The 144,179-nt window shown below is 35.0% G+C and overlaps 3 protein-coding genes and 2 pseudogenes across 3 annotated transcripts; 3 read left to right on the forward strand and 2 right to left on the reverse strand.

Moving 5' to 3' along the window:
* Positions 1 to 12,948: 12,948 nt before the first annotated feature.
* On the forward strand, positions 12,949 to 19,918 carry LOC129903991 (uncharacterized). The gene is made up of 7 exons (XM_055979524.1): positions 12,949 to 13,086; positions 13,204 to 13,320; positions 15,385 to 15,864; positions 16,430 to 16,569; positions 16,719 to 16,839; positions 17,207 to 17,347; positions 19,583 to 19,918. The coding sequence occupies exons 1-7, from the start codon at positions 13,012 to 13,014 to the stop codon at positions 19,661 to 19,663; spliced, it is 1,155 nt and encodes a 384-aa protein (XP_055835499.1). The 5' UTR covers positions 12,949 to 13,011; the 3' UTR covers positions 19,664 to 19,918.
* An 11,943-nt stretch (positions 19,919 to 31,861) lies between these two features.
* Positions 31,862 to 34,036, reverse strand: LOC129902742 (ubiquitin-conjugating enzyme E2 20). The gene is made up of 6 exons (XM_055978118.1): positions 33,716 to 34,036; positions 33,014 to 33,041; positions 32,697 to 32,924; positions 32,363 to 32,426; positions 32,204 to 32,263; positions 31,862 to 32,100 (listed from the first exon to the last, which is right to left on the reverse strand). The coding sequence occupies exons 1-6, from the start codon at positions 33,835 to 33,837 to the stop codon at positions 32,054 to 32,056; spliced, it is 549 nt and encodes a 182-aa protein (XP_055834093.1). The 5' UTR covers positions 33,838 to 34,036; the 3' UTR covers positions 31,862 to 32,053.
* Positions 34,037 to 62,978: 28,942 nt separating this feature from the next.
* Positions 62,979 to 75,317, forward strand: LOC129903258 (ubiquitin carboxyl-terminal hydrolase 24-like). Its single transcript, XM_055978765.1, has 7 exons — positions 62,979 to 63,291; positions 68,046 to 68,672; positions 68,758 to 68,945; positions 70,779 to 71,038; positions 72,901 to 73,046; positions 73,529 to 73,702; positions 74,762 to 75,317. Exons 1-7 carry the CDS (start codon positions 63,277 to 63,279, stop codon positions 74,948 to 74,950), a joined length of 1,599 nt encoding a protein of 532 aa, XP_055834740.1. The 5' UTR covers positions 62,979 to 63,276; the 3' UTR covers positions 74,951 to 75,317.
* Positions 75,318 to 88,053: 12,736 nt separating this feature from the next.
* On the forward strand, positions 88,054 to 91,877 carry LOC129903725 (uncharacterized; annotated as a pseudogene).
* A 12,433-nt stretch (positions 91,878 to 104,310) lies between these two features.
* Positions 104,311 to 104,432, reverse strand: LOC129904738 (5S ribosomal RNA; annotated as a pseudogene).
* Between the last annotated feature and the right edge of the window lie 39,747 nt (positions 104,433 to 144,179).

Below are 144,179 nucleotides of genomic sequence, written 5' to 3' on the forward strand. Positions count from 1 at the left end.
TATTTTCCTGCATTTTAAATCAAAATTGAGTTGTTTTGAGGGCTGAATTTTTCCATCTAAAGACCCTAAACCCTTCCAACACCTCATTACGCACACTTAGACACAATACACTCAAATATTCTCTTCTCAAACTCTCCTAAGAACTTCAAGCCAAGCTTGGATTTTATCTCAAGGCATCTTCAAGTCTTCATTCCTCCTCAAGTCTTCATTAGTGATTTTGTTTCCATAAGGTATGTGGGTTTCATCCATGGATCTTTCCACCTATGGAGCCCAAATGTTTTCCTCAACTTGATATTTCAAATTCTAAATAATGAATTCTTATGGGTTTTACATGATGACTCTAAATGCATAGATTATGATATATTACAAGTTTATTTACCAATAGGGATGTATATTGACTCTTTATTTCATGAAAATAAGGATTTGTTAAGGTTCTTATATGAAGGCTTGAAAGTGGTTTTAAAGTGTATATGGTGAGTTATTTTAAGATGTTTAAATTAATGCATTTCCATCACTCTCATGCATACAAATATTCTTTAAGGGTATTTGAAGGCTATGAAATGAACCCACCTAGTTTTTCTATGTTAAAGTAAAGTTGAAATAAAAGCTTTGACTCCAAATAAAAGTTTACGAAGAAAATATTTATGTTTATGGGAGTTATATGAAATGATTGAATGATGATGAAAAGGCTTCTTAGCCAAACAGAGGATTCAATGTCAAAGGACAATTCTCACATATTTGAATCAAATAAAATGTTTTAATGAGTTATTCCACCGAATGATGATTTGATGTCTAAAGTTATATAGATGTTTATGCTATTATGATATTTAATGTTATTTCATGAGATTAACTTAGCACCGAATGTAGCATGCGGATGGGGACTCGACCTAAGGGGTCATTAAGTAAAGTCTCGTGTTGCATTAACTATGTGCCAACATAGGAGTCCTTGTAGGCTCTTTAGGCTAGTGGATCCACGATTAGCCATTAAAGTTTAAGTTAAATAAATGATTAACATTGACGGAGTTCTACCCGGCAAATAGTATCCTCGTGCCAACTAGGGGGTTATTTTGGATTCCATGTAATATCTCGTATGGTCTAAAATGTCAGTTACGATCATCTTTCCACAAAATGAATGTTAAAAGGTCTCATATGATAATTTATCATGCATGCATACATGCATACATTCATGTATGCATATTACTTATAAATGTCTTACGCTCTTCATTGTATAGCATGCTCACATACTTATTACATTTAAAGTACTAACGCATACTTTTTCCTACATGATATCACCATGTAGGGACAGGCGTTGCTCCACACTCTCCTCCCCGTGGCTAAGTTTTATCATTGAAGGCTACCACTATTTAGTGAGTTCCCATATTTTAGGAACAACACTCCTATCTTTCTAGTTTATTTTTATATAGACTGTAGAGTTACTTTTGGTACTTTTGACTTATATCTTGAGGGTGAGCTAGGGACATGTCTTAGTCCCCGCCAAGTCTTTAAAGTAGAAGGTATGGTTGGACAAAAATATGTATGATGTTCAAATAACTTAACTCTTATTCTCTGTGGAATTCCTTAGTCCCGTTATCCCTTATATTTCTGCAGGTATGATTATCATTACCGATGAAAAGCTTAATAAAATGCTAAGAGGCTTGGATAAGGTACCTCCGAGTACTTCATTCGTCGTGTTACGTCTACGCCCTAGTCTTGGGTCATGATAAATATCATGTGGGTAAGTCCCTTTTTCAGTTCTACATCATTTGTTCTTTAATTTCAATTCGGTCTTCATTGATTTCTTTCTTGTTTCTTGGCCAATTTTATTGTTTTTTCACCCACAAACTCCCCCAATGAGTAGAACGTGTTTTTGAAAGAAATTTCTATATTCGATCCTTTTCTAAATTAATTGATTTTTGAACTATTTTACCCTCGATTTTAAAACTTATCAATATGGGTGTCATTGGACTCCTTATGATACATATTTTTCATTCTTGATAGTGGGTAGTCATTTCAGGCATTAAATTCGAGAGTTGATTATCTGGTGGAAGTGCTCAAGTGCGATTTCGGCTATTGAGGTAGGTTTGGTTATCCCTCTTGGGGCTAAGTTAGGGTGATTAGTCAAATTCTATGTTGTAGACTTTGGGATGGGGTCGTAGTTTAGTTTGGGACCATTAATTTACTTTGAGATTCCTGTGTGTGAGCTTATTTATATTATGATGCCCATGTGGGGGCTTATATGTGTTGTTTAGCCCATAAGGGGTCCTTATTTGATACCTTATCAATGTTAAGACTATGTAATTCATGACTTAACTGAGTTAGAGATGTGAAATGGCTATTTGAGTTGAAATGCCCGCATGAAGGGTTGAGTTGGGGATTTTGAGAATATATGATTATTAAAATATTATAGGGAATAGGTGAATGCTTAATTTGAGACATTTCCTTCCCATTATGGTCCTTTGAGGGTGAGTATCATGTTTAAGTTAAGTTTTGAGAACTTTTAACCTTGTATTACCAATTGAGTTGTATATTGCCTCGATGCCTTATATGATGTGAATGCATTCATCCTCATTCATATTATCATTGATCATTGAGAAGTTGAGAACTGTGGAAAATTCTTTTTGAGAAAGAAAATGTGACACCTTTCGTATATCCTTGACTATGAGTAGGTTGCAAATGGAAGAGATATTAGTATCATGAGTCTTTGGCCACAAGCTAGGTGGTAAGGTAGTTCATACATTGAGATTTTGAAAAAGTATATGGTCTGTGAGACCCCATGGGTCCTGCTTTGTAGCACAGCTCAGCAGATGTATACGACAGGTTGTGCGATAATCTTGATCCCACCGTATCATCATATTATTGCATCATCATATTGCATTGCATTGCATTAATATCTGTGATACTTGACCTATCTATTTATCTATGATATTGAACTGTACTTATGTGTTTACTTTATTCACACTGTTCTATATAAATTAGTGGCAGCGTAGCTAGAGTGAGACTTTTTTGCGTGCAGGTGGAAGGGTTCCTTAGTTTATTTTATAGTTTTAATTAATTTCTTATGCTTAGTCGATTAAACCCTATCCCTATATGAGTCATATGAGGCGAAAGCTATTTCACTCGGGCAAAGCAAAGAGGAAGGCCTCGTCCGCTAATTGGTAATAAGATAGACCAATGAAGAGTTTCCATTCTTGCGAATAGTTTAGCACTGTTGTGGAGTCCTGAAGCACAAGAAAAGTGCAAGTTTTAGTACATATGGATTGTACTCACTCCTATTTCTGTGTCCCTTTTTGATAAAAATCCTAGTCATGATAATCCTTGCGATAGCTGATCTCTCTCTCTCTCTTGCAGATATCTTACTATTTAGATTAGTAATAAAGTCTTGAGATTCAGACTGCCATTAGTTCTAGCTTTTATTTCTATTCTTTACTATTATTCGAAGACTTATGATGTACATCAAATTTGATTATTTTTTTAGATGGTTTTTATACTTATTACACCAGGTTTTGAGATAATTTTGATATTGTCCTTTTATTATGTTTATTTGTGGCCTGACTTCCCTTTGGAAATCTCGTATGGTTTTACTTTTATGCTTACATATTGGGATGAAGTTTGGGATGTGTGCCATCATGACTTTGATTTTTGGGTCTTGATATTGTTAAAGTGGTCCATTATTTTTTTAGGGTGTTATTTTACCCAAGTCCATAACTCACACTAATCTGGTTCTATTGCTTAAAAAGGATGTTATTCAATCCTTTTCAGACCTTAGTGTTATGACCCGCCACTTGATCTTGAAGAAGGAGGAAGAACCTAGAGTCTTGAAGAGGTATATAAAAGACTCTAGATTCTTGTAGAATATGGTAGAGAAGTCTTGGAAGACGTAGAATTCTCTAGAGTGTGTAGAGAATTCTAGAGTAGAAACTTCTTTGTAAATATGGAAGGTCTTGTATAATAATTTTTATTTACACTTAAGCCCCTTAGGAGTAGTATAAATAGAGAGGGTATTCATTTATAACAAACCATCTAGAAATTAAGCATTCTTCCAAGTAATATAAAGCCTTCTTTATAAAAGTTCTCATCTTTCTTACAATCTAGTGTTCCCTTAACGATCTAGTTTCAAAGGCTTACTTGAGCTTCTAAGATTGTAAAAGATTCGTGAGTAAGTTATCAAGTGCCACATGGAGGTCTTAGTTGAAATCTAAGTCCGTGATATTAGGCTAATTAATTTGAGTAATTTTATTAATACAATCATTTCTAGACTTGTTCATGATAGACTGAAAGGTTTTCTACCTAGACTGATATTCCATAATAAGTCTGGCTTTGTTAAAGGTAGAAATATTACTGAGAATATATTGTTGGATCAAGAGATTATTTTAGACATAATAAAAAGGGGAATCCTGATAATGTGGTTATCAAACTTGACATGGCTAAGGCTTATGACAGAGTTGACTGGAAATTCCTAATTAAAGTTTTGGAAAATAAGGGCTTTGGTTCTATAATTAATGATATGATTTGGAGGATTATTACTAATAATTGGTACTCTATTTTTATTAATGGTAAGGCTCATGGATTTTTTCATTCTACAAGAGGGGTGAAGTAAGGGGATCCTCTATCTCCTACTTTATTCATTTTGTCTATTGAGGTTCTGTCTAAAGCTCTAAATCAATTGTTCTTCACTTATGAATTCAAGGAGGATGGTTTACCTAAATGGAGTGAACAATTGAATAATTTGACCTATGCATATGATACAATCATATTTGCAGCAGTAGATAAAACTTCTCTACAGCTTATTATGGATACTTTAAAACTCTATGAATAGCAATCAGGACAACTCATCAACAAGGAAAAGAGTTCCTTTTTATTTATTTAGCAAAGCTGCTCAGACTTCTGTACATCTAGTTGAAGAAGTTACATGCTTTAAAAAAGGAAAGTTTCCTTTGATTTATTCGAATTGTCCTATTGGCCATGCTAAGATGAGGAAGGTTCATTTTTCAGTATTGGTCAAGAAAATACAGAATAAGTTGTAGCTATGAAAAGGAAAGCTATTATCTTTTGGAGGCAAAGCAATTCTGATTAATCATATTTTACAGAGCATTTTTGTTTATCTTTTATCTGCTATTAACCCTCTTAAATGAGCGATTTATATATCCATAACTTTTTTGCTAAATTCTTATGGAATTTCAAAGAAAAGGGTAGAGCTACACATTGAATTGCATGAGATGACATTTGTCTTCCTAAGGAGGAGGGTGGATTGGGTTTCAGATCTTTATTTGATGTTTCTAAAGCTCTGTTTGCTAAACTTTGGTGGAACTTCAGAACTATCAATACTTTTTGGTCTAATTTCACATGGAATAAGTATTGTAAAAGGCATAGACTACAAGTAGCAGAATGGAGGGGAAGGTCTCTTTTGTGGGAAGCTATGTTACAGGCTAGAGATTTTCTTGATCAAGAAATCTGGTGGGAACCCATAGAAGGACATGCTAGTGTATGGTTTGATAATTGGACTCAGTTGTAGGCTTTGCATTTTTTATCAACTATTTCACAGGATCAATCTCTAGAGGAATCTGTTTAGGAGTTGTATAATGAAAATGGTTGGAATTCTGAGGTGTTAGCAGCTAATTTCAGAGATAAGATTTGTTCTCATATTTTGAATGTTTTTTGTAATATCCCTATTGCTGATGGTAGAGATAAGGCATGGTGATGCTTAGTGGCAATGGTAAATTCAAGGTTGGTTCGGCATAGGAGTTATGTAGACACAGACAACTCCCCGTAGAGAATATTTCTAATATTTGAGAAAAAGAACTGCCTTTTAAGGTATCTTTTCTCATGTGGAGGCCGTGGTTTGGAAGAATTCCTATTGGGGAAGTTTTGATAAGAAGAAGGATAGCCAACTCTGTAGAGTATTGTTGTTATAATGGCCTGGTATAAGAAACTTTCTCACATTTATTTGTAATTGTCCTGATTCTAACTATGTTTGGAATCTGCTTATAAAAGTTGCATGGCTACACTTTCAAGTATTGCAAGTTAGACAAATACTAGAGGATTCGTGGAAAGCTGAATGTGTTGCTAAGTTAAAATCAGTGTTTAAAGTAGTTTCAGCTTTAATTATTTAGCAAATATGAAAAAGGAGGAATGTGACCAAACATGGGAAAATATGTCTAAACATGCAATATTTTTGGAGATTCATAGGAATATCTACTTATTCACTAAGTTCAGATATCCACGGTTGAAGGAGATTTCTAAATCTTGGCCTCTCATTGTCAATTTTTTTGAGGGATACACTCCATTGATAAATTACAAAATAGTAAGATGTAATCACCCTCCAAGGAGAGATTTTAAATGCAATACTGATGGTTCATACCATGGAAAAACTGGAATTGGTTCACTAGATTTCTATGTTAGGGATGAAGAGGGAGAGTTTTTATATCATGAATCTAGAATTTTGAAGAAGTGTGCTATTGTTGAGATTGAAGTACAGGCTATCAGGGTAGGGCTTGACTATTGCATTTAGAATAATTTTGCTCCACTGATCATTGAAACCGATTCTCTAACATCTCAAAAAGTTATAGATGGAAGTTGGGTTCCTTGGTTGATTGCTTGGGATGTGAGATATATTAAACTACATTTGTAACTTATTGAGGTAGAGGTGGTGTACACGTACAGAGAAAGGAACACACTAGCAGATTTTTTCACTAACCATGTTGTTCTTTTTGCAAGAAACAGGAGGCAACAATTTCATAACTTTTAGGAGATCCCACAATAATCCAAAGTAATTGTACAATTAGAGAAAGAGAATATCCCTAATTTGTGAATAAGAAAGCATCAAAATAAAGCATACAAGTTATAGGAAGAGGGATAAATTTTGCTTTTCAGATAATCAACACAATGAATTCTAGACTGTAGAAACTAATTAAGACTTCAACATTAGTAATACCTTTCCTCAATGAATTTGAGTACAACTCTTGAAGGTCATTGTTTTAAACAATGGTATTAACTCCTTTTGGGGTTCAACCTGTTGACATAATGAGTGAAAGGTTGCATTAGTTAAATTCAAGACGAAGCACAGGGTGCGGGTGAACCTTTCATAAAAGAGATTGAATTAAAAATCAGATTTTGTTCCAAATCAGCCTTTAGGAGCTTTAAGAAGATCAATTTTCTAAAGAGTTTCTTATTATTACATACCTCTATATCCAACTTACAACTGCATCATCCAAGTTAAAGAAGTCTTCATAGGTCTTAAATCATGGCATCAGTGAGAGTTTATATATGTATAAGTGATTACAATCCGAATTTGGGTTGATTTTGGTTGGTAGCTGCTAAATAGGAGGTAACTGTGGTATAGTGGAGGTTCTTCTTGGTAGATTTCTTCATCAAAGCTGAAGATTGGGTGCCCCTCGTCGGCCAGTTGAATATGAAGATGGAGAAGGACCAGATATTTTGTTTTTGTTCTTTCCTTTTTAGCTTTTTTCAGGTATTGGGCCACTTTTGGGCTTAAAACCATTGCAGTTTGATTGTGACTCTCTTTTTCAATAATAAATGGCCCAACTTGTTGGGCAACTTCAATAATAAAAAAAAAGATTGGGTATCCCAAATGGTTTGGTCCTTTGAGATAAACTTAGAGGTTATTTGGTAGGACGTATTCAAAAATCTAATATATATTAGTTATGTGTATTATTCAATTCTTTATTTGGTAGAATTTTAGTATTATAGTATGGATAATTAATTTATAGCAAATTATGTTATTAGCAATATATGGATAAACATGAGTAAAGACGGAACTATCATTAATACATCAAATCAAATAGTGAATAGAAAATAGTCTTAACATAACTAATCTCAACACTTCTAATCTCAACATTACTAATACATTTTAGGGATAGTTTCAAATATATATATATATAATAAAGTAATTAGTTTACAATATATATATATATATATATTCACGTTTTCATTTACATAAAAAATAGCCAAAAGTCACGGAAAGTATATACTGACTATACAACATAACTTCCCAAAAGTCATAGAATCTATACATTGACTATATAATATAGCTTACTTATACATGAGTTATATACTGACTATATATCATAATACTCTCAAAAAGGTAAATATAGCTTAACTATATATGAAGTATACACTGACTATTCACTATTCAATCTCGATCAACTCAAAATCACTTCTAAATATTCCTAAATTTTAGATATGAAATTATCTCGATGTTTTGAGTCTTTTAATATATACTTCGCTCGAAACAATTCACGTTTGCGGTACCAAATTTTAAAAAAACTCAATGCAGACGAAGAAGAAGCATAAGTAGATGATGAAGAAGAAGAAGAAAAAAAGCAGAATAGATATCTTTAATTTTTTTAAAAAAACACATTTGCAGAAGTTGTCAAACTAGCTGAATAAAGAAAATGCCATTTTTTTTGTAAATAAGTTTGCCGAAGAGCTATGTGGCATAATTATCCCTATATTTTATTTAATACTATTTTTATAGGGGAAAAAATACTTGTACTCCAAAAAGGAAAACCATTTACAAGCGGCTACCTCTTTACTTTCATATCCCCCTATTTTAACTGCTATTTCACATTTACTACTTGATACCATTGGAGTGTGTGTGTGTGTCTATATATATATATTATATGCATACTTTGATGGTATCAAAGAGAACATTACTCAGTTACTCCTTGATACCATTAGAATATATATATAACATACAATGTTGCAGTGAAAAGACTACTTAATTAATGCTTGATACCATCGGAGTATATACATACTCCGATGATATCAAGGATGAAAATAGTTTAGTGAATAGAACAAGGGAAAGATGGGTAAATAGTTTGGGACGTGAATCTAATTTGGATAAATAATTTGAGTTGGATCCAATTTGAGTAAATATTCTGCTGAATGAGTCCAATTTGTGTAATATTCCTATTTTTATACGCTTTACCAAAATTGTTTTGGTTTCAAAACATTAATTGGGCCCAAAATAAATCGTCCAACATATAGACAAAATGTTAAAGAAATAATTATTTTTGCATAAAAACTATTTTTAAGACGTTAGGAGGCGATCCTGAGTGTTTTTGATCACTTTTCTATGGATTTTTACACAAAAGGTAAGATTTCTACTCCCCAAACTCATAATTTAATTCCTAGAACCTATAATCTATGGTGGGTGATCTTGAAGGAGGGTTTTGACTTGAAAACTAATATAGAAATTAGCCCTAAAATAGGGGTTAGGATCATGGGGTTGTCCTAGGGTGAGAATTGTGTTATAATACATATTAGTTAGGCCATTTTATTGATCCTTTGTGTGTATTTACTATTTTTAGACTAAGAACAAACATAACGAACCCAAAAAGGGAAAGCTCTTGCATCTTATAGTGGTTGAAGCTCGAATTCGAGGTAGGTAATTGTTTTGTTTCCTGTATGAGTTTTATGTACTAGCTAAATTACTCCTGACTATAAGTCAATTGATTGTGATGAATATAAACCTAAAGAATAGATAATCGTTTAGATTCCGTAATATAATGTATTGATGATCTCTCCCTGACTATAAGTCAATTGATTGTGATGAATATAAAAGTGAAGAATAGATAATCGTTTAAATTTCATAATACAATGAATTGACGATCTCTCCCGACTATAAGTCAATTCAATGTGATGAATATAAAAGTGAAGAATAGATAAATATTTAGATTTTTTAATACATAAATTGATGATCTTTTCCGACTATAAGTCAATTGATTGTGATGAATATAAAAGTGAAGAATAGATAATCTTTTATATTTTATAACACAATGAATTGATGATCTCTTCCGACTATAAGTCAATTCAATGTGATGAATATAAATAGATAATCGTTTAAATTCTGTATTACAATGAATTGATGGTCTCGCTCGACTATAATTCAATTGGTTGTGATGAATATAAACGTAAAAAATGGATAATCGTTTAAGTTCTGTAATACAATGAATAGATAATCTCTCCCGACTATAAGTTAATTCAATGTGATAAATATAAACATGAGAACAGATAATCGTTTAGATTCCGTAATACAATGAATTGATGATCTTTTCCCGATATAAGTCAATTCAATGTAATGAATATAAACGTGAAGTATGGATAACCATTTTGATTCCGTAATACAATGAGTAATGTTTTATCTCAACTATAAGTCAATTGATTGTGATGAATATAAACATGAAGAATGAATAGTTGTTAGGGTCCATTGGCTTAATTGGCTATTATCATTAATAGAGTCTATTTTAATACAATTATATGACTTAAATTTAAAAATAGCCGAAGAAAAATTAAAGAGCTAAAATTAGATTTAATACAATTGTATGACTTGAATTTAGAGATGGCCAAAGAAAAATAAAAGAGTTAAAAATAGAATGAGAAATAGTATGGTTAAAGAAAGTAAACTTATTGAAAGAAAAAGAAAAGAAATAAGAAAAGTCAAAGGTGGTTTTGATTTTTGAGGAAAAAGTTGGATGGTTTTGAAGCCAAAAAGAGTATATAGAGTTGTGTCAATTTGTGCCAAAAAAATTATACCAAATATATTTATCCATATATATAAATGTTGTTTGGCATAAAATAAATATATATATATATAAAGTTATGAACTAAAAGATACTTCACGTTTTTCCATAAAGTAGTACTACTTAAAAAGGATGGCGCATTATTAAATAAAACATATTTTTAATAATTATCATCTAGTGCAAAACACTTTCTTAAAAAAGTAATAATTCATATTTCCTCAAAAGAAATAAAAATTACAAGCCATATTTCCTACTTATATGTTATTAATACAAACAGTTTTTCCTATTCATCTTCTTCAAAAATTTCTTAGAATAGCAAAACTATGCAAATCTGATTATTTTCATTCTTCTTCAAGAAAAATTTCAAGATAAATAAGATCACACAGATTTGTGTACTAATCAGTGTTTTGTGTCCAGATTTTGCAAATATGGAGCATTCAACCCTTGCTCTAATACCAATGAAAAATATACGTAACTGAAATGAAGTTATGTACCTATTAACAACAGCGGAATGTTAATCGAAAAAGAGTTGCTCCAAGTCCGACCTTGAACCACTAGGAAAGGAAGGTTGAATTTCACAAACTAAATATATGCTTCTATTTGGTTGTGTTTTTCTTTTCTTTGTAGTGTGTGTTTTTCGTATAGTTCTCTTGAAAAGAAGAACCTTCCAATTTAAAGAGAAACATGGGATAGTAGATTTTTTTTCAAAAAATATTTCTAATTGTTCCCCCTCTTTTTAGTCTTAAAAATGTTCCCCCTTTTATTTAATCCAGATTATCTCTAATCTAATTTTCTTTTCATAGAACAAAATGGATCGTGTCGGGTAGAAAATAATTCGGATCGTATCGGTTCACATGTGTGACCCATGAACCACAAAATTCAACAAAATCTTTAAGAAATATTTATTGTTGATATTGCTTAAAATATATAGAATTAAACTAGGCACACATACGCTTGCAAGGGTAATGCTACCCAAAATAAAATGCATGTCACAAAGTAAGGAAGTTGAGTATCATTAATTCCCAACTAGATTGGGTATCCCAAATAGTTTGGGGCTTTTGGGATAAACTTATAGGTCATTTGGTAGGATGTATTCGAGAATCTAATATATATTAGTTATGTATATTATTCAATCTTTTATTTGGCAGAATTTTAGTATTATAATGTGTATAATTAATATATAACAAATCATGATGTTAATAATATATGGATAAATATGTGTAAAGACAGAACTATCATTAACACATCAAACCAAATAGTGAATAAAAAATTGTCTCAACATAACTAATCTCAGCATTACTAATATATTTTAGGGATAGTTTCAAATATATACAATAAAATAATTAGTTTACAATAAATATATTCATGTTTTCAATTACATAAAAAATAGTCAAAAGTCATAGAAAGTATACACTGACTATATTATATAACTTACCCACACATGATTTAAACACTAACTATATATTATGATATTCTCAAAAAGTTAAATATAACTTAACTATACATGAAGTATACACTGACAATTCACTATTCAATCTCGCTCAACTCAAAATCACTTCTAAATACTCCTAAATTTTAGATATGAAATCATCTTGATGTTTCGAGTCTTTTGATGTATAATTCACTCGAAATGATTTACGTTTGCGATATTGAATTTTTTTAAAAAATTAATGCAGAAGAAGAAGCAAACGAAGAAGAAGCATAAGCAGATGATAAAGAAGAAGAAAAAAAGTAGAATAGATGTCTTCAAAAAAAAATTTAAAAATAACATTTGCAGAAGTTATCAAACTAGCCGAATAAAGAAAAGAAAAAAATTACATAAATGTACAACTTATTTTATCATATTTTCTAAAATTCCCTACTTTTTGAAAAAAATTACAAAAATTCCTACTCTCTCTTATTCTCGAATACATCACTTAACCTGGTGTATCGATCCAATACATTACTTTATGTGATGTCTCGGGACTCCGGATACATCATTTTACGTGATGTATCGATCGAATAAATCATGTAAAGTGATATATCAGAACGTCGGATATATCACTTTACACGATGTATCAGTCGGATACATTACTTACGTGATGTATCAGGAAGTTTTGGGATGTATCCAAATTCCACCAAATGTTAAAAAATTTTGTAATTTGAAAAAGAATAGAAATAAAATGTAATTAGCTCGTAAGATTTATGTAATCCTTTCCTAAAGAAAATGCCAATTTTTTTGTAAATAAATTTGGCGAAGGGTTATGTGGCATAATTAAGGTGAATTTTTAGGTCCCCCTTCTAATCACTGAATACTTCTTATCATGAAAGATCTTTGGGTTCAAAACATCAATTGGGCCTTTATCTTCTAATGGGCTTTGAGCCATTTCCTCTCTAAATAAAAATTCACCTTAAAGTATGAAATATGAAAATTTTCTCTCTCTTGTCCCTCTTTTCCCCCGTTGCAGCCACTGTTTTACTCTCGTTTTCAATGGCTACAGACAACAAATCAAAGCAAAAACCGAAGAATAACAACAAGAATAGACAACGTTATCGTCCAAACAATGTTAGCCTCCTTAATCCTTTTCTTTTTTTCTCCATCTATAGATGTAAAAAAACAACTGTAATTTTTAGCAAATTAATTGGTGACTGACTAATTATGGATTTTTGTTGCATAAAACAGAAAGCAGTAAAGAAAGGTGCATACCCTTTACGTCCAGGAGTTCAAGGGTTTTATATAACATGTGACGGTGGAAGGGAACGACAAGCCTCTCAAGAAGCTGTTAATGTTATAGACTCTGTATGTATAGTTTTAAAGTTACTTTCTTCTTTTTTTTCCCAAAAAATTGGGGGTATGGTAAATGTGGGAGGGAATTATAAGGTGGGGAATCGAACACCGTCCAATTAGTAGGTGAGAGTTTAGGTAGTTACTATGATTTCCCTTTAAAGTTGCTTTCTTTATGCTTATCTTGAAATTATTGTGTGTTTACTACTTAAATGTGTTTGACTAATTTTTGAAGATAATTAAGTCATGCTGATTTATGTTGTTCAGAAGTGAATTTAGAGCATACCTTGTCTTCTTTTTTCCCATCTTTTTCTTGAGCTGAGGTTCTATCGAAAACAACCTCTATACCTTTCATGGTAAGGGTAAGGTTTGGGTACACTCTTCCCTCCGCGTACCCACTTGTGGGATTGCACTGGGTATGTTGTTGTTGTTGTAAAAATGAAATTTAGATATCTCTAGAGTGTTAGAAGTTGGTATTTTACTTGATTGAACATCACATTTACCTCCTTTATGGACAAAGTACAAGTAACTAGATTGATAAAGACTCTAAACAAGTTAAAATTCGTCCCCTTCCACTTCTTTGTAGCACTGAGTTTGCCATAAGTAACAGTTTGATCTTTAGATGACTGATCCCCTATTTAAAAAATGACGAGAAAAAGAAGTTGATTTAAGCTAGTATTTTACTGTGAAAAAAAGGTTGTGGGCTAGGCTTCAAAAATCCATGCCCAAAAATCCAGAAAAATCTCATTGATTGTTGCTGTTGGTAGTGACTCCAGAAGCAGTGGCAGAGCTAAGTTTCACGAAGGGTATTGGAATTTTATATGGTGCAAATAGGGCAGAATTCATGAAACATCTTCTTTTTCTTTTCTTTTTTTGTATATATATAACTTTTTGAATCCCCTTGACATAAGACAAGTTTTAAATGTAGCAAAGGTGGTTCAAAAATTGAGATGTGGCATTCCTGCACTTTTAAACCTACCCCCAAACAGAAGGGATCATTTTTTTCATTTTCTCGCAATTCTACTTATGCTCTATCATGAATTTTTGACTTCATAATGTTCCAATGTCTTACATTTCTTTGTCTATACCACATAGATTTTGATAACTAAGGTAGTTTTATATATCAGCATTGAAGAGTATGTTGTCATGTACTAAGAGAACATGCAAAGAGGTTCTTACAGGTTGTGTAGAGAACTAATAAAGTCAATCATGGCCTCAACATCGTGAGTATCATGTAAATTTGCTATGTTGCTCCAAAAAGAAAGCAAAGAAATACCACATGTTACCCAAGCAAATCAAGGATGAGGATATGTACCCGTTTTTTCCATACTATGTATATTTCCTTATTTCTTGTAAAAGTTGATTCCGTATTTCTAACCTCACAAATAAGATAAATGTCACTTTGGACCAAAATAAGTTTCACTTTGAAGCTTTTTAAAGGCTCTTGGGGAACGTGTATAGTATGGAACATCACTGTAAAGTTTTATTTGTCCATATTTCTTTAACTCATTGTTGTCAAGCGAGTAGTTAGTTTTATTAATGCACGTCCTCAAATAAGTGCTCAGTTGCAACTGTGAGCTGATAATTATCTCTGACAAAGATCGAAGTACAGACTCAGCTGTGAATCTAGAGTAAGAAAAAATGGACAAAGTTGGTTATTGTGTAATGATGATTACTTCCTTGGACTTCAGTAAGTTGCAAAGGTTCCATGTCTGTTGGGAAGACGAGTTTTAATGCCTGAACACCAGAAAGGACAAGCTCATAAGGTTGCCTAGGAAGAGTCTAAAAGCACACGTGTACTTGACATTTTTGTTCATGAGACTTCCTATATTATTCCTGTTATCTAAAGGATGTCAAATTGGAAAACTCATCATTTAAGAATTAAAAATTGTTAAAGAAATTGACTTGAAATTTTTTTGGCCTCTTTAGTATTAGTTGTAAAGCCTTTGTTCAGATTTTAAGCCTTGGCTGATGTTTGATTTGTGGAGAAGTCTTAAAAGTTTGCTGTCTTGTTTTTTTGATTGGTTTACTGTTGCTGTGTAGATGTAACCCATGATTTTTTTAAAAAAATTTGTGCAGTTTTATGAAGAACTGATGCAGGGGACAAATTCAAAATTAGGACAGGGAGAATTATCAGAAAAACCTGTAAACAAAAAGACTGTTTTCAAATATTCTGATTCTTCTAGTAGTGATGATGATGATGATGAAGACGGAGACAATAAGAATGATGAGGACCAGACCAAGGAGGATACTTCAAAAATTGAGCAACATCAGGAGAAAGTTGATGAGATTGACAGCTTAAAAACTGGTAAATCCGGGCCTGAAAACAAGGATAACACCTCTACTGATGAACTAATACAAGGAAATACTGAGAATAAGGAGGAGCTAAAGACAACTCTTGAACAGAAAGATATTGAAGTTGGGGAGCCTCCTGCGAAGAAACAATGTGTGGAAAAAGAAGCACCAGAAGCTGGAAATAATGCAGTTGGTAAGACAGAGGAGAAATCTATTGATAAACTAATTGATGCTGAGCTTGCTGAGTTGGGAGACAAAAGCAAGGTAAGTGGAACTACTTTTTTCTTATTGTTTCAAGTAAGCTACAACTTTAATTCCTATGCTATGTAAGTCTATTACTTATGGCTTAGTTTCTTTACGTGTGTATCTGTGTCGTCTTCTGCTCATCCTTGGTAGTTCATGTTAGATGTTTGTTCGGTCAGGCCATTTCTGTTTGAGCACAATGGAATGCAATGCCTTTATAATCTCTCACTGAAAGGGGCTGGGATTGTTTGCCTCTCCTTTGATTTTGTGGTTGACAGTCTTATTTACTGGTATAAAGTTTTTTCTCTGTGAATACAGTAGTACTAAAACTTTTGTACAAAACTGCACTATCTTAGTGCTGATATATCTTTGGCAGTAATCCTACTATTATTTAGCTTCTCAAAAAAGTGAAAGAGACTCTTTTTGCCCTGACTTTGTGTTGTTTCTCATTTGATTTTATCTAAAAGCACCAACTCTGGCAGATATAACTGTCTGAGCCAGTTGACATAGTATTTGATTCCATATAATTCTTCGTAATTGTCTCAGGAGATATCTTTGTAACATGTTGCTTTCTTTCTGCAAACAGAGGCGTTTTAGCTACCTAGACTCAGGTTGCAATGGTGTTGTGTTTGTTCACATGAGCAAGAAAGATGGAGATCCCAACCCTAAGGAAATCGTTCAACATATGATGTCCTCGCTTGCCTTGACAAAGAAACATGTATCAAGGTTCTTTTATCTGCTTAAGTTTTATTCGTAGATCTCTACAAGTATATTTACTTTTGGAGTTTATTCCATATAGATTCCAAATGTGGAATATGCCATATAGGTTACTTTGTTTAATCTCTGTTACTCAAGAATGTCATAGCCTTCAACAGGTTTATATTGAGAGTGTTACCAGTTGAAGTAACATGTTATGCATCAGAGGAGGAAATTGGAAAAGCAGTAACACCTCTCATTACAAAATACCTACCTGCTGACAGCGACACTCCAAAGAAGGTATATTTTTACCTCCTGGACCATTATTTTCACTGTGAAGGCTCTTCTCTTGCCATTGATTGAAAATCTTTATCTAATGTTTGACATGTATACCTGGAAATGATATTGAAACTTTACAAACTACTGCCTTTGTGGATGTGTTATGCATTTGGAAGAGACCTTGCACTTAATTGATCCTGGATCTTTCAGCTGCACAATGGCAACTATTCTTTAGATATTGGAGTTTCGGTTTCAATTTTTTTCTGAAATATAAGTGTCAGAGATGTAAAATAGGATGGAATTATGTGCTGCACATTTATGTTGCAGTTAACGTGCTATTTTTGGCAGGGTGAATCAAGCTCCTAGCCTAATTAATTTTTTATCACAGTTTGCAGTGCTTTATGAAGCCCGAGCCAATACTGGAATCAATAAGATGAAAATCATTGATACTGTGGCTAAATCTGTTCCTTCACCTCACAAAGTTGATCTTAGCAACCCTGAAATAAACATAGTGGTTCAAATAGTCAAGGTACATATCATTGCTTTTAAATGTGCCCTATTGTTTTTTGCATTTCTCTGCCGTACAGTAACTCAGGTTCTGAGTGCCCTGGATTGGTCAGAATTTTTACTACTTCCATCTTATCTTTTTGTTGATATGCAAAGTAGTGTTGTCAATGCGCGTTTATGCCTTGAAGCGAGGCTCAAAACGTATTGAGTGTTTTGCCTCGCTTAATGTATGCTTCAGTGTTGTCATCAAGGTTCTAAGGCATACTTCTTTTTTTGTTTTGCCAATGAGCCTCTTCTAAAGAGGCGACACTAAACAATTGATATTTCACTTTGTCGTAATTTTTTTAAAAAAATTTCTTTGTTCATATATTTGCCATTCATGCTTATAATTATTAGTCTTGGACTAAACATATATATTTGTATTTTTCTCCCTTTGAACCTCTTTTGATTGAAGCCCACGCTCTAGTTACGCTTTGTGCTTAAAGCCCCAACAGTCTAGCTTTTTTGCGCTTTTTGTTTTTGATAACACTGATGCACAACATTATGTAAAAGATACTCTACTAGTCACTCAGAGCAAAAGAAGAAGAAACTGTCAAAGAGAATCTACTCTCGGTATATCACCCAAGAGAGTTCCATTCGATTTTGTGCAATCGAGCGATGTGCTTGAGAGCTAGATTGCACTCTCTTCCCAAGGTGCATGTGATCCATGATTTGGGCAGTGTCTGGAATGCAGACTAACCATCTTCCTACCCTGTAATGAAGTCCTCAATGAAACCTGTTTGGCTTTAGGCATTACCATAGCAATTTGCTGTAGCACATGCAGGGGCGGAGCTACACCTTAGCAAGGGTGGTTAGATGAACAACCTTCGTCGGGAAATTTTTGTGCGTATATATGTTAAATATCGATATTTTTGAATATATACTAATTGCTGAGCACCCTTGACATAGTAAAGGAAGATAACTCAATGGTTAAGGTTGTTCAAAGTTGCCTTAGCTGCCTGGGTTCAAGCCTAGACTTAGGCGTTTTGTTTAATTTTTTTAATTCCATTTTTTAACTTAAAAAAGAGAACAAAAAAATCAGTTTATGTTTTTACTTGTCCCAAAGTATGAACACCCTTGACGAAAATCCTGGCTCCGTCACTGAGCACATGTTGAACCTATTAACAAGGTTCAAATTCAGAAATGCTAAGATTGATTCATATCAAGAATTTTTTGATAGGAGATAATTGGATATATCATTAGAAAATAATGGAAAAGCTAGCAATGCAGGAAATGGCAATAACAGTTTGAGAATATATGCAGTCTAGTAACAAGGTAGCCTGGTGCAGTTTAATAAATACTCTCCTTTGTCACTATTTATTTGTCAAGCTTGGAATTTTTCCGACAGAATTTGATCTAGATATTTTCTTCTAGGTTTCTTTTGAGATGGTAACATGTACTAGTATATATAGGTGTGAAGGCTACACCGAGAGCCATCTTTATATTCTCAAAGAGAGAAAAAACCATCCTTGTTCTACTCACAAAGATCCTAGAAGTTATAAAATTGATTCTATATCTTCAGTGAATTCCTCTTTATACCAAAATAGCATAAAAAGGAGGCAATTTAACTCTATTTTGTGGATTGAGTTGCTAGAATCTTTTCAACTGTAGTACTTTGATGTTAGTGTTAGATTGTTCCAATACTAATTTACAATTTTTTATCCAAATCCATTTAAATAAATTGGAACTTCAACTCTTACCTTAATAATCATGCCCAAACAAAGTAAAGGACAACCTGTTGCAGTAAGCTTCTGCCATGCAATGGAGTCAGGTGAAGGGCTGGACTACATGGAGTTTACTTTACGCAATCTTAAATTGCATGTCTGTAAGAGACCGCTTCCATGGCTTGAACCCTGGACCACATTGTGTCCATTATGCTCAAACACCAAACTTGGGATGGAGGGAGTACGTTTGAAAGACCCCTACCATTTTGGGGCTTTTCTGCTGTTTTTTTCAATGACTTGAATCAAATGTGCAGGAGTTTAGGACTCAAGTTTGGTTTAGTTTATTAAAGAGAGGTGTAAGTTCAAAGAAATCCTTGGTGAGACCTTGTTTTTGTTGATTTGTCTTTATTTATTTTTTGCATCTCACCTTTACATCTATCTGAGTAAGGTGGTGGCACACCTATGAAGTCCAACATATGTTCTCATCTCTTTACTGATCGCAGAGTTAAAAGAAAAATCACTCATCTGATATTTATTTTCTTCATATTTTGCAGACTGTGTGCTTGCTTGGAGTTGTTGAGAAGTACAAGGAGTTGGCCAAGTACAACTTGAGGCAGCTTACCTCTAAGAACTAATTCTACCGAGACATCAGACAGAGTTTCAGTTAAAGCATCGGGATCAAAGAGAATTTTGTTGTGTGCTTTAAAATCTGCCATGTTTGATATAGTTTTAGAGAACTCTCTGAAGGAGTATGCATCCAATGATCATGTTTTAGTTAGGTTTATATATGTTTTAGGTTAGTTTGAAATTTTACTTGAAACTTTATGTTAAAGATTTGATCATACATTCAGCTTAACTTCTGGCAGTAATTAACACAGTTTAACGTTGTATCTGTTGCCTTTGCTCTATGCTTTTGTTTTCATGTTTCCAAACGTATCTTTTTGTAATTGTACATTGAGATTACTGGAATTTCCAACATAGCTTGTTCCCAGGTGGCAAATCCGCATAACCCGTATGTGTGTGTGATTTGTGAAGAACAAGTATAAGTGAAGTAACTTATATTTTTTCTGGTTGGCAGAAGGCTTTGCATAGATATCATGGTTTGTCATCCAAGAAAAACATAACTAGTGAAATTCCACAAGGTGGTATACAGGGAGGATAGAGTGTTTATGTTTTTTGGAGGTAAATAGATTGTTTCCAAAAGATCAATGGTTTAAGTGCAAATCAAAGTAATGTAAAAAAGGGCAGGGCAGTGTAGAGCATAGAACCGTAACATAAACTGATAACAAATACCAAAAACCACTAACATTACGCGATAGATACATTACTATAGACTACCACCAAGCCCCATCGAAAAGCAAGATAATGCTCAACTACCTATTGCCCTTCTACCCTTAACCAGGACCTTCATGCACTCCAATGTCTCTTGGAGGTAAAGAGATTGTTTCCAAAAGATCAACGGTTTAAGTGCAAATCAAAGTAATGTAAAAAGGGCAAGGCAGTGCAGAGCATACATGCAAGAACCGTAACATAAACATAGTAAACAATAGATGGTAACAAATACCAAAAACCACTAACTGTTATTACACATCAAGCCCCACCGAAAAGAAAGATAATGCCCAACCTACTGCTCTTCTACCCTTATCTAGGACCTTCATGCCCTCCAACAATTCAAGGTCAACTAAAGATGCACCACTCCTGCAACTTGCTAAGAGAGGCTTACCTAGCTTGGTTTGAGAACTAGCTACTTGGTTAACGAAGATGACAAGTCGAATCAACCAATCACACCACCATAAACGGACAAATTCAAAATGCATAGAGAAATAGGGAAGAAATCTGTAAAATCTGTTGGCAACAAATAAAGAGAAAAAAATAATAATGGCCTAGTTTCAGTATTTTGACATGATTTCAGTCAACACTAAGGAATTTGAGACACAAGAGATTAACACAAGCAGAAATAGTGCTCTATATTCTCATATTTTTGTGAGAGTACACAACCACCCTTCCCTCTTTCACATACAAATGAAGAGAGGATTCTCCAAAATCAACAGGAAATAGCAACTAAAACAATTCCAACTACATTTGTTCCATCCATATGAAAAAAGAATAACAATTCTTCACTAGAACCTAAGTTACTACACTACACTAGGCTTGTATAGCTTCTCAACCATCTTCCTGTATTCTGCACAAAAGAAAGAAAAAAAGAGGCAAAACAACTTGTTAAAAACAGTCGCGCTAAGTTGTATACTCGTAATTTCAATTTACAAGAAAGCTTAAGGATTGTTTCCAAAAGATCAATGGTTTAAGTGCAAATCAAAGTAATGTAAAAAAGGGCAGGGCAGTGTAGAGCATAGAACCGTAACATAAACTGATAACAAATACCAAAAACCACTAACATTACGCGATAGATACATTAGTATAGACTACCACCAAGCCCCATCGAAAAGCAAGATAATGCTCAACTACCTATTGCCCTTCTACCCTTAACCAGGACCTTCATGCACTCCAATGTCTCTTGGAGGTAAAGAGATTGTTTCCAAAAGATCAACGGTTTAAGTGCAAATCAAAGTAATGTAAAAAGGGCAAGGCAGTGCAGAGCATACATGCAAGAACCGTAACATAAACATAGTAAACAATAGATGATAACAAATACCAAAAACCACTAACTGTTATTACACATCAAGCCCCACCGAAAAGAAAGATAATGCCCAACCTACTGCTCTTCTACCCTTATCTAGGACCTTCATGCCCTCCAACAATTCAAGGTCAACTAAAGATGCACCACTCCTGCAACTTGCTAAGAGAGGCTTACCTAGCTTGGTTTGAGAACTAGCTACTTGGTTAACGAAGATGACAAGTCGAATCAACCAATCACACCACCATAAACGGACAAATTCAAAATGCATAGAGAAATAGGGAAGAAATCTGTAAAATCTGTTGGCAACAAATAAAGAGAAAAAAATAATAATGGCCTAGTTTCAGTATTTTGACATGATTTCAGTCAACACTAAGGAATTTGAGACACAAGAGATTAACACAAGCAGAAATAGTGCTCTATATTCTCATATTTTTGTGAGAGTACACAACCACCCTTCCCTCTTTCACATACAAATGAAGAGAGGATTCTCCAAAATCAACAGGAAATAGCAACTAAAACAATTCCAACTACATTTGTTCCATCCATATGAAAAAAGAATAACAATTCTTCACTAGAACCTAAGTTACTACACTACACTAGGCTTGTATAGCTTCTCAACCATCTTCCTGTATTCTGCACAAAAGAAAGAAAAAAAGAGGCAAAACAACTTGTTAAAAACAGTCGCGCTAAGTTGTATACTCGTAATTTCAATTTACAAGAAAGCTTAAGGATTGTTTCCAAAAGATCAATGGTTTAAGTGCAAATCAAAGTAATGTAAAAAAGGGCAGGGCAGTGTAGAGCATAGAACCGTAACATAAACTGATAACAAATACCAAAAACCACTAACATTACGCGATAGATACATTACTATAGACTACCACCAAGCCCCATCGAAAAGCAAGATAATGCTCAACTACCTATTGCCCTTCTACCCTTAACCAGGACCTTCATGCACTCCAATGTCTCTTGGAGGTAAAGAGATTGTTTCCAAAAGATCAACGGTTTAAGTGCAAATCAAAGTAATGTAAAAAGGGCAAGGCAGTGCAGAGCATACATGCAAGAACCGTAACATAAACATAGTAAACAATAGATGATAACAAATACCAAAAACCACTAACTGTTATTACACATCAAGCCCCACCGAAAAGAAAGATAATGCCCAACCTACTGCTCTTCTACCCTTATCTAGGACCTTCATGCCCTCCAACAATTCAAGGTCAACTAAAGATGCACCACTCCTGCAACTTGCTAAGAGAGGCTTACCTAGCTTGGTTTGAGAACTAGCTACTTGGTTAACGAAGATGACAAGTCGAATCAACCAATCACACCACCATAAACGGACAAATTCAAAATGCATAGAGAAATAGGGAAGAAATCTGTAAAATCTGTTGGCAACAAATAAAGAGAAAAAAATAATAATGGCCTAGTTTCAGTATTTTGACATGATTTCAGTCAACACTAAGGAATTTGAGACACAAGAGATTAACACAAGCAGAAATAGTGCTCTATATTCTCATATTTTTGTGAGAGTACACAACCACCCTTCCCTCTTTCACATACAAATGAAGAGAGGATTCTCCAAAATCAACAGGAAATAGCAACTAAAACAATTCCAACTACATTTGTTCCATCCATATGAAAAAAGAATAACAATTCTTCACTAGAACCTAAGTTACTACACTACACTAGGCTTGTATAGCTTCTCAACCATCTTCCTGTATTCTGCACAAAAGAAAGAAAAAAAGAGGCAAAACAACTTGTTAAAAACAGTCGCGCTAAGTTGTATACTCGTAATTTCAATTTACAAGAAAGCTTAAGGATTGTTTCCAAAAGATCAATGGTTTAAGTGCAAATCAAAGTAATGTAAAAAAGGGCAGGGCAGTGTAGAGCATAGAACCGTAACATAAACTGATAACAAATACCAAAAACCACTAACATTACGCGATAGATACATTACTATAGACTACCACCAAGCCCCATCGAAAAGCAAGATAATGCTCAACTACCTATTGCCCTTCTACCCTTAACCAGGACCTTCATGCACTCCAATGTCTCTTGGAGGTAAAGAGATTGTTTCCAAAAGATCAACGGTTTAAGTGCAAATCAAAGTAATGTAAAAAGGGCAAGGCAGTGCAGAGCATACATGCAAGAACCGTAACATAAACATAGTAAACAATAGATGATAACAAATACCAAAAACCACTAACTGTTATTACACATCAAGCCCCACCGAAAAGAAAGATAATGCCCAACCTACTGCTCTTCTACCCTTATCTAGGACCTTCATGCCCTCCAACAATTCAAGGTCAACTAAAGATGCACCACTCCTGCAACTTGCTAAGAGAGGCTTACCTAGCTTGGTTTGAGAACTAGCTACTTGGTTAACGAAGATGACAAGTCGAATCAACCAATCACACCACCATAAACGGACAAATTCAAAATGCATAGAGAAATAGGGAAGAAATCTGTAAAATCTGTTGGCAACAAATAAAGAGAAAAAAATAATAATGGCCTAGTTTCAGTATTTTGACATGATTTCAGTCAACACTAAGGAATTTGAGACACAAGAGATTAACACAAGCAGAAATAGTGCTCTATATTCTCATATTTTTGTGAGAGTACACAACCACCCTTCCCTCTTTCACATACAAATGAAGAGAGGATTCTCCAAAATCAACAGGAAATAGCAACTAAAACAATTCCAACTACATTTGTTCCATCCATATGAAAAAAGAATAACAATTCTTCACTAGAACCTAAGTTACTACACTACACTAGGCTTGTATAGCTTCTCAACCATCTTCCTGTATTCTGCACAAAAGAAAGAAAAAAAGAGGCAAAACAACTTGTTAAAAACAGTCGCGCTAAGTTGTATACTCGTAATTTCAATTTACAAGAAAGCTTAAGGATTGTTTCCAAAAGATCAATGGTTTAAGTGCAAATCAAAGTAATGTAAAAAAGGGCAGGGCAGTGTAGAGCATAGAACCGTAACATAAACTGATAACAAATACCAAAAACCACTAACATTACGCGATAGATACATTACTATAGACTACCACCAAGCCCCATCGAAAAGCAAGATAATGCTCAACTACCTATTGCCCTTCTACCCTTAACCAGGACCTTCATGCACTCCAATGTCTCTTGGAGGTAAAGAGATTGTTTCCAAAAGATCAACGGTTTAAGTGCAAATCAAAGTAATGTAAAAAGGGCAAGGCAGTGCAGAGCATACATGCAAGAACCGTAACATAAACATAGTAAACAATAGATGATAACAAATACCAAAAACCACTAACTGTTATTACACATCAAGCCCCACCGAAAAGAAAGATAATGCCCAACCTACTGCTCTTCTACCCTTATCTAGGACCTTCATGCCCTCCAACAATTCAAGGTCAACTAAAGATGCACCACTCCTGCAACTTGCTAAGAGAGGCTTACCTAGCTTGGTTTGATAACTAGCTACTTGGTTAACGAAGATGACAAGTCGAATCAACCAATCACACCACCATAAACGGACAAATTCAAAATGCATAGAGAAATAGGGAAGAAATCTGTAAAATCTGTTGGCAACAAATAAAGAGAAAAAAATAATAATGGCCTAGTTTCAGTATTTTGACATGATTTCAGTCAACACTAAGGAATTTGAGACACAAGAGATTAACACAAGCAGAAATAGTGCTCTATATTCTCATATTTTTGTGAGAGTACACAACCACCCTTCCCTCTTTCACATACAAATGAAGAGAGGATTCTCCAAAATCAACAGGAAATAGCAACTAAAACAATTCCAACTACATTTGTTCCATCCATATGAAAAAAGAATAACAATTCTTCACTAGAACCTAAGTTACTACACTACACTAGGCTTGTATAGCTTCTCAACCATCTTCCTGTATTCTGCACAAAAGAAAGAAAAAAAGAGGCAAAACAACTTGTTAAAAACAGTCGCGCTAAGTTGTATACTCGTAATTTCAATTTACAAGAAAGCTTAAGGATTGTTTCCAAAAGATCAATGGTTTAAGTGCAAATCAAAGTAATGTAAAAAAGGGCAGGGCAGTGTAGAGCATAGAACCGTAACATAAACTGATAACAAATACCAAAAACCACTAACATTACGCGATAGATACATTACTATAGACTACCACCAAGCCCCATCGAAAAGCAAGATAATGCTCAACTACCTATTGCCCTTCTACCCTTAACCAGGACCTTCATGCACTCCAATGTCTCTTGGAGGTAAAGAGATTGTTTCCAAAAGATCAACGGTTTAAGTGCAAATCAAAGTAATGTAAAAAGGGCAAGGCAGTGCAGAGCATACATGCAAGAACCGTAACATAAACATAGTAAACAATAGATGATAACAAATACCAAAAACCACTAACTGTTATTACACATCAAGCCCCACCGAAAAGAAAGATAATGCCCAACCTACTGCTCTTCTACCCTTATCTAGGACCTTCATGCCCTCCAACAATTCAAGGTCAACTAAAGATGCACCACTCCTGCAACTTGCTAAGAGAGGCTTACCTAGCTTGGTTTGAGAACTAGCTACTTGGTTAACGAAGATGACAAGTCGAATCAACCAATCACACCACCATAAACGGACAAATTCAAAATGCATAGAGAAATAGGGAAGAAATCTGTAAAATCTGTTGGCAACAAATAAAGAGAAAAAAATAATAATGGCCTAGTTTCAGTATTTTGACATGATTTCAGTCAACACTAAGGAATTTGAGACACAAGAGATTAACACAAGCAGAAATAGTGCTCTATATTCTCATATTTTTGTGAGAGTACACAACCACCCTTCCCTCTTTCACATACAAATGAAGAGAGGATTCTCCAAAATCAACAGGAAATAGCAACTAAAACAATTCCAACTACATTTGTTCCATCCATATGAAAAAAGAATAACAATTCTTCACTAGAACCTAAGTTACTACACTACACTAGGCTTGTATAGCTTCTCAACCATCTTCCTGTATTCTGCACAAAAGAAAGAAAAAAAGAGGCAAAACAACTTGTTAAAAACAGTCGCGCTAAGTTGTATACTCGTAATTTCAATTTACAAGAAAGCTTAAGGATTGTTTCCAAAAGATCAATGGTTTAAGTGCAAATCAAAGTAATGTAAAAAAGGGCAGGGCAGTGTAGAGCATAGAACCGTAACATAAACTGATAACAAATACCAAAAACCACTAACATTACGCGATAGATACATTACTATAGACTACCACCAAGCCCCATCGAAAAGCAAGATAATGCTCAACTACCTATTGCCCTTCTACCCTTAACCAGGACCTTCATGCACTCCAATGTCTCTTGGAGGTAAAGAGATTGTTTCCAAAAGATCAACGGTTTAAGTGCAAATCAAAGTAATGTAAAAAGGGCAAGGCAGTGCAGAGCATACATGCAAGAACCGTAACATAAACATAGTAAACAATAGATGATAACAAATACCAAAAACCACTAACTGTTATTACACATCAAGCCCCACCGAAAAGAAAGATAATGCCCAACCTACTGCTCTTCTACCCTTATCTAGGACCTTCATGCCCTCCAACAATTCAAGGTCAACTAAAGATGCACCACTCCTGCAACTTGCTAAGAGAGGCTTACCTAGCTTGGTTTGAGAACTAGCTACTTGGTTAACGAAGATGACAAGTCGAATCAACCAATCACACCACCATAAACGGACAAATTCAAAATGCATAGAGAAATAGGGAAGAAATCTGTAAAATCTGTTGGCAACAAATAAAGAGAAAAAAATAATAATGGCCTAGTTTCAGTATTTTGACATGATTTCAGTCAACACTAAGGAATTTGAGACACAAGAGATTAACACAAGCAGAAATAGTGCTCTATATTCTCATATTTTTGTGAGAGTACACAACCACCCTTCCCTCTTTCACATACAAATGAAGAGAGGATTCTCCAAAATCAACAGGAAATAGCAACTAAAACAATTCCAACTACATTTGTTCCATCCATATGAAAAAAGAATAACAATTCTTCACTAGAACCTAAGTTACTACACTACACTAGGCTTGTATAGCTTCTCAACCATCTTCCTGTATTCTGCACAAAAGAAAGAAAAAAAGAGGCAAAACAACTTGTTAAAAACAGTCGCGCTAAGTTGTATACTCGTAATTTCAATTTACAAGAAAGCTTAAGGATTGTTTCCAAAAGATCAATGGTTTAAGTGCAAATCAAAGTAATGTAAAAAAGGGCAGGGCAGTGTAGAGCATAGAACCGTAACATAAACTGATAACAAATACCAAAAACCACTAACATTACGCGATAGATACATTACTATAGACTACCACCAAGCCCCATCGAAAAGCAAGATAATGCTCAACTACCTATTGCCCTTCTACCCTTAACCAGGACCTTCATGCACTCCAATGTCTCTTGGAGGTAAAGAGATTGTTTCCAAAAGATCAACGGTTTAAGTGCAAATCAAAGTAATGTAAAAAGGGCAAGGCAGTGCAGAGCATACATGCAAGAACCGTAACATAAACATAGTAAACAATAGATGATAACAAATACCAAAAACCACTAACTGTTATTACACATCAAGCCCCACCGAAAAGAAAGATAATGCCCAACCTACTGCTCTTCTACCCTTATCTAGGACCTTCATGCCCTCCAATAATTCAAGGTCAACTAAAGATGCACCACTCCTGCAACTTGCTAAGAGAGGCTTACCTAGCTTGGTTTGAGAACTAGCTACTTGGTTAACGAAGATGACAAGTCGAATCAACCAATCACACCACCATAAACGGACAAATTCAAAATGCATAGAGAAATAGGGAAGAAATCTGTAAAATCTGTTGGCAACAAATAAAGAGAAAAAAATAATAATGGCCTAGTTTCAGTATTTTGACATGATTTCAGTCAACACTAAGGAATTTGAGACACAAGAGATTAACACAAGCAGAAATAGTGCTCTATATTCTCATATTTTTGTGAGAGTACACAACCACCCTTCCCTCTTTCACATACAAATGAAGAGAGGATTCTCCAAAATCAACAGGAAATAGCAACTAAAACAATTCCAACTACATTTGTTCCATCCATATGAAAAAAGAATAACAATTCTTCACTAGAACCTAAGTTACTACACTACACTAGGCTTGTATAGCTTCTCAACCATCTTCCTGTATTCTGCACAAAAGAAAGAAAAAAAGAGGCAAAACAACTTGTTAAAAACAGTCGCGCTAAGTTGTATACTCGTAATTTCAATTTACAAGAAAGCTTAAGGATTGTTTCCAAAAGATCAATGGTTTAAGTGCAAATCAAAGTAATGTAAAAAAGGGCAGGGCAGTGTAGAGCATAGAACCGTAACATAAACTGATAACAAATACCAAAAACCACTAACATTACGCGATAGATACATTACTATAGACTACCACCAAGCCCCATCGAAAAGCAAGATAATGCTCAACTACCTATTGCCCTTCTACCCTTAACCAGGACCTTCATGCACTCCAATGTCTCTTGGAGGTAAAGAGATTGTTTCCAAAAGATCAACGGTTTAAGTGCAAATCAAAGTAATGTAAAAAGGGCAAGGCAGTGCAGAGCATACATGCAAGAACCGTAACATAAACATAGTAAACAATAGATGATAACAAATACCAAAAACCACTAACTGTTATTACACATCAAGCCCCACCGAAAAGAAAGATAATGCCCAACCTACTGCTCTTCTACCCTTATCTAGGACCTTCATGCCCTCCAACAATTCAAGGTCAACTAAAGATGCACCACTCCTGCAACTTGCTAAGAGAGGCTTACCTAGCTTGGTTTGAGAACTAGCTACTTGGTTAACGAAGATGACAAGTCGAATCAACCAATCACACCACCATAAACGGACAAATTCAAAATGCATAGAGAAATAGGGAAGAAATCTGTAAAATCTGTTGGCAACAAATAAAGAGAAAAAAATAATAATGGCCTAGTTTCAGTATTTTGACATGATTTCAGTCAACACTAAGGAATTTGAGACACAAGAGATTAACACAAGCAGAAATAGTGCTCTATATTCTCATATTTTTGTGAGAGTACACAACCACCCTTCCCTCTTTCACATACAAATGAAGAGAGGATTCTCCAAAATCAACAGGAAATAGCAACTAAAACAATTCCAACTACATTTGTTCCATCCATATGAAAAAAGAATAACAATTCTTCACTAGAACCTAAGTTACTACACTACACTAGGCTTGTATAGCTTCTCAACCATCTTCCTGTATTCTGCACAAAAGAAAGAAAAAAAGAGGCAAAACAACTTGTTAAAAACAGTCGCGCTAAGTTGTATACTCGTAATTTCAATTTACAAGAAAGCTTAAGGATTGTTTCCAAAAGATCAATGGTTTAAGTGCAAATCAAAGTAATGTAAAAAAGGGCAGGGCAGTGTAGAGCATAGAACCGTAACATAAACTGATAACAAATACCAAAAACCACTAACATTACGCGATAGATACATTACTATAGACTACCACCAAGCCCCATCGAAAAGCAAGATAATGCTCAACTACCTATTGCCCTTCTACCCTTAACCAGGACCTTCATGCACTCCAATGTCTCTTGGAGGTAAAGAGATTGTTTCCAAAAGATCAACGGTTTAAGTGCAAATCAAAGTAATGTAAAAAGGGCAAGGCAGTGCAGAGCATACATGCAAGAACCGTAACATAAACATAGTAAACAATAGATGATAACAAATACCAAAAACCACTAACTGTTATTACACATCAAGCCCCACCGAAAAGAAAGATAATGCCCAACCTACTGCTCTTCTACCCTTATCTAGGACCTTCATGCCCTCCAACAATTCAAGGTCAACTAAAGATGCACCACTCCTGCAACTTGCTAAGAGAGGCTTACCTAGCTTGGTTTGAGAACTAGCTACTTGGTTAACGAAGATGACAAGTCGAATCAACCAATCACACCACCATAAACGGACAAATTCAAAATGCATAGAGAAATAGGGAAGAAATCTGTAAAATCTGTTGGCAACAAATAAAGAGAAAAAAATAATAATGGCCTAGTTTCAGTATTTTGACATGATTTCAGTCAACACTAAGGAATTTGAGACACAAGAGATTAACACAAGCAGAAATAGTGCTCTATATTCTCATATTTTTGTGAGAGTACACAACCACCCTTCCCTCTTTCACATACAAATGAAGAGAGGATTCTCCAAAATCAACAGGAAATAGCAACTAAAACAATTCCAACTACATTTGTTCCATCCATATGAAAAAAGAATAACAATTCTTCACTAGAACCTAAGTTACTACACTACACTAGGCTTGTATAGCTTCTCAACCATCTTCCTGTATTCTGCACAAAAGAAAGAAAAAAAGAGGCAAAACAACTTGTTAAAAACAGTCGCGCTAAGTTGTATACTCGTAATTTCAATTTACAAGAAAGCTTAAGGATTGTTTCCAAAAGATCAATGGTTTAAGTGCAAATCAAAGTAATGTAAAAAAGGGCAGGGCAGTGTAGAGCATAGAACCGTAACATAAACTGATAACAAATACCAAAAACCACTAACATTACGCGATAGATACATTACTATAGACTACCACCAAGCCCCATCGAAAAGCAAGATAATGCTCAACTACCTATTGCCCTTCTACCCTTAACCAGGACCTTCATGCACTCCAATGTCTCTTGGAGGTAAAGAGATTGTTTCCAAAAGATCAACGGTTTAAGTGCAAATCAAAGTAATGTAAAAAGGGCAAGGCAGTGCAGAGCATACATGCAAGAACCGTAACATAAACATAGTAAACAATAGATGATAACAAATACCAAAAACCACTAACTGTTATTACACATCAAGCCCCACCGAAAAGAAAGATAATGCCCAACCTACTGCTCTTCTACCCTTATCTAGGACCTTCATGCCCTCCAACAATTCAAGGTCAACTAAAGATGCACCACTCCTGCAACTTGCTAAGAGAGGCTTACCTAGCTTGGTTTGAGAACTAGCTACTTGGTTAACGAAGATGACAAGTCGAATCAACCAATCACACCACCATAAACGGACAAATTCAAAATGCATAGAGAAATAGGGAAGAAATCTGTAAAATCTGTTGGCAACAAATAAAGAGAAAAAAATAATAATGGCCTAGTTTCAGTATTTTGACATGATTTCAGTCAACACTAAGGAATTTGAGACACAAGAGATTAACACAAGCAGAAATAGTGCTCTATATTCTCATATTTTTGTGAGAGTACACAACCACCCTTCCCTCTTTCACATACAAATGAAGAGAGGATTCTCCAAAATCAACAGGAAATAGCAACTAAAACAATTCCAACTACATTTGTTCCATCCATATGAAAAAAGAATAACAATTCTTCACTAGAACCTAAGTTACTACACTACACTAGGCTTGTATAGCTTCTCAACCATCTTCCTGTATTCTGCACAAAAGAAAGAAAAAAAGAGGCAAAACAACTTGTTAAAAACAGTCGCGCTAAGTTGTATACTCGTAATTTCAATTTACAAGAAAGCTTAAGGATTTACCTTCTTGATTGCACCAAAGAGCTGCAGCTTGAGTGTTCAGAGGTGAGGTTATGTTTGGCTCTGATACAATATTACAAAGAAGGAAAACAATATATTAGAGAATGCTTAAGCTAATAAAGATCAAATTGGAAAAATGTAACTATAGCTTATAGTTCTTACCTCCAAGCAAACTCTGAATTGAAATAAGTATAGTCCTCACATCATAAGCAGATGACCACTTATCCTGCAATGACATGGTGGTATTCCACACATCAGATCAGATGTTACAAAGATGCTAAACCACACCAACTATAATACGAGACCACTAACGGATTCAGAATTTAAATCCAAATCATTACCAACAACAATAGCATGCCTTAATCATTACCAACAACAATAGCATGCCTTACCCCTACCTCGTGTAGAGATAGAGAGGTTGTTTTCCTATTAGACCCTTGCCTTAAAATAAAGGCATATCCAAGCAATTTGAACAAGACTCAGATGGGACTGTTACCTGAAGAATGTCTAAGCATATGTTGCCATACACATCAACATTGGGATGAAAGCAACCGGTCTCGAACTTGACCTTTGGTGGTTTAAAAGGGTAATCAGCAGGAAATGAAAGAGAAAGCTTGTATTCTGTTCCTTCAAAAACTGTATCTTTGCTACCAGTTATTGTCCCTTTCCAGCAGAATATATTGTCTTCTTCAGGAAATGCAGATATTCCAGAGTCACCACTCATCTAAAACATAATGAAAAACAACTTTAAGTTACAGGAAATTTCTCACAGAAATAGAAATGAAAAGTATAGAGGTTTCTCTAATTCCTTACCATTAGAGCCATCAATTCAGATTGCAACCTAATAATACAACCAAAAAAAACCTTAAATCAGATTTGTGAATAGCATTGAAATCTAAACATTCCCTAAACCTAAATCCATAAGCACAAAGATATCACGTAAAAATATAGCCAGATGACTAAATAGCAACCAAATGTGAAGATATAATTTGAAACTCACATAGAATGATCTTGCATAAGCACTAAAATCAATTTGAGCATATATCCGTATGAGAAAACACCTAAATAAAACCCAAGATTTCAACATTTTGACAAGCAATCTTGAAAATCAAATCGAAGATCTACAACCCTAATAAAACCATCTCTCAAAATCCAGATCAAAAAATAAATTACACAAGCACAAAATCAAACTATTAACATACCCAAGAACCATTAACACCCAAAATCCAATTTTTCAAAAAAGACTTGAATGAACCAATCCACACACACAGATCAAAACCCATATCAAGAAAATGAAATTCAAAAGCCCCAAATCAAATAATAAACATACCCAAGAACCATTAACACCCAAAATCCAAATTTTCAAGAAAAGACTTGAATGAACCAATCCACACACACAGATCAAAAACCCATATCAAGAAAACGAAATTCAAAAGCCCCAGATCAAATTACAAACACACCTAAGAACCAAAAACATCAAAATTCAAAGATTTGAAGGAAAGAAAAAAGAGACACCTTTTAAGAACAGATTGAGTATCAACAGTCTTTGCAGTAGTCTGTGCCTGCTTTGGTGAATGCATGACTTGAGCAGCAGTTGCAGGAGTGTTGCTGTTGTTTCCACTGTTCATTGTAGCCATCAAAAATGATGAAAATCAAGAAAAGAGAGGATTTTTGAAGTAGGACCCTTTCTTCTTCTTGGGTTTATTCAGAGGAGAAAAGGGTTGAAAGAGATTTTTGATAAAGAAGATTAAGAGATTGTGACAACACTATATAGAAAAAAACTTCTTTTTTTTTTGAACGTTAAAAGGTGTGCGGCGAAATTAGGGTGAACACATTCTAACGGCTACTTTCAAACTTATTGGGAGGGGAAGGGAATAAATTATAATTTTTTTTAGATTGTTTAAATTTTCAAATTATATTGTGAATTCTGAGTAGTAATGTAAATAATTATTTGGGTAGGGGAAGAAATAGGCCCTTACTATAGTTGATTCGGAGTCAAAAAGTTCATTTTTTCTAATTAAAATTTTATATTGGGCCATTTATTTTTATCATTTCATCAAAATAGATAAGTTGCTCAATTTATAACGGATGGCTAAATAGCCATTTATTTTTAAATTATTTTTTTAAGTAAGTTGTTGGGCTTTGAGCAATTTATCTTGATATTTTTTTAAAAAATAAAGTGTATTGTTGGATATTGAGCGACTTGCCTTTAATTTTTTAATTTTTTTTTATTGAAATAAGTCGCTTTGAGTTAAGTGACCATCCAATTAATTTGTCTTTTTGGATGTTAATTATCCTATATATAAATGTTCAGATTTATTCATTTTCATCATAAGAAAATTTGGTTTTTTGGTTATTTCATCTTTTTGTATTCATGTTGGGGGTGGTAATATTGTGCATGAAGTTGTATCTATAAGACATAATCGACCTTCTATAATGGTGCAAATGTTTTCTGTATCCCCTAAATATAAGCTTCAACACTTATTAAAAAACAAAATGACCATGCTTGCAATGCTTAAAAAGAAACAGAATAAGTATAAGTGATTCGCAAAATATAGTGGTTATTATTGGACGATATTCAACGTTCTTTACGTCTAATGGACTTCCAATATATGGTGAGCCGTGTATCCAATGATGACTGTTTGTCTTTATTTCTTTGTAGCGTTGAAATTTTTGCTAATCAAATTAACATAACAACGCTTAACATGTATGCGTCAATTGAGCGTTGTCCTAATGTTTAAGAACACACCAACAATGAGTTTGATCATTGAAATACTAAATATTTTCCACGTTCAAATATTGGTTCATCAAGGGCTGCAGTCCCACAACAAACAGTGGCAGGAACTGAAAGACAATCACAACATCATAATTTGGACTGGAGTGTGCACAATTACGATACGGAGGGATGTAGCAATGCTCCCATGCACTTGCATAGTTTGAATTTGAGCAATAGATAATGTCATTTTTCGTCAGAGTCAATTGATAAGTAAGTGAAATAATTTTTTTCTATTAAATTAAGTAATAATTTTTATACGCAATATATTTATATTTTTATATTTTATAGGTGGGATGATGTCAAGCCCCGAGTCTGCACCCTAGGCGTGGCCGGCACTCAGAAATCATTGTTGGTTCCAAGTGAATCCTTGACCTGGTTGACTACTAAGCGGAAGACTTAACTTGATACAAAAGTATAAAGGTAGTGAGCATTTAAATACTTAAAGTAGAAACTCATAAAGACTGTCTGAAAATACGTTGATTATGTAGAAGCAATGTTTAAAACACAATCTCTGAAAATACTGAACTAACTCTCTACTTTGTCTATGAAGCTTCTAAAATATTATAGATGGGTACAGGACAGGCACACGGCTACCCAAAAGAATTAATAATGTTGAATAAATGAACTAAAAAGGAGTTTCTCCGAAAGTAAGGAGGTCTCACCAAAAGCTGGAGGAATATGATATTCAACGATACGCTTGTTGAAGATCTTTAACATCTTTATCTACATTATAAAATAATGCAACGCCGAAAGACGTCAGTACATGAAATGTACAAGATGTAAAACTTTTGAATAGATAAATAACTGAAAGTTGAATACTCATGAAAGAAACACCGAAAGTAACTCGATTGAAGTGAAGCATGCAAATATAATAAAGTGTCAAGGCTTTACAAAAATATAAGATAGTAAATGCAACTCATAATTAAAGTAACATTTTCTCTTTTGAGGAGTTTCTCTGACTGACAATCATCACTATGAGCTTCGTGATGATACAAAATACTATTCACATTGCCAAAATCGTTTAATACCTTACCAGGATAAGGGATGTAAACTTAACTCATGGATCCATATAAAAGTCTATATCATGAAATGGAGTCTGAACCAACGGTACAGTCCTATCCTATACTGGCTACGCAGTTTATGAGGTTTGAGTTATCTAAACTCTTACTCAAATCGGTGCTCAATACTGATCCCAAAATCATGCAATAATGCTCATATAATAAAGTGCATAAGAGTAAAAGGGTCGTACTACACTGATAAGGGATTCAAATTATTCCTAAACGTCTAAGCTTCAACTTTGACAAGGCAGGGAAAATACGAAATTGCCCGTTATTAAAACCAATAGAAGTCATCTACAGGTACCTCATATGGTTTGTAGGAGCCCTCTCATAGAAATTAGGCACACTTTTGGAGCTCACAAGAATTGCAAGAGATTGGGTCTATGGGTTCCTTCTACAGGTTATAGACCCTACTCATAGAACCTGGATCAAGTTACTAGAGATACTAGAATCGCAAGGGTTTGTCTATGGATCCCCTCTACAGGTCGTAGACCCTAACATCCTATATGCCTAAGTTTTTCCTCTCTCAACCTCTCCTACGAGCATCACCTATGGTCCGTAGGAACTCCTACGGACCGTAGAAGCCACTCGTATAAGGTTGAAAGAAGACATAAATATTTCTAAGTCCAAGAGTGATTTATGAACTTCACCTACGACTCGTAACCCTTCTACGATGCGTAGGTGCTTCATCGTGGATCACAGATTTGAAAAGTTTTGCTCAATTTTTTCTGGGCTTTTCTAAGGGGTCTAAGCTAAGGTACCTTGGGATGTTACAATATCTCCTCCTTGGGATCATTCTTCCTCGAATAACCAAGCTAAGAATTTATAAAAGGCACGAACACAAGCAAGAATTGAAATATTAAGCACTCAAAAATACACTAAACATAAAATAGGAAAAAGATTATTACCTTCATCATCAACACTAGGAGGAATGAATAGATGAGGGTATCTATATTTCATATCCTCTTCATTTTTCCATGTAGCTTCTTCGACAAACTGATTTCTCTATAACACTTTGACTGAAGCGATCTCTTTGGTTCTCAACTTGCAAACTTGACGATCAAGAATTTGAATCGGAATCTCTTTATAAGATAAACTATCTTTCACGCTAATGCTTTCGGTAGGAACAATGAGAAAAGGATCTCCTAAGCACTTCTTAAGCATAACAGAGATTGAGATTCCATATCTTCCCAAATCTCATAACACCCATCATGGGTGAAACCTTTAAATATACCCAATTATTTACCTCAAACTCTAAGTCTCTTCTCCTAAATCAGTATAGGACTTTTGACAACTTTGCATAGTTTTCAACCTCTCTTGGATGATTTTCACCTTCTCTATAGCTTGGTGAACCAATTTTGGACCTATCAACTCAGCTTCACCAACTTTGAACCAACAAATTGATGATCTACATCTCCTCCCGTAAAGGACCTCATAAGGAGCCATCTGAATACTTAAGTGAAAATTTTTGTATTATACAAACTCTATAAGAGGCAAATGGTCATCCCAATTACCTTTCAAATCAATGACGTAAGCTCTTAACATATCCTCTAGATTCTGAATCATACGCTCTGCTTGACCATCTGTCTGAGGATAAAATATGGTACTAAAAATCACCTTTAAACCTAGACCTTTCTGAAATGACTTCCAGCAGTGAATTGAGCACCTCTATTTGAAATAATAGACACAGTGACTCTATGGAGTTTGATTATCTCACAAATGTACAATCTAGCATACTCCTCTATTGAATTTGTAGTTTTAACAAGCAGACGTGGGCTAATTTGATCATCCGATATATAATTACCCATATCGAATCATGTTGTCAGCGAGATCACGGTAAGCTTGTAGTGAAGTCCATGTTGATTATCTCTAATTTCTATTTTGGAAGCTCTATATTCTAAGACACACCATAAGGCCTTTGATGTTCCACCTTGACTTGTTGATAATTTGAAACTTAGAAACGAAGCCTGCAATATCTCTTTTCATGCCACTCCACCAATAGACTTTTCTCAAGTAATGATACATCTTAGTAGAACCCGGATGAATTGAATATCTGGATCTATAGGCCTCTGCCATGATTCTATCTCGAAGACCATCAATGTTCGGAACACACAATCTACCTAGATGCCTCAACACACCATCTCCCCCTTATGCAAAAGCCATAACTTTCTTCTTATGAACATCTTTCTTTAACTAAAATATGATAGGGTCTTGGTCTTGTTCTCCTTCACTTTTGCCACTAGTGATGATTCAGCCCCATTCTAAACAATGGCACCACCTTCATTTGAGTCCACAAGGCGAACTCCCAAACATGCAAGTCTTCCTTAACCAACTCCTTCCTTTCTTCCTCCACATGAGCAATACTTCCCATGGATAACCTGCTAAGAGCATCAACAATAACATTAACTTTAACTGGGTGGTAGAGAATAATTATATCATAGTCCTTGAGTAACTCAAGCCATCTTCTTTTTCCTTAGGTTTATCTCTTTCAGACTGAAGATATATTGAAGACTTGTGGCTGATAAACACATCTACATGAATGCCATAAAGATAGTAACGCCATATCTTTAAAGCAAATACCACCGCCGCCAACTCAAGGTCATGAGTCAAATAATTTCTCTCTTGGATTTTAAGATATATAAGGGAATAAGCTATAACTTTACCTTTTTGCATCAACACACAACCCAATTCGACTCTAGATGTATCACAGTAAAATAACAAAACCATTTGTTCCCTCGGGTAGGGACAACATTGGAAATGTAGTCAATCTAGTTTTCAATTCCTAAAAACTTTTCTCATAAGCTTATAACCATTGGAATTTAGTCTTCTTCTGGGTCAAATTAGTCAATGGAGATGACATGGACAAGAATCCCTCTATCAACCTTATGTAGTAACCAGCCAAACCCAAGAAACTCTTTATGTCGGTTGAGGAGGTAGGTCTGGACCAGTTCTTTACTGCTTCAATCATCTGCGAATTAACTCGTATACCTTCACCTGAAATAATATGGTCTAGGAATGCCACAGATACAAGATAAAACTCACACTTAGAAAATCTAGCATACAACTCCCTTTATTTAAGAGTCTAGAGGATAATTCTGAGATGGTTGGCATGCTCTTCCTCATTTGTGGAGTAGATTAAGACGTCATCGATAAAAATGATAAAAAACATGTTTAGATACTACTTAAACACTTTGATCATAAGATCTATGAATGTTGCAGGAGCATTAGTTAACCCAAAGGATAAGAAGGAACTCATAGTGACTATAACGGGTTCTGAAGGCTGTCTTTGGGATGTTATTTTCTCTCACTTTCAACTGATAATGGCTTGATCTAAGTTCTATCTTAAAGAAACATGTGGCACCCTAAAGTTAGTTGAACAGTTCATCAATTCAGGGAAGAAGATATTATTCTTTATGGTGACCTTGTTCAAATGACGGTAGTCAATGCAAATTTTGAGGAAACCATCTTTCTTTTGCTCAAAAAGGAAAAGAGCTCCTATGGTCAGACACTCATCCTAATGAATCTCTTATCAAGAAGATCTTTCAACTGCTCTTTTAACTCAGCTGGAGCATTCTATGTAGCAGAATAGAGATAGATTGAGTATTAAGAAGAATGTCTATTTCAAAGTCTATCTCCCTATTGGGAGGAACTCTAGGTAGATCCTCAGGAAGACTTCTAGAAACTCGTTCACAGTTGTAACTAACTGAAGGTATGGTGTCTCTACACTTTATCTCTAACTCAAACATTATGGTATATGTATCCCTTGGAAACTAACTTTCTGGCCTTAAGATATGAAATGAAACGATCTTTATGGACTGCTAGACGACCATTCCACTTTATGGCTGGCTCATTAAGAAATTGGAATTTGATAACTCAAGTTATACAATTGACTGAGCCATAACAAACATAAAGCCAGTCCATACCTAGAATGATATTGAAATCTACCATATCCAACTTAACTAAGTCGGTTGTAGTGTCTTTATGATAAATAGAAACTATACAATTTCTATAGACTATTTTTTCTAGAATAGACTCATCAACAAGAGTAGAAACATTGAAGGGCTCTAGAAGACATTCGAAATGGATCCCAAACCTCACGGCTATATATGGAGTCACAAAGGATAAATTATCACCTAGATAAAATAAGGCATACACATTAAGAGAAAATACTTAAAGCATACCATCTGGCGAGTTCTTCTGATCTTGGCGACTAGTCATTGCATACAGACGGTTTGAACCTTCGTCTGTCCCTGACGTAGTACCTCTTTGGGAAACTCTACCTAATGGTGTTATAGGTAAAGATTGGTCCTTGTTTCCCCCATTACCTTGCCTTTCCACTGGATAGTCTCTTATATAGTGACCCATGTGACCACACTTGCAACAACCACTAGTGCTATCACAACACTCTCCCAAATGGAGCCTACCACACTTACCACAAGGAAGCTTCTACGAAGAACCTGGGCCACACTTCCTTCAGACTAAGAACCCTGAGCTCTGAAATTTTGGTTACTATATGACCTTTTATCATTTCTATTGTTTGATGCTAGATCACTTGCTGATGATAGTGCATAGATAGAAGACCTCTTCTGAAAGAATGACCTGTTGCCATTGCTATTCTTCTAGTGACTAGGCTCATATCCTACCGACTTTTCCCTCTTATTCTATTGCTCCTCTCTTTCCTTTTTCTTATCCTCCTCAACCTACTATGTATAGACTATGAGTCAAGAAATGTCCATATCTGAAATCAGCAAAGTGGCCTTGCTCTCTTTCTTCACATGCTTGCCTAATTCAAAGATAAATTTTTTCATCTTTAATCTCCATCGAGGACCATCTCTAGAGCATACCTGGACAATTGAATGAATTTGAGGTTGTACTCATTTACTTTCAACCCCTATCATTACAGATTCATTAACTCTTCCACCTTTGCCTCTCTCAACTCTCTAGGGAGGAAATGGTCTAAGAACGCACCCTCAAAATAATCCCATATAGCTGGATCAACATCTTCACTTTGACTCTCCTCCCACTGATGGTACCATATTTTAGATACATCTTTGAGCTGGTAAGAAACAAGCTCGACTCCCTCAACCTCAGTAACATATATGGTTATTCTCAAGAAATCTCTGATACTTGTAGTAGCTGAGGACTCTTGGGAGCTAGACATAGTGACTGAAGTGCTTTGACGGCCTGACTGAGCAGCCATCAATTGAATGATCATGCTGATCTCTCATTTGAACTCTACTTCTGAATTGAGAGAATATTGTGGAGCAGGTGTCTGTAGAACCTCCTGCACCCCAATATCAGTAGCTTGGTCAGATAATCGAGCTTTATTCCTAGTTTGAATTCTCGATGGTGAAGGTATGGTAGTCGGTGGGATCTCAGTACTGGTGACATTCCTTTAGCTAACAGTGTATTTTAGAGGCATGATCTAAGAATGTGTAAACACACGAGTTAGAAGAAACTTGTGTAGAGTTAACTCTATTGCACGAATTTAGAATATGAAAGAAGTGAAATAATTCATAATGTCCTGTGGCCTCCCTATTATAGATGTGATGCACTTCACAACGATAAGAAGGACTCTACTAGACACGACTTTATAGACATCCTAGCACTATTAAACTTTGGGCTCTAATACCAATGTTTTCACACTCCGAGTCAACAACCTAGACGTGATCGCTACTCAGAAACCATTATTGGTCCCAAGTGAATAAATAGCCTGGTAACTACTAAGCAGAAGATTTAACTTGATATAAAAGTATAAAGGTACTGAGTAGAAACTCATAAAGATTGTCTGAAAATACTTTGATTATGTAGAAGCAATGTTTAGAACACAATCGCTAAAAATACTGAATAAGTGTCTATTTGGATTGGCTTATTTTAGGTGCTTTTAAGCTAAAATAGCGTTTAAGCAGTTTTGAAGTATTCGGGTAAAGTTAAAAATTGCTTATAAGCACTTATTTTGAAACCAAAATAACAAAAATAAGCCAAAAGCCAGAAGTTAGAAATTCTAACTTATCGCTTTTGTCTTACAAGTCATGATCCAAAAGCCAATCCAAACAGGCTCTAACTCTGTACTTTGTCTATGAAGCCTCTAAAGACCATATATGGGTAATGAGACAGGCCTACGGCTATCTCAAAAGAACTAATAATGTTGAATAAATGAACTAAAAAGGAGTTCCTCCGAAAGCAAGGAGGTCTCACCAAAAGCTGGAGAAATGATCTTTAATAATGCGCCTATTGAGGATCTCTAACACCGGTGAGGATCAAAAGACTATCCTCAAGAAGGTGAGGATCGAAAGATGTCAGTATATGAAATGTACAATATGTAAAATGACTGAATAGATAAATAACTGAAAACTAAATATTTATGAAAGAAACACAGAAACTAACTCGGCTGAAGTAAAGCATGCAACTATAATAAAATGTCAAGGATTTACAAACATATAAGATAGTAAATGCAACTCGGAATAAAAGTAATATTTTGTCTTTTGACGAGTTTTTCTAACCGAAAATCACTACTATGAGCCTCATGATGATATAACATATTGCTCACGTTGCCAGAGTCGTCCAATACCTTGCCAGGATAAGGGGCGCAAACTTAACTTATGGATCCATATAAAAGTCTGTATCAGAGACTGAAGTGAGGAGTCGCTCGAACCAACAGTACGATCCTATCCTGGCTACATAGTTTGTGAGGTTTGAGTTATCTAAACTCTTACCCAAATTGGTGATCAATATTACTCCCAAAATTATGCCATAATTATCATATAATAAAGTGAGTAAGATACTCAAAATACATCTCATTTAGTCTCATTGAACTTTACTTTGATTAACTCAACTCTTTCGCAAACTCTTAATGCTTTCTCTTTTTAAAATCAACATGCATTTGGGACTTCTCGTGTTCCCTAAAACTCATTCTCAATTATCATTTTTTCATAGAACTATATCTCATTTGGACTCTAAAAATCATGCATAAAACCAATAATGTAAAACTTCATAAACTCAAGTAACATAATGCACTTGGAACACTTGTGTTTCCTCTAAACCCTTCTTTTACTCAAAGCATGAAAATATTGTATCTTTATTCTGGAATAATACATAATAGTAATCAGTGTAGTGACTCAATTCAGGTTCATGTGGAAGTAAGCTTGAACAACAATTTTAAGAATTCGAATCATAGGAATATTCACAATCGCAATAGATATACATAAAACTCAATGAAAGAAAACTATAACTCATTCGAAAACTCAATAAAAATCAGGTTAAAACTCCAGCTTGAATTATTTCTAATGGAATTAAGATGTAGGATGTGAGGACAAACTCACTCCAACATTGTGATTAGCGAAAGATATTTTTGACAAAATCCAAAGAACTCAAAGGAGATGTTTGAACCCTAGTCTTTTCTCCTCTCTAGATCTTGCTCTAAGTCTTAGATGTGATTATGAGAGGAAAAGGGTCGTACTACATTGATAAGGGGATCAAATTAGTCCCAAAACTTCTAATCTTTGACTTGAAAAAGGTGAGAAAAAGAAGAAATTTCCCCTCACTAAAATTGGTATAAATCATCTACGAGTACCTCCTGCGGTCCATAGGATACCTCTCGTAGAAACTAGGTACACTTTTGGAGCTTAGTGGAATTGTAAGAGATTGGGTCTATGGGTCCCTTATATGGGTAGTAAACATTGCTCGTAGAACCTGGGTCAAGTTACTGGAGCTACTGGAATCGCAGGCATTGGTTGACGGATCCCCTCTACAGGTCATAGACCTTTCTACGGTTCGTAGACCCTGTTCATCCTTTTTGACTATGTTTTATCCCTTTGAACCTCTCCTACGAGCATCATCTACAGTTCATAGGAACTCCTACGGGCTGTATAAGCCACTCACAGAAGGTTGAAAGATGACTTAAATATTTCTAAGTCTGGGAGTGATCTACGAACTTCACCTATGACTCGTAGACTCTTCTACAGTCCGTAGGTGCTTGGTCGTGGATTACAGATTGGAAGAGTTTTGCTCATTTTCTTCTGGAATTTTCTAAGGGATCTGAGTTAGGGTACTTATGGGTTTTACAAATGATTTTGAAGGTACATCGACTTAGCTCACACAAATTATGAAAAACAATGATATAGGTAATGATCGACTAGGTGGATTGGATATAATGAACCTTTAGAACATGAATCGACGAACGATGACTAAACGTGTGATGATGATGATGATATTAATGGAGATGGTTATTCCCCCGGTGATATTACCATTTACTATGATTTTATATTTGGATCACACTGAAAAAAGCGCAGAATATTTTGTCTACATGAGATACGATGATTTTTCCAAACTACACTGTAGAATTTCAATAATCTTGAATTTAACAAATTAGGTTAGATTGTTGTAATCTTAAATTTTTTTAAGTATTGATTTTAGTATGTCTTATATCACTTAATGCTTATTTGTATATTATTTGTATATGCAACTAAATAAGTTATTTATAAAAAAAATGAAATATGTTGTGAGAGTATATTGTAATGACCACCAAGGTCATTTTCGTGCTTTTGTATGAAATTATCATTTTACCCCTTCTCTTAAATTTTTTATAGCCCTTGTGTGATGTTGGGATGGGTGTCACTCTCCCCGAGGTGGCTGGATGAACTTTGTGCTAGTTTTTCTCTTTTAAGAGATTTAAAGTGAAAAGAGTTGACTATAGTCAACATCCATAGATCCGGTCATTTCATGAAAATTCCAATAGTTCCATTAGCTTCAAAGGTCCATTTTGGTCTAGAAAAAAGGTGGGTTTGGTTTTGGAGTCTTCATTTTGAGTTTGTGTGGTTTTGCCGTTTTAACTTTAAGGTTTTGGCCAAGTTTGATTTCGGTCAATATTTTGGGTAAACACGCTCTGTCAGTATGGTCAGCTTCGAAATGCCATGTTTTTTCTAGAATGACCTTTGGTTCGGTCCCCGAGGTGCTCAAAATTAGTTTTTGGCCTTTTGGGCATTTTATGTATTTTCTTTAAAAGTGTTGACTTTGGTCAATATTTTAATGAAACGACCTCCACTGGTCATTTCTTCAATCTTGTTGAGTTTGAAATGTCATTTCCAGTCTAGTAGCATGATTTGTTTGTGTCGATGGTCCTCTGAATGATTTTTGAGGTTCGGTTAGAAGTTTTGATCCTAAGACTCAAAACTGAAGTGTAGGCCACTAGTGCGGTCGCTTTTGCGTCCCTTGGCCGTTTAAGCGATGGCCGTTTTTGCGACCAAGGGTTCGTTTTAGTGAAGGCCACCCCTGGAGCAGGGGTCGCTTAAGCGACCAGCCTATCGCTTAAACGGTAGTCGTTTTAGCGACCCAACTGGCACTTTAGCGGCAAGCGCCCCTACGTGGGTTTCACTTTTATGACCTAGATGTCTCTTTAGCGATAGCCGCTGTCACTATCCAATCTAGGACCAAGTCGCGATACTATGATTGGGATGAGAGGTACCCCAACCATAAGTCATCATAGCATACATCGCAAATATAAGAAAAAGAAACATGACGATATAAGCGGAAGTAATCAATATAAGGGAATGGGTATAAGGGATAACAACTCAAAAGATGTCAAACTCGGACTACATCATAAACCATCTAATCATTCCTCTACTCTAATCTTTGACAGGGGCTTAGAAAAATCTCCTAGCTCACCCTAACAAAAGAATAAAGTCAAAACAATAGAAATATGAATAAAATTCATGTCCTGGATAGAATAAGGACTCAACAACTTCTTTAGAATCTAGGTCAATCTCTAGCTATGAGTAGGATGATAGTGAGTGTCGTCCATCCCTACATTATGAGACAATGTAGGGAAAATATGTGTTAGTACATTTAAATATACTAAGTAGGGCTGTACAGGATAAACCGATAAATCGCATCAAACCAACAAACCGAACCAAACCGGAAAACAAACCCGACTAGTGGTTTGGTTTGACTTGGTTTGGTGTTTGGAAAAAAAAAACCGACCAGTATAGGATTGGTTTGGTTTTAACTAAAAAGAGTCAAACCGAATACAAACCAACCCGATTATAAATATATTACTTTTAAATTATGTTATACATAAAAATATTTATTAAAATGTAATTTATAAATATTTTTTAAATTTTTTTTATAATTTTTGTTTCTTTCTTACATTTAGATTTGGACTTGAGAAGCCCATCTAAATAATATACAAAAAAGCCCATCTTATAAAGTTATATTATAAAGTTAAAACTTCAAACAGTGTTCTACCTCCATCTTATATGTTGATATTTTATACTAGAACTCTTTTTAAGAAGAACTGCTCTGTGCTTTTTATTAGATACTATGAAAAACCCGAGAAACCCAAAAAAACCCAAAAAATCCAAAAAATCTTGGAAAACCTGAGAAAAATTAATATTGAAAAACCCGACTTTTATTAGTTTGGTTTGGTTTATAGATTTAATAACCCGACACAAATGGTTTGGTTTGGTTTGTAAAAAATCCAAACCAACCCGGTCCATGTACACCCCTAATAATAAGTATATAAGGTATGAATGAAAAAGTAAAAGAACATAATCAATATGTCATAAGATGCATGACCAGTCATAATCAACATGAATAGAGCTTAAAATCATTTTAAAACATACGGAACTCATGGTCAATGCATATCATAAAACTTCATCATAAACTCATAACTTGACAACTCAAAACTTAACTTCAACTTGTGTGGTATAAGACTTTTAACCGATATTTAAGACCATGCGAGCTAGTACATGGAATCCAATGACTCTTGCATCGAGATAGGGGAGGCTACCTTGCCAGGGCATACTCCATAGATAACTCAAATCAACTCAACAGTGCTATATGTGGATCCACTAGTTAGGCCATGAAGGCAACCTACGCGGGCAACGTAATTTGGGACTTTAGGCTGCTACTAGGATTTTCTTGGGTAACTAACTGCGTTACTTGATCGAACCCCACCTAAGAGTCCTCTTGCTGCTTAGTCAATATTCCAACAGAAAACTCATAAAACATGATCATACCATAATAGGAAAAAATAGTAACTACCTATCAATCCATCTTTAAAACATTTAGGAATAGCTCATCTAACTTAGTGATTCTCAAGAATCTATAACTTCGATGAGAATTGTCCTTATCACCTTATTTAAAATATCTTTGATCTTAACTTTGATCATTATCATATCTTCAACTTAAAATCATAATCCCAACTTTAGGTTATAGAAAGTTTCATTGAAAACCATTCAACTCATGATCAACTCATAAAATCATCTTTAACTCATGATCTTAGCTTGAAAATAAATTTATGCATAGGCATCTATAATTTAACTTGAAATCATGCAATTCATATGAGAACATGCATATAATGATCATTGATAATATCTAAAAATGAAATCAAATCATCCTAATGCAATTCATCAAAACTAGGGTTGATAATCAATTATAAATTGAATGAAAACTTGAGTAATATTTAGGACTTAATGGGTGAGAAGAGCCCATGAATCAATCCCCACACACCTTACTTGAATTTACTAAGAATTGAAGAAGAACCTTGAAGAAATTTGAAAACCCTAGCTTGAATTTGGAGAGAAACCTTGAGAGACTTTTAGTTCTTTGACTTAGAAAATTTTGGAAGAATGAATTGAATAGGAGAGGAATTTGAAGAATGGAATATTTATAGACTGAAATTGGCCATAAAAGTGTCTAGGTTAATTGAACTGAACCTTAGAAAAGACACAATTGCTCTTCATTAAACTTCGGATTTTAAGCCTACGAAACCTTTCCTACGGGTCGTCGAAGGGATGATGAGTCGTATAAAGGACTCATCCTGTAGGTCTGAGAAAAGTGCATAAAATTGAGTCTCTGAAGTTTTGGAATGGGTAATGTTTACGGCATGTCAACTTGTCTACGGATCATTCATAAGGCTCATCTTGTAGGTCCCAAAAACCTGCAAATTCTAGGGTCTCTGAAGTTTTGTGATGGGTGGTTCTTACGACCCGTCATTACTTCTATGACCTATTTTGGCAAGTCGTTGACTTGGCCTTGAGAAATCTTTGAATCAAGGCCTCTGAACTTAGGTTACGAGGGGTTTCTATGACCCATCAACAGGACGACGACTCAACTTTACGAGTCGTAGAGTGACTCGTTCACAAGGGTAGGTTCAAAATTTTGAGATGTTTCTCCTTGGTTCCAACTTTCTGTTTTACGAGGTCTTACAGACGCATGGGGATTTAATCCCTTTTCTTTCTCTTTTTCTCCAAAATGAAGACCTATCTTAGGAGAGCTCGGATCAAGGCTTCAATTCTCATTTCTTAATCAATTCAAGTGATTCAAAGGTAATTCTCTTCTATTTCATTGTCTTAACTTAATCCTAGCTTCAATTTTGTGATTTATTTCCATTCTCGACCTCAAATTCCTTAATTTCAAGTCTTCAAAGAATAGAATTTCAACCATTCGCGGTCCGAATTGAGTTTCGTTTGCACCCAACTTCCGAAAGTGTGTGATCCTTACTTCAAGAATAGCATAATGATGACTTTTGTTTTATAATTCTGTAATATCGATTCGAGGGTCAAATTTTAACCCGACATTGGTCCGAAATTTGTAATTTTAATATGGGTATTATTGGATTTATATTGACTTGCTCGTTCTATTCTTGATTATCTTGACAGTATTCTGAGGCTTTTTTCAGAAAGAAAACCTCCTGAATAGTGTTTGGGTGCGGTTTTGGCCTTGTGGAAAGTTGCGATTTCTTCTCTTTATACGTGGCTTAATTATAATTGGTATAGTATGAGTAGTATTGCATGATTAGGTTAGTTTCTAGGTGTTGGTAGCCCTTTTGAGTAAATTAGGAGTTGATGGCCATCGTTAGTAGCTAGTTTGAATTTTTTCCATTGGAGCCTTAGTTTAGGTGTTTCCTTGTCTTTTTTACACCACTTAGCATCCTTAGCCATTGCTCCTAGGTGACTTAAAACTTAGTATGCCTCTTGTTTGATTTGGTTGGTTGCGATTGAAATATTGGGCCCGAGGCCGTACTTTTGTTGCGTTGGGGCTCCAGGTTAGTAATTTGGTGCATTGGTTGGAATTTTTCCTCCGAATTTGAGTGATACATGACTATGTGACATGTTTTCTGCCTTGTTTCCACACCGATGATTAAAACTAAAAAATTTCCTTATAAATAGATTAATTGATGAAATGACTGATTTTGGTAAATGAACAGGCATAAAGATTGGGAGACACTGGTAATCTCATTGCTTATGGAATTTCATGCTTTTGATGAGCTCGAGGAATCATTTTGGGTGGCCCGTGTTATTGACTATAGGCTACATTGTTATATTCTCTATTAATAAGCTCAAGGTGTGAATTTTGGGCGGCTTGTTGATATCTTTTCGAGTTAGTTCTTCAATATTGATAAGCTCGAAGGCTATTTCGGGTGACCATGACATTCTCCAGGTTATTTATTTCATTATTATTGTACTCTTTTGGTGGTTATTCCTGTATATTGTGATTGTGTCGATTATTGTGGTTACTTATTTGCTGGTGAGTTGCCTTAGTTATTGTATATTCTTCCCATACCTTGATGCACCCATAATTATAGTCTATGACTCATTTATGTTATTATTAATATCATCGTGTTGCTTATTAAATAATTATTCTTTCTGAGTTTGGTCGGCCTATGGTTTCTACTGGTACCCCTATTTGATACTCATACTGTACTTCTGTATCTTTTTGATGCAGATCCCAGTTGGAGCCATCCTCAATGCGCGCACGATCATCCGTCGCTACGGTAGATTCGGATACTGGTGAGCTTCCAGCGTTTAGAGACTTGCTTCTTTCCTTGTTTTGTACTGACTATACTTGTATTTTTCGACAGTCAACTCTCTCTCTCTCTCTATCTATCTATCTATCTATCTATCTATCTATCTATATATATATATATATATATATATATATATTGTCAGCTTTTGAACTTAGTATCTCCTGTATAGGTGACACTAGGTCCAAAAATTAGTCTAGCGTTAGTTCGTCATTTTTGGTCACTTTCAGACCTTTTTGTATATTTTGTATCGTATTTACATATCTATACCTTGGCCCGATCTTTTTGGTTATATTATTCTTGCTTCCGTCTACTTTTGTTTTTCCTCTAATTATTTAAATTGATTTTTGACTTCCGTTTTTGGGTTGGTCTGGCTTGCTTACTCGGTGGATTTTAGTAGGCGCTATCATGGCTCGAGTTCGAATCGTGACATATATAGTTTAGCAAAAAGAAGGTGTTTCTTTGAGATTGGTCCAAGAATAAAAATTGAAGGATTTTTTACAAGCATCGTATGTTAGAATGTGATTGGATGATTTGCTTTACAGAGATTTTAATTGTTATGTGGAAGGGTGAGTTGCTTTTTTCAGGTTGCCATGGATTCATTACTCTCCCTAGTCTATTGTTTGAATTTAAATTCTTTTCATATGAGTGGTGTGAATTTTGGCTTTAATTAATGCAACTGGTTTTCTTGTTGTTTAGTTGGTTAAGTGTTGGTTTGAGTAATGGTTTTCTCATCGGATTTTAGTGTGAGTTTCTCTCACGGTTGTTTAAATCGTGACATATATTTCATTATAATGTAAGAAATTAAAGAGGGAGTGGTAAGAAATTTTCATAAATTTTGCTCCGGATCTTTGATCTCCAAGGTTTGATTAATGAATCCTTACTTTCTAAGCTTATGATTTAGCCAAAGATGTTGAATCTTTCATCTTATCTCAAATATATTTAGAGAAATTTTTAGAATAACATTCAGATTTACGCTTAGCCCAATGTAGTGTTATCATGTTAAAGCAACAGGATGACATACGAGAAAGTGTCTCAGTGTCATGCTATCACACTAAATCAACGTTTGTGCAAGAAAAAGTTTCAAGTGAAGTGACTTTGAACCTATACAACACGAGTGTGCTAGTGGGTTGATCAACTTTGACCTTATATTCTCTCTGTTATCACTCTCTAGTAGTGTTATTACATCAATTCACTGCATTTCTAGATTAATGTTATTCTTTCTCTTTTTGACTTGTCTGCACTTGCTTTAATTTCATTTAGATCACTTTTCATGTCCCCACATGTGAGCTTAGATATTGCTTCTTTTTTATCTTGGTGAACCCACCTTGAAATTGTGGATCACGTGTTGTATTTTATTTTTTTTCTCCATAACTTTATTGATTTATATGTTGTGTCATTTAAGCTTCATAGATAAACTTGTAATATTTTGGAATTATGAACTTTATGGCTTTACGAATGATTAATTCATTTCATGTTTTAAATTATGAATTGACTTGCTTCATTTTATAAAATATCTATTTTTCGCTCATTTAAATTTTTCATTTGATTAAATAAATCATGGTACACGAGCGCAAATGAGATAGTTTTCATACTAAATCAATTAGCTCAGTGCAAGTGGAAGTCATTCTATATTCCACTATATCACAACTCATTTTGGAAGATGACATATAATTCTTCTGTAGGTGAAGTATTTTTATCTTTCTACTGTATAAAACTAATAAGACTTATATTTCCTTTTATATTCCTCTTTTTCTTTTTCATTTCTTTTGGAAAATACTATTTAATGTTGTTCTTTTATAGATGTGGGTTTGGGAGGATGGTATAAATGTGATGTATGATAAATTGATGGTATTGAGATGGAGATTAAATTAACGAAAGTAAAAATAAATAAAAAGGTGAAATGGAGGTGCTTAAGTGGTTCTAAGATAAAGAGAGGAAGAAAATTCGTTACGATCCTGATCCAGTGTAAGTAGCACCTACACTAACCCTCTAGTGAAAGAATCATAACTAACCCAACAACAACTTTCAATAATCCCAAAATTATGCATTTTAATAAGTGGACACAGTTTAAAAGCGTTTAAATGCTGAGTTCCCATAAATTCAGATAAATTTGTCAAAACATGTGAAAATAAAATCCTTAAAATCTGAAAGTCATTATACCAAAAATCTATAAAAGTCTAAAATATGGGGATGCAACCCCATAAATAATAACTAAACTAAAGAGTCTAAGATTATCCGAGTTCGAAAAGAAAACACTAAGAACCAAGAAGAATCCATGGCAGCCTAAAAGAATTGGTTCACCCTTGAATTGGATCGATCAAGTAATTCTCAACTGAGGTCTCTTGACAGCCACCTGAATATGCGATGTACTTAACAAAGAAAGAGCAAGTGCAATATCACTATATAACCACAGTGTACTAGTATGATTACACGGCTAGTTCTAGTAATTGATATATGAATAAGAAACCACAACTTAGTAAAGTAGATCATACACAATCACATCATAATTAAACACACTGGACTCCCCGTCCTTACATTTGAATTAATATACACAATAAATATGATCAATCACATGACAACAACCAAATACAGTCCTCTCATGAAACCCATACCCAAACTGTTAGTGTACCAGAGTGGTATCTATTCTCATAGTCAATGTACCAGTGTGGTACCCATTTCAATTATACCAACATGATATCCAATCCAAATATACCGGCGTGGTACCCCATCTAAATGTACCGGCATGGTACCCAATTCAAATATACTGGCATGATACTCGATCCAAATGTACTGGCGTGGTATCCGATCCAACAAGAAATCATATATCACAATCATAACCACAATGATTAACAATCACACTTGTACAACCAAGTAAACACATTTATTGCATGTAATTTGATCACAAATATCATTTCAATTCATGTTCTTTTCTTTTCCCTATTCATGTATCATGCATGTAATACTAACGAAGTAGTTAACATGCACATAAACACAAATGGAAAGAACCAATCATCACCTACCTTGAATTAAGCCTAAATGTTCTAAAGAATCTGAGTTTTCCCTTTCTAGAGTATCTTGACTTGTTCTTGGTCTAAAACAAACGAAGAATACAAGAAACCAATGAAAATAATGATCTAAATTATCCGGAATATAGTCAAGTCCTAACCCTTGGCCAATTTCATGATCTTACCACCTAACTAGGACTTTTTCTACCATTAATTTCAAGTCAAGAACTCTCCCCTTAGTAATTCTCATGGATTCTAAGTTTTAATAATCAAAATACAATTTAGAAGAGTAGCGAACTTACCTTTAGCTCAGGAATTGATGAAAACTTGAAGGAAATAGCTCTAATTCGCTCCTTGCTCTCCACAGAATGAAATTGCAGAAATAATAATATTTTGGGACTTTTTCCTATTAAGTCCGCAATCAGCCATTATAACGACCCCCATCCCGCTATAGCAGCCCAGCCGTAGCGGGATTTTGCCCTTTAGGGTAGCTTGCACGAAAATAGAGCGTTAAAATTCTTTCTCCAAACCCCCATTTTGTAACACAACCTCAAACATTGGCGTTCTAAAATAACTCTTTCATGCCGAATTTGATTTCGGGAGTTCTACTCACCGAAATTCACTTCCGAAAGGCCCTACGGATTCCTTAACATCTTAGCTATCATAAAACCAAATCCAAGATTGGACATTAACCCTAATATGTTCCTGAATTGCCCTATATCTTACATCACTCAGATTTCATCTAAGACTAGCCTAGCCCAAAATTTCTAAGTTACTACTTAAAAGTCTTTCTTGCCCAAATCTTTTACTATTGGCTTTCCCATAATGATCGAAACATATTATATAGATACCAATTTATTCATCGCTTTTTTCCGAGTGATTAAATAAGAAAAGTGGTCTAAGTCAAGAATAAAGTAGCACCTGAATACTCAAATAAGTGAGGGTTCTTGTCCCACATGTCCTTTTCGGTTTTCCGAGTGTTTTCCTCAATCGGACAATGTTTTTATTGTATATTTACCAACTTTACCTCTTTAGTTCTCAACTTCTGAACATCATGATCAAGGATTGCAACCGGTTCCTCCTCATATTGAAGATCATTGTTTGACAAGATTGAATTCCACTTAATAATGTAGTATCCATCCTTATGGTACATTTTCAACATAGATACATAAAATAAGAGATGAACCCCAAACAAGATAAGTGGTAGAGCCGACCTATAAACCACTGGCCCCACACAATCAAGAATTTCAAATGGACTGATATAGAAAGGGCTAAGCATTCCCTTCTTGTCGAACCTCATAACTCTTTTTATGGGTGACACCTTCAAGAGGACTTGCTCACCAACTTGAAATGCCATATCTCTTATCTTATGGTCTGCATACTCCTTCTATCTGCTCTAGGCTGCTAAAAGCTTGGCTTGATTACCCCTTACTTTTTGCTAAGCTTCTCTTACCAAGTCAACTTTAAAAGGTTTCATATCCCCAGCCTCTAACTACCCTATGGGTGATCTACACCCCCTCCCACAAAATGCTTCAAATTATGTCATATCAATATTAGAGTGACAGCTACTATTGTAAGAGAACTCGCACAAAGGTAAGAATCGATCCCAATAGCTCCAAAATCAATCACGCATGCTCTCAATATGTCCTTTAACACTTGGATTGTTCTATCCGACTGAACATCAATCTGAGGGTGGAAAGTTATATTAAAAGTAAGTTGAGTGTCGAACTCCTCCTACAACTTACCCCAAAATTTTGAAGTAAATTGAGTACCACGGTTAGAGATGATAGAAAGGGGAACCTCGTGCAACCTTACTATCTCTTTGATATAAATCTTCGTCGACTCTTAAGCATTATAATCCACTTTGACTAGAATGAAGTGGGCTAATTTAGTCAACGTATCAACAAAAACCTAGATTGAGTCATACTTCCCAACGTCTTAGGAAGACCTACCACAAAATCCATGGATTTCCTCTCCAACTTCCATTCAGGAATGGGCATCCTCTGAAGCATACCTGCAGGCCTTTAGTGCTCATTCATCCCAGGACACCAATAAAGTTGCCTCAAATCACGATTCATTTTGGTCACACCAGGATGAATAGAATACCGGAAATCATGAGACTCTGTCAGCATCCTTTGGATCGAATCACCAACCTAAAGATCATAAATCCTTCCCTTAAAATTGAGCACTCCCTACATCGAGAGTGGTATGAGCCTCACCAAACACCACCTTAATTCTGAGCTTGTTCAAATCCTTATATTCGAGTTGCTTTATTTTGATTTCGTCAATAAAAGTGGTTCTCAATATTAGCTAACACCCCACCCTTCTCTGAAATACCCAACTGCATGAATTTGGACTCCAAGGTCTAGATCTCTCTGGATAAAGGTTTCTTGGACACCCCCAAGCAAGCTAAACTACCCATGGTAACTGTCTTCCAACTCAATGCATCTGCCACCACATTGGCCTTACCCGAATAGTATTGAATAGTCACATAATAATAATCTTTGAGAAACTATATCCACCTTATCTACCTCAGATTCAAATATATCTGGGTACTGTAGACTGAAATATTCTGTGAACACCTCACACTTAACACCATAAAGATAGTGCTACCAGATTTTGAGAGCAAACACTAACGCTGCCAACTCTAAATCATGAGTTGGATAGTTCCTCTCATGAATATTCAACTTCCTTGAGGCATAGGCTATGACATTTTTGTCCTGCATCAAAATAACACCCAAGCCTGAATATGAAGCATCACAATAAATAATAAAATCATTAACTTCAACTAGTAATGTAAGGATAGGCGTTGTAGTCAGAAGAGTCTTGAGCTTTTAAAGTTTTTCCTCACATTTATCAAACCACTCAAAAGGTACCTTCTTCCGAGTAAGCCTCATTAGATACATAGCAATAGCAGTAAAGTTCTTTACAAGCCAATGATAGTAGCTATTCAACCCCACAAAACTCTTAACCTAAGTCACGAAACTAGACCGGACCCAATTCTTAACTGTGTCAAACTTTTAGAGATCTATCATCATCCTTTCTTGAAATCAAATGCCCTAAGAAGGAAAGATCAACCGACGACTACCAGAATTTACACTTGGAAAATTTTGCATATAATTTTTGTTTCCTCGGGATACCTTGAACAACACAAAGATGATGTGCATGTGTTTCCTTACTTTTCGAGTAGACCAGGATGTCATCAATAAATACAATCACGAAGGAATCCAAAAATGGTTTAAGCACCCCATTTATCAAACTCATTAAGGTTGTAGGTGCACTAGTCAACCCAAATGACATTACCAAGAACTCATAGTACCCATACCTAGTTCTAAACACCGATTTAGGTACATCTTTAGACCTAATCTTTAATTGATGATATTCTGACCTTAACTCAATATTAGAAAAGACTGAAACACCCTATAATTGGTCAAAAAGATCATCTATATGCGGCAAAGGATACTTATGCCGAATGGTGACCTTATTCAACTATCGGTAATTTATACACATTCTTAGGCTAACATCTTTCTTCTTCACAAACAAAACTGGAACACCCTAAGAAAAAGCACTAGGGCGAATAAAGCCTTTATTAAGAAGTTCCTGGATTTGAATCTTAAGCTCCCTCAACTCTGTCGGAGCCATGCGATAGGGAGGAATAGATATTGGGCGAGTGCCTGACTCGAGGTAAATACAAAAATTTATATCACTATCCGGAGGCATGCCGAGAAAATTGGTAGAAAACACTTCTTGAAATTATGAAACCACTGGGATTGACTTTATAGAAGGTGAATTAGTGCTAACATCCCAAAGGTGTGCCAAATAAGATAAACAACCCTGCCCCACTAGCATTTTAGCCCAAATGAAAGATATAATTTTGGTTGACTTAGGCATGTACACTCTTTTCCACTCTAACTTTTACCTATTCGGGATCTTTAGAGCCACAGTCTTAGTATTACAGTTAAGCACAACATAATAGGGAAATAAATAAGTCTCACCTAAGATCACATCAAAATCAATCATATCCAATATAACCAAATCTACCCAAGTCTAAAAACCATAAACAAGACAGAACAAGTGGGGTGAATATGAGTGATATGACAAACTCTCCAACTGTGATAGACACATGGATGGAGGCCTCAAGAATATCACAGACCAAGTAAAATCCCAAAGCAAATTAAACTAACACATAAGAATAAGTAGAGATGGAATCAAACAAGACAGTAGTCATCCAGTCACAGGCTCTCTGGCCATCCTAAGTCACATTCTGTTGTGGAACACCTGAATAACCACTCGTAAAAGTGGGTATGGATGACTTAATTGGTCAGGCTGCAAATGCCTACTGACCTGAACCCCTAGAGTAATAACCATTATAGTTGCCTGCATTCCTAGGCTTCACAGCCAAAGTCTTGGCTTGCCCGTCTCGTCGAACTCTTTCCACTTTCTTAACAAAGTCAATCAACTCATTGAAGTGCCTACTTACAGAGGTCATGTGCATAGAAAAAACTTGCAATACAGAAGTCAAACATTTAACGAACAAATAAATCCTCTCTTTCTCAATATTCTGCGTAGCATAACAGGACTGAGCATGAAACTTAGCCTCATATGCGGTTATAATCATGCTACCTTGCTTGAGATCCATGAACTTATCCTTTTTATGATCCCTTCAAGTTCAGGGCACATATTTTTCTGAGAACAAAACATGGAACTCAGTTTAAGTGAGTGGAGGCAAGACTGATGATCAACATTCTACAAAATCCCTCTACTACTGTTTTGCCTTATCTTAAAGCTGGAAGGTCACAAACTCAACCCCATATTGGTGCATAATACCCAACTTATGAAGTTTATCATACATTCCAAGATGAATGTGTATGCATCCTTATTCTCAGAACCATGGAACTCAGAAGGTTTAATTTTAAGAACCTTGTCAACATTTTGTTCTTCATTCCAATCATCACAGGACCCAACAAAAGGCGGAAAAAATGCATCGGTGCCTAAAGCTCCTTCTATTCTAGAGGTTGTAGCAGCAAAATGCTAAGTACTCGAAAGTTGAGGAGTAGAAGCAATGGGTGTGGCTCCAGTGCCTGCTAACTCACTCAAAAATGACAAGACTTGCTGAACTACCACAGTAGACAAGGGAGGAATACCTGCACCCCCAGCCTGAGTGGTCATCTCTGGTTCAGCCTCCTCCTAAATATCAACCTCAACCTCTTCCTCAACATGGTCTTGTGGTGGGGGAGGGGTCACTTTCCTTGGTACCGCTCTTCTTTTGCCCTTTTCCCTACCTCAACCTCATCATCTACCTCTATTGTATCACCATGCTTTCGGCTCGACTACTGGATACATCGTGGGAGCTACTATCCTGGCGCCATTACGTCTCATGTCAATCATCTGCGGACAGAAGAGTGAAGGAGTTATATACCAATTTGGATTGCCAAATACCAATTGGAATCAAGTCATAGCACGAAAGAGGGGAAAAAAGTGAGAGTTTTCCTAAAGTCATGTAGCTTCTCAAAGAAAAGTACAGACGTCTTTGAACCATTTTGGTATAATATGATCAACGAACCTAGGACTTTGGTACAAACTTTGACACGACCCTGATTCGTCATGAGTGGTATCCACACTAACCCCCCGGTTGGGAAAACCAACACTAACCCAAAAACAACATTTCAATAACCCCCAAAATCATACATTTTAATAAGTGGAAACAATTTAAAAGAGTTTAAAATCTTAGTTCCTATAAACTCAGATAAGTTTGTCAAAATATGTGGAAAATAAATTCCCTATAATTTGAAAGCCATTGTACCAAAACTCTATCGAAAGTTTAAAATATGGGGATGCAACCGCAAAAACCATAACATAAACTAAAGAGTCTAAGATAGTCCGAGTACGAAAAGATAGGACTAAGAACTAACAAGAATTTATGGCAGCCTAAAATAACTGTCTCACTCTTGAATTCAATCGATCACGTATCTCTCAACTGAGGTCTCTAGACAGCCGCCTAAATATGTCATGTACTTAACAAAGAAAGAACAAGTGCGGGGTACATAACCATAGTGTACCGGTAGGATCACACGATAGTTCCAGTAAATGATATATGAACAAGAAACCACAACTTAGTAAAGCAGATAATACACAATCACAACAAATTTAAACACACCAAACTCGTAGCCCTTACGTTTGAAGTAATATACACAATGAGCATGATCAATCACATAACAATAACCAAATACAGTCCTCTCATGGAACCCATACCCAAACTGTTAGTGTACCGCGTGATACCCATTTTCATAGTCAGTGTACCAGCGTGGTACCATTCCAATTGTACCGACATGGTACCCGATTCAAATATACCGATGTGGTATCGATCCAAATATATTTGTATAGCACCCAATTTAAATGTACTGATGTGGTACCCGATCCAAATGTACCAACATGGTATCCTATCCAACAGAAAATCATATATCACAATTACAACTATAATGAATAAAAATCACACTTGTACAACCAAGTAAACACATCTATTGTGTGTTATTTGATCACAAATATAATTTCAATTCATGTTCTTTTCTTTTCCCTATTCATGTATCATGAATGCAATACTAACAAAGTAGTTAACAAGCATATATAACACAAACGAGAAAAACACAACCATCAACTACCTCGAATCAAGCCTGAATGTTTTATAGAACTTGAGTTTTCCCTTTCAGAAGTGTTTTGGCTTATTCTTGATCTAAAACAAATAAATAATACAAGGAATTAACGCACAATGACCTAAATTATTTGGATTATACTCAAATCCTAACCTTTGGTCAATTTCATGATCTTACCATCATACTGGGATTTTTTTCACCATTAATTTCAGGTCAAGAATCAAAATACAATCTATAAGAGTAATTAATTTATCTTTAGCTCAAGAATTGATGGAAAATTGAAGAAAATGGCCCTAAGACGCTCCTTGATCTCCAAAGAATGAATTTGCAATAATAATAATGTTATAGATATTTTTCCTATTAAGTCCTTGATCGGCCCACTATAGCGGTCCCCATCCCGCTATAGCGGTCTCGCCCTAGCGGGGATTTCACCCGCTATGTAACTTGCACAGAAACTGAACCTCAAAATTCTTCCTCAAGCCTTTATTTCGCTACATAACCTCAATCATTGACGTTCTAAAATAATCCTTTCATGCCAAATTCAATTTTGGGAGTTTTACTCACTCGAATTCACTTTCGAAAGGCTCTACGGGATTTCTTAACGTCGTAGCTTTCATAAAATCAAATCCAAACTTGGAAATTGACCACAATCCCTTTTTGGATCGCCCTAAACCTCACCTCACTAAAATTTTGCCTAAGACTGCCTAGCTCAAAATTTCTAAGTTACTACACAAAAGTCTTTCTGGCCCAAATCTTTCACTATTGGATTTTCCATAACGATCGAAACAGGCCGTTACAAAATTAAAGGAATTTGACGAAAGGAAAAATATTTCACCAAAAAAAGTCGTCAGTGTTCATATTCTTCGTATGAAAAGTAAAATAAAAACAACAGCAACATATCTAGTGGAATCTCACAAGTAAGGTTTGGAGAGGGTGTTGTGAACGTTGTCTTACCACTACCTTATGAAGGTAGAGAAATTATTTTTGATTAACCATCGGTTCAAGTAAAGCATATCAAAATCAAGTATATCGGGGTAAGGCATAAGGACCCCCTAAATTATGACCGAAATTTCAGCGACACACTTTAACTTAACTAGGGTTCTATTATAACCCCTTCCCCCACCCCCAACTCATTTTTTCTATATTTTTGTGTTGATGAAGCACCTTCAATTAGGTAAAGTTGGTTGGTTTGTATAACACACGCCGCCACGTGTGTGGTTTTTTTTTAAGTGTGTCGCTGGTACTTGAGCGACGTGCCCTATTGTATTTATTTTTTATTATTGTTTAAAATACTTGCCTTTTGAACTCAAAATCACGTGAAAATTTTGAAAGATCTTTAAAATAGGTAAAAAGAATCACATGAATTTTTTTCTTTTTTGAATCTGTAAAAATATTTAAAGACTAATAGCCTAGTTGGATTGACTTATTTTTAAGCAGCTTATAAGTTGAAAACTGCTTATAAGTTAAAAAAAAAAAGTAGGTGTAGGCCAACTTTTTTTTTTGACTTATAAACTATTTTCAACTTATAAACTGCTTAAAATAAGTTCATCCAAATAAATCCAACTATTTATTGGGCTTATTTTAAGCACAAAATGACTTTAAGTGGCCAGTCAAACACTCAAAAAAAGCTGAAAACAGCTTATAAGCCAATCCAAACGGCCTCTAAAATGCTTTCTCTAAATAGGTAAAAGGATCAAAAAACTTCTAAAAAGGTAAAATAATAAAAATACTTTTAAAAAAGTAAGAAATTTTCTGATTCACGTGAAAATATTTTACTAATAGATTTTTTTTAAAGAATCTAGATTTTCACTTGAAAAACTAAGTTTTATTGGAAACAAGCTCACATCTTTTGAATTTGAATTCATGTGAAAAAACTAACAAACTCTATTGAGAACAAGCTCACAACTTTTGAGTTCACACGAAAAAACCACAATAAACTAACAAGCTTTATTAGGAACAAGCTAACAACATCTGAATTCGAGTTCACGTGAAAATATTTTACTAATAGACAATTTTTTTTATTTTTTTTTGGTTTTCACATGAAAAAACTAACAAATTTTATTGGGAACAAGCTCACAACTTTTGAATTCGAATTCACGTGCAAAAAATAGCAAGCTTTATTTGGGAACAAGCTCACAACTTCTAGATTCAAGTTCATGCGAAAAAACTAACAAGCTTTATTGGAAACAAGCTCACAACTTTTGAATTCGAATTCACGTGAACATTTTTACTAATAGACAAGCTTTTTTTAAAAAAAGAATCTAGGTTTTCACGTGAAAAAATTAACAAGTTTTATTGAGAACAAGCTCACAACTTCTGAATTCGAATTCATGTGCAAAAACTAACAAGCTTTATTCGGAATAAGCTCACAACTTTTGATCGAATTCATGTGAAAAAACTAACAAGCTTTATTGGAATAAGTTCACAACTTCTGAATTCGAATCCACATGAAAATATTTTACTAATAGACAATTTTTTAAAAATAAAATCTAGATTTTCATGTGAAAAAACTAACAAATTTTATTGGGAGCAAACTCACAAGCTCTAAAATTTGAATTCACATGAAAGCTGCCTAATGAAGCGACAAGTCGCTGGCAGTTACACTCCTTGTAAGTCTCTAACAGTCGCACTCCAAGTAAGTCGCTGATAGTTACACACTTCCAAGTCACTACAGCCAATTTTTTTTTTTAAAAAGAATTTAGGTTTTCATGTGATAAAAACTAACAATTTTTATTGGGAACAACACAACTTTTGAATTCAAATTTACGTGAAAATTGCCTAGTGAAGTGACAAGTTGCTGACAATCATGCTCCTTATAAGTCACTGACAGTCACGTTTCTCGTAAGTTGCTAACAGTCAGGCTTTTTGTAAGTCGCTGGCAGTTATGCACTTCCAAGTCATTGTTGGTGCACGTAACCTATTTATTCAACTTCATTGGTTGAAATTACTCCACTAAATTTTCATTCATCTTTCAATAATTCAATAATCAACTTTCTCCATCTATCAAATTTATTTATTTAAAACACAGTACGCCGTCTCCCAAACTCATTTGTTCTGCATTTTCGTGCATCTTTTGTGCTAACGTGAAGCCAAGCCTCAATTTCAAGTAGTTGTAGAGACACACACGCCACCACATATATAAAATATTTTTTATTATTATTCTTTAATTTTTTAAAAATTTTTTGCTGTGAAGTTTACAAAGTCATAAAATGTTGACGTGAACAAGTGAAATTAATCAAAGTGCCGCAATCAGACACCACGATTATAAAAAAATCAAAAAATAATTTAATTATACAAAAAAAAAATAGTGTCTGATGGTCAATGTGAAATTGACTATTTATTTACCCACAATTTTATTTTAACCCAAGGTATATTCTTATTCCAACCTACCAAAAATGCATTGTTTTAACCCCAATCATTTTTATATACCTCTTCTCCCCTTCTGTCATTTTCCTCAAAAACCTTTGCAAAATTGCATCTCTCTTACCACCCCACCCCACCCCACCCTCCCTTCACTCTACCCCCTCCACTCTCTTCCTGGGAGGGCCAAACCCTAAAAGCTCCCGCCACCCCCATTAGCCCCCCACCCCCACCCCTACTCTCTCTGTGAGCTTCATTACTGTTTTCTCTGTAGTTTCATGTCTGAAATTGTTGTTTTGCTGTGTTCAACTCATTTTGCATGTCTCTGCTTCACCAGATTCAATCCTCAATACGGATTACTTTCGTCTTTGATTGCATCAACTATGGGTTTACTTTGAAGGTTTTCTCCAGTCTTCCAAGATGAATGATCAAAAGGTACTCAAAACCCTACATTTTTGGTGTGTGATTTTACAACCCTTTTGCAGGGATTTCTTAGAATTGGGAAATTTATGCCTTTTTTAGTAAAATGATTCCAAAACTTAAGTTCTGTTTGATGGGTTCTGTGCTGTAGCTTTATGATGTTAACTCACAGAAGAAAGAAAGAAATGAAAAAGTTAATTTTTTTTCCTGATTTTCTTTTGGGCTTGATATGGTTGTGCGTGGTGTTATTGAGATGAAGAGAGACTGAGGAGATCTTGAGTAGCTAGAAAATGATGGTAACACTTCACTTAAAAGGAAAATAAAAGAAAAGAAATGGATATGCCTGCTGCAGCACTCAGTGGAGTTCCATCTACTCCAGCCTTGGTGGGCTTGCTTGTGAGCTGTAGCAGGATGTCCAATGGATTGATTAGGTGTGTGCAATCTGGCTAGGACATCGCTCCACAAAATATAGAGAAAGTATAAAACAAAAATGAGATTTGGAGGATTTAATGGAGAAGTTTTGTTTTTGTGACCTGGGTTCTGTATGATAGCTTCATGGTGATAGAGAAATGGTGGAAAATTTGTAAAAAGCTAGGGTGGACTGGTGTACACTGCTTGTGGGCTATAGCAGGCTGCCCAGTGGATTAGTTGAGGTGCGCCAAGTTGGTTTGGACACCACTGTCATAAAAAAGGGGAAAAATGAAAAATAAAAGCAAAAAGAGAAACAAAAGATTCAGTGTTTTTTTTTTTATTTTTTTGCAATTTTGTTTCTCTGTTGATATGGTAGGTCCATCGTGTTGGAGAAATGATGTTTTTTAAAAACAAAAATCTAGTAACAATAGGTACAAACATTTAAGTAGAGATATTTTTTCTCAGTAGACATTGACTTTTGATAGATGAGTTTTGATCTTTTCCATGTTGTGAGTTGTAATGTTGAGCTGAAAATGAACTTTCAGTGAAGTTGAGAACACTGTTACCATGTGTAACTAATCTCCTAATGAATGTAGTCTTCCGTTCCGGAGTAGTAGAATTTTCTTTTATGGAGGAATAGTATTTGAAATGATCAATTTGGTGGTCCGAATCATTGTCCCTGTGGTAGCATTATTTCTTAAATCCGCTCAGCATATGAAGTATGTGATTTGAACAATCTTTTTTGTTTAAACATTTCTACTATTCTTACTTAAGAAAAGTTAATTATTGAGTTTCTTAAGAACATAGTGGCACGCTGCCTAAACAACTCTCCTATTTGACCTCATTTGGTGTGATTTCTTAATCTTGTTTGGGTTTCTAATCATTGGGAAACAGTTCAGAACAAGCCACCAGGCAATATAATTAGAGGTGATCCACGTCTTCTCCTAAACATGTACATATAAAGCACTCATAAACATATGTCATACTTATTTTCCTCACGTTCTCTGCTGCCAAAATTATCCCTTTAGCTCTCAGCCAAGCAAGAAAGCACACTTGCCTGGGTGCTCTATGAATCCAGACGCGCACACGTGATAAAATTAACTCCTCTCACCAAAAGCTATGCTAGTCTAATTTTACTGAAAAAATACGCCATCACTTCTTGCCCCCAGCTCCATGAATCCTTGTCAGCGAGTGTGGTATTTTGTTTGTAGAGCATTTCCATCAACCTCTGGAATTCATCCACCTCCCTATTTTGTAAATTCCTTTTGTATCTCAAGTCCCAGTGAACTCCTCCTCTTTGTAGCACCTGTTTTTCTTTTTTTTTTAAAAAGCGAAGGATAATATCAGAAAGAAAAGCCTCCTGAATTTGTTGCACCATCATCCTTTTCTGTCACAAATTTCTAAATAAGTTGGGGAAGGCCGTCCTCAACCTGCTCTCTCTGCACCACCTTTTATCCCAAAACTTACTCTATCTCCATTCACTTACCCCATAAATAACTAAGCTGCTGAAATCTTCACAATCCTTTATGATACTTACCCAAAGACTGCATTTGTAGGTCAGCTTAAAAAATACAGTTTCAAAAATGACTGTGTTCATAGGTTAATGTTATGTTCCAAGACCTCGTTTTCCTTCCACGACTGCATATTCTCCATGGCTACTTACCCAGTAGTGCCTTGTTGAAAGCTCTAAGGTCTTTCACTCCAAATCCCACAAAAAGCTCCCATGGAGCTCTCTGACTTCTCTGTCACACTAACTTGAGCTGGACCCCGGGAACAGAGATGTGTTAATATGTGATACATTCTGGCAAGGAAGTGATGACAACCTCCATCCAAAAGTGAAAAGGGAAAAGGAAAGCAAAATACGTAAGTTCATTGGAAAACGTCTTTTCTCCCTTTATTCATGGTTCTCCTCGGTTGCTGTCTCTATCACTAGGCTCACCAACCAACTTGGAGTTCTTTCTAGTGTCCCTTCCAAATAGCCCAAAAAAGGCCATTTTCCCAGTCATGAGTTCCCTATTGAATGTGTAGATGGATTTTTTGGATTCGTTAGGAAGGAAAGTGTAGTAGGTTGCTTGTTTGGTCTCTGTATGAGTTTTGTACCATTTTGTACTGTCTTGGTACTTTATCAATTAACTTTTACCTTATTAAAAAAAAGGTCCTGAGTTCCCCTATGACATAAGTTGATTGGAAAGCTTCTTTTCTCTCTTTATTCATGGTTCTCCCTGGTTTTTGTCTCTTATCACTAGGCTCACCGACCAACTTGGACTTCTTTTCACTGTTACTTCAAAATAGCCCAAAAAGGCCATTTTCCTAGTCATGAGTTCCCTATTGAATCAGTACATGGATTTTTTTGGATTCATTAGGAAGTAAAGTGTAGTAGGCTAAATGGTTGGTCTCTGTGTGAGTTCTGTACCATTTTGTACTGTCTTGGTACCTTATCAATTGACTTTTACCTTATTAAAGAAAAGGCCATGTGTTCCCCTATGACATAAGCACTCTTGTTGTGGGGCAGACAATTCAATCAACTCCTTGAGAACAGTAAGGGTGCACAGAGAAAGAATTCTATGCAGGAATATGATTAGCCAAGTTGGGACAAAGAAAGCCGCCCAGAGCTGTGTGATATCAAAGAACTAGGCTTCTATTAATTAGAGGAGAGAAGAACATGTTTGCACTTTTTCCAGTGAAGTTACATTGCAAGAACTCATCACTCATTAGCTTATGTCTCAATAAAGAGCAAAGTTCTCAATGCAAAATGAACACACTCTTGCATTGGTAAGATAGATGATAATGAGCTGGTTTGCTGCTGGCATATACACAATGGATATAACCAACTGTATTAAATTTTAGATTTACTTAATGGCTGTTCTGTTTTTCTGTAAGATGGAGATTTTCTTTTTTATTATTCAATTAGGTTTATGATTTTAGGTGACAAAAGCTATTATTGTATTGGATAAATAACTCTGAGCAAATCTCTACAATTTGGTGAATACTTCATTAGTTCATTGTATATTTTTTTTTTGGAATTGGTAACTTTGTATATTTATGTTAGAATCAGAATCTTACAAGAGTTTGTAGTACCCCTTATATTTACAAAGTACTACCTACATCTATGATCCTATTTCTATAATGATTCTAAAACATCAACAATAGAGATAGGATCATTAGAAAGTAACTGGTTACACCAAAAACACACTAGCAAGATGCAATTAAGCTTAATCTGTTGCATACTGTTCTCTATGCTCTCAAAACACCTAGAATTCCTCTCCTTCCATGTTGTTCACCAAATGCTTGCTGGGACTATCCTCCACCTGCCTCTATTCTTGGCCAACAAACCCAGCCTGTTCCCAGCTTGTTAAGGCCTCTGTAATCTTCCCAGGCATGCTCCATTCTATTCCTCTGAGGTTCAAAAACAATCTTCATAGTTGTCCTGTGATTCTACAATGTAAGAATAGATGATTCACAGTCTCTGCCTGCTCCCCATACAAGAAGCAACTGGGGCTTAAAATTATCCCCCTTTTCATTAGGCTCTCTTAGGCAAGCACGACCTCTTTTGCCAGAAGCCACACAAAGCATGCCACTTTATATGGTATTTTCGTTTTCCAAATGTTCTTCCAGGGCCAACTGTTTGGCTGCTGGTTGTAGTTTTTCATTTTCCTGTAAGCTTTGCTCACTTTGTATGTGCCTTTCTCATCTCCACGCCACCATAGTTCATCTTCATCTGCTCCCAATCCACTGAATTGCTCAATCCACCATTGTATATTTGGAAAACTATGCTTGTTTAAAAACATTGGAAATTGGGTAGCAGGGTAATCTTCATTCTAGATATGAACATATGTTTTTATTGTTATTTAGTTTTTGTGTTTTCTGGAGGAATTAGGATGTGAACAGTGTAGAAAGCCATTTCTTGTTTTTGATGTGAACTATTAAGACTGGATTGCAAAATTGCTCTGTCCATGCTATATCCCTCTATTTCTCCTCTCCCCTTTCATGTCTTCCAATTTTTTGGTAGATTAGGTGACAATTAGTTTCTATTCTGAAAATTGCTCAACTATCAATGCAACATCTCTCGAAATCAACGACTTCCCAAGTTCGACAATATTTCCAACTTAAAGTTCTTTTGAAGCCATACTTGTGTGAGTAGATTGTGTTTTACTGGCTTCTGCCCCCCTGTCCCCCCATTTTTTTTTCTTTTTGGAATCCACTAGTTTTTGATAAGAATTTTTCAGATGCTTTTAGTACATGTCCTGTAAACTAGCAGAATTTGGTGTTCTGGTTATGTTGCTTCTTGCGTCTGTTCTGTGGTTCTGTGTATTTGGTTTACCTATTTTATTTTATTTTTGAACTCTTTTTGTCGTCAGGTGTTGATCTTTGGGTCATTTACAGAAGATGAGATTAAAACTTTGCAAAGCCAGCCAACAACTGATGTAGGGATTACATTTGGTTCTTTGGATTCTGCAACTTTAAAATCTGTGGGCATTTTTGACACAAAATTGACTGAGTTTGATCATTCTAAGAAACCTCAGCCATCAGAGCTTGCTCATAGAGAGAATGTCACTGAGGGTCATAGCAATACAGGGAAAACCATAAAGTCGGTTGGCCAAATAAAAGAATATGGTAGTTCTAGTTTTACAAATCCTGCTTACAATAGGGGTGTGTTACATCCAACAGTGAATACTGGAAGTGGTTATGATTCGTCTGAAAAGTCAAGCTTGTTGCAGTGTGCAGCTGATAATGTGTCTGAATTATCTAGCAGTGTGCAAGATGTTCATTTGACTAATCAACTTAAAAACTATAACTTGGTGAATGGTAGACACAAATCTTTGAAGGCATTAAATGGGTCTGCTGTGGATTTCAGAAGTTTGTTACCTCGAGGGTTGGTCAACTTGGGGAACTTATGCTTTCTTAATGCAACTCTTCAGGCTCTTCTCTCTTGCTCTCCTTTTGTTCAGCTCCTGCAAGAACTAAAAACACGTGATATAACAGAGGTATGGTGATAACCTACTTATTAAACTTTTTTTTTGCTAACCTATAACAACTTTAAATTTCAAATTTTGGTTTTGCTTATTACAGGCTGGGTATCCAACTTTACATGCCTTTGTTCAGTTCATCTCTGACTTCAGCATATACATTGATTCAAGCATGAAGAAAAAGGAAACAATTATTCCAGAAATCGGGCTGCCTTTTCGACCTTTAATGTTTGAATCTGTCCTAAAGAACTTTACTCCGGATGTCGCAAATAGCTTGACAGGCAGACCTAGGTATGTTACTGACAGCATATAAGCTATATCTTGTTTTTCACTCGACTATTCCTTGGTGCTCTGAGCAATGTCATAGACTTTCCCCATTTTGTTCAACTGGATCTTGTCTTTTCTTGCAATAGCAATATGCATTATATTTTGCAATGCACTAGTATCATAGATTCTTAGTTGTCACGGTCAATATTTTTGGAAAGGCACCATTTTGATAGATTCCCGTCATTGTCAATCACCAACTTTTGTAGTATGACCAACTTTTGTAGCTATACATGCCGTCACAACTTTAACGTACATGCATAAGCTATGGGAGAGTCCACAAATTACTGCATCTATTATAATCTTGTTTCACACTGGCTTTACTTTAATTTGACTCTTTTTTTTTGACACTGGTAACATTTACTTTAATTTGACTTTCTCTCATTTATCACTCAAAAATTATTTTTTAATTTAGTTTTAGCAGTCTAAAAAACAAACAACATTTAATTTCCCCTTATATTCCATTTTGGGGAAGAGATGAATGTGGAACAATCATATCTTGGTCCATGGTGTCCTTTTTATTGATTTTGGCAGTTGGATCTCTCAGTTGAATTATAGGGAAAAAATTGGCAGAAAGGAGAAAAGTAAAAGTTAAGCTGAAGTATGTGTCTGTGATATATCCTTGAACCAGCCGTCAAACCACAAGTGGACACTAACAAATGAATCAATCTAAAGGAGGGCAGCGTACACGTGAAATTCCCCATCTTTTATTACTCAGCGTTTTTGGAAATGAGTTGTATAAGATGGTGAGAAAGAAATAAAATCATCTTTGAAGTCTATAATGAAGACGATGCACCCCAATCAATGGCGGAGCTAGCATATTAGGTAGATACAGTTTCAGCAGAACCCAGTAACTCAGGCTCAAACTCTGCATTTGTGTTTAAAAATTCATTTGATAATATGTATAAATAATTTTTCCAGAACCCAATAAACAAAATGAATTATGATTCAGAACCCATAAACTAGAAAACCATGGCTCCAATTAAAGTGAGTTTGGCAGGTAATGATAGTTTATCCTCTTGTCACATACTCGTGTTTACACTGGCTTTCTTTTGAAAATTTTACTTTTGTGCAGAGTGCACTAAGAAAACTGATAGGATTAAAGATCTTACCCCCCCAAATGACCAGATACTCATTTCTAGTCTAGTTCTTACCTATTTAGCTAGACTTTCTTGGCTGTATATATTATTACCTTTCAATCATTCTCCGTCTTTAAAGAACTTATCTATGCACACCCCCAACGCTTTTCACTCTTACAGCCATACCTTTTAGATTTCCTCCTCGACTTCCCTTTACCACTTTAATATCCCATTCTGCTTCCTTTTCAAAGAAAACTTGTCTTTCTTGTCTAATATCAACTGAAACTTCTTTAAGTGCTATAATTACCTTCTTTTGGTCCTCCTAACATCAAGCTCAGTTTATTTATTTTTTGAGAAAGCAAGTTCAATTTTTTTGGTTGAGTTGCATACCACTTTTATGGTCTTTTATTTTTCTTTTCATCCATTCTTTTTCTTTTTTTATGGACTGAAGGTGATTGATAGAATTATTTTCTTGCCCTCTAAACTGGGACTGCTTTGTCTGTTGCAAGAAATTGGGAAATGTAGATGTTCAAATGAGTTTCTTATAGTTAAATCGTACCTAGCAACTGCCATCTGAAGAGAAGTTTGATTAACACACAAATTTGATGGAACTGGTGCCCCGTTGTAATTCTCTCTTTATGTTTGGTTTTATTTGTGTGTCTGTGTCTGTAAATGCTGTTTTTCATTTTTGTTAGTGTAATGGTGGATTTTCTACTTACAGGCAGGAAGATGTTCAGGAGTTCCTCAGTTTTCTGATGCATCAGATGCATGATGAATTGCTAAAATTAGAGGGTCAAGTACCAAATGGTATTGGGAGAAACTCCTCTCTGGTTTCATCAACAGATGATGAGGAAGAGGATGATGATTGGGAGACTGTTGGCCCAAGGAATAGGACTGCAGTTACTAGAACACAGAGCTTTGTTCCATCAAAATTAAGTGAAATTTTTGGAGGTCAACTGAAGAGTGTAGTGAAGGCTAAAGGTAAACTGAATTTATGGCATTGGATCTAGATGACTTTATATTTGCTTAGTTATATCAGGATATTTGTTTGGATCTATCTTGATCTGTCACTACCTTATATGACTGTACTAACTAGGGCGTATCTGGCTACTTTAGAATAAAAGGCAGGATAAGAAAGAAAAAAATGAAGGGTGTGTTTGGTATGGAGGAAAACATTTTCCTTCATACCGAACACACCCGAAGAGTAAAAGCTAAGGCTTAATTACTCAACTGAGTAGAGAGCCTAGGTTTTTTGATCATTATAAGAGGGAAGATGAAATGATTTAAAGAAATGGGAGATTGGAATGTATCACTCTTGCAAACTATGTTTTGATCAGAATTTGTGGAAGGTTTGTAGGTGCTGCTCATCCAACTCTTCAATAAGACATGTTTTCAGTTGATCCTTGCAGTGTTTTGGAATCTACCATTGGGCCTTGTTTTGCAAGTATTTGTTTCTTTTCTTTTGCTGATGTATTGATACTTTCATTAGCCAGGCGCTTAGGTATTGCAATATATATTAGAAAAGCAAAGATGAATTTTTTTTAATTTTTCACCCGGAGTTGTTTAAGGTGCTTGTTAGTTGTACTTAATAAAATGAACATTGGGCTTAACCTAACCCCAAAAGCTAGCAAATGAGGTGAGCATTGTGCAAGACCGTATAAGGAGACAATAACTCGCCCCCTCAATCAATGTGAGACAACTTAATACCTTTCACACACCTTTGTTTGGACATATGAAGCTTGTACAACATAACATAGGAGCACAACAATGGGAGATCAAGAATTGGGATGGGTCCAACTCAAAATACTATGTTAAGAAAATGAACCTTGAACCTAACTCAACTCCAAAAGCTAGATCATAAGATGAGGATTGCACAACACAAAATCATTTAAGGAGACAATAGCTTAATTCTCTCAACCAATGTGGGATAACCTTGCAATACCTGCGAATGGTGATGATTCTCACTTTCAAACTTAAGCACTAGTTAGGAAGAGGAGTTAGTTTTTTCTTTTTGTACTTTCAGATTTTCAGATTTTGTGTTTTAACATATGGAATGGGGTGAGTCCGCCTTCTTGGCCAAAATTTAAGTGGTTCATCTTGCTAACAAGGCGTCTTTCTTTTCAAGAATGTACTAGAACATAAAAGAATCGATTATGTGTGCTTTACTAGATCCATGTTGCTGTATGTTTATGCATAAAAGATTTCAGTAGTATAAAGACGGAAGTCCAATCGTTTAGGATGATTGATCAAAGGTGAAGTGTTGGAAAAGGACCCAATGTAATTCTGAAGAAGTTTGGTAGGTTATTCAAAGGTATTTATCGTCTTCAAGCACTGAAGTAAATTTCGTATTGGGTATTCCAGAGAATATTGATTCCACCTGTACTTTGGGATTTGTAGAATTTGGACTTCTTATTTTCTTCTATTGTATTACTCCATGTCAAAAGGAGGGCTATTTTTGTGCCTGTGGCAGTAAGAGCATTTGTTCTTTATCTGTCCAAATCTATACTGACTTAGGTATTATGAAGACTACACCGGAGACTATCTGACATAAATTGGAAGAAGTTGTGTCAGCTGAAGTTGAGATCCTTCATTGGTTATATCCACTTATTTGTCTTAAATTTGGCTTATATTTCCTTTTTCTCACTAAGCTTGGCTAATAGATAACATAAAAGGATTAGGCAAAACTTGAAGCTGCTAAGAATTTAAACTTGTAAAGGGCTTAGCCTTCATCAGTTGGTCATTGAGCCTCTATGTTTCTTATTCTCTTTTGTTCATATAGGTTGTTTCCTGTTAGGACTCTCTTATCCATTTGTCTAATAGCTCTTATTCATTGATTTAACTAGGTAACAAAGCCTCAGCAACAGTACAACCATTTCTTCTGCTCCACCTTAACATTTATCCAGAGCCTATTTGCTCAATAGAAGATGCACTTCGGATGTTTTCTGCACCAGAGGCACTTGAAGGATATCGAACGTCCGCAGCTGGAAAGGTACTCTATTATGTTGTGTGAACTTTTGGACCAGTAGATGATTAAGTATACGAGTATGTAGTCATTCCGTGGGATACACCCGTTTTTGTACACAAGATTATCATACTCTGGGATATACTTTTTTTTCACCTAAAAGGGTTAATAAGAAGAAAATTAATGTATTTTCTTTCGACAAAGAAAACAAAGTAGTACTTTCTATTTCTGGAAGAAGACAACTAGAAAATAATTATATGCTTATGAGACTTCTTTGCCAATTTCACATTATTGATAAGCTACGTTGCTCGGACTTTACAAAAATGTTGAGGGGTGCATGTCGCATCCTCCAAAAGTAGTGCATTTTTGGAGGATCCGACACGGGTACAACAACACTTTTGGAGAGTCCGAACAACATAGCTGATAATAAATAATTATGCTTTTGGATGGGAAATCTTGCAAATATTTTAGAGAATGCCTCACAATTCTCTCAATTAATCATATCTCAGGCTGAGGTAGTCAGTGCCAGCAAGTCTGTTAAGATTCTGGAGCTTTCTGATATAATGGTGTTGCATTTAATGCGCTTTAGCTACGGAAGTGAAGGGAGTACCAAGTTGCACAAACCCGTGCACTTTCCTCTGGAGCTTGTGTTTGGACGTGATTTGCTCGACTCTCCTACTGAGGTGAGATTATCTCCCTCTTCTTACAAATGTGGCCCCTGCTAGTTACCATGGTTGCATGCTGTCCTGAAAATCCGATTATGCACTGAGATTGTTACGTTAATCTTAAATTCTGATCACATTGGATTTGATTTAGCTACATTCCAGTTAAATTGATTTTGATAAAACACTTGGTTTTATTCACTAGTAAGTTCACCTTCACCATTGAAAGGTATGCTCGAAAGCTTCTATAGGGCCATTAAGCTTCTAAAGATGGTCATTTCATTTGTGCTATGAATAGTAGTTTAGCTCTATCGACAGAGGCCCCGCCTAAAGTTCTGACCCTTGCTTCAAGCTCTGCTCTGGGAGAATGGCCCCACCCGATGTGATTGACGTCGCATCTCGACCTGTTCGTGCTGCGGAGCGAACACCTACTTTGAGGAGAAAGAAATCCTTTCCTAAAGTGAAAGTGAATTCAAGCCGGTACATCATAAATAAAAAGAGAGGCTTCAGTTTCTTGCTTATCTATGGAATATCGCATTGTTACTGGCCTTTCAAAAAAAGAATTTTATTGTTAGGAAATAAGGGAGACTGTGACTCTCCCCCTTTATGTGTTCTATATCAAAGTCAAAGAGGGTCTTGACATCTTTCTTAAGGGTTTCTTTCAACGCCTTACAATTTGTTCTCTGGCGTGTTCCTTCTTGTGTGGTAATCTGGGTAAGATTGGAACATTCTGTATTACTTGGTTACAGTTGCTGGTGAAGTGTCATGGCTAGGAATGAGACCAATTGAGGTTGAAAGTTAAGCATTCAGCTACTACGGCCTATTAATGAGGCTTCTTTTCTGTAGTCTTCTATGGACACCTGTGTGTCCAAACACGTTTATCTGTTCTATAGATAACTGTATAATATTTGTCTGAGATTAGCTTAAATGGAGCGCTATGATCAGCTGACCCCAACTTCCTTGGGATTAAGGCATTGATGTTGTAGATAACTGTATCTCTGAATCAGAAATGTATCAATCTAAACCTTGTGCCTACAGATGACATCTAGTAATGCTTATGCTTCCATTTAATTGCTACAGGGTAGGAGGTATGAACTTGTTGCAACGATCACTCATCATGGAAGGGACCCTTCAAAGGGTCATTATACTGCCGATGCCCGCCATCCAAGTGGCAAGTGGCTACGTTATGATGACGTGTCTGTCACAGCCATCCCCACAAGCAAGGTGCTGCATGATCAAGCGTACGTTCTCTTCTACAAACAGTTGTAACTTGTATGGTAATTTCAAGTTGCACTAATTGGCCAACAACGAAAAGAGATTAGGGAAATATGTTCTTGTACATGTATAAGAAAGTTGATAGATAACAGATGCAAATATAGGAGCAAAAGATGTAGAGGAGAACCTTGTTAAAATCAGTCACAACTCAGAAGAGTAATTTTGTGTTTGAGTAGATGTTTGAAAAGAGGTAGAGGTAGTAGAGTTCGAAATTCCCCCACCCCTGAGCACCCCATTTTTTCACCCAGTTTTTACAGGACTGAAGATTGTATTCTATGTTTTAAGATGAATTAAGCTGGAAAAACCCCGAAAAATTTATTGATTTTATTTTAATCATTGGAAACAATGAGATTGAAAAGAAAAAAAGATTGTCTTGTGTGTGTTGCAGGGTGATAAATGTCATACTAATTTTGCTAATTCATACTTACCTATGCACATCGTTTATACCAAATCAATAAATGCATGACATGTTTTTGCATATCGATTCTATTACTTAACAACGAATCATGGGAAGCTAATATGATTTATGTGAATACTGGGTGCAAATTCTGTCTCCCCTGCAGTTTGTTGCAGATTGATTGCTCTTGGTTTGTCTGATAATTGAAAGGCTAGAATGTATCCTTGAAATCTTACTTTATAGTTTTATGTCAATTTTTTCAAGAGATCTTTATTTTTACACGTAAAAGATTTGAAAATAAAATAATTGAAATTGTTGTAAGGCCATGTTTTTTTTATTCTACTTGTCAAGGGTTATGTTGAATCATTTGTCACAAACTAATATATAGGACTAGATTGCACAAATAAGGTTTTAACAGTGAACGTAATTGTGAATAGTCTTTTTCCAAAAAAAAAAACACAGCAATTAGGGATAGAGAAAATATATATATATATAATGCAAGATCCAATTATTGAATCCATTTTTTCCATTGCTTTTTGAAACATTTCGATAATCAATTCAGAGAAATTATTATATCTTATCCTCTTATGAGCAAGGTAGGTCACTTTTTAGGGAAAATTATTTTATTAGCTCAATTTATTTTTACCCACATAAATTGATTCATGAAAGTTCTTACCAAAATATTGTTTAAGAAAACCTTATGTTTGGTTTGTTATACATATTTTTATTATATATTAATGAGAAATTAGCGCTAGTTGTGCCCAAATTCACGAAAAGTAACGAGATTTTTCTTTATTATGAAATATAGCAATATTTAGGTTTCAACACCTATCGAGCACGTTATACGCACACATAATAATAGTAAAATATATTGTATATGTACATATATAATATCTGTAGCGAAATGCATTGTATCTATGAGCATAATAATAGTGAAACTATAGTATATCGACACATATTCAATAAATCTGCCTAACTATATATATTCCTAAGTATTTGCTAAAGAATTCTAAATTGTACCTATAACAACAACAACATATCCATTGTTATCTCATAAGTAGGTCTGGAGAGAATGGTGTGTATGTAGAAAAAGACTGTTTTTAATAGACAATCGATTCAAGTAAAACATACCAAAACATGTATGGGAAGGAAATACAAAAGTATAAAAGTCTTGTTGAAGATAGAAATAGTCATGACGAACAACATAAAAATACAATAATCAAGGCTAAAGGAGCGAAATAGGAATATGAATCTAAGAGTACGAAAATACAAAACTAATATTCAACTATCTACTACCCTTCTATACTAATCCTCTATCTCCAACCCCTCCAATCATGGATCATATTCTCGGTGAGCTAAAACTACATCATATCCTACCTAATCACGTTACCTCAATACATTTAAGCATGTCTCTCACATTTTTTTTTGCCATCACTATTTCAAATAAATATAAGAATCTTAGATTACCCATCCTAATTTCGCTTAATTAAAACATAAATTTTTGTAGGGGAATATAACTTTTTTTATAGTGACCTATTAAGATTCTATATATCATAAGCAAAATGACATGTTTAAAACCCAAAAACCTTTATGCTTTACTCTTATTGGTCCAAAAAAAAGCCAAAAAATTAATATATATAAAAAAATCATGTAACGCTTTCGGCAAAGTTGATCCCGTGGGTCCCACGTACCGTTGACGTAATGATGACGTGGATGATCACGTGACCATTCAGATACAACTTGATGATAATTGTGCCACGTGAAAGAAATGCTGATGTGGGCCCGGAGGGGCAAAATGGAGAAATAGTGGAAAAGTGAATTGGCTATGAGCTGTCAAAGCAGGGAACATGACACGTGTCAATCATAGATTATTTATTTCAAAATTATTGTGTTCTTTTTATCTAATATTAAAGATGAGACTCAAATAATTAATTCTGAAATAACTTATTCACAATCAAATGAGCTTTTAGGGATCGTTTGGTGTGAGAGATAATAATAAATAGTTCTCGAATATAAATATTAATCTAGGGATAAAATGTTGGTGCCTTGTTTGGTTGTCAAATTTGAAATAACTTATCCCATCATTTATATCATAGTGATGGAAGGATAGCTAATCCCAAAATAATTAATTTTAGAATAAATTGTTTCTAACTAAACGACCCCTTAATGTCTTCAATAGAATTTTTTCATAGAAATTATTGCACTTATGAGTAAAAGAGGATAAATTATTTTATTTCAATAAAATGAAATAAAAGTAGGGTCTGGAATGGATGATGTGTATATAATTTTATTTTTTATTTTTTAAAGATAGAAAAATTAATTTCTGATAGATCATCGGATCAAATAAAATATATTTAAAATGGTATAAAGAGAAAGTATAGTAGTGAAAAAGTCAAATAAAAAACAATAGAGAAAAAACAGGAATAAAAAGTAAAAACTAATATGACAAATGATGATATTGATGAAAAAAAAACTAGACAATATTTGATTATTTACTAATTTTTCACTCTAATTTTTGAATTCCATATTCTTTCATCTAAGTAAAAGTATAACACAAAATATCAATAAATAAAAAAAGTAAAAAAGTATTTTTATTTAAATTATAATGATAATATGAGATAATTTTCTCATACTTATTCTTTCACGTACTTTTTCCCTCGGTTACTATTGATGAGCTTACTTGAACAAAAAATATATTTCCTGCATTTTAATTTTTTTAAATTTGATAAAAAATATACTTTATACCTAAAATATTTAAGATTATAAAATTTAAAAATATTTTGATACTTTTAACATATTTTTAATTTAAAATTATTAAATTTTAAAATTTTATATTAGAAATTAAACTATGAAACGAACGGAATATTATATATGGTATAATTGTAAGTTAAATAAGTTGACTCATGTATTTTATTCTTTTATTTTATTTTATTCTGAACACGGTGCCGACACTAAGAAAAAATAGCAGCCAATCAGATTCTATTTTATTTTTTCCATTTTTTAAATTTATATTTGGACCACGTGTTGTTTACAGCTTAGAAGGTTTTTTTTTCTTCTTCTTCTTACTATATATTTTAGCTTACAAATCTAGAAAGTTTAAATTAAAAATAAATTAAAAATTTCCTTTTTTTATTATACTAATTTTTCGATATGTGCATTATATGTAGATGTCGAGTGGTGTAATATAATTTATTTATTTTATTAGATAATATATTTTTTTCTTTCTATAATTTTATTTGTTATAAATATGTAATTTATTTGGTACAAACATGTAATGGTGTATGTCACATAATTACTCTTTAATGCAATACATTTCACCTAATACTTTCTGCCAAGGGCCTAAAATGTTTTTTAACTATTTGAGTTGGTATAAAATCATCATTCATAAATTTTTCGGCCTTCAAATATCTCTGACATTAATTATTTGGCTAAAACAAATACTTGGATATTAACCTTTTGGTTCATATTTGTCCATATTTTTAATAACTCTCCTAAAGTAAAATGATTAAATATTTATTTATTATATTACCTAATTTGATTGATCTAAATTTATACCCTTCTCAAATAAATAATAAAAATCACATATGATTCATATTTTGATCCAATACGTATGAAAATAATATTTAAAAAATTATTAATTTCAAGATATCTTCTTATTGACCTATTTTAAATCAACCCCCAATTAATACAATCCAACTCATAACTGAGATTCAACTAAAACCTATACTTGCCCTGTCTAATTGTTCATTAAAAATGATTATTATTTTTATTAATATAATTTTTTTTTATCAATTATCCAATTGTCTTGTTCATATCTTCTTTTTATTTCTTTTTAGTCTCTTATTCTTAACTAGGATATCATGATCTCAAACTTGAAATGAACTTACATATTCATATTCATTTTAATTTGCATTATTATTATGGTGAGGTGGAAGTAAGGATAAGAAAAAAGGCTATAATTTTCATGTTTTTTTTTTAAATTTTGGGTACACACAAAAGAAAAATACAACATATGTATATAATTGCTTAATTAATTCATTTTATATTGAACTAATTATTTCTAAATGAATGTCATCATTATTTTCCTCATAGGAAAAAAAATGAAAGGGTGAGGAGGGGGGGGGGGGGGGTAGGTGAGTATAGAGATTAGAGGAGTACCTTTTTTTATTTTTAATTTTTCTATGGAATCCAAAATCAGGCTAATCATCTGAGTTCATTTATTAAGTAATTTTAAATTATTTTAATGAATAAGGGATTAAAATGCCCTTAAACTATGAGATTTAGTATAATATTGCTCTCGTCCCATTTTATGAGTATTGGCCGTTTGAAATAAATGTATTTGAAGGCCAAAAAATGGACGGAGGATAATTTTATACCAATTCAAATAATTGAGAGACATTTTAAATCCTTCTCCGTACTTTCTATAAACAATATTTTTGTGTATGACAATTTTTATTTGCTTTGTAAACCTGATTGGATAACATTTAAACATAATAAGATGAACAATCAAAATTTGATTAGAAACATAATTTTATTTTACTTATTTTGACTTTATTTAAATTAGTAACATGTAAGGAGATTCATCTACAGATGAAACGTGGTGGATGGAAGAAGGTTGGGAGAGAATCAGTACATAAGAATATATGTACATTTTAAATTATAAAGATATATTGATAACATCAACATATAATGTAAGATCATACATATGAAATTAAAACACCAAAAATACGATTTTGCTGAAAATACTATAAACTATGTTCAAAGTTAATAACATCTCTCTTCAAAATATTAAAATATTGTGAAATAACTTAAATTTATATGTGCTACATTGAGAGTCTAACTGAAGCTGGATGCATTACATGAAGGCCCATGTATTAATGTCTATGAGTTTAATTTTGGTGCACTGTAGTGTACAAGATTTTCTGCACCATCAGATAACTTAAAAAATAATTACTATAATTTTTTCAAGTAATATTTGCACCTTTTTAAGAAAATTATAATTATAAGTGAAAAAATATTAAAGGTAATTTGAATCCTAATTATACTGTAATCCAAATTCCTTCCTAATTTTTAGACTTTCTTTTCCTAATCCATCACTTTCTCTCTTTATTGTTTGAAAAGATAATTTCAAATAATTAATTTTGGTCTGTGAAATATCCTTGAACAATTTCTCTATAGGATCTAGAGGACAGGTAATAAAATATTCTTTGTTCTCGATTAAAAGTTGCTAAATTTTTCAAATCATTTCAAGTTAGTTCTTGTGTAACCTTAAAATTGCAACCAACTCAACCACACTTCATGATGAAGTTCTTGATATTAATTTTTATTTTCTGCATTACATGATTGCAATTTAACGTTGATCAATAACTTCATTTATTAAAATTTGCGTTGATTTGATTTTTTTAAAATATAAAATTTAAGAAAAAGACATTTAAAATTTACATTGGCATAGGGTGCAATCGTAGGAAGCTTTATTAGTGAATGTAATTCCCCGCCTGATAAGACTGATCGTTGGCTTGGAATCAAACTAGCCTATCACTCCCTTTCTTCATTCCTATATGGACCCATATTCCTAGGTTCTTTCAATGTTTACTGTGTTACTGGAATTCCTAGTTATTGAACCATAGCAAAGAAGCTATTTTTTCTGACTTTTATTCCTAGGTATAAAGGGATAGATAGTCTAAGAGAGTGCCAAGAAAGAACACATACTTATCACTTTTGGAAGGTTTGGAACCCTCGATTCATCCGTCTCAAATAGAACAATTGAATAGAGACTTAGATGTGACTAAGGTGTCACAACCCAAGCTAGACCCTAGACATGACACGATGAATAGGATCCCAAAAGACGTTAAACAACCTCTTAGCATATCATGACGTAAGATAACATGATAAATAACACTAGAAATAATAGAATACAATATTTAAGTCTTAAACCAAATCTCATCATAACGACTCAATCATAAAGAAAATCTAAGAATAACATCAAAAATGTGGAAGAAACATGATAGATCTGACATAGCCTCTAACTATCATAGAAGGGGGAATAGGATAGGCCCTAGCTCACCCAAATAATCTGAAACGAAAATAAGTCTAAAATGAAAGACATAAAGAACTCAAAATGATTGCACCCTCGAAGCATGAGGACTTACCAATTAATGCAACGCTAATGGAAACCTATACAAGCTACGAGAATGACGAGGAGCGTCGTGACCTAAATTATGAAACAATATAGGCAAAAGAGTATGCATCAGTACTATAGAATGTTCTGAGTATGGAGAATGTGCAATGCATGACATAAAATGTAATAATGCAATGATCAAGTTGGTACGTGTTAAAATCCTTTAAAAACATCATTGGAAGCATAAAATATGGTCAATGCAAATCATAGAAGGAACTCATAGTTAAATTATGAAATGAGTGAGAGAAACCGCTAACCGACATAAATCATGTGAGCTATAATATGGAATCCGGTGTCATACCTCCCACACCGAAAAGAGATTGTCCTACTTGTGAAGGTAAGGACCATAAACATGAGCTATTGTGGATCCACTAGCTAGAGTCAATTCAGACTAAGTCCTACGCGGGCACGTAGTTATGGAGTAAGAGATTGCTACTAGAGACCCGACCTCTACTAACAGGAGAGCCTCCATCCCAATATCTACTTGGTACTAGGTAAACTCTCAACGTAACAACCATAAGCATAGCATAATTTCATCATAGCATACTTGAAAACCATAAGAATAACTCCTTTAAAAATCATGATTTCATAACATTTTCATAAGATACTTATGTAAGCATCCAAATCATGATAAGCTCGTTCATAGAAAAATCATGAAAAACCTTCATTATAGCATTCTTTACAATGAAGCAACCTTTGTCTTCATAGAAATCATAATTTTATTCGTTTCATAAAAACATTTTTGAAATCATAGTCATAAATTCATGATGCATGCATAATTCTTCAAGCATAATTTATAATCATTAAATAGGCATAATGTATGGGCTCATGTAAATTTTTTCAAAAACATGTAATTAATATCAATTCATGCATAATAAGATCAATTGAAGTGAAATAAATAATAATTAATTGAACCCAATGCAAGATCATTAAAACTTAGGGTTTTGGAAGAAATCATAAAGAAGACTTGAGTTTACTTTGGTACTCCATGCATGAAAGAGGATCCATCGATGAAATTCCCACATACCTCAATGAAATCTAGCCTTAAACCTTGAAGAGTAGTCTTAAATTCTTGAGCCCCTAGCTTGTTGGAGAAGATGAATTTAGAGAGAATCCTTTAGTGCATTAGAGAAATTTAGGAGAATGAGGAAAATTTGAAGGATTTGGGTAGATATAGGTTATCCAAAATAGCTCAAAATGACATAGCTTATGTGTTAAAAAAATAAAAAATATCCAAAATATTCCTGGATTAATTCTATCGAAAGTGACCTATGGATGGTACCTACGGTCCATAGGTCCTCCTATGATCCGTGCCTTTATTTCGTAGAAATCATGTCCAAAAATTAGAGCTACTGGAACTGGCACTATGACCCTACTATCCTGGTCTATGGGTAATCAAAGACCCTATGGGTCATCAAACCCAATCATCCTGGAGAACCTCCAAACATAGTCTCTAATCCTTTTCCTACGAGCCATCGTATGACCCATCAAACTTTCTATGGTCCATAGGATCTCTCATCGAACATAACTTGAGCTATTGGAATTTGTAAAATCTCAGGAGTCTTTCTACGGAACCCATCTACGGATCGTAGGATCTCCTATGATCCATAGATGACTCTCGTAGGTCAACCCCTAAATTTCTAGATTTTCCCCAAGTCTTTGTCTCCCTATGAGTGACTTTCTAAGGGTCGTAAGACCTTGTATAGTCCGTTGATAGGTCTCGTCTGGACTACACTAGAAGACTTTCTGCAATATTCTTCCTTTATTCTGACTTTTCAGCTTTCGGGGTCTTACACAAGGTACTTGCACATTCTTGGCACAGATGATTTATTTAATCATGTAAATTACATATTATATTTAAAATAATCATAGTTGAAAGAAAGTACAAGACAATAAAATAATCTTCACATTATATACTATTTCTACTTGTATTCTATTTTTATGAAACGTAGCATAATTATGGTTGTCTTCGGTTACCTTTCTAGGTCATGTGGTTTAAAAAGAAGAGGTGATGATAGATCCTCACAAGATTGAGGCAGTTAAGAATTGAGCTCAGCCTAGTTCTGTGATTGTGGTTGGAAGTTTTATGGGCCTTGCCAACTTCTATTGATGGTTCATACAGAATTTTGCTGCTCTTGCTACACATTTGAATATACTGAACTAGAAGGAGGTATCTTTTGAGTGGAATGATAAGTGTGAAGAGAAATTTCAAAAGCTCAAGACCTTTCTAACTATAACACTTATTCTGACGTTGCCGATTGAAGATAAGGACTTTACTGTTTATTGTGATGCTTCACATTCAGGCTTGGAGGTTGTGTTAATGCTGGACAAGAATGTCATAGCCTATGCCTCAAGGTAGTTAAAGGTTCATGAGAGGAATTACCTGACGCATGACTTAGAGTTGACAACGGTAGTATTTGCTCTCAAGATCTGGCGATACTATCTCTATGGTGTCAAGTGTAAGGTATTCATTGATCATCGTAGTCTAGAACATGTGGAGTTACTCAAGTATTATGATATTACCATTTAGTACCATCCGATAAGATTAATATGGTGGCAGACGCATTGAGCTGGAAAACAATTAGCATAAGTAGTCTAGCTTGTTTGGATGTATCTAAGTGACCCTATGCTAAAGAGATTCAGACTTTGGAGATTAAGTTCATGCAATTGAGTATATCAAAGAGAGGTGGGGTGTTAGCCAGTATTGAGGTTAGACCATTTTCATTGAGGAGATCAAAGCCAAGCAGTTTGAAGATGATAGTTTGAGCGAAGCTCAGAAAGAAGACAATGTTAGGCAAGGCTCAAGATGTTGCTCTTGATGCTGGAGGTATGCTCAGTTTTATGGAAAGAATTTGTGTTCCCTAGGTAGATGACTTGATCCAAAAGCTATTGAAAAAGTCACATAGTTAGTGATATTCTATTCATCCAAGTATGACCAAGATGTATCGAGATTTGAAGTGACTTTATTTGTCACGATTCAAGATAGGATTAGGAGTGACACAACGATTAGAATCCCGAAGAAATACAACCAAGCATTTTAGCATATCATATATGAACATACTTAAGAAAATTAAGAAAAAATCATAAATGCAGAATAAAAGTTTCAACATGAATATCTCGATAAAGGAGAAATCAATTTCGAAAGATCATAAAAATATAGACTCCATAACAATCTAACATGCTTCTAATAGTCTAGACGGGGCGTGGGAAAAATTCCTAGCTCACCAACATAAGAAGAAAAAGTGATAGACATATAAGCATATCATAAATGTCACATCCTCGAAACATGAGGACTCACTGATGTACCATGGATTTACGGTACTTTTAATACTTTAAACTTGAGAATTTGCATGTTTTCTAAAGTGATTGTTAGCATATTTGATGTTAGTTGTGTTTATTTTGCAGAAAACTGAGTCGGAGAACTTATTGAGGAATCACAACACTGATGAAATTAGTTTTTGGAGATTATGGGGTTGTAGGTAGAAATCGTCTAAACAGAAAAGAGGAATGTAGTTAAAGTTGTTGACGAGTAAAGTCTACAACTCATTCTTATTCTTACGAGTTGTCATTTAAAGTCATCAAGTAGAAGTGAAAGACTGAAGTCAAAGTAAAGATGACTATTCAATTATATGACTCATTCACAATCCTACGAGTCGTAAATTACACTCATAGAGGAAGCTATAGGAGATGAAATCAGGACTAGGTTTATGACTCAGGATTAAGAGCCATCCTGGATGTTAGGATTCGTAGAAGTATTTCGTGAATAAGAGAAGCCCCTCAGTGCAGAGTGTTGGATTAGAGTTAGGTCTATGACTCGTCAAACTCATGGCAATTCATAGAAATGAGTCGTTAACCCAAACCTACTTACAATTTCCTATGTTTTCCAAATTTATATTTACTTAGGATTATTTGTCTATAAATATACTTCTTAGGTTTATTTTACTTTGTGCATGTTTTTGGGTTTGAGAATATAGCTTAAAATACTTTTGGGCTTTATTGTTGAATTCCAGTTTTTGTTATCGATATTTACGTTCAGATTTTAATTAAAGATTTTGGATTCTCACATTCGGTATTGTAAGTGCATAATTTTTTTACACCAAATATTCTTGATTGTGATCACATAATTATGAGTAGCTAATTTCACAACTAGGATTGTGAGAACCATGAAGAAATAACGACGTAGAACTTAATAAAAAATAATTCTTGAATAGTATGCATGCATGTATTGTCTTTTCCTTTGTTTTAAATTCTTTTTAACGGTGGCCAATATTAGAACTCGCCTTATATGTACTTACCGGATCAAGGAGGTACTAGATGGAAAAAGGGAATAAAAAATGAGATTTGGGGATTGAATGGATCAAGGGATAACTAAATCTGGGATCATTGGTAAGGGTTAGTAAAGCATACACTCATAGACGGATCAAGTTGCGTAGTGAAATTCACTTATTTGCCGGATCAAGGACTTAGGTAAAATTAACTTACCGATTCTACATGTAACACACTAGGAAAGGATTACTAATGAAAAAAGGTCTACAGAGTTAAGGATTCATGGCACATTAAACCATTACTTTGTTAATTGATGCTTGTTATTTAATTTGTTAATTATTTTTTTTATAAAAATCCCCCCTTCTTTCGGAAATAAATTGATTATTAAAGTAAATAATAAATGATTAATCTATAGTCTAAACCATATTCTTTGTGGGATCGACCCTAACCTTTGTTAAGTTCTATATTTGATCAACGATCCCTTTATACTTCTTTAGGGAGGTGTAATTCGAGCGTATCAAATTTTGCCACCATTGAAGGAGAAATTGACTTTTAGATTAAATTAATTTTTATTATTTGATTTATAGTCATTATTTGCTTATTTTACATTATTTTTCATTTTTTTGTGCTGAAACAGGTTTTGATTCCTAGTGCATGCAAATTACGAGAAGTCAAGACAATTCCTTAATTCAATTTAATCCCAAAATTGAAAGAGTATTACTTAGGATGGCGAACAACAATAATAAAAATGATGGACATGAACTTGGTGATGAAGCAGAGCATCTTAAAAGGAAACACGACAATGCACTATAACATTATTCACAACACCAACCATAAAATGTTTTTGACAATCAACCAATCTCAAAATGTCCTCCACCCAGACAACAACCTGAATTCGGCATATGGAATAACTATGGGATCAACCCTAATGCCATCAGAACTACTGGTGTCATTGTCTTACCTCCATTATCTCTTGGAACTAAGTTTAGCATCACAAGCGGGTTGATTCACATACTTCATAATAGAGGACCATTTGCTGACTTGGCATCCGAAGATCTGCAAGCTCATCTCTAGAATGTGGTGTACGTTTGCAAGAGTGGTGTTGGCGATCTTGGACTAACTATAGATGTCATTGAACTGTGTGTTTTTCCATTATCACTTACTGGCGAAGCTACAACTTGACTATCCAAACTTCCATACAACTACATCATAACTTGGGATGAATTACACAGGCATTCATCGAGAAGTATTTCCCATTGTCCTAAAAGTTGAAGCTAATAGACCGAATCAACAATTTTCAACAGATGCCCAGAGAGTTAATTAGTAGAGCTTGGGAGAGATTTGTAAAATATCTACGAAGTATACCAAATCATAGAATAGCCAATGAGTCACTTTTTGAGTTATTCTATCGCGCACTTGATGATAATGGAAAAGCTATTACAGACACCATCACTGGCAGAGCTCTTGGTCAACACTTTTCAAGAGGCTGCGGAGAGACTTAATCGTGGTGCAAAGACAAACCAAGCTTGGAGCACTAGGAATATTGAAACTTCAAAAAACTCCTTTTCTGTTCGCACAAATCAAGGTTCCAAGATACAAAATGAAGAATTACTACAAGACTAGCTTAATTAAAGACCAAAATCAAGCTGGCATTCAAAAACATGAGACTAAAGAAAATTAATGCAATCGACCATCAAGGTAGGGTGCCAAGTTATGGCGATTATGGATATGAGGAAGATGCTTATTATGTGACTGATCAAGTAGGGGGGACTATTAGGTTTCTTGATGCCAAGGTCAAGGAAATCACGATCGAAATTATAACAACTTTAATTGAGAGGGCTATTACAACCCTGACAATAACTATAATCGTGAAGGGAACTACAATCATGAGAACAAATAAGATCGGAATGGATATAATGATCCCAACCATGGGAAAGAAAGATAAGGCATTTGGGGAAGGAGAGACAACAATAAGGGTGGTTTATACATCCCAGCCAAAAATCGAGATGAGGGATCCATACTTACAAGAAATGAAGACATGATGATAAAGATGATGAAAAAGTATGACACAACAAAGGATAATATTAAGGAGATACGCACTGATCTTTTTGAATTAATCAAAAATTTGAGTCGCACTCTATATCCATAAAGCTTATTGAGCAACAATTGGGGCAATTTTCATCGCCTTTGAATCCACGACATAAATAAATTCTCCTAAATAATATAATTTAAAATTCAAAGAATGACGGGCAATGCATGACTGTGACCACCCAAAGTGGCATTGAAATAGTGGATCCACCTATGCTAGAACTTGAGGATGATGTACACTACTCGGCTGTTAGTGAGGATGAAACAGAAAATAAAATCGAGGAAGAAGCAGTAGGTGAAGAGATAAGTACCAAACAACCTAAAAAAAGAGATAAAAAGCATTCTGAGAAAGCAAACAATGAAAAATAAGCTACTCCAACTCCGACTCCAATGTCATGACCCCCTCCGCTTTTTCGGCAAAGATTGAAAAAGAAGGCCGAAGAAAAAAAGTTTCTTAAGTTTATTTCTATGTTGAAACAACTTTCAGTGAATTTTACCTTGATTGAGGCAGTAGAACAAATGCCTAGATATGCAAGTTTATGAAGAATCTTGTCACAAAGAAGAGAACGGTAAGCTTTGAACTGATCGATAACTTGTATCATTGTAGCGCAATCGCCACTCGCTCACTCGTGCAAAAAAAAGGCCTAGGCACATTCACCATACCATGTACCATAGGGGTATTCATCTTTGCAAAAGATTTGTGTGACTTGGGTGCCAGTATTAACTTGATGCCACTAGCACTGTTTTGACAATTGAGCTTGTGATCTCCCAAATCTACGTCAATGCAGTGCTTGATGGTAGATCGTACTATGAAAAAGCCTGTGGACATTATTTATGATGTTCTAGTGAAGGTTGAATCATTCATATTCCCTGCCGACTTCATTATTCTTGACTGCAAGGTAGATTTAGATGTTTCTATCATTTTTGATAGACTATTCTTAGCAACTGGACGTGATTTGGTGGACATGGAAATGGGCAATTGAAGTTTCGACTAAATAATAAAGAAGTGGTATTTGACGTATGTCGAGCAATGAAGCATCACAACAACCTACAAATAGTGTCCGTGATTGATGTTGTTGATGATTTTCAACCAGAAATACCTGTTGAAGAGAGATTAGATGTTGAAGCTCTAGCTGCTGTTATCATGAACTTTGATAAAGACCAAATCGGAGAGTATGATGAGATAGTTTGTGCACTAAACGACCTTGGAACTTTCAATCACGTACCAAAGAGACTCGACTTAGACTTGAAGAATAGAGCAACTCCACCTGAGAAACCATCTATCGAGGAACCTCGGACTTTGGAACTCAAAGTACTGCCATCTAACTTATATTATGCCTTCTTTGGGCCCAACAACACGCTGCCGGTCATAATAGCTATCGATCTTCACCAAAAGAAACTGGAAGCTATTACATCTATTTTGAGGGATTTCAAAAGAGCAATAGGATGGTCCATGGTCGACATCATAGGCATCCTCCCAGCATATGTACTCAGAAAATCCAACTCATGCCTTATTTCAAACCAAGCATTGAACACCAACAACATCTCAACCCACATATGCAAGAGGTAATTAAAAAGGAGATCATCAAGTGGTTAGATGCTGGAGTTATTTACCCAATCGCAGATAGTAATTAGGTAAGTCATGTCCAATGTGTACCAAAAAAGGGTTGTATTACTGTGGTGCCAAATGCAAAGAATGAGCTCATTCCAATGAGGTCCGTCACTGGTTGGAGGGTATGCATGGATTATCACAAGTTGAACTCATGGACAGAACAAATCACTTTCCAATGCCTTTCATGGGTCAGATGCTTGATCGTCTCGCTGGCAAATAATGGTACTATTTCTTGATGGTTATTCGGATTACAATCAGATTTCTATAGCACCCGAAGACCAAGAAAAGGCCACCTTCACGTGCCCATATGGGACTTTCACCTTTAAAAGGATGCCTTTCGGATTGTGTAATGCATCGAAAACCTTTCAATATTGTATGATGTCTATCTTTTCAGATATGGTGGAAGATGCAATCGAAGTTTTCATGGATGATTTTTCAGTGGTTAGTAACTCAGTCGATGATTGGTTGGATCATCTCCAAGATGTACTAAAAAGGTGTGAAGAGTTCAACCTTGTGCTCAATTAGGAGAAGTGTCACTTTATGGTGAAAGAAGGCATAGTGCTGGATCACAAGATTTCAAGCAAAAGCATAGATGTAGATCGAGCAAATATTGAGGTACTCGCAAAGTTACCCCCTCCCATCTCTGCCAAAGGCATTCGAAGCTTTTTGGTACACGCCATATTTTGTCATCTCTTCATCAAAGACTTCTCCAAAATAGTCCATCCTTTATGCAAACTACTAGAGAAGGAGAAGTTAAAGCAAATGTTAGTATCGGCTTCATTCATCATTGTACCGGATTGGGAGCAGCCATTTGAAATCATATGTGATGCAAGTGGAGTAGCATTTGTCATAGTATTAGGACAAATGCGCAAGAATATTCTACATCTAATATACTATGCTAGCAAATCCCTTAATATTTCTAAAAATAACTACATCTTGACCGAACAAGAGTTATTTTTCGTTGTATTCGCTTTTGAAAAGTTTTGCTCCTACTTGCTTGGCACCAAAGTCATTGTACACACAAATCGTGCAGCATTGAGATATCTTATAGAAAAGAAGGATGCTAAGCTGAGACTTATTCATTGGGCATTAGTGATACAAGAGTTTGATTTCGAAGTGAAAGGTCGAAAAGGAACTGAAAATCAAGTTGTTGACCATCTTTCTAGGCTTGAAGAAGAGGCAATGTTAAAGTTGGAAGATGGATTTGAAATTGACGACACCTTTCCGGATGAACAAGTATTGGCGGCATCACATGACTTAATTTCATGGTTTGCCGATGTTGGTAACTACTTGGTAAGTGATATAGTATCGTCCGAATTGAATGTTCACCAGCGCTGCAGTTCATGTCCGATGTGAATAAGTTATTATAGGAAGAACCACACTTGTTTTATGTTTTTGCCGATGGGATTATTCATTGCATTGTACTCAAAGTTGAGATGATGAGTATTTTAGAGGCATGCCATTGTCGCCTATTGGAGGTCATCATAGTAGTATCTGGATAGCCTACAAAATTCTATAATATGGGTACTACTGGCAATAATTCATCAAGACGCTCATGAATTTTCCAAGTCTTGTGATTATTGTCAAAGGGAAGGAGGAATTTGAAGGAAACATGAACTTCCAGTCACTCTTATTCTAGTCATTGAATTGTTCGGCGTATGGGGAATTGACTTCATGGGTTCTTTTATGAGTTCTAGTGGAATGAAGTATGTCCTTGTTGCGGTTGACTATGTATCTAAATGGGTAGAAGCTATCGCACTTCCCAACAATGAATCAAGGCGTGTCACCACCTTCCTCAAGCGAAATATCTTCTCACGATTTGGTACACCAAGGATAATAATCAGCGATGGAGGTTCCCATTTTTGCAATCAATTGTTCAAAGAGTTACTTGAGAAGTATGGGGTTCAACATAGTATAACAACTTCTTATCATCCACAAACTTGTGGAAAATTTGAGGTCTCCAATCACGAAATCAAGAAAATACTTGCAAAGACGGTGAATGCAAATAGAAAGGATTAGTCGAGGAAGCTTGATGGCGCTTTATGGGCTTACTGCACTACATTCAAGACCCCTATAGGTATGTCAACTTATCTCTGGGAAATATTTCCATCTGCCCGTAGAGTTAGAACACAAAGCTATATGGGCGTTGAAGAAGTTGAATATGAATTGGGATGCCTCATCAAAGCAAAGGCTGAATCAAATAAACGATCTTGATGAGTTCTGCTTAAATGCATATGAGAGCACAACCTTGTACAAAGAGCGAATGAAGAAGTACCACAACCAAAAGATTGAAAAGCGAATATTTGCACCCGGAGACTTAGTTCTCCTGTTCAACTCAAGGATGTATTTATTTCTGGCAAGCTCAAGTCAAAATGGTTAGGACCACTCCGAGTGAGTCAAGTTTTTCCACATGATGTAGTCCAGCTAAAGAAGAAGGATGGTACGTAGTTCAAAGTTAATGGTAAAAAAATCAAAGCATACATAGGCACATAAGATGAAATCAAAACTGTGGAAGCATGGAAGCTTAGTGAAGTCTAAGTAACTAGGCATATCTGTGTCATTCTGCGACATTAAATTAAGCGCTACTTGGGAGGCAACCCAACCTATTTGTTTATTTATTTAGTTTATTTTCTTTTGTCTCTTTCTATTCTCACTTGTTAGTTTTTAGGATAGCGTAGACTTTGTTAGGGTCCATTTCAAATTAGAGTCATAAAAAGTATTAAAAAATAGGCCAAAAGTTAAGTATGTGCCCATGTCGAAATGAAAATATTAGTAACTGAAAAGAAATCAAAGAGACATACGAGTCACTTTTATGAGTTGTAGCACTTTCTACAGCTCATAAACTTGACTCTTCAAACTTCATAATCAAAGCATGATGCAACTTTAAGTCTATGAGTGTACTCTATGACTCGTAGCCTACACTTCTAAACTCTACGACTCATAGCCTACACTTGTGGACTCCAGGTATATTTTCTAAATTTTTTTAACTATCAATGCTAATTATGAAGCTTGTTTACAACCCATAATAATTATTACGAGTCATAACTATCTATGTCAAGGTCGAGAATAATATAACCAACCCGACCCACGATAGAGAAATAAAAGGTTGGAAGTTCAAAAAAATCACCTCTAATGTTTCACTCCATGCCTAACGACCCCTATTCTTCTTCTTCTCCAACCAACCTCTCCAAATTCCACCTTCACCATAAACATTCAAAGATATCTCCTTCACCATTGAAGCCTAATGAAGTCAATACCCTAGGTCCTCAAGCGTGTCACAGTCCCAGTCCAACATAACCTCTAGGATTCAACCTTCATTTGTGGTAAGTTAATATCCCCAAGCTATTACATTTGATAGATGTTTTACTTAACTCTTTAGTATAGTGGGACTAAATGACCAGTTAGTATGAAGTTAGGGTTTAGCAATTTTGAAATTCAATTATTGAAATGGTTTTGTGAATTGAGGAACTGGAAAAATGTTTGAAATAAGGTTAAAATCAATTAATTTATGAAAATATAAAAATATTAAGGTAAAAGCTATGCTGACTTTGCGAGGGTATCATTGGAACATGAAGTTTTGCTAATCGGGGTATTTCTACAAGTCTTATATTCTTCTATGATTCATAATTACCCCTCGTAAACACAACACCAAGTGTAGTGATTCAACCGTCATAAGTAACAAATCTTACAAGTCTAATTACAATAACAACGATCTAGTGAAATCCCACAATGTGGGGTCTAGAGAGGGTAAAGTATACGACACCAAATCTAATTACGAGTGAACTTAACTTGTTGAACTGATTTATGAATTGGGGAATTGGATCTTTGATGAAATTGTCGTTTAAAATCAATGGATTGAATAAATGAGGGTTATTAAACTTTTTTTGCTGTGTTATAATTGTGAAGATCACTGATCTTGAAGTTATTTTTAATCGGGGGTTTTCTATGAGCCAACTGACCTTGACATCAGCGGTTCCGAGGAGGAGCACTCTATTAACTCTGAGGCACCACTTATTCAATCGCCGAAATCTGACCTCTCCAAATAGATCATCCCAATGACTGAACCAGGCGAAGGCTCTTCTTCTCCTCATTCGTCAACAATATCTACACCCCCAAGTCTAAAGAGGGGGATTCATCTGAGGTAGAAGAGAGCAACGAAGACTCCGTACCCAATTTGCTTCAGGATCAGTGTCCGAGGGCAAGTTAAAAGCTTCAAAATCCCTCCATACCATTCCACATCAAAGGAGAACCAAAGCGGTGGTATGTGGAAGGGCTATTTGACTTCTACAAAATAGGGCAAGAGAGGAACGACCACCAGAATTTACGATGACCCATTACTGAGAAGCCGCATATTATCACCACTAGGTTGGAGGCAGTCCTGGAGATTCATGACCTATTTCATCACCATAGGTTAGAGTGGATGGTCAACATCCTGGTATATACAGTAATTCTATGGTGTGCAAGTTCTATGCCTCATACGCGGTAATAATTTTTATACCCCGTGCTTTCGCACCTTGGGACATTATCTTAAGTCTCTTAAAAAGATCCATATGATCTAGATTATTTACCACGCTATCAAATAACTCTAAGTAAAGGAGAATGAGATATCCTATAATAGTGAAGATTGGAAATAGGGTTATAAAAATCCGCAAGGAGTTGGAGGCCATGTAATGAGTCGTAGGACTCGACTTACTGGCATAAGCTACTAACTTGGATGTCTTACCTATTTAAGCTACTTGAGTACACGCCGAGATTTTATAGAAAGGACTATACAAGTTCTTAGAGTAAGATGAGATTACAAACCTACAAAAGGAGAAAAGAGAACACGTGGCAGCAAGAGGGAGTGACACGCGGTAGCAGGAGGAAGTGACACATGGAAGCATGTGATGCACCTGCTTGGGGTCAAGTAGGTGACTCACCTGCTTGGGGTGGACCCCCACCTGCCACGTGGCAGCCCAAGAGAGAATGCATAGATGCGCTGGCCCAATGAGGGATGGACACATGTCACCCTAAGGGGATGACACATGTCATCTTTTAAGGGAGTGTATGTATAGGTCCCTTGATGACTAACAAGCCATTTCTTCAAGTTTAGACTTAGCCAAAATTGGAGAAACTTAGAGATTAAAAGAGAGGAGCTACAGAAGCCAAGGATCAAAGGTAAGCCCTCCTATTTCGTTCTATGAATTAATTATCTACGGTGTACTACAATGAAAGGAAGGTGTTAATAATGTAAATTTACTATTTGGATCAGCACCCAAAGGGTAACGAACAACCACTATATTTTTAGTCGTGTCAAGGAACTTCTGAGGTGAGTTTTAATGAGTTTTGGCAAGGTAAGGTTCTCCCTTTTGGGTTGAGTTAATGATGTTGTTATATAGTATATTACATGTGTTAAATGAAGCTGGAAGTAGGAAAATTTCATAAGTATACTTGACATGAGAAACAAACTAAATTGAAGTCATTCTAGCTAATTCGAAGTCGAGTAGTGTGTTGTGATTGTGGTGCTGTGGTTAGAGATGATTTGATCACGTGTTGAAGGGATAGACAGTGTTTCAAAAGGGGTGTGGGTTCTTTTGGTTTCATCCACACAATCCTCCGATACGTGTGGTCAAAGGTTTTTTTGAAATAAAGACTAAAATCTTATTTTGGTATCGTAATTTTGGGCGAGTCGTTGGGAACTTGTATTGTGTAATATTTTAGTGATTTGGTTGTAAATAGATGCATTTTTGTTGGTAATATGGATTAAATCATAAATTTGGATAGGGCAAGTTATAGAGGAGACGCTGCCCGATTTCCGTTAACTTCGAAACTAGTCAATAGGCTAGTCAAGAAGGACGAGCAAGGAAATGGTTCCTATAAATATGTAAATATTAATGTAGGAACTGGAAAGTTGAAGGTCATTAATATTAGTATTACTTTCATGATTAATAGGTTAAGGAGGTAACGAGGCGAGCTGGATTACAATTAATCCATAAGAGGTATGTGAAGCAACCTTTCTTCTCTTTTGGTATGTCTTAGATGTAAGTATTCTGTATGTGAAATTGGGAGTTATTCCATTCATAAAGCTCTAAGTATGAGTTAAGACTCTTGTTCACTTCCTACTGATTGGAACTCCTGTAATAAGTTGAGTCATTACCTTTCAAGTCTTCCATGTGATAAAAAGTAGTACATGTAAAGCTTGTCCTTTCCTACTTCTAGAAAGACTGGACTATAAGTAATATAGGACATGGATTTGGAGGTGACTCCATTTGTAAGTTCTGGGTATAACTCGTGACTTGTAGTCACTTCTGAATATTAAAGGTCTGAAAGTAGTTAAGCTACTATTCTCGAGCCTTCTATATAATGAATAGTAAGTGAAGATACCAGCTCTTCTTCCTAAAGGCTCTACAGTGATAAATATTTCCGATTGCATAAGTTGTGTCTATGATTACATGAGTTATATTTCTGATTGCATAAGTTGTATCTTTGGTTACATGAGTTATGTGGCATTGTCTTGATACATGTCTGTGATTCCTGAGGCCCCAATTGATGTAATTCCTAATGAAATTTAAAGGGTACTTCGGATAATTACTTTCCTAGTCTTCAGGTGATGGTTTACTTGACTATTTCATTGAGTCTCAGAGGATGACTTAGTTGCATATGGTTTCTCACTACTCTACTCGTGCATGCTGTAACCCTTCTTTCTTCGCATCCCATGATGGGCCAGATATTATATCGGGTGCAACTTTACTACTTCTTTCACCAAATTCTGGGCCGAATATGTATGATTCCATGTACGAGGAGAAGATTCCATACGTGAGGCGTTATATATGTTATGACAATACGATTATTCACCGCATCCTGGGCTGGCTGTACTATGATGGTATATATGGTGAAATAAGAAAGAAATACCGAGTCCCTCACTAGAGGGACAAGATACGTATATATATAATGCTGGTATGCTATAGATGTACCCCACTTCCTTCACCGAGTTCCTCACTAAAGGGCCGAATACTTTATGTAGGCATGCATATGAAAATATAGTGATACATTTGTGACCCCGAGCCCCATAATGGATCGTATATAATTTGATTACATATACAATAAGATTATACCGTATACGACAACATGATGAAGTAATATACATGATGAAAAGAGATGATGACACAATGATATGATGATATGTTGATATGATGAAATAATTATGACATCGAGTTCACTAGAGGGCCGGGTACAGTGTATGATAATGTATATGACTACATGTCCTAAGATGTAGGCACAATGATTTTTAATTGTCATATTTGTTCCCTGCATCCCTATTTTAACTGTAACTTCTTTATAAGGTTTTATGCTTACATACCCAGTACATATATCGTACTGACCCTTTTCTTCGGGGGGTTGCATTTCATGCCTGCAGGTACAGACACACGACTCGAGGATCCGCCAGCGTAAGGTTCCACCCAGCGAGTTTAAGAAGAGCTCCATTGTATCGGAGCCCAGCTTTTGGTACTGAACCTTGATGTATATATTTGTTTGTTTAGGGGTACGATCTGTCCCGCAATATGTCATCGTTACTATCCTCGGATGTTTGTAGACATACGTGTAGGTTGTATATACGTGTGTGTGAGTTATGTATCTATGTATGTTATTCAGGTTTGCCAATATGTGAGCATACGACAGGTATAGGGTATACGCGATTTTTCGGCTTGGGCACCCATCATGGCGTATGGGGTTGGGTCGTGACAACAATCAAGAAGAATGCCCCGTTCAAAGAAAAGAAGATGGAGCAACAAATATTGTTGACTATACTAGTCTGGGATGTCCCGATTGAATTATATGAGGAGACAATTCGACGAGTCATCCATGGCCCAAACTTTCCACTGATAGCCCCGACAACCGAATTTAATTATAAGATAAAAATGGTTTGGGATAAAAATGCCATGAAGGATTAGGTAAAGCATGGATAATTACTAAGATGGGTGGCTGTTTATACAATGGAGTAGGGCATGGCAGCTGATTGGGTATCATACCCGACCTTTATCAAGAAAGAATCTTTAAAGTTTGCAGCCAAGTTTTGGTGGGCTATCATTCGGCACCGTCTTTGCCTGACCTATGCCAATAATCACTTGACACCTGATCGAGCCGTGATCGATGCTAGCTTAATGGTGGGATATAAGGTGGACTTTGTGAAAATCATCATTGCCGAGATACATGAGCGGGCTATTCGGTGGAACACCACAATACCTTTTCCATGTCTTATGTTTGCATTGTGTCGAGAGTCTGTAGCATCCCCTTTGGGATGATGCCACTTACGAAGCAAAATATAGTTTTTTTTTATAATCTCAAATAGTCAACACATTTAGAAAACTTATTTTGAAATTCTATTTCCAATTCAACACCATTGCGGGTCCATAAAATACACAAAACTCAAACTAATAATTATCATAAAACTATTATCTTCCTTTGTATATAATGACAAGTCAAAGTATAAAACCAGTACATGGCATGACTTGAGTTAAAAGCACACTCTAAAAATAGCAAAACTAGTCACCCTTTTCAAGTTACAAGCATCTGATTTTATTTTCACAAGCCTTCAAAATTTTATACATAAGTGCCACATGTATCCTGTACAAGTCCCCAAAATATTTATAAAACTAGATGCATATGTAGATATGATCTTCACAAGGGCTCCAAAAGTCTACTCCAAATGGCCATCTTCACATCTCATCCCGCATATTACCTACGATAGAAAACAACTATCGATAAGCATAAAGCATAGTGGTGTATAAACTTTGGGCTTGGAGATATTAAACTCTTTAATTCCCTTGTTCGTCGAGGTGTCTCAATAAGGTAAAAGTAAGTCCAAGTGAATAAGTATATCAAAGTATCGAATAAAAACCTTGAAGAGTTTTAAAATATCAATATTAATATTCGAAGATTCAAGTATTAAGAAAGCTTACAATTCAATTCAAAAGAGTTGTCACATGATTCATTTCGCCCAATATATATGTCATGCCTTCACACTAAGCACAATCAGTACCAAGACGGACTAAATCACCAAAATCAAGAAGGAACGAAGCCCATATCAAGAAGGGTCGTCACCCAACATTAAGAGAATCAAGAACCATGTTGAAAGTGGCTTTCCACTCATACTTGAAAAAGGACAAAAATCCATCGTCAAGATAAAATATAAATTCAAAGTCAAGATGGGCAAGATCCGTATCGAGAGGCATGCCAATATCGATGACAAGTCCCTGTAACAAAAAGGACAAAGTTCCAACAAGAATACAAAATGATCAAGCAATTCGTACAAGTGGCGGTTTAGCAAAAGTTTTGCAATACTTGAGATAATGGTCATACATAATACAAGACAATGAGTATGGAAACAACCTGTTAAAATACTTCAAATTTCAGGAAAATAAAATATTCCAAGTTCAAATTTATACACAAACCTTAGCATTTTAGCACATAACAAGTTCTACCAGAACTCGGGGAGTTCAATTCATCTATGCCATAGACCAATCAAAGTCTACTTCATCAAATAATTTTCCTTAGCTTGTATAAGAGAATATACACCTTAAATACACAATAAAATACCTACGTAAGTTTAACAGTCTCATCATATCAAAACTAAACATGAAATCAATGAAAATTAGCTCAAATTATCAAAACAAGAGTTCTGGACAGCCTACTGTCTTGTATTGTTGCTCAGTTTCAAAGGGGTAAATGGAGGAAGTAGGCTTTGTGATCTAATGAAAGTTATAGACATGTGTCTTAGGTCCGTATACAAATTTGAATCACCCCTACAACAAATTTGTACAAAAAGATATGCTCAAAATACCAACAGCAGTCCATGTAGGATTTCCAAAACAACATCTGGGCAGTACCTCCCATATACTTCATCACCCTTTTTCAAGAAGATAAAAGCAAACGGGTTTTAGAGCCTAAATAAAAGTTATATACCTATTAAATATCTTTCCAAAACATCTTGAATCACTTGAAAGAAGCTTTACACAAGGAGTTATACTAATATTACTAATGACAGTCCTATCTAAAAACGGGTTTGCTAACAAGAAAAAGAACCTCAATCTTACCTTAACAGGTGGGTCTCTCAAGTTGGCTAAAATATGTGGTGTGCATGTAAATCTCCTATTGTTCTTGCTTTCTCTCAAATTTTCTCTAAGTTTCTAAGTATAAAAGATGAACAATGAGTACCCTTAGTCATTAGTTGCCTTATATACTTCTCCCTTGAGAGTGACACATGTGAGCCCATAAGGGTGACACATGTCCAGCTCTTAGGCCGCCACCTCATTCCATGCATCCACCCCATGGCTGCCACGTGGTGAGGTGGGATCCACCCAAGAAGGTGAGTCACCTATTTGGTCCAAGTAGGTGCATCGTCTCCTTATTCCTCTTTTGTGGGTTCGAAGTCTCATCTCACTTTAAGAACCCATGAAATCCTTGCTACTTAAGCTCGACATGTACTCAAGTAGATTTGTTATGTAAGACATCCAAGTTGGTACCTTATGCAAGTAGGTTGATTACCACGACCCATTATTTGGCCTCCAACTCCTTCCAAATTCCTCTAGACCTATTTCCAACTATCGCTACTCACATAGAACTTCATAGATAACATGGATCACATGGCAATCTTTTAGAAGAAAACATAAAAAGAAAATTAGGGTGTTACAACTCTTCCCCCCTTAAGAAATTTCATCTCAAAATTTACCTTATACTCAAAACAAATGTGGATATTGAATTTGCATATCCTCTTCTCGCTCCCAGGTTGCTTCATTGCTAGAGTGATTCCTCCAAAGGACTTTTACTAAAGGAACTTTCTTGTTTCTAAGCTCTTTTGTCTCACGGGCCAAGATTTGGATATGTTCCTTATTATATGTCAAGTTAGGACTTATCTCAATAGATTCGACAAGGAGAACATGAGATGGATCTGAGCGATATCTTCTAAGCATAGAAACATGGAAGACATTGTGGATCTTATCTAATTCTGGTGGAAGAGCTAATTTATATGCAAATGGACCAACTCTCTCAAGTAATTCATATAGTCTAATAAATTGAGGACTAAGTTGTCACGACCCAACTCTGTAGGCCGCGACGGGTGCCCGAACTAAAAACTCGCGTATACTCTTGCTAACCATAAGTAAACATGTCTCCTATTGGAGTCATAGTGTGCCAACATGCAAGATTATAAGCCGATGAGGCTATCGTAGCATATTGGCACAACTATACATACATACATACATACATACATACATACATATACACAACCCACATACATGTCCACAGACCTCTAAGAGTAAGAATAGTAACATAAGGCGGGATAGGGTCCCCGCCGTTCCCATAAACAAATAAATATATACATCAAGGATTAATACCAAAACTAGGTTCCAGCACTATAAAGCGCTTCTGAACTACTGAGTGGAACTCCTACGCTGACGGATCCCCAAAGTGTGCATCTGTACCTGCGGGCATGAACGCAACCCCCCCGAGAAAAGGGTGGTCAGTACGACATATCTACTGAGTATGTAAAGCATAGACATCATAAGGAATTACAGTTGGCATAGGGATGTAGGGGCAAGTGTGACATCTAATCATTTACTGTACCTGTAGCTTATAACATAAGGTTGTACATATTATCATCACGTACTGTACCCGTCCTGTTCGGGGACTTGGTATAATGACTACATCACTCTGGTATCATAAGCATCTGTATACTATTAGTGCTATCTCATATAATAATGTCGAGGAACGTTTGGTCCGATTTACATATCATATAGTAATACCGAGGAACGTTCAGTTCGATCCACATATCATATAGTAATACCGAGGAACGTTCAGTCCAATTCACATATCATATAGTAATATCGAGGAACGTTCGGCCTAATCCGTATATTATATAGTAATACCGAGGAAAATTCAGCCCGATCCATATATTATATAGTAATACCGAGAAACATTTAGCCCGATCCATATATTATATAGTAATGTTGAGGAACGTTCGGTATGATCTGTATATTATATAGTAATGCTGAGGAATATTCGGCCCGATTCGTATATTATACACCGTCCCTAGCCCTTTATGGGACTCGATGTTATCATCATTATATACCGTACCCGGTCCTTTATGAGACTCGGTGAAAGATGTATTATAGTATGCACGAGTAAGGTAGTGAGTAACCATCTACAATCTAAATCATTATCAGAGACTCGACAATGTAAGAAGATTAAGCTATCGTCTGAGGACCAGAATAGTAGTATAGCCATCTCGAGTGCCTTCTAAATGCCATTAAGGCATATACCACTTAGGATCTCGGGGACACTAGACATATACTAACGTAATATTAATAGTTCATAGAATCAGGGACACCCATCGTCACATTGTCCTTAGAACTAGGAGCTTATGTATCCAGTACTTCTCAACCTATGGAGTTCAAGGAAAGTAGTTCAACCTACTACAAGAGTTTGACATTCAGAAGTGAATAAGAGATACGAATTACATTTAGGACTTAACAGTGGAGTTACCCCAGAGATCATATCATATTTTACTTACAATTAGGACATGCCAAAGAAAGAGAAAGAATAAGCTTTACCTAGTCTCTACTTTTCCTCAAGGAGTCATCATTTACATATATCGTACCCGACCCGTCATAGGCTCGGTATCATAACCTTCTTATTGCATTACCTTACCACCCTAGCACCACACTTATGTCAAATACATATCAAGAGGAAAGAAGGGTAGCTTTACTTACTTATGCCAAAATATGCCAAGAGAAAGGAGATAACTTCACATACTTACTACTTTCCATCATATAAAAGCCTTGAGAGGAAATAACTCAACTAGTATAGAAATTCTACCACCGAGAAGTGAATAAGACTTATGAGTCATAATTGGAGTTTTATGAATGGAATTATCCCCACATTTCGTATATCAATCACTTAAGACTAAGACATGCCAAAAGAAAAGAAGGATAGCTTCACATACCTCTAATGAATTACTCTTACACGTTCGCCTCGTCGTCTCCTGAATCTATTTAACATGAAAGTAATACTAAGGTTAATGACCTTTCACTTTCCAATTTCCAACTCTACACCCAAGTACTCATAGGAGTTATTTCCTTATCCATTACCCTCGACTAGTTTGTTACTAGTTCCGAATCTATCGCAAATCGGGCAGCATCTCCCTTATAACTTCAACATCCCCGAGATTTCAACTCGGCCACAATATCAACAACCATACCATCAACAACAACCAGCAACATATTTATAAGTAAATCACTTTGACCTTACACAATACAAACTCCAAACTACGATACGAAAATAGAGTTTTTTAATCTTTAATCATACCAAATGGAGAATCGTGTGGCTGCAACCAGAAGCACCCACACCCTTTTTAAAACACTTTGAAGCCCTGCAACACGCAACCCAACCAGCTACACTTGCAGCACCACAACGACAACCCACTACTCGACTTCATTTTAGCTATAACCACTTCAATTTAGTTTATTTCTAATGTCAAGCATCCTTATGATATTTTTCCACTTACAACCTCATTTAAGACATGTAATATACCCCATAACAACATCATACACTTTAATTTGGATGGGAAAGCCTTACCTTGTCCAAAACTCGCCTCAGAAGTTCCTTTAGCGTACCTAAAATTTCGTGGCTGTTTGATAACGTTTTGGAATACTCCAAACCATAAAATTTCATTACTAACGCTTTTATAACATCGTGTTTCACCCTATGTAATTAATTCATTAAACAAAATTGGAAGACTTACCTTTTTTTTCTCTCTCTTGGCCGCCACTAGTTTCTCTAGTTTTCTAGGGTTTCTTTTCTTTTTCTTGCTCTTGAACTCTTTAGATGGATGTGGAACTAATGAGTCATAAGAGTCATATATATATATACTACTTTAGGGGTGACACATGTCATCCCCTAAGTGGTGACATGTGTCAAGCCCCTATTGGGCCAACACATCCCTTCCTACAATCATGGGCTGCCACATGGCATGTGGGGCTCACCCCCTTTGCTGCAGCTGCTGCCATGTGGAACTCTCTCATGGGATTCTACGTGGAACTCTCTCATGGGATGCCATATGGCACTCTCTCTTTCTCCTCGTGGGTTCGTAATCTCATCTTCTTTTATAAATCTATGTAATCCTTGCTACGTAAGCTTTGTACGCACTTAAGTAGGTTAAGTATGTAAGATTTTCAAGTTGGTAGCTTACGTAAGTAAGTCGAGTCCTACGACTCATTACTTGTCTCCAACTCCTTTTTTTCCCTTTGTTCTTCTCCTTTCTGAATTTCTCTTGAAGGTTCTAGAGGTTTATGACTAAGTGCCCCTTTTTATTCATTCATCCCATGGATGAATGACTTGGGCTTGGGTCTTTTGTTTGGGCCTCTCCTTTTTTCTTTTTTTTTGATTCTTCCAAGCCCAATCACTTAGTCCATAGGTTTTCATGAAACTAAGTTTTTTTTTTTGAAATTCTAATTTTTCCCTTAACCTTTTCTAGTATTTCCACATCCAAAATTTTCATAACCAACTTATGTATCAAATAAGATCAAAACATAGCATCCTTCTTTACTTGTTACAATTATCCTAAAATCTCCAAATGTGAAAAATACGGGTTATAACATCCTCCCCCTTAAAAACATTCGTCCTCAAATGTTAACTAAAACCTTCCTCAAGATCTTATATAGACCATATGGAGAGTTTTTCTGTTCCATTGCAATAACATATACTTTCATCGAGCAATCAATATCAGAGTTTCAAAGGTTAGGATTACTTGTAGACGTAGGGAATAGGTACGGATACTTGTGTTTCATTTCCTCTTTCACTTCCCAAGAGGCCACCCATCCTAGTACTACTCTCGCCCAAGCATGCTTAACTTCGGAATTCTGATGGGATTCGGTGCGTTAGTGCTGGTATGATCGCATCCATCCCTTAAGGTCTCCACCAATGGTTCCTCACACGATCTCAGATACCACAGCTTCTATCTATTTATTATTGGCCTCGAGATCCATCCATCCCTTATGGGATCTCATTTGAAGTTTAAACGTTCCCAACTAATGGTTTAGGGTTTTGTACTTTGCAACAAAGAGGAACTCAGTTGCTGGACATTTAGCCTTTCGACAAGAGTTTTCTTCTGAAATATGACTCCCCAAGTAAAAATGGTGCCCTTTTTCTGACAACGTAGAGAGACCCTCTTTCAGTGTTAGTCCAACATTATAAATTTTACCCTATCTGTATCAACTTCCAATACATCTTATAAACTTATGTCTCGGTCTCTTCCTTGTCTTTATTCCATTTTCAAGAAAAAAAATTGGGCAGAGTTTCCTCTGTATTTTGTACTATCTCAAAACCTGCACGTAGAAGATAGCAACCATGCCTCACAAGGCCAATATATATATATATCCCTCATAACACAGCCACCCAGGGCTTTCAACATCTTCTCATCTCACAGCCGCACAGGGCTTTCAATATCAATAACCATATGAAAATAATGGACATACCTCATGTGTTCCACTCAAACTGCATTTGTTACACTTTCTTGTCTACTTTCCTTTCAATTTACAATTTTACATTTCCAGATCACTACCTTACTCAACATATCTCTTTCATACCTTTGCTTACCTGCGTGCTTTGTTACTTCCAACATCGTCAATTACTTTCTTCTGTTGATGTCGCCCTTCTGTTCAAATCTAAGGTTAGTTTAAGGAGTTTTTCCTATGACTTGGATCTATTGCACGATCTTAGATGTAAAAAAAGGTAACATCCTAAATGTCTAATAGCCTCCTTTTTATAGATGTGGTGCACAACACACCGACCCAACTCCGTAAGGACCGCATCTCCCTTATAACTTAACATTCTCGAGATTTCAACTCTGCCACAATATCAACAACCATACTATCAACAACAACCATCAGCATATTTACAAGTAAATCACTTCGACCTTACACAATACAAGCTCCAAACAACTAGCTTCAAACTACGATACGAAAATAGAGTTTTTTAATCTTTAACCATACCAAATAGGGAGTCGTGTGGCTGCAACCAGAAGTACCCACACCCTTTTTAAAACAATTTGAAGCCCTGTATCACGTAACCCAACCAGCTGCACCCACAGCACCACAACGACAACCCACTACTCGACTTCATTTTAGCTATAACCACTTCAATTTAGTTTGTTTCTAATGTCAAGCATCCTTATGCATTTTTTCCACTTCCAGCCTTATTTAAGACATGTAATATACCCCATAACAATATCATAAACTTCAATTTGAAAGGGAAAGCCTTACCTTGTCCGAAACTCGCCAAAACTTGCCTCAGAAGTTCCTTTAGCGTACCTAAAATTTTGTGGCTGTTTGATAACGTTTTGGAATACTCCAAACCATAAAATTTCATTACTAACGCTTTTATAACATCGTGTTTCACCCTATGTAATTAATTCATTAAACGAAATTGGAAGACTTACCTTTTTTTTCTCTCTCTTGGCTGCCACTAGTTTCTCTAGTTTTCTAGGGTTTCTTTTCTTTTTCTTGCTCTTGAACTCTCTAGATGGATGTGGAACTAATGAGTCATAACAATCATATATATATATATACTACTTTAGGGGTGACACATGTCATCCCCTAAGTGGTGAAATGTGTCAAGTCCTAAGAGGTGACATATGTCAAGCCCCTATTGGGCCAACACATCCCTTCCTCCAATCACGGTCTGCCACATGGCATATGGGGCCCACCACCTTTGCTACAGCTACTACCACATGGAACTCTCTCATAGGCTTCCACATGGCACTCTCTCATGGGTTGCCATATGGCACTCGATCCTTCTCCTCGTGGGTTCGTAATCTCGTCTTCTTTTATAAATCTATGTAATTCTTGCTATGTAAGCTTGGTACGTACTTAAGTAGCTTAAGTATGTAAGATTTCCAAGTTGGTAGCTTATGTAAGTAAGTCGAGTCCTATGACTCATTACTAGAGGTTTATGACTAAGTGCCCTTTTTTATTCATTCATCCCATGGATGAATGAATTGGGCTTGGGTCTTTTGTTTGGGCCTCTTTTTTTTTTATTCTTCCAAGCCCAATCACTTAGTCCATAGGTTTTTATGAAACTAAGTTTTTTTTTTGAAATTCTAACTTTGCCCTTAACCTTTACTAGTATTTCCACCTCCAAAATTTTCATAACCAACTTATGTATCAAACAAGATCAAAACATAGCATCATCCTTAACTTGTTACAATTATCCCAAAATGTCCAAATGTGCAAAATACGGGTTATAACATAAGTTTTCCTTTTTGGCCAAATCTTATAATCTTCTTCCATTGAGAAACCTTTAAAAATACCTTATCTCCTACTTGATATTCAATTTCATGCCTCTTAAGATCAGCATAAGAATTTTTTCTATCTGAAGCCATTTTTAGACAATCCTTGATGACTTACCTTATCTTTAGTTTGTTGCACAATCTCAAGACCAACCAATTTTCATTCACCAACTTCACTCCAGCAAAGAGGAGTTCTACTCTTTCTCCCATATAAGGCTTCGTAGGGAGGCATGCCTATACTTGATTGGTAGCTATTATTATAAGCAAATTCTATCAAGGCTAGGTGTTTGCCCCAACTACCTTCAAATTCCATAATGCAAGCTCGAAGCATATCTTCTAATATTTGAATCACCCTCTCGGATTGACCATCTGTCTACAGATGGAAAGATGTACTAAAGTTCAACCTAGTGCTCAAAGCTTTATGCAATCTAGTCCAGAATCTAGATGTAAATCTTGGGTCTCGGTCAGATACAATAGAAACAGAAACTCCATGTAACCTCATAATCTCTTCAACATACAATTCTGCTACATATTCAAGTGGGTAGTCCATTTTGATGGCCAAGAAATGAGCACTTTTGTTAGCCAATCAATAATAACTCAAATTGTATCATGATTTCTTTAAGTGCGTGGAAGCCCAGAAATAAAGTCCATAGTTATTCTTTACCATTTCCACTCAAGTATCGATAAGGGTTGTAACAAACTAATCGGGACTTGATGCGCGGTCTTTATCTGTTGACAAACTAAGCATACAGAAGTAAACTCCACAATGTCCTTCTTCATACCATTCCACCAGTAGTGTTCTTTAATGGTTTGGTACATTTTAGTACCTCCAAGATGCATTGCATATGGTAAAGTATATGGTTCATCCAAAATTTATTTTCTCAAATTGTCATCTTTAGGGACACATAACCTATTTTGATAAAGTAGAACACCATTCTCCCTTAATTTAAAATTAAGCTTTTCTCCAATTTGAGCTTCTTTGATTAATTTCACCTGTTTCTTGTCTAACTTTTGTGCTTCTTTCACCTGTTCAAGTAGAACTGGTTTGACTTGCAAACTGGCAGCAATAAAGCCATCAGATTTAAATGTAAGACAAGCATTCACGGCTCTTAATTTAAAGAATAAAGGCAAGTGGCTTAGCGATAAACTAGCAAGGGCTTTACGACTTAGAGCATCTGCTACCACAATGGCTTTACCTGGATGATAATTGATCATGCAGACATAATATTTAATGAGTTCAAGCCATCTACGTTGCCTCAAATTCAACTCTTTCTGTGTACCCAAGTACTTCAAACTCTTGTGATTAGTAAATATGTGACATTTTTCGTCATATAAGTAATGCCTCCAAATTTTTAAGGCAAACACTATGGCAGCGAGCTCAAGATCATGAGTAGGATAGTTCAATTCATGTGGTTTAAATTTTCGTGAAGCATACGCAACCACTTTCCCTTCTTGCATCAAGACACAACCCAAACCACGATGAGAGGCATCACTATATATCAAATATTCCTTCCCTTCAGTTGGTGGAGTAAGTATAGGAGCTTGTGTTAATAAGGATTTGAGCTTTTCAAAACTCTCCTGGCATTTTTCATCCCATACAAACTTGACATCCTTCCTCAAGAGTTTAGTCAAAGGGGAGGCTATAATGGAGAAGCCTTTGACAAACCTTCTATAGTATCCTGCTAAACCCAAGAAACTCCTTACTTCAGTTGGACTTTTAGGTGGTTTCCATTCAATAATAGCTTGAATTTTACTAGTATCCACTTTCATACCTGCCGCTGACACAATATGTCCCCGAAAGGCCACTTCATCGAGCCAAAATTCACATTTAGAATGCTTCGCATAAAGCTTCTTCTCTTGCAGAATTTGCAAAACAATTCGAAGATGCTTTCCATGATCTTCACTATTCTTGGAGTATATTAAATTATCATTTATAAAAATCACTACAAATTGATCAAGATAAGGCTTAAACACGTGATTCATCAAATTCATAAATGCCGCGGGAGTATTCGTCAACCCAAATGGCATCACCAAAAATTCATAATGGTCATACCGAGTCCTAAAGGCAGTTTTAGGGACATCATGTTCCCTTACCCACAGTTGGTAATACCCAGACCTTAAGTCAATTTTTGAGAACAAACTAGCACCTTTTAATTGGTCAAATAAATCATCAATCCTAGGCAGTGGGTATTTATTCTTAATGGTTACCTTGTTCAGTTGTCGGTAATCAACACAAAGCCTAAAAGTCTCATTTTTCTTTTTCACAAATAGCACAGGATCTCCCCAAGGGGAACACTCGGGCGAATAAAACCTTTCTCAAGGAGTTCTTGCAATTGATTTTTCAACTCTTTCAGTTCTGTTGGAGCCTTTCGATAAGGCGTCATAGAGATAGGAGTAGTTCCAGGAACAACCTTTATAGGAAATTCAACCTCCCTTTCCAGGGGTAGTTCGGAAAGATTTTCAGGGAAGACATCAGGAAATTCATACACCACGGGTATATCCTCAAGGTTTGGACTTTCCAGGCGTGTATCAAATATATAAGCAAGATAAGCTTTACAACCTTGTCTAACCATCTTCCTTGCCACTACTGCGGAGATGATATTAGATGTCATTGATCTTTCACCTTGAACAATGATGTGTGAAGGTGAAGGAGCTCTAAAGGTCACATGCTTTGACCTACAATCAACTACCGCATGGTATCTATAAAGCCAATCCATACCGATAATGACATCATAGTCTTGGAAAGGCATTTCAATTAAATTAGCAAGGAAGACTAGATTTTGAATCACCAAGGGACAACCTCGATAGATTTGATTGAAAACAACTTGTTGACCCAAAGGACTTTGGACAAGAACCCCACAATCGAGTCTCATAGATTTCACATTTTTAGGAAAAGACAATGATGAGCAAATATACGAATATGTAGAACCATGATCAAATAATGTAACAACACATAAGTCGAATAAGTGAAATTTACCAACAACCACATCTGCTCTATCTTGGTCATCCCTTTGTCTCATCGCATAAGCTTGTGCTGTAGCTCTTGACCCACTAGCTGGATTGGTTGCACCTGCACCTGTTTTTTATGTGTTTCTGGATCTTGCACCTCTATTCTCTTGAGAGGGAGTGGTAATAGGTTTTTAAACTGAGCCTTCAGTACGCGGAGAAGAAGTGGGGTTAGGATTAGGATAATTCCTCACTTTATGATCGAAGCTCCCATAATTAAAACAAGCGCCAGAAGCTCTTCTACAAGTACCAACATGATTCTTTGCACATTGTGCGTAAGTGGGTATACGAGTCTTGCCTTGGCCATAGCTTGGAGTGTTGGCAGTAGAGAAACTTTATCTATTCTACTTATGTTGGGCTAACTTGCGAAAAGTATTAGCTTTGGAACTGTCAAACCTCCCTCTTTTTGATGGACCTCCTGAATCTGCATAAGCTTTCCTAAACTTGTGTTCATTTCTACCAGCTTGCTCCTTGTCGATCCTTTCCCAAGTAAGAGCAGCTGAAACTAATTTACAAAAGTTTTCATGTTGTAGGACCGCTACATATTTTCTGATAGAATCATTCAAACCGTCTTTGAATCACCTGCACTTATCTTTTTCATTATTAATAATACCCCCAGCATAGCGGGACAGCCAACGAAACTTCTGCTGATATTCAGCGATAGACATACTCTCTTACTCTAAATTTAAGAACTCTTTTCTCTTTGCATTATGATAAGTAGGTGGGACATACTTCTTATAAAATTATTTCACAAAATCATTCCAAGCAAGAACAGGAGATTTTGCTCTGGCATTCAGTACACTTACCCACCAATCATATGCATCTTTTGTAGCAGTGGGACAAAATACTTAAATTTGGCAGCATCAGAACACTCTAACTGCTCGAACACTCTTTCAATCCATTCCAACCACTATTCGACATCTGTAGGGTCAACAGTGCCTTTAAATTCAACTCCACCCATTTTTCTCATTTTCTCAAAGTTCATTTCATCAGGGTTAGGCACTCTTCTAGCCATGTGATGAAAGAAATCAACCATTTGTTTAAAAGGGGGATCAACAACGAGAGCATTATGACTCATTTGAGGGTGTGGCCCAACTCTCATACCCTGATTACTTCCCGCTTAAGATCCACTTGTACTAGGAGGATTAGAATCAGAAAAATGTTCTCCAACCCCTTCTTATAAGTGAAGTTGGGCATTAGAGGTATTTAAACCCTCACGAATGGCTTCTATAAGTCTATTGGAAGTATAAGATGCCACGACTTGATTCTTTCATAAGGGAAGATCACATTGCATTAGGGACATTTACATGATGCATATGCACTATATATAAAAACAACATGTAAAAAAAATAAGCAATACACCAACAAGTCACAACAAAAGTCCTAGAATCATAAACCTAGGCTCTGATACCAACACTTGTAGCATCCTCTTTGGGAGGATTCCACTTACGAAGCAAAATATAGTTTTTTTATAATCTCAAATAGTCAACACATTTAGAAAACTTATTTTGAAATTCTATTTCCAATTCAACACCATTGCGGGTCTATAAAATACACAAAACTCAAACTAATAATTATCACAAAACTATTATCTTCCTTTGTATATAATGACAAGTCAGAGTATAAAACCAGTACATGGCATGACTTGAGTTAAAAGCACACTCTAAAAATAGCAAAACTAGTCACCCTTTTCAAGTTACAAGCATCTGATTTTGTTTTCACAAGCCTTCAAAATTTTATACATAAGTGCCACATGTATCCTGTACAAGTCCCCAAAATATTTACAAAACTAGATGCATATGTAGATATGATCTTCACAAGGGCTCCAAAAGTCTACTCCAAATGGCCATCTTCACATCTCATCCCGCATATTACCTACGATAGAAAACAACTATCGATAAGTATAAAGCTTAGTGGTGTATAAACTTTGGGCTTGGAGATATTAAACTTTTTAATTCCCTTGTTCGTCGAGGTGGCTCAATAAGGTAAAAGTAAGTCTAAGTGAATAAGTATATCAAAGTATCGAATACAAACCTTGAAGAGTTTCAAAATATCAATATTAATATTCGAAGATTCAAGTATTAAGAAAGCTTACAATTCAATTCAAAAGAGTTGTCACATGATTCATTTCGCCTAATATATATGTCATGCCTTCACACTAAGCACAATCAGTACCAAGATGGACTAAATCACCAAAATCAAGAAGGAACGAAGCCCATATCAAGAAGGGTCGTCACCCAACATCAAGAGAATCAAGAACCATGTTGAAAGTGGCTTTCCACTCATACTTGAAAAAGGACAAAAATCCATCGTCAAGATATAATGTAAATTCAAAGTCAAGATGAGCAAGATCCGTATCGAGAGGCATGCCAATATCAATGACAAGTCACTGTAACAAAAAGGACAAAGTTCCAACAAGAATGCAAAATGATCAAGCAATTCGTACAAGTGGCGGTTTAGCGAAAGTTTTGCAATACTTGAGATAATGGTCATACATAATACAAGACAATGAGTATGGAAACAACCCGTTAAAATACTTCAAATTTCAGGAAAATAAAATATTCCAAGTTCAAATTTATACACAAACCTTAGCGTTTTAGCATATAACAAGTTCTACCACAACTCGGGGAGTTCAATTCATCTACGCCATAGACCAATCAAAGTCCACTTCATCAAATAATTTTCCTTAGCTTGTATAAGAGAATATACACCTTAAATACACAATAAAATACCTACGTAAGTTTAACAGTCTCATCATATCAAAACTAAACAAGAAATCAATGAAAATTAGCTCAAACTATCAAAACAAGAGTTCTGGACAGCCTACTCTCTTGTATTGTTGCTCAGTTTCGAAGGGGTAAATGGGGGAAGTAGGCTTTGTGATATAATGAAAGTTATATACATGTGTCTTAGGGTCGCATACACTTTTAAATCACCCCTACAACAATTCTGTAAAAAAAGATATGCCTAAAATACCAACAGCAGTCCATGTAGGATTTCTAAAACAACATCTGGGCAGCACCTCCCCTATACTTCATCACCCTTTTTCGAAAAGATAAAAAAAAACTGGGTTTTAGAGGCTAAATAAAAGTTATATCCCTATTAAATATCTTTCCAAAACATCTTGAATCATTTGAAAGAAGCTTTACACAAGGAGTTATACTAATATTACTAACGGCAGTCCCATCCAAAAATGGGTTTGCTAACAAGAAAAAGAACCTCAATCTTACCTTAACAGTTGGGTCTCTCAAGTTGGCTAAAATATGTGGTGTGTACATTAATCTCCTCTTGTTCTTGCTTTCTCTCAAATTTTGTCTAAGTTTCTAAGTATAAAAGATGAACAATGAGAACCCTTAGTCATTAGTTGCCTTATATACTTCTCCCTTGAGAGTGACCCGTGTCAGCCCTTAAGGGTGACACGTGTCCAGCTCTTTGGCCGCCACCTCATTCCATGGCTTCCACGTGGTGGGGTAGGTTCCACCCAAGCAGATGTGTCACCTACTTAGTCCAAGTAGGTGCATCGTCTCCTTATTCCTCTTCCATGGGTTTAAAATCTTGTCTCACTTTAAGAACCCATGAAATCTTTGCTACTTAAGCTCGACATGTACTCAAGTAGCTTTGTTATGTAAGACATCTAAGTCGGTAGGTTATGCAAGTAGGTTAATTACCATGACCCATTATTTGGCCTCTAACTCCTTCCAAATCCCTCTAGACCTATTTCCAACCATCGCTATTCACATAGAACTTCATAGATAACATGGATCACATGACAATCTTTTAGAAGAAAACATAAAAAGAAAATTGGGGTGTTATAGAGTCCATAGTCCTATTGATTGTAGAGGTTGACCCGCTGATTAGAGTGAATAAGACATAAGACATTAGACTCATTCGGGATAATATAAACCCCATTGGACAGCAACGTGCTCCACAACCGGAGGTGAGGCTACCTAATTTTGGAAGCATCCAACAGCCTGCCTAAGCTAATCCGGTATCTGTTTTAGATGATGATAAACCCTCCATGGAGCCATCTGAGTCTGCCAAAACTAACTCTGGAGTTCCATCTACTAGTACACTATGTTCACAGACCACAGGCTTGGTCACTATATCGGCCGAAGCACTCCAGACTTTGATATAGCAGCAAGTGCAGAAAGAGGCCCAACTTGGATAGTTGATTCAGCAGCTCAAACCATGGGTCCAAAAAACTATCACTGAATTGGAGAAGCATGCAGCGGAAAAGTTTGAGGCTGCCTTAGCTGATCTAGAGCAGCAAATTCATGCACGCATTGATGCTTTTGAGCTTAGAGTTAATGAGAGGCCACAGTCTTCTTCGAGTGCTAACATAGATGCTATCCGAGCAGAGTTTGGTTTACTACGTGCCGAGGTCACATCCCTAGCTACATCAGCTCCTATACCATTCATTATGCCAGTCGTCCATCTATGACACTTGTTTGATTTGTTTGCGGATGATGATTCAGAGATGGCAAGAGACAAACAGCCTCGTACAGATGATAAAACTCCAAACATGGTTGAGGCTAGCAAGAGGAAAAGTAAGGAGCGCCATGATTTAGAGGGGGCCAATCGGGCATCTATAGTGACTGAAGCAGCTGTGACATAAGGAGGAAATGAAGTGTGCTATTGGAGCTTTGAGCTCATAAGTCGACACTCATGATGACACACATACTACCATGGTTCCACATGCTACTGCACTGGGATCCACCCTATGGATCCGGATGCCACAATATAGATTTTGTCGCTTATGCGCCATAGGTTCTTTTCTTCTCCCCTATACTTTTTACTTATTATTATATTGTATTGATGATAATTCAAGGGTTTCAAGTAGGGGTGGGGTGGTTATGAATGTAAGAGTATCTAGGCAAAGTTTAAAATATCCTAAATACTTGATTAAATCCTTGGGTTTTTTTTTGCCTGTATTCTTTTTCCCATATGACTTTTTTAATTTATGTTAAACCGGCATGTTTAGGATGTAAATGTGAGATTAGAATAGGGATCTATGGCATGATAGCTATAAGGTTTAAAACAAAAAATTAGACCCCTCCAAAACTAATATAAAATATTGTGACTGTTTCTTTGATATATTGACTGTGTAGGATCTTTTTGTGACATGATGTAAACTGATACAATAACACATGACTTAGACAGAAATATGAATAAGAGATTGATAATTGATAATTGATTGTGTGAGGTATTTTGTATGTTCTGACTATTTATATCAATCTAGAACTTGCACCATTGGTTGTACTGTGATAATTGAACTATTTATTAGGAAAGGATCATAGGCCATTATTGAATTAGTCCATTTAGACTTAAAAGAAACAACCAAAGATTGCTTTATCTTTTGAATCAAAGATTTGAGCCTCTTAAAAGACCTTTTTCATTCAAAAATGCATACTTTAAATGTCCCTATCCCTAATTTTTATCCTTTATTTTATCCTTGGTCCGTCCTAGGATAATGTGCACCTCAAATTAGGCTAAAAGCCTAAGTTGAAGTAGCTACTATGAGAGGAAAGTAAGAAGAGAAGGGGTATGAGAAAATAAAAGAATTGAAAAAAGATGTATGATAATGAAGAGAAAAAAGAGGAAAAAGGGAGCTTGGCTGAGATGAATAAATAACTTAGCAAGATTTAGAAATGAAAAGTATAAATCATAAGAAAATGTTGTGAAACAAATAAACAAAAGTCACACCCAAAGCAAAAGCAAAAAGCAAAAGAAAAAGAGTTAAACAAGTTGTGGATTGCAAGATGTGGAATCAAGGTTAATGTAGTGTTTTAGGAGGGCCAAAAGTCACTAAAATCCAAATACGTCACACCTGTCTCTGAGCCTATGTTACAAATCGAAAAAGTCCTATAGTGATCCTAATTCAACTTTTCAAGAGTCTAAATATTGAAAATAAGGGCAAGCCTATGGTAATGTGCATGAATATCTGAATTTCTTTTGTGAGCATGAGTGTTTGTCGCATTCCTGAGCTTTTAAAAAATATTATGGTATGTGTGAAGAAAGAGATTTCTTTCCATTGTCATGAAAATGGTGAATGTTGATTTTGCATGTGAGGTTGTCTATAGTGTTGAAGTGTCTAATATTGATCCACATAAATTAGTTTGATTTGAAATAATGGTTGCAATGACATCATGGATGAAAATTAGAATGATACGGTAATCAATAGCCTTGTGATTGTCGTACATTCTTAATGTTATATTGCATTGTGTTGTTTTAGTATAGCAGTGTCTTGAGTACAAGCAACCATTTTAAGTTGAGGGTATTGATGTACCATAGATTTATGGTACTTTTAATACTTTAAACTTGAGAATTTGTATATTTTCTAAAGTGATTGTTAGCATATTTGATATTAGTTGTGTTTATTTTGCAGAAAATTAAACTGGGAGCTAATTGAGGAATCACAACACTGCTGAAATTAGTTTTTGGAGATTATGGGTCGTAGGTAGCAATCATCTAAACAGAAAAGAGGAATATAGTTAAAGTTGAAGTTGACGAGTAAAGTCTACAACTCGTTCTTATTCTTACGAGTCGTCATTTGAAATCGTCAAGTAGAAGTGAAAGACTGAAGGAAAAGTGAAGATGATGAGTCAATTCTATGACTCATTCATAATCCTACGAGTCGTAAATTCACTCGTAGAAGAAGATGTAGGAGATGAAACCAGGACTAGGTTTACGACTCATGATTATGAGTCGTCTTGGATATTACGATTCGTAGAAGCATTTCGTGAAGAACAAAACTCCCTCAGTGCAGATTGCTGGATTACGAGTTGGATCTAGACTCGTCAAACTCATGACGATTTGTAGAAACAAATCGTAGACCCAAACTGACTTACAGTTTCCTATATTTTCCAAATTCATATTTACTTAGGATTATTTATATATAAATATAATTCTTAGATTTATTTTATTTTATGCACATTTTTTGGTTTGAGAATATAGCTTGAACTACTTTTGGGCTTTTATTCTTGAATTTCAATTTTTGTTGTCGATATTTACGTTCGGATTTTAATTGTAGATTTTGGATTCTCACATTCAGTATTGTAAATGCATAATTTCTTTTACACCAAATATTCTTGATTGTGATCACATAATTATGAGTAGATAATTCCACAACTAGGTTGTGGGAACCATGAAGAATTAATGACGTAGAACTAAATAAAAATTAATTCTTGAATAGTGTGCATGCATGTATTGTCTTTCCCTTTATTTTGATTGCTTTTTAAAGCCAACATTAGAAATCGTCTTATCCTTACTTGATGGATAAAGGAGGTAATGGATGGGAAAAGGGAATAAACAATGAGATTTGGGGTTAATCATTCTCATCTAATTAGATTGAACGAATCAAGGGATAGCTAAATCTGGGATTATTGGTAAGAGTTAGTAAAGCATACACTTGTAGACGGATCAAGTTGTGTAGTGAAATTCACTTATTTATCGGATCAAAGACTTAGGTGAAATTAACTTATTACCGATTCTACATGTAACACACTAGAAAATTATTACTAATAAAAAAAAGTCTACATGGTTAAGGATTCGTGGGGAACACATAAACCTTAGTTTCATATCATATTTATTTAAGCCACATTAAACCGGTATTTTGTTAATTGATGCTTGTTATTTGATTTATTAATTAGTTCTTATAAAAATCCCCCCTTCTATACGGAAATAAATTGATTACTAAAGCAAAAAATAAATAATTAATCTATAGTCTAAACCATATTCTTTGTGTGATCGACCCTAACCTTTGTTAGGTTCTATATTTGATCAATGATCACTTTATACTTCTTTAGGGAGGTTTAATTTGATTGTGTGATAGTCAGACATAGTTAATATGAACATGGAATGCATGACCAATATCTTAAAAATATGGGAAAAAGTTGAAAACATTTAAAACATATCATATGGTCAATGCATCATAAACATCATGAGAACTTGCACCATTGTAGATACATTTGTGGGATAGGACCTTCAATTGATATTTAAGATTATACGAACAATAATATGGAATCTGGTGTTACTCCCACGCCGAAAAGAGAGAGGCTACTTGCCAAGGTGCACTCCGTGAGAAAATCATAACTTGAGCTATTTGTGGATCCACTAGCCAGTCCAATTAAGGCAAACCTACGAGGGTACATAGTTTAGGACTAGAGGTTGCTACTAGAGTTCCCTTGGGTGGATTTTTGAGCTTTCTGACCAAACCCCACCTCAAATTTCTCTCAGTTCTTAGTCAATATTCTAATAGAATTCATAAATCATAGTCATTAACATCATTAGGGAAGGAAATAATAAATATCAATCCTTATTATAAAAGAGTCATAACAGTAGCTCATTCACATGATGATTCATACAAGAATGAGAAAAACCTTTCAACTTTATGAATTCGTGAGTAGGTGAAAAAACCTTTCATCTTTAACATGAGTGTGTGAGAAAATCCTTTAACGACTATTGATACTTGCTTGACATGTCATTGAAAACATCATTCATTAATTTTATAAGTTGATAATCATTGATAAATCATTCATAAAATTCTTTATCAATACATGGTCATAATTCTATAAATTCATATTTGAAAATAGCATAAGGCATGCATCCATGAAAATCAGTTGAAATCATGCAATTTAACTTGAATCATACATAATAAGATCAATAATAATGAAATAAATCATAATTGAATTGACCCAATGCAATTTCATAAGAATTACGGCCAGAAGATATTTCATAAGAGAAGAATTTAGAACACCTTTGGACTCTATGGATGAATTTCCATATACCTTGGTCAATTAAAGACCTCAATGCTCTTTGAATTAGAAGACTTGAACTTGGAGATCCTTGGAACCTTGGTTGAGGAAGAAGATAAACTTAAGAGAAGAATTTTAGAGATATAATTTGTGTTTAGGGTGAATAAGAGCGAATGAGGGATTTAGAAGGGTTTGGGGTAGTTAATAAGTTAATATTTATTCTCAAAAACCATCCAAATACATTATTAAAATAATTGAAAAAGATCAGAATACTTCTAATAAAAACTGAATGGCAGCACTAGACGGACGCCTTTCACGAACCGTCAAATCCTCCATGGTCCGTGAAGAGGCTCGTGGACTAGAGGAGGAATCCTGACTTGGGGGGTCGACTTTCACGAAGACCACTCTAGTTCGTTGAGGATTCCATGGATCGTGGACCCCATCCTGGAGTGGTCCTTTCCATAGAGACCAATGGTTTCCTCTACACGAACCCTTCTACGGTTCGTGTAGCATTCAACGGCCCATATAAAGACTCGTGGTCATCAACGAGTTAGAGGGTCTTTGAGGGGTCCAGTTCATGGATGAGTCTACGTACAGTCTGTGGTGCCCACTACGACTCATAAACCCTTTCGTGAACTCTTCCCATTTTCCCTTTTTTTCTCAGTTCACTCCTACGGTGCCTTTCACGGCCCATCGTGAGTTATACAACCTGTCAAAATAGCCCATGAAAAATCATCTGGTGCAAAAGGTAAAAAATTTCTAATAATATTATTTTATCCAACTTTCTAATTTTTGAGGTGTTACATTATTGGTGACCTGGAATGAAAAAAAACATAGATGAGTTTGTGGCTAAGTGTCAAAACTGTCAACAGGTAAATTATGAATATCAAAGGCCTCCAAGTTTACTTTATAAAATGCCCATTCCTAAATGAAAGTGGGAGAGGACAACTATGGATTTTGTGGTGGGTCTTCTTAAGACCTTGGGAAAGTACGACTTGATTTGGGTGGTTATTGATAGACTGACTAAATCAGCCCCCTTTATTCTTGTGTCAAAGTGGATTATAATGCTTGGCAGTTGGCAAAGATCTATGTTAAGAAGATAGTAAGGTTGCACGGGGTTCCCTTGTCTATCATCTCAGATTATGGTACTCAGTTTACTTTAAAGTTTTAAGGGAAATTGCACAAGGAGTTGTGCACTCAACTCACTTTCAGCACAACCTTTCCGCAAACTGGTGGTCAGCCGAAGAAGATAATTCAGGTATTAAAAGATATGTTTAGGGCATGCGTGATTGATTTTAAGGGTCATTAGGATCAGTTCCTACCCTTGTGTGAGTTCTCTTATAATAACATTTATCAGTCTAGCATGGACATCGTAGCATTTGAAGCACTTTATGGGAGGAAATGTAGATTGCCCATAGGGTGGATTAAGGCTGGAGACGTGAAACCTTTAGGAGTTGATCTGGTAAAGAATGCTCAGGATAAGGTAAAGATTATCCAAGATAAACTTACAGCAACGTAGAGTCGGCAGAAAGAATATGCATATTCAAGGTATGAGATATGACATTTCAGGCTGGTGAAAAGGTACTCTTGAAAGTGTCACCTATAAAAGGGGTTATGAGGCTCGACAATAAAAGCCAAGCTTAGCCTATCTTGAGATTCTTGATTGTGTGAGGACAGTGGATTATCTATCAACTCCACCATAGCTTATCTAGAGTTCCTACCGTGTTTCATATATCCATATTGAAGAGGTACCACGGAGATGGAAATTATATTATTAAGTGGAATTTATTCTTGCTAGACAAGGATCTCTAGTATGAAGAAACATCGATTGCAATTCTTGATTATGATGTCCAAAAGTTGAGGACCAAAATGGTCAAGTCAGTGAAAGTACAATGAAAGCATCGTCCGATTGAGAAAGTTATCTGGTAAACCGAGAAGGACATGCAAGACAAGTACCCTCACTTGTTTGATGATTCAGATACTACTCTATTATTGCCTTAGCCCAGTTTTTCCTGTTTGATCACTCGGGGATGAGCGATGGGTAAATTAGTATCTATTATAATGACATGTTCCTATAGTTATGGATAAGACAATGAGGAAGAAATTTGGCCTAGTAAAATTTTAAGTAGTAACTTATAAAATTTGAGATTAGGCCAAACTTGAACAAAATCTGAGTTAAGTAAGATCTAGAGAAATCTGGTAATGGATTAGGGTAGATTTCTGAGTTTTGGTTATTTGAGCTAGTATCTAAGATATTAAGGAATCCATAGAGCCATATGAAAGTAAATTCGGATGAGTAAAACTCGTGAAATTAAATTTGGCGTGAAGGGGTTATCTTAGAATGACAAAGTTTGAGGTTGTGTTACGAAATAGGGATTTGGGACATGAATTTCAAAATTTTGTCTTCATGCAAGACATTGTGGTGGGATTTATCCCACTATAGCATGCTAGGGTCGCTATAGCAGGATAGATGTGGGTTTATCAAGGAAAAAGTCTCCAAAATGTTATTTCTTGCTACAACTTCGTTCTTAAGGAGCTAAGGGCAACTTAGGGTTGTTTCTTCTCAGTTTTCCACCAAATACTTTGGTAAAGGTAAATATATCATACTTTGGTAAAGGTAAATATATCATTCTTCTAACTTGTAATTCAATTCTTACACCTTAGAATCTATGGGATTTGCTTAGGAGAAGGCTTTGACCTGAAATTAATGATGGAAAAAGCCTTAATTAGAGGAGATGATCATGAAATTGGCCAAGGGTTAGGATTTTGATATAATTCAGGTAAATTAGGCCATTTTTCATTAATTTCATGTATTTTTTGTTTTTTTTAGACTAAGAATGAGCCAAGCATTGGAAAAAGGGAGCACTCCACTTCTTTAGAGTTTCCAAGGCTTGTTTCGAGGTAGGTGATGGTTGTGTTTTCCCATTTGTGTTATATGTACCTGTTAACTACTTCACTAGTATTGCCTGCATGATATAAGATCAGGGAAAAGGAAAGAACAAGAAGTGAAATAATATCTTGTGATACAATTGCATGCAATTAATATATTACTTGGTTGTATAAGTGTGTGCGCCTATTTATTATGATTGTGATTGTAATGTGTGACTTCATGTTGTATAGGGTACCACATCAGTATATTTGGATCGGGTACCATCCCAGTATAATTGGATCAGGTACCATATCGGTACATTTGGAATGAGTACCACGTACGATATAATAACTATTAGAATGTGTACCACACCGATACACTAACATTTTGGGTATGAGTTCCATTAGAGGAATATTGTTGACTGTTCAATTGTAATTTATTATGTTTTCCTATATAATGATTTAAGAGTTGGCATAACTATGATGTCATTACATATATTATTGCCTTACTATGTCATAGTTTCTTGTTCATATTTCATTTAGTGGAAATAACCGTGTGATCCAATATTGTGGTTGTGTACTGATAATATACTTGCTCTATCTTTGTTGAGTCCAAGACACCTATGGAGAGACCTCAGTTAGGAGATTAGTGATCATTTTGGATTCAAAGGTGAGCCACTTCTTTCGAGCTTCCGTAGATTCATCTTAGTTCTTAGTCATTTCTTTTCGGACTCAGACTATTAGACTACTACTTTATATTTATTAATTTCGGGGTTGTATTCTCTTATTCTAGAACCTTCGATAGAATTTTGGTACAATGACTTTCAGGTTCTAGAGAGGTTATTTCTGCATGGTTTTGATAACATTTGTTGAATTTATGGGAACTTAGTTTTAAGCTATATATTTATTATGTTTCCACTTGTTAATTGCATGTTTTGGGTTAATAACTATGTTCTAGTTTGGATTGTATTGGTTCTCCCACAGCAGAGTTATAATGGGTGTCAATCATGATAGGTCAAGATCGTTATAAAATCAAGAGTCAGATCCTAAGTTGAGGAGGGTTAGGATAGTAGGGAGTAGAAGTTAGAGTCAAATCCTAATTTGATTTCTAGGTTGGCCCAATTAGTTTGGGTTTCAGATCAAGGTCCTGAGTGGATCCAAGTCAAAAGTCGTGTACCAAATAAGGATCATGATCGATATTGAATTTCGAATCAAGGGTTGTGGTTAATACTAAGAGTCGGGTCAAGAATCAAAGGTACGATTGAATCCCAAATTTGATTTCCATGTTGTCCTAATTAGGTATGGGTCTCAAGTTAAGATCGTGAGTTGGATCGACATCGAGAGTTTTGTACCAAATTAGGGTCAAGCTTAAGGTCAAATTTCAGATCGAGGGCTGGGTTAAAGGCCAAAAGTTAGATTGGGGCCAGAATCAGGTCTAGAGTTGGGTTGAGTCGAGGTCGAGTTAGGATTCTAAGTTGTGATCGGGGTCAAGATAAATGAGGGATTATTGGCCTAAGTAGAGAGATGGGGTGGTTAGGGTGAGGTGAGAGGTTGAGGTGGTAAAGAAGAGGAGCAAGTGGTGAGTTAAAGGAGAGGGTAAAGGTCGGGTGGGTCAGTGACAAGGTGATTGATCAAGGGGCATCGATGACCTATGACTTCTGGGTGGATTAAGTGGTGGCAGTGAAGTTGAATGAGAGTTTTAAAAAATATTTTTCTTACTTTATGTAGAAAAATCATTTTTTCTTAAATTGGAGGAAAGAAGTCCATAAACATTTAAAAGTCACCCAAATATAAGAAAACTAAAAAATATTTTTATTGGTACCATACACTAATAGGTCATTTGGTAGCTGGTTAGGAGAAATATTATACATATATTTGTCATGATTCAATCCATCGGGCCGTGCGGGCACCTATTCTAACACCTAGAACCCTTACACCAATTTTGAAATCAAGTCAATATAGAAGTTATGAAGACGTGACAGATCTCTTTATTAATTAAAATAGTTAAGGAAATACACTAAAAATCCCTCTCAAGGAACTAGTCTAAGCAGGTACAGGAGCATCTAAGAGTATAGTTTATAAATAAGAACAAGAAACAGTTCCCACCATAAGGAAGGAAGAGTAGAACTAGTGGAAAATCATCTTCATCTTCGCATAAGAAGCATCATTGACCCTGCGACCAGACTATGTCAGGCATAGCAAGAGTAGTATCAATACAAGTAATATGTACTAGTAGACATCATCAGTTAACCCCATACCCACCGCATATTATACAATAATTTAACAAGACTAAGTATGCACTTAAGAAAACTACACTGCTCAATATTTTAGTACGAAATTTTTTCATTCCCACTTTTCTCATAATAACCCATGCCATTCGAGCCTAACACTCATCTCTTCTCCTGAGTTCGCTGCCAACTCTAATACAGATCAAGGCCTATCCCGACTATTATACTTTACATAAGTTTTCACTACCACGACCTAGTCTTTTGTCCACATGGTCTACCATAACATGATTAGTAACTAACTCGGACTGAACTCTCTCTTCCCAAAGTCTAGCCTAGTCACTTAGCTCCTATATCAACCCCTCTGGGTCTTACCGCACAACTTCCATACCTGAAATCCTGAACATATCTAAGCACCACAATATGATAAGCACAAGCATATGCAGGAATCATACTACTATTACCTTTCCCTAAGCGTCGTTCAATTTCAAGAGTCAGTCTCTATACAACAATTATCAATATCCCTCTCACCTTAATTATTACATAAGACTGGTCTGGTTAATTATGATAGTGACAATTTCCTTTACCACAGTCCTCCCATATGAAATCACATTTAATCACAGTCATATAATAATTGATCATCTTTAAGAAAATATAACACATAATTAATCCTCTCATGGGACCCATACCTAAACTATAGATGTGTCGGAATGTGACACTTGATCCCTATATATATGTATATGTGTCAGAATGTGGCACCTGATCCCTATAAGTATATGTATATGTGTCAAAACGTGATACCCAATCTCATATATATATGTGTTGGAATGTGACACCCAATTTCTAGGTACATTTTTATATCAACCACAACCATGATCATATTCACAAAACCATAAAATTTCACATGCTCGCACAATCGCGTAACAGGTTTATTTCGTACAATTGATCTCAAAGTTCATTTCATTAAGTTTGTTATATTTTTCCTAGTATCTCACATGCATGTAGTACTATCAATTACAGTAACAAGCATATGTAACATAGATAGGGATGTAAAAACCATCACCTACAACCATGAGAAATCACATAGGTTCTTGCATAAGGTTTATGAACACAAAGTCATTCATGTTCAGCCTTTATTTCATGATATGAATTACTCAAGTAGTTCACCAGAGAATAATCGGCGTAAACACACCATTATTGTATAAGCTTATCTCTATATGCACTTCAATTGCCATAACCCTCAAGTCTCAGAATTCCGTTATGACCCAACTATTATTTACCTTCAATCTCACAAGATTCACGATCCACCAAAAATGTTATTAATAGGGTCTACCTTCAAATTCTAGACCACTATCATCTCGCACAACCAATCAGGACCTCAATATATGCATATAATAAATCTACGCAGTAATTAATGACTTTTAGCCATCTAAACTCTGTTTCCGTAGGCCTAGGTATGAAATTTTCCATCAACTACGATATAAAATACGTGGGAACAGATTTATAACTACTCAAGTGACGATACCTAGCCTACCTGGATGCCAAGCGGCTATAGGAGGATTTTGTCGGATGATATTTGACTTCCAAGTGGAGGAACAGCGGAGACAACCTGAAATCAATGGTTTTTCAGCCACCTTTACGTTAGAAATCTCTTCCTCCCGTCTCCCTAGGCCTAGATCATCTTTCCTTAGGGTTTTTGGGTGTCCTTCGCCTATTTTGGCACTTAAGAGAAAAGGGAGGAAATAAGAATTCGCGTATTTTTAGTTCTGCCTCGACTATCCCGCTATGGCGAGATTCATGCCGCCATGGCGGCATTGTTGTGGTGGGAATTCTCCCGATTTGGTGGGATGACATAGGTACGGATAACTTAATTTCATGAAATTTTGATCCCACCTAACTTATGATGGTTTTGGGTTGTTACAGTATCAGATCTTGCATAAGTAATACCATGTTTCGTAGTTGGTTAGGACTATATATAAAATTAACTTAAGTTTGATTTACAATTTAAGAATCCGTATAACTAATATATGTATAAGTTATCTCAATTTCTAATAAGTCTGACGCGTAAAATAGAATACTAAAAAATCATAAGAAAAATATTGGAAAGAAAAGAGTAGACAAGTATTTTTTCTAGAATAAATCTTTCTCTTAATAGATCTTTTCTTGTTCCTCGATCTTCGGAGAATACAACATTGTATTATTGTAAGTAGTTTGTTCCAAACATCACCTAAAAGTAGACAACAAGTTTTAAATTCTATATCCGAAGTCACTTCCCTAGAGGTCTTGCCACCACGGTGTAGAATGGGAGCTTGTGTGGAACTTTTTATTTCGATCCATTGTTGGGTTAGGAGAACATCCGAGCGAGTGCTTTCGCGGATTCAAGCACACTAATCTATGTATAATTTATGGAGGATATAAGATGGAATAATCAATATATGAATAAGTGATTTATAAATAACTAAATCCTGCATAACTAATTCCTACATAAAATAATACACAAATTTTCCCATAACTAATTCATGTATTACCAATACCTACATAACTCTAGTCAACTACCAAACGACCCCTAGAGTGGGTAGCTAGGAAAATAAGGCGAGTTTGAAATTAATCTATATTATATTAAAAGCATGAAGGTCCTTATAAATGTTGTTTGAACTTTTTTTCCTTCATTAAAAGTCTCCTCTTTAGACAAAATTGTCTTTTCAACTTTTTTTAAAGTTATTATTTAATTTATCTTTATAATATCATATATTAAAATATATAAAAAGACTCCTAAAACCCATTGGAATGAGAATTTTAATATTGTGAATTATATATGAAGTTTTGCGTGAAAAACCTCCAAAAAATATAATAGGTTTTCTTTTAGTTTTTCTTTGATAAAATATTATAAAAAAATTAATTACAATTCCGGTTGTTTGGTTTGGCATTATAGCCTTAACAAGTGAGTTGTGTAATAACACTATCTTTTCAATTATTAAATAAATTTTCTTTAAAGTTTAAGAGTTTTTTGTTATTAAATTTCTAACGGATTATTTGGTGCACTTTCAATTCCATTAGGTCTTAGGAAACTATTTTAATAATAGGACAAATTATTAGGAGTCCTCTAATTTGGATTTTAAAAAAATATTTAGCGCGACAAATTATTAGGAGTCCTTTAGATTAAAAAATTAGTGTGTATTTGTTATATGAAATTGTATTATATTGTGAGGCCTCGGTAGTTGAAAAGTTAATTTTTTGAGCCAAGAAGAAAAATAAGTGGAAAAACTAGTCTGAAGCTCGCCAAACCTCTTATGCAACTCACCAAAGGGTTATAGGCTCGCCCTTTGACCCAAAGAGTATGCCCCGTGGTCAGGGACTTTTAGAGAGAAAAGAAATGACTTGGCGACCTGCCAAGTAGGGTAGGCGAGTAAGGATTCTCTCCAAAAGATCCAGAGAAGTTAGCAGAGAAGTGTGCTCGGAAGCAGGGCAAGTTGGCGAGAAGGAAGAGAGAACGGTGACTCGCCGAAGTGGAACACACAAAACTTTAAAAAGCTACTCGCTGAAATATTTGTGAGGCTTCTGATCATATTTTTGAGTTCAGTTGGCGAGATAGCCTGAAGGTCAGCGACTCACCGACTAGAAAGGCGAGTTTGACCTAACTCGCGGAAAGGTCCCTTGCCAGTTTTAATTGAGGGTATTTTTGTCCTTTTCGATTTATTTAATTCCTAGAATACGTCGTTTTAGTTTAAATCCTAAGACTATAACTACCTAAACCCTTTGAATTCCCCTTATTCACTTTCTAATCCCGAATTACAATATTTCTCTCTCTAAAATACTCTCCCAAGGGTTTCATATTCAAATCAAGTTAAGGTTCAAGAGAATTCAAGTTCAAGTTTCCATAATCTTTGCATTTAGGGATCAATTGATCAAGGTATGTGGGAATTAATCCATGGATCTTTCCATCCATGGAGTTTTAAGGTTTTCTCAAGATTTCTCATATTTAATTCCACTTCTAAGCCCTAATTCTTGTGAAATCGCATTGGGCCAATCTAATTATAGTTTCTATCATTGTCATTGATTTAATTATGCATAAATTGAGTTGGCTTGCACGTTTTCAAGTTGATTTCCAAGGACGCATGGATTATGTTATTTTCAAGTATGAACTTATGAAGCTATGATCATGAATTGATGAAGTATCTTACGAAAAGCTATCATTATAATAAATTATATTTCAATGATATTTCAAGCAAGTATGTATAGTGTGAAAGGTAATTCTCATACAATCATGTTAAATATGTGAAAGGATTTTCTCACCAAATCAAGGATTAATAAGGATTGAAAGTTTTTCTCATTCTTATATGAATCAATCATGTTTATGAGCTACTATTATGATTATTTTCATGATGATGTTAATGATTATGTTTTAATGTATTCCGTTGGGATAATGACTAAGCATTAAGAGGACTTTAAGGTGGGGTTTTATCCGGTAGCCAAGTAGCTACCCAAGGAAATTCTAGTAGCAATCTTTGGTCCCTAACTACGTTGCCTGCATAGGTTTGCCTTTATGACCTAGTTAGTTGATCCATGTATAGCTCATGATGTTAAGATATTCTCATAGAGTCTACCTTGGCAAGTAGTCTCTCTCTTCTCGATGTGGGAGTTACATCGGATTCCATGTTATAGCTCGCATGATCTTAAGTATCGGTTATGGTCCAATCCCACACAAAAGGTATATGTTATGGTGTAAGTTCTTATGTCTATTTTATGATGCATCGAACACATAATTATGATGTTTAAATGTTTTTAAGGTTTTACTTATGCTTTTAAAGATATTCGTCATGCATCTCACATTCATATTGTGTAAGTCCCATTATTATTTTCCATGTATGCTTCTCACATACTTAGTGAATTTCATGTAATAACGCATATTTTTGCCTACATTGTATCATAATGTAGGGACCAACGATCACGCTCATCCTTCCGCTCGTGGCTAGAGTTGCTTTGTTACTACCACTTGATTGGTGAGTCCTCATGCCTCGAGGGCGTAACCACTATGAGTTTTTATGTTCTTTACTATGACACTTTCTTCTTTCTTTGGGTGAGTTAGGAACATGTCTTATGCCCCCATCTAGAATAAAGTAGAGGCATGTTTAGACGTTCATGGGTTGTAGCTCCGATTATTCAGACATGTTGCTTGAGTTCTCCTTTCTATTGTGATTTCCTTTAGTCTTATCTTCCGCTTATGCTTTCATTGATATATTTACTTACCTTATGAATGCGATGTCTGCTAAGAGGCTTGGTTGGAGTCCCTCGGGGTTCAGATCGCCGTGTCATGTCTAGGACCTGGCTTGGGTCGTGACACATATGCTATGTATTATTCTTTGTATTGGTTGGTATTAGGATTTTGTATTGGTTGGTATTAGGATTTAATGTGTTTTTTTTTGCTCTGTTTTGATTAACACACGTGGTATATGAATGTTTAGGCGGGCTTTGAAGAACTTAAGGTTAGGTTTGATCATATTGCTTTGATATCTCAATTATCGTATTGTTTTATTATAGTTTCTATTTTATTGATATCTAATATTTTTGTTATTATTTGTTGTTTCTTGTACTTCTATAATTACTTTCTTTTTTGAACGACTTTGAATTATTTTTCCTTAAACCGAGGATCTTATAAAAATAATTTGAAATAAGCTAAAGTCTGCATATAGTTTATATTTCCTTTGTTTAAATGAAAAATTTACCCAAATATAATTTATTTGTATCATGGTAAATTTGAAGGTACAAATTTTATCCCTTTTATTTCTCTTTTTGTTGATTGTTTATTAAATATTGTAGCCAAATATTAGTGAATTTCCTTTGTTTTCATTCTATTTCTGTAGATTTAATCCGTTAATTTCCATCATGTTTATATGTTGTTGTATTTCTTATTGAATTTTATTAACGTTTTTTTCATTGTGTGAAAATATGAGTTTTGAGGGTTTTAATTTTAGCGTATTTATCAAGATAAAATTAAGTAAACACTTCATATTCTAATACAATAGTTTAAATATTATTAGGTCTTACATCTTACAAATTAGTAAAATTTATATTCGGGTATAATATTAATTTTTATTATTTAGATATAATATTTATCTTAATGTCAATTACTATCTCTAATAATTATATTTTTTATATATAATTTATTGATTGATATGAAATAAACATGCAAAGATAAGTACCTGAATTAAATTAGTTCTTTTTTAAAAAAAGAGGTAGATAGTAGGAGTATTTTTGGAGGGGAAAGTGGGCCATGGCATTAACCGCCCTACTAATATCCCTATCAAAAACTTTTGGAAAAGCTTTCAATTTATTATTTTTTTCCAAATCTATTCTTAGAATCCTACGATAATGACTTGTTTTGATTATGACAACTGAATGAATAAATAAATAAATTATTATTAATCTCTTAATTAAGAAATATATTTCCAGTAGACTTTGTAGAAATAGTATTACGTAATTGGCAAGGTCAAGCCCACCACTATAGTTTAGCATGCTTAAACCTTGACATGTTTGATTGTGACGTTTTCAATTATTCAAGTTTTCTTTATTTCCCATTATTTAACTAACTACAATAACAAGCCAAAATTTTCTAACATTATATATATATAATTTTAAATCTTATGTATCATTTTGATTCATTTATCTTTTCTTCACCGCCAGATGCTTTTGTTTTTATTTATAAATTATTAATTAAAATGTTAATAAAGAAAGTCAATCCTTTCGGATGATAAACTTTTCAGTAGTTTTTAAACAAACATATTAATTAGGAGAATAATAATAAAAAATCTTAGCAGAAGAGGATTTCCAAAAATCAAAATTTATGTTACTAATTCAGAAATTTTTACGAACCAAATGAATTTTCTTTGTCCACAATCTGAATATCGTAGCCTTGATAACCTGGAGATGCAAAAGAGTTTTCTTTTACTTATCAAAAAACAAATGATTAATAAGAACTTTAAGATGGAAGTTTTCATTGGTCAAAACAATGTCAAAAGTACATATATATATATTGCTAAAATATTTGACTCTTGAGAGGGACCACCCCACGCACCCCGTTACCCCTCCCCTTATTTTATAAATAAATACTATATATAAAAATAAAATAAAAATGAAAGAGGACACGAATATTCGAATTGCCAAACTATATATTGAGGTCCAAGAAATAATTAGTATAAAATTTCAACATATAAAACAAAGTTGATTATTTATTGTCTCTTCCTCTATTTTTCTCCCTTACTTTTTGTTTTTCCTTTTTTTCTCAATTAGAAAATTTTGATATATACGAATAATATTTGATAGTATTGAGTTCGTTCAAAATCGAATCTTAATACAGTCATGTCTTTTTATAACAATTATTTTGTTATAATAAATAATTTGATCATGCTTTATTGTGAAATTCAAAAAAATAATTTTTATTTTTAAAGTGAAAAAAATGATATTTAAAAATTATATATTTTCATGTAATGTTATATTATATATTTTCACTAATAATATTTCGTTATAATAACTATAAATTTCAAACAAATTAACAACGCTATTAGGTTTAACGTTATCTAACATTATATAAATTAAAGTTACATACATGTATATAAGTTCGACTTTCATTATTTATTTATTTATTTATTTATTTTTATGATTGTTTCAACGTTATCTAACATTATATAAATTAAAGTTACATACATGTATATAAGTTCGACTTTCATTATTTATTTATTTATTTATCTATTTTTATGATTGTTTCTCAATTGTCCTCTTTCTTCAATATTTCCTTCACCCCACCCCCTCTATTAAAACCTATACTACTAGTTTTCTACAATTTAATTATTGTAGACTTTACTATAACCTTTTGTATTATGGCTTAATTTAACTAAATAATTTAAAGTATGACTAAGCTACCTAAGGTACTTTTGTCGTGTAGTTGTTGCAAATCTAATTAATGTTTAAATATACATATTTATATATGTGTGTGTCCCTTTCTCCAAGGGTCTTTTCTTTTTCCTATTTACATAACATCTTATAGTAGTCTATACATCTAACCGTGTTTAAGTTTCATTGAAAAAAAAAAGAAGAAGATAGTTTTCATAAAGTGGAGATGGTGTATACATATATATATATATATATATAATTTGTTTAATGTAAATATTCTGAATGTTAAAAAAAGGTTAATGTAAATATTCTGAATTCCCTGGTTAATGCCTATCAATAAAAGTACAAAACTCAAAATCAATTGTTTTTCCTTATTTGAATTATGTAACATCACTAAAATACCTTTAGTTATTTTTCTATTATTTAAAACCAACTAAAATTTTTGTTTACTAGTTTTTTCTTAGGAAATTGTTGGGCTTAGGTGAAGAGTGAATGAAAAATAAGAATTGGGCAATATGGGATAGCCAAATGAACAAAAAATGAAAAGTCATTTCTCTGTCATTGGTAGAAGAAAGAAAATGTTTTGACCTTATATAAGGAAACACTTCCTTTAACTCTTAAAATGTTAAGTAGAGGGTGCCCTCTCGCGCCGCCGCCGTCATCGCTCGCTCAGCTTCGACATGGGCATCGGCTTTGGCTTTGGCAAATGATTAATTGATAATATTTTAGATAAAAAATATTTATTAATCTCATTAATTGATTTCCTTTTTCTGAATATTAATTCAAAATTATTGATTAAATAATTAATTAATTAATTTGTTGATTAATTGAATTAATTAAATTCGCAGAATTAACTAATAAATAAAATTTGAAATTCGCAGATTCAGAAAGGACCAGTTCCTTCCAAACAAATATTTTTCTTCGCGGATTCGGAAATGACTTGTTCCTTTTGAACATACACTTCCTTTCACAAAAGAAAACATGCCTGTTCTGAATAGATGAGACTGTTCTGAACATGTGAATTCGCACCCTTGTTGGCTATAAATAGAGAGGCCTACTCTCAGTTTTGAACATCGAAATTCTCCATCTTCTGCATATATTTTCTTTTAAAAAAATTGTGTCTTTGTGTGATTTGATTGCTACTTTCTGAGCTCGCTAAAATTATCAAAGTTTGTGGTACCGCTGCTTTTTTAATGTTCTATTCATTTTATCCTGGGAGAAAATAATCCATAACCTCGAGTACTGTGAGGGAATTAAATTTTTTAAGGACACACAGTGAATTATGTAGACTCGATACTGTATTTGAGGGTTCTGGAAATTAAAACCTTTCTTGTTTTCTATTCTATTTGAATTTTTTAAAAATAAAATAAAAATACTCTGTCTGAATCTAATAATAATTCAAAGAATATAAAATATTCATCAGTATGCAAGGTTCATTCGGTTAACGATTGAAAGAATATAAAAACTTCATCGTTAAACTAGAAATAAGTTGTATATTTCTATTTTATCTTATATTCTGTTTGGGGGCTGGAGACTAAATTCGAAAGACTTTCTACTCCAGTGATTAACTTGGTTCGAAGAAATAAAATCTCCATCAAGTTAATTAAGTTTTTATTTTTTTTAGTTTGAAGAATATAAAAACTTCATCAAGTTGAACAAAAATTTCTATTTGGTCATTCTGTTGTGTAATACTACTTTTGTTTTGTAAAACAGAATGGGAGATACAAATGTATTCAGTTTTGAAGCAAACACAATGTCATCAACTAGTCGAACACTAGTTTCTACAACAATGGCTATTACAGAAAAACCTAGAAAGTTCATCGGTATTGACTTCAAACGGTGGCAGCAAAAGATGTTCTTCTATATGACTACCCTGAGTCCACAATATTTTATCAATGAAGATGTTCCTGTATTAGAGGAAGGAACTCCTGAAAATAAAAAATTTATTGTGATTGAGGCATGAAAATATTCTGATTTCCTTTTCAAAACCTACACACTCAATGGATTGGAAGATGGCTTATATAACGTCTTCAGTGTTTGTAAGTCCTCTAAAGAACTCTGATATGCTATTGAGAAAAAAAAATACAAAACTGAAGATGCAGGCTTAAAGAAGTTTGTGGTTGTAAAATATTTGAACTATAAGATGGTTGATAACATGACTGTCATATCTCAAGTCCAAAAACTAAAAGTCATTATTTATGATCTATTGGCAGAAGGTATGATCAAATTCAACAGTTTTACTGTTAAAATTATTGAATGTTTTATTAATTTAAAATTATCCATTATAGGTATAATCATAAACGAGACATTTCAAGTAGCAGCATTGATTGAGAAACTGCCTCCTTTAAGGAAAGATTTCAAAAATTATTTGAAGCAGAAGCGAAAGAAGATAACTCTTGAAGACTTGATTATACGTCTAAGGATCGAGGAAGACAACAAGGCTACCGAGAAGAAGGCTAAAGGAAACTCAACAATTATGGGAACAAATATAGTTGAGGCTGGTCCAACAAAATCAAAAAAGAGGAAGAAACCTTCTAGACCAAAGAACTATCCTAGTAAAAAGAAGTTCAAGGGAGACTGCCACAACTATGAAAAAACTGGACATAAAGCTATGAAATGTAGTGCTCCCAAGAAGTAAAAGGAGAAAGGTCAAGCCACCATGATTGATATAATGGGGATGTTGAAAACTTGTGTACAATGCTGATCGAATTCAACCTAGTAGAAAATCCCAAAGAATGGTGGTTTGACTCAAGAGCCACATCACATATTTGTGCAATTCGAGAAGCATTCGCTACTTATTCCCCTACTTCACCTGATGAGATTATCTATATGGAAAATTCTGCAACGGCTAAGGTTGAAGGATATAGTAGAGTTTTCCTGAAAATGACATCCGCCATGGTGGTGACTCTGAACAAAGTTTTTCATATTCCAGAAATGAGAAAGAACTTGATTTTTCCGTTCTTTTAATCAAAAATGGATTCAAAAGTGTTCTGGTTTCAAACAAAGTAGTAGTTAATAAGAATGAAGAGTGTTCTGGTTTCAAAAAAAGTAGTAGTTAGTAAGAATAAAATGTATTTAAGAAAAGGCTACCTCAATGAGAGCCTTTTCAAATTGAATGTAATGGTTGTTGATAATAATTTATGGCATTCACACTTAGAACATGTCAATTATATAACCTTGTGAAAACTGATCAACTTAAATGTATTGTCTAACTTAGAGTGCAATAAATCAAAATTTCAAGTGTGTGTTGAATCTAAGTATGCTAAACCTCCTTATAAATCTGTTGAAAAGAATTCCAGTCTCTTAGAATTGGTTCACAGAGACATTCGTGATATGAAGTCAACACCAACTCGTGGTGGGAAAAAGTATTTTATAACTTTTATTGACGATTGCACTAGATATTATTATGTCTATTTATTTAATAGTAAGGATGAAGCAATAGAAACATTTAGATAATACAAAATTGAAGTTGAAAATCAGTTGGATAAAAAGATAAAAATGATAAGAAGTGATAGAGGTGGAGAGTATGAATCTCCTTTTGCAGAAATATGTTTGGAAAATGGAATCATCCATCAAACTACTGTCTCTTACTCACTTCAATCTAACGGAATTGCAGAAAGAAAAAATTAAACTTTAAAGGAAATAATGAATGTCTTTCTTATAAGTTCGGGTTTACTATAAAATTTGTAGGGGTAAGCCATCCTTACAGCAAATTGAATACTCAATAGAGTTTCCCACAACAAAATACAGTCTATTACAAAATGAAAAGGAAGAAAACCAAACTTAAAGTATTTCAAAGTGCGGGAGTGTCTAGCCAAAGTCCAAGTTCCTAAACCTAAGAGGGTCACAATAGGATCTAAGACTGTGGACTGTGTTTTTATCGAATATGCTACTGACAGTAAAGCATGTCAATTTTTAGTTCATAAATATGGACATCCAGATATTCATGACAATACGGTAATTGAATCGATAACGCTAAGTTCTTTGAACATATCTATCCATATAAAATTAAACTTAAATTGTCTAGTGTAGGATCTAAATAACCTCGAGAAGAATAAAAGGAGAATATACCTAATAAAGAAATTCCAAGGCATAGTAAACATCTAAGGACATCTACTTCCTTTGGATCTGATTTTGTAATTTTATTTTTTGAACATGAGCCTCAAACATTCAAAGACACTATGTCCGCTACGGACTCATTCTTTTGGAAAGAGGTTGTTAATAGTGAGATTGATTCAATCTTGAGCAACCATACTTAGGAATTGGTTTATATTCTTCCATGAAACAAACCTTTGGGTTCAAAATGGATTTTTAAAAGAAAAACGAAAGTTGATGAAACTATTAACAAATACAAGGCAAGACTTGTTGTCAAAGGATTTAGACAAAAAGAAAGCCTTGATTATTTTGATACATACTCACCTGTAACTAAGATTACATCCATTCGGAGGTTAATTTCACTAGCTGATGTGTATAACCTTGAAATCCATCAAATGGATGTAAAAACAACTTTCTTAAATGGAGAATTGGAGGAAGAAATTTACATGAAACAACCTGAGGGTTTTGTGGATCCTTCTAAAGAAAATAAAACGTGCAAACTTGTTAAGTCACTTTGTGGACTAAAATAAGTACCCAAACAATGGCATGCGAAATTTGACCAAACCATGTTGGTAAATGGATTTAAGATTAATAAGTGTGATAAATGTGTTTACATTAAAGACACTCCAAATAAAGTTGACATTTTTTATTTATATGTGGATGATATGCAAATAATGAGTAACAATATTGCAAACATAAATGCTACTAAATCTATGCTTTCTAGTAAGTTCTATATGAAAGATCTAGGAGTTGCCGATTTAATATTGGGAATTAAGATTCACAAAACTCCTTAAGGTCTATCATTATCTCAAACTATTATATCCAAAAGGTACTTGAAAAATACAAGTACTTAAACTTCAAAAGTGCAAAAACACCAATTGATGTGAACCTTGATCTTGCTAAGAATAAAGGTTAAAGTCAGGCTCAATTGGATTGTGCAAGAGTATTGGGAAGTTTGATGTACATCATAAAATATACACAACTAGACATAGCTTATGCTATAAGTAAATTAAGTCGATACACAAGTAATTCCAACCACAATCATTGGATGGAAATAAAACGAGTTTTGTGGTATTTAGAATACACTCAAAACTTTGCTTTGCATTAAATAAGTATCTAGCAGTTGTTGAAACATATAGTGATGCAAATTGAATTATTGGGTCAACTGAAATTAAGTCCGCAAGTGGATACATTTTCACCATTGGTGGAGGAGAGATATCTTGGAAATCATCCAAACAAATATGTATAGCTCGCTCTACAATGAAGTCTGAGTTCATAGCCTTAGACAAGGCCGGTGAAGAAGAAGAATGGCTCCGAAATTTCTTAGAAGATATTTATTTTAGCCCAAATCAATGGCTCCTATATGCATACATTATGATAGTCCAACTGCAATACGAAAAGTTGAGAGTGTTATGTATAATGGTAAGTCTCATCACATAAGATGAAGACATCATACCGTTAGGCAACTATTCTCTAGTGGAATTATCACAATTGACTTTGTAAATTCAAAGGATATTGTGTCAAATCCACTTGCAAAAGGCCTAACTAGAAAGGAAGTTGAGAGATCATCAAGGGGAATGGGACTATGATCGAGGACAAATCATCATGGCGGTAACTCTACCTAGAGGAACGAAGATCCCAAGATCTAGGTTCAAGGAGATCAAACAAAGTCATTGATGATGGTTCGACATTGTCAAAATAACTTTTATGATTCATTCTCATGATGCAACAATGTTCACTAACAAGGATAAGACATTAGGACCTTTTAATGATATCTAAGTTTGATACATGGCATATCAAATAGTGTTTCTATGGGATAACACATTTAGATATCACCTATGTAAGTGTGAAGTGCAAGCCGCTTCAAGAAAAATCTGGTAAGACTAGTTTTCTACGCACTTATTAACCAGGAAGTGTTCATGGCTAAAACGAAAAAAACAATGAGAACCAAAAATAGTTAAAGGGTTAATTGTGTGACTTATGTTGTCTAGGTATACACCAAAGCTCGACGGTTCAAAGATCAAATCTACCGATTAACCGAGTATATCTGATAAATGTTCACATTGGAAAGTTCAAAGAGAAACCTACTTATCCAGATGTAATTAATCCTTACTTATGAATCACATAATTTTTCATGCATATATTTTAAATAATAGTCATTCTCTATTCATATGGGGGATTGTTAGGCTAAAGCGAAGTGTGAATGAGAAATAAGAATTGAGAAATATGGGGGAGCTAAACGATGGAAAAATAAAAAGTCATTTCTCTTTCATTGTTAGAAGAAAGGAAATATTTTATCCTTATATAAGGAAACACTTTCTTTGACTCTTAAAGGGTTAAGTAAAGGGTGCCCCCTCGAGCCGCCGTCGTCGCTCGCTCGCTTGGCTAAGCTTCAGCTTCGGTAATGATTGATTGATAATTTTTTAGAAAAAATTTATTTATTAACCTCAATAAATAATTTTCTTTTTCTGAATATTAATTCAGAATTATTGATTAATTAAATAATTAATTCTCGAATTAATTGATTTAATTAAATTCGCATAATTAAATAATTACTGAATTAACTAATAAATGAAATTTAAAATTCGCGGATTCGAAAAGGACATGTTCCTTCCGAATAGATATTTTCCTTCGCAGATTCGGAAAGGACTTGTTCCTTTTGAACATACACTTCCCTTTCTAAAAGAAACCATGCATGTTCTGAACATGTAAGCTCACACCCTTATTAACTACAAATAGAGAGACATCCTCTCAGTTTTGAACATCAAAATTTTTTCCTCTTCTGCATATATTTTCTTATAAATAAAGTTGTGTCTTTGTGTGATTTCGTTGTTATTTTCTGAGTTCACTGAAATTATCAAAATTTGAGGTACCGCTACTTGTTTAATGTTCTATCCATTTTATCTTAGGAGGAAATAATCCATAACCTCGGGTACGGTGAGAGAATTAAATTCCTTAAGGATATACAGTGAATTTTGTGGACTCGAATATTGTTATTTTTACATCTTTATTATTTCAAGTTTACTAATTTTAATACACGAGATAACATAAACTATGTAAAAAGCCTTAAAGTTTAGAAATTTAAAATCAATTAACATTTTAATTACCTTATATAAATTATTTTCTTATTTGAATATAACGGGGAATGCTTCTATATATGTGACTCTTGAATTATATACATGAACACATTGGCGGAGCCAAAGGTTTTGGTAAGGGGATTCAAAATCTGAAAAACTAGACTACTGAACTAGCCGAATGGATTCGACATCTACTATATATACATAAAAAAATATTTTAATCATGTATAAATAATATAATTTTTCATCGAAAGGGGTTCAGATGAACCCCATGACTATAAGTTGTCTCTACCCTGCATGAACATATTATATTTACAAGTGATATTCCATGATTATGTAGGCGGAATGAAAAATATACTACAACAATTATGTACATTATACAACTTCAAGTATACAAAGGTATATAATCCATATTTAAGAATAATTGAATCATATTATAGTATATTATACACCATGTGAATTATGTATCCTAAAGATATAACATACATACATGTTGGGTATTTAAAATAGGTATAGAATGTATGTAATTTTACACAAATTTGATATTGTTAAGAGCTAATTACATCACATCTTTGCTTTTTTTCAAATTACAAAAATCCCTTAAAAATTTAAGGATTTCTGATACATCACTCAATGTTCTAATACACCTCATCCCTGTTTTAGATACATCACTCAACATTCTAATACATCGGATTTCAACTTCAAATACATCACTCAATGTCCCGATGCATCACATTTTGATACAATTATCATTATTGATACAAGACACACCGACCCTGATATATCGCTCAGCGTCCTGATACATTACCTTTATTAATACAAGACACACCTTTCCTGATACATTGTGTATTGTTAGCTTTCATAGATAAAGCTCTTCTACAATTCTAAGATGACTGATAAGCAGTTTCTAGAAGAAGGAGATCGGAGAAAATATCTAACTTCAATTCATTCATCTTAATTTTTTTAAGTGGCTTACATGGGGGATATTTATAAGAATGGATACATCACATGCTTAATCATCTTGGTCGTTACTCTAACTGCCTGACAAACTTCTTAACTACTTTCTAACAAATTGAGTTGGACTTAACTAACTATGGTTACATCAGCTTGTAACCTATCTCAACACCCCTTCTTAAGTTGATGGCTTGAATAGGTCCTTTAGTCCTAACTTGCTTAATAAGTATTCATGTTGTACTCTTCCCAATCCCTTTGTAAGTACATCTACTAGTTGTTCTTCAGTGGATACATGATTGATTTTAATCATTCCTTGACTGATTATTTTCCTTATAAAGTGCAAATCAATGTCAATATGCTTAGTCCTCTCATGGAATATAGGATTTGCAGCAATTTGAATTGCAATATTGCTATCACACATCAAGTCTATAGGTTGTTGTACATGAACTTCCAATTTTTTGAACAATCCAATCAGCCATGTGATCTCTACAATGTAGGCAACCATACTTCTGAATTCAGCTTATGTTGAGCACCTGAATATAGTTTCTTATTTCTTTGACTTCCAAGAAACTACAGCCACAAACTTCACTAAATACCCTGTTACTGATCTTTTGATTTCTAAACATGCACCCTATTTTGAGTTACAATAGGCAGACAATTGGTTGGTGTTGTCAGCAGGCATTAGTAATCCCAATCATGGTGTGCTTTTGATGTATCTTATCACTCTTAGGGCAGCTTCCACATGTGACTTCTTTGGAATATGCATATATTGACTGAGTACTAGTACTATAAATGTTATGTCAGGTTTGATCATAGTAAGATATAGCAACCTTCCCACTAATATTTGATATGATGCAGGATCCTTTAGTGCATCATCAACTATTGCTTCTCTATTTGGTATGTGGATATCATATTCTACAGAGATTAGTTTCTAATTAACCTCTAGTGGAGTCCTAGCTAGTTTTGCTCCACTTAGACCAATTTCTGATTCAATTCTAAAGCATATTTTTTGGCACATTACTATTCCTTCTTGTGATCTAGCCACCTCAATTCCAAGAAAGAATTTAAGTTCTCCACGGTCTTTCATCTTGAACTTGTGTTGTAGATCCTATCTTACTTGATTGATCATTTTCTGATTGTTTCCAGTGACCAAAAGGTCATCTACATAGACCAAGATAATTACTAGCTCCCCTTCTAACTTTTTGGTAAAGAGAGAATAATCATAATGGATTTGGATAAATCTCATCTAGATAAGAGTATCAGTCAGTTTTCCATTCCATTATCTTGGGGATTGTTTAAGCCCATATAATAATTTGTGAAGTTTGTAGACTTGTTTTGTCTCCCTCTGTTTTGCAAATCCTTAAGGAATGTTCATAAATACTTCCTCCAATAGATCAACATTTAGAAAGGCATTATGGACATCTATCTGATAGATGAACCACTTATTGGAAGCTGCCAGGGCTACAAAGGACTTAACAATTATGCATTTTAGAAACTGGAGAAAAAGTCTTAGAGTAGTCCAAACTAGTCTTCTGACTCTATCCCTTAGCTATCAGTCTTACCTTATATATTTCAACTTTCCCTGAAGTTTTGTACTTCACTTTATATATCCACTTATACCCAATAGGTTTCTTACCTACTGGAAGATCTACAATGGTCCATGTATGATTATCTTTCAGAATAATATTTTTTTGCTGCATAGTATTGATCCATGTTGGATCTTGGGAGGCTTGTTGGAATGAAGAAGGTTCAGGGATAGAGGAATATATTGAAAGGGCATATTGATAGGAAGAAGAAAGAAAGGAGTAGATAATATGAGAGGACATGGGATAAGAGCATGTTTGGAAAGTGGAAGATTTGGGAGTGACAAAGTTATGCAGCCATTAATGAGGATGTTTGGTTCTAGTAGATTTTCTAAGTTCAGTCTGAGGGAGAAGTGCAGGCTGAGTAGAGAGCTCCTGAGATACTTATGGTGATATAGGAGGTGATGGAGTAGAGGTAGGAGAATATGTTAGGGAAACTGGAGAAATAGCAGACCCAAAAGAAGAATAAGACTCCCTCTGGTAGGATTAGGAGGAGGGACATTATAAGATGAGGAGGAAGATGGATCATTTAGAATAGGTAACTGTAGGACAAGAAAAATAGGAGAACTAAAGGACTTGGCATGAAGGAATGGAAAGATAGACTCTTGGAATACTATATTTCTAGTGATGAAAAAGGATTTGGAGTGAATGTTATATATTTTATAACCTTTTTGAGTTAAAGAGTACCCCATAAAGACACCAGGTACAACTCTAGCAGTAAATTTATCTGAGGATCTTATGATGGAGGCATAGCTTAGACATCCAAAGACTCTGGTATGGGAAAGAGAGGGAGGATGGTTATATAATATTCAAATAGAGATTTGAAATACAAGAGTTTGGAGGGTGCTCTATGTAGAAGATACACAACAGTAGTGACACATTCTCTCTCAAACTGTAAGGGAATAGCATCGGCTTAGAATCTAAGAGACTTGGCTACACCTATAATAATTCTGTGTTTTCTTTCTACAACTCCACTTTATTGTAAACTGTAGACACAAAAATGATAAAAAGCTTAACACCTCTCATTCTTCCGTCCTTCAGAATATATAATCCATGACCTTCCCTACCAATCCCATTCACCATGCCAATATAAAGATCCTGAAATATGCATAAGTCAGAAAAAATGCTACTGAGAATTGTAATTTCTTAGTTAATTTGGAGAATAATAGCAAGTTAAATTTAAAATCTGGTATGAATAGGACATTAGAGATGAGGTTTGTTAGCACTTTAGAACTTCCTGTATGTGTTACAGGCACCACACTACCTATAGGAAGATGAATTTTACTTTTCTTCATTTCTGGAATCGCATGATGGCTATGCAATAACTTAAGATTAGAAGTCATATGATTAGTTACACCTGAATCAACTATCCAACTAGTACTTGCATTAGTGGTAGTTAAAGCTGTCATAATACCTATATTAGTAGCTTGAATGGGGGATTTCTCTTCATTACCTCTACTCAACATCAAGAGGATTTGGTGGTACTGCTCCTGAGTAAAGTGAGGAGGAAGTTGTGGTGTAGGTTGAGATGTGCTAGTGCTGGCATAAGAGGAGGTTCCCTGACTATATTAAGTAGGTTTTTCATAGTTAATGGAGCGATCCACATCATAGTCTAGATCCTCATAATTTTCTACTTGTTTTGCATATTGAATTATCCCTTTATTTTTAGACTTAGGCCAATCAGGAGGATATCCAATCAACTTGAAAGAATTCTCCATGGTTTCCATTATAGCTGTAGAATTCACATACCAATGAGCTCTTCTTTAGAGGCCTAAAACCGTTGTTTGACTGTTGTCTACTAGAGTAGTTACCTCTTGAGTTTGAACCACCACTAGAGAAGTTGATGCTAGAGTTCACACCTCCTCCACTATAAGTATTTCGAGATCCATTGCCTATACTTTTACCAGTGCCTCCCTGAAATCAGAGTTAGAGCCTCCTTTGTGGCTGAAGAAAGTTGTTCTTTTTAATAAATCAGCTACCTAACTTACTGGTGATGTATTAGCCAAAGATATTTTGCTCTCATGATTTATGATCATGGAATAGGCTTGGTTGATTGTTGGTATTGGGGACATCATTAGAATCTGGCTTTTACAATGAACATAGGTCTCATTGAGTCCCATTAGGAACTATAAGAGCCTTTGATGTCCATAATGTTGAGAATAGTTCCTTGACTCAGGACAATTACAATTTGGACAGGGCATAAATGCATCAAATTCATCCTACAGAATCCTCATTCTAGAAAAATACTCATAAAAAGAATGAGTTCTTTGATTTAGATCACAATTTCTCTTTGGAAGAAGAATTCACTTTTCATTTACAGTGTCAAATCTCTCTTTTAAGTCGAGCCATACTTTGTGAGCATTGGAGGCATTTATTATACTATTTAACAACTCCTTTCTAACTGCATTCATGATCCATGACAACACCACTGCAATCACCTTTTTCCCACTGATCATGCGTGGAATCATCGAATATCTTTGGTGTGTCTACCATCAATAAATCCTAACTTGCTATTGCCCAACAGACCTAGTGCCATAGACATGCTCTATAATGCATAATTTTTAGATTCAGTTAACAAAAGAGAGATTAGAGAGCTACTTGGAGTGTCATTTGGTTGAAGGTATAGGGGATGATTGTGATCTATTTCAACTCTGCCATTGCTGTGAGATGTAGTTGAATTCGGAGCTCCAGCTATATCTTCTATTGCATTGATGAATCTCCTTGAATCTAGTTCTTCTCTTTCTATTAAGTTTGATTGAATCGAAGCTCTTTCGATGATTGCAACCTTTAGAGTATGTGAATCTCTGATCGAGGCTCTGATACCGTGTTAGCTTCATAGATGAAGCTCTTCTACAATTCTAAGATAACTGATAAGTAGTTTCTAGAAGAAGGAGATCAGAGAAAATATCTAACT

Source organism: Solanum dulcamara, chromosome 9, assembly GCF_947179165.1.
Source record: "Solanum dulcamara chromosome 9, daSolDulc1.2, whole genome shotgun sequence".
Lineage (NCBI taxonomy): Eukaryota > Viridiplantae > Streptophyta > Magnoliopsida > Solanales > Solanaceae > Solanum > Solanum dulcamara.

Coding starts and splice junctions, on each gene's coding strand:
- LOC129903991 (XM_055979524.1), top strand. CDS start 13,012: ATGGCTACAGACAACAAATCAAAGCAAAAACCGAAGAATAACAACAAG. Junction 16,570..16,718: donor ACAAAGAAACATGTATCAAG/GTTCTTTTATCT, acceptor AGCCTTCAACAG/GTTTATATTGAGAGTGTTAC. Junction 17,348..19,582: donor TAGTGGTTCAAATAGTCAAG/GTACATATCATT, acceptor CATATTTTGCAG/ACTGTGTGCTTGCTTGGAGT.
- LOC129902742 (XM_055978118.1), bottom strand. CDS start 33,837: ATGGCTACAATGAACAGTGGAAACAACAGCAACACTCCTGCAACTGCT. Junction 33,042..33,715: donor ACTCAATCTGTTCTTAAAAG/GTGTCTCTTTTT, acceptor TTGTATTATTAG/GTTGCAATCTGAATTGATGG. Junction 32,427..32,696: donor TATGCTTAGACATTCTTCAG/GTAACAGTCCCA, acceptor ATGTCATTGCAG/GATAAGTGGTCATCTGCTTA.
- LOC129903258 (XM_055978765.1), top strand. Junction 68,673..68,757: donor AAACACGTGATATAACAGAG/GTATGGTGATAA, acceptor TGCTTATTACAG/GCTGGGTATCCAACTTTACA. Junction 68,946..70,778: donor AGCTTGACAGGCAGACCTAG/GTATGTTACTGA, acceptor TTCTACTTACAG/GCAGGAAGATGTTCAGGAGT.